Source organism: Maniola hyperantus, chromosome 10 (genome assembly GCF_902806685.2).
Source record: "Maniola hyperantus chromosome 10, iAphHyp1.2, whole genome shotgun sequence".
Taxonomy (NCBI): Eukaryota; Metazoa; Arthropoda; class Insecta; order Lepidoptera; family Nymphalidae; genus Maniola; species Maniola hyperantus.
The window spans coordinates 2,896,378-3,040,556 of record NC_048545.1 but is presented as its reverse complement, the minus strand read 5'-3'; the positions used below and the strand labels follow the sequence as shown (position 1 = coordinate 3,040,556).

Sequence of the window (144,179 nt, the reverse complement as noted above, 5' to 3'; positions counted from 1 at the left end):
CTTTTCAGATTGAGAACATTAGATAAGCGATGGACTGACGTACATTATTATAAGCTACTTTTCACTTAAATAGGTATGTTACTTTTTAGGGTTCCGTACCCGAAGGATACCAAGTACCAACGTGACCCTTTTACTAAGCCTCCGCTCCGCTGTCCGTCCGTCCGTCCGTCTGTCTGTCAGCAGGCTGTATCTCGTTAACCGTAATAGAAAGAGCGTTAAAATTTTCAGAAAATGTGTAGATACATAAATATTTCTATTGCCGCTATACCTAACAACAAATAATAAATTCTTATTTGAAAATGGCTGTCATGAAAGTTTAAAAAGACTACAGTTCTTGCAATTCACGAAGGCGAGCGGACATTACTTGTGGTTACGTCGTTTACATGGGCATTGCGTAAGTGTGCTTCCATGTCGGACCAATCAGTCGCGAGCAAACGCACACATTTAGTGTACCTTACTTGTACCGATACGACCTAATCACAAACATGAGCCACTCGCCTTCGTGAATTGCAAGAACTTGATACAGACGATAACATATATATTTTTCTGTATTCCAGTAAATTTCGTGGTGTCCAAGAGAGGAAAGCCGCTAATATTACTAGACGGCTACACGTATGGCTACGTTAAAACACCAAGCTTGAGGAAAAGGTGGTCCTGCTCGACACACAAGCATCGAAAGTGTACGGCCTTCGTTTGCACTGTAGAGCAGAAAATTATATTGATTGTAGGCAATCATAACCATCCCCCGCCTTATCCAAAGAAGTTTTAATTTCGTTAGTTTAATTTAGTTTTAATAACATCAAATAATAAAATTTGGTCACTAAACCTTTTTTTTAAAAAAAAAAAAAACATCGTGAGGAAACCTGCATACCTGAGAGGTCTGCATAATGCTCTCAAAGTTCTGTGAAGTCTGCCAATCTGCATTTGGCAAGCGTGATGGACAGTGGTCAAAACCCTTTTCATTCTGAGAAAAGACTAAAACTGAGCTCAGTAATTGGTTAGCGATGGGCTGAAATAATGATTATAACCATTGACTTATATATTACTTCGTATGGACAGTGCCATTGAACAAACAAAATGGCACCGACTTAGTGATGCTTTAGCACCAATGCAACCTCAGTGACGTCTGGATTTCAAACGGGTCGTTCATTAGTAAGAGTTCTAAATCGTTCTAAGAGGTGGCGCTGATTTATTTGGTTCCAAAACCGTGAAAAATTTTGTTCGCTTGGGCATATCTTGTCATTTATATCGATGACTAGCTTATATGCTCGCGACTTCGTCCGCGCGGACTACACAAATTTCAAACCCCTACTTCACCCCCTTAGGGGTTGAATTTTCAAAAATACTTTTTAGCGGATGCCTACATCATAATAGCTATTTGCATGCCAAATTTCAACCCGATCCGTCCAGTAGTTTGAGCTGTGCGTTGATAGATCAGTCAGTCAGTCAGTCAACTTTTCCTTTTATATATTTAGATTATAACATATATTTTTCTGTATTTCAGTAAATTACGTGGTGCCCGAGGAAGAAACCCCGCTAATATATCTAGAAGGCTTCACGTATGGCTTAGTTAAAGCAACGAACTTCAGGAAAAGGTGGTCTTGCTCGACACACAAGGATCAGGGGTGTACGGCGGACATGTACACTGTAGAGGAAAAGATTATATTTGTAGGCAGTCATAACCATCCCCCGCCTAATCAAGAGTAGTTTTTTCTAAAAAAATATATGAATTAATCACTAATGTACCCATTTGATACCTTGTAGATTGGTTAGAAAGTTGAAAAAAGTTTTAAAAACCTGGGCGCGTTTGGAACACTCGTAGCTTTAGTTTTTAAAAGTTCGTAAAAAATGATCACCACTATATCATCTTACAAATGCAACAACCAACTTTCAAAAAGTGTGATTTATTACCTATGGATTTTGAATAAACCATTTGATTTGATTTGATTTGAAAGGTTCCATACCCAAAGGGTGCCAACGGGAAACCTCCGATGTCCGTCCGTCCGTCTATCTGTCAGTGACCTGTATCTCGTGAACCGTCACAGGTAGAGAGTTAAACAAATCACAAAACGTGAATTTCTATTGTCTCTATAACAACGAGTAATAAAAATTTCAGAAGGCGCCATGAAAATTTATGGCACGGAACCCTTCGTGTGCAAGTCCGATTCAAACTTGACTAATTTTTAGCTAGTAGGTACAGTGTAGGTATATATAGATCTAGGATTAATTTAGTTTGTAATCCAAAAAATATATATTTTTATTTTATACGAGCAGACTATAATTATTTATTTAATTATTAGTTAATGGGAGTAATACATAACCTCCTCGGAGGGTTTTCCATGCAGACGGAGTTTTTTTTAGCAAACAAAACAGATTACTATATTGTTCTAACTTCAATTCTTAAATAATAATTATGCAATTTGTTCTTATGCTTACTAGTACTACTACTTTGTACTAGCTTATGCTCGCGACTTCGTCCGCGTGGACTACATAAATTTCAAACCCCCATTTAACCCACTTAGGGGTAGAATTTCGAAAAATACTTTCTTTGTGGATACCTACTCTTTACAAAGAACACACCCTCCACATTTCATGTCTCTAGGACCAGCGGTAAAGGCTGTGCGTTATATATAAGTCAGTCAGTCAGACTTTGAATTTTATATGTAAAGATTAGAGGGTCGCACCGACAATGGGTTGATGATGACAATGATTCTCAGCCAACTTTTTTAATTGACACTATGCACGCCTACTTTTGTACACTTACTTACACGTTGTAGACACGGGTAGAATAAAACACAAGGCAGAGTTCACGAAAACGACTACTTCATTAAATTCCACAGCATGACTTAAGATTGAGATATGAGCGCGAGACAATTGCAGACTGCGCCATCAAGTATGGTTTTTGGAACTAAATTTACTTTGACTTTGACCTAACCATTTTTTTTCAGAACTAGAATTCGAATGTCTAACGTCTCAGCGAGGAAAACCTTTGATCAAACTAAATGGTTACACATACTCCATCGCGTCCGTGGGCGGTAAAAAGACAAGATGGAAATGTTCAACACATAACAACAGAGGCTGTACAGCCTTCATCAACACTGTGGAAGGTAACCTGATATATGTCAAAGAAATACACACGCATCCACAACCGGTTAAGCGTTAGAGTGATAATGATCCCGCAAATTGCTAATGCGCGTGGCGTCCACTTTAGTGACGTCAGCACTAGACTGAAGTTTCGAGGTGGTGGTATATTTTTATTTCGGCTGACGTCAAAATGTCGTCATTTCGATGTTAATGAGACATTGTTCCAGCGTAATAGCAATTTGCGAGACTTATAAAATAAGTAGGTTGATTTTTTAATATAAATTAAACGGTTTTATTTTAAACAAATTATAATATGTTAATGAGGTGGATAAGATGCTGGGTTCAATAAATTTTGTCCGCCATGCTGGGCAGGGTATGTGATTCTTAAGATAAGAAAATAATATGCATGTACTATATTCTGGAAAAATAAATGATTATGATTATGATTATGAAACATAATGATGATGCGCTAACTGTGCTTAAAAAATCAATAATTAGGTAGCTGTAAGAGGTACAATCACACCAGTCTGATTTTTTATAATATTTTGTAGAAAGATTAGTTATCGTTTCTCATTATTCTACGTTGTATTTTTATTTGAATAGTCGGATTTATTTTTTTAAATAAAATAATAATAATAAAAAAGTGTTTTTATTTACCTAATACCTAAAGAAGGGGGGGACGCGTACATGCATTTCCCAGCAATAAAAAAGCGATATATATCACGTTTAAGGATTATATCTTAACTTTGAGCAAAGTCAAAATGCACTCCATAGATCTCAACCTGAAAATATAATATACTTACATAAACATACGTACACTAGTTTACATTGTAATTGCACATATAAGTATTTTCAATATTTTTAAAAAATCAACAAGTTATTTTCTTTGCAGTGGAATTCGTAGTCTCGCGGAAAGGAAGACCCTTAATACAACTTAAGGGATATACCTACACCTGTGTATCGACCCCTAGCAAGAAGTCGGACACTGTAAAGCGCTGGAAATGTTCTACACATTTAAAAAAAGGCTGCCATGCATTTTTAATGACTCAAAATGACTGTATAGTATTTGCTAGTGACAAACATACGCATTAAGTTTTTTTTTTAGATACAAGTTAGCCCATGACTGCAATCTCACCTGGTGGTAAGTGATAATGCAGTCTAAGATGGAAGCGGGCTAACCTGGAAGGGTATGGCAGTTTTTACTCAACCCATGCCCCTTTGGTTTCTGCACGGCATCGTACCGGAACGCTAAATCGCTTGGCGGCACGGCTTTGCCAGTAGGGTGGTTACTAGCCACGAAGCCGAAGCCTCCCACCAGACCAGACCAGACATTTAAAAATTGTAAAGTTCCAAACCCCAGCCGGGAATCGAACCCGGGACCTCCCACTAATAAGCTAACAGCACTTACCACTGCACCAAGGAGTTCAGGGAAAATTCTAGCAGATTCCACGTGTGCGGAATTCCACTTGGATACGTCCTATGTAATTTTTATGTTAGGGCTATATTTGCGCAAAAATATAGCCCATATTTCAAAAGTTTAATTACAGTATTTGTTATTTACTTTTGTATACTAATACCATCGATATAAACGACAAGATATGGTCAAGCGAACAAAATTTTTCAGGGTTTAGAAACCAAATAAATCAGCGTCACTGAGGTTGCATTGGTGCATAAGCACCAATGAGTCGGTGCCATTTTGTTTGTTCAATAACCCTGTCTATACGAAATAATATATAAGTCAAGGACTAATACAAAGAAATATAGTATAGTAAGAAATTTAATAATAAACTAAAAAACTAAAAAAACTGTTTTTTTCATGCTACCTTCGTATTTAAATTTTTGTCGAGCTTAGAAACATTGACATGTGGGTCTTTTTTGGTTTTATTTATTTTGTACCGAAAACATCATTAAGACTTTTTTTTCAGTGGAATTCGTCATGTCACGAAACGGTCGACCGATGATAATGTTCGATGGCTACACCTATTCAGCTGTACCGTGTTCAGGAGTCAGGACCAGGTGGAAGTGTTCCACCCATAAGAACCGTGGGTGCCTTGCACGTATACACACTATAGAGAACCACATAATATTCATTAAAGCAAACCATACGCACCCACCTACTAGAAAAGTAAAGAACATTGCTACTACTAGCTCACCCGCCCCGACTTTGCTCGAGTGGAATTTTGAAAATCAGTGACACTTAGATGGAATGTCCAAAAATAATGACTCACGTACACTCACGTATAAGTTCTTCTTTTTTAACCAAGGCCCAAAACTACGGATTTCCAAAATATATCAACAAACCCCTATTTAATTAAATAAGATTTAACTTCCATATAAATTTTCTTCCGCCTACTCATCAGTTTACCGCTTTTGGGGGGGAATTTCCAAAAAATCCTTTCCTGGTGAGAAAGATTATAAAAAGCATTGAGTACCAAAATTTCAAGTTTCTAACTCCAACTCTCAACGGTTTAGGCTGCTTCGATAGGTTCATCAGTTAAAGCGATCACGCACTCATCCGATCCGAATCCGTAAAAATACGGATATAAAAAACTCGGACCGAATTCGGATATTGCTTACGCACTAATCCATGCTCTGATCCAAATCAATCAGTGGACATCTATGACATATCTACGTCATATATGTCCGATTTGAATCCGACGCAAACATTTTCACGGATGCGGGATGACGGAAGTCGGAGCTAGTGCGTAAACTACCATATAAATAAATAATGGCGGGTGTAGCGGCCACCAGAGCCGAGCGAGCAGGCCAAGAGCCGAAAATATGAAAACCTCGATGGAAGCTTTATATTCGTGCCTTTTGGTGTGGAGACCTTGGGGCCGTGGGGCCCGGGGGTCGACCTCTTTTTGAGGAAATTTCGAAAAGGGTTATCGAGTCAACGGGGACCCGAGAGCTGGCAGCTACCTTGGTCAAAGAATTAGATTGGCTATCCAAACGGGTAATTCTGCCAGCGTCTTGGGTACAATGCCTCGCTGCGGTGGTCTCGATGAGGTTTTAGATTTAATTTAATTTATTTTAGTTTTAATTTAGATTTAAGTTTATTTAATAGAATAATCTTTGTTAATCCATATTGTATTAAATAAATAAAACTTCCAGAGTTTACAAAAAAAAATTGCTCTATGACTACTTCGGAACGTATTTCCACGGACTCGAATCGGACGGACATGTATAGAAATATATCGCCGATCGCACTATATTTCTTAGGTATCAAAATATATTTTTATAACTTTATACCAATTGATTTTTAATGCACCTAAACTAAAACCTATCCTCCTCATTTTAAGAGCCAATATGAAATATTTTGTGACTTTTGGAAGCTTTTTATTCTAATAGAAACAGGATTAGACACAATTTCTTCTACAGAAAAATTCCGAAAACGGATCCAAATCCCGAGTTCAGAGTTCGGATAGGTATCATAAAGTTACGAGTCATTTATGATACAGTACATACGTTGTTGTTTGCAGCGTGACGTTAATAATTAATTGTGTTAAAATTTATAAAAATCATGGTTTTTTAAAATCTCTTTAATAATGAATTCTAGTCCCATAAACTACTACTATACAAAAAATCACATCATTTTATTACTATCCAAGACCCTAGTCAACAATTGACAATCAAAAAGTGTAAAATTGTAACCAATTTGAATAAATGATTTGATTTTGACTTTAATTATACAATTCTTGTTTTTCTCTGCGTCTAGTTATAGTATCGCAGATCTTCAATCCGTGGACGCGAGGAAGACCACAGCAAGCAAACGTGTATAATTGCCGATCGAAAGAAGGCAGAAAATCTACTGAATTGCCTCCACGAAAGATTTCAGAGGATGGGTTGCATCACTTCCCGGATTGGACCACATCCCGACTGAGGTGCAAACATAAATGTGGCCACAGCTCTTACGTTAGGTGTCTGGAATGTAATAAGCATTTATGTCTAAACAAAGCTCGTAATTGCTTCCTGGACTTTCATACTCCTTGAGAATAAAAAAAGTGTTTGTTTTTTTTTTCTTATTTTGTAATAATTACATGGTTTTTATTCTTAGATTTTTTTATTTTCAAATACTTCCACATGATTTTGGGGATTCCACATGATATAAATATATTCCAGCATTCCGTCATCTTCATGTTTCAATAGTTTTAGTAAATAAATATTTATAGGTAAATTATTATAAATTTATTTATTTATCATTTATTATTTATAATATAATATACAATGTTACATATTTAGTAAGAACGTACGAATAGGCCACGTGACAACCCCTATTATACTAGTAAACACTGTATTACAGTACGCGTCCGAAAGTAATGTACATCGACCATTAGAAGGAGATAGCAGACAAAACGTCATATAGATATGAGTGACAGAGACAACGCTCTACAAAGCTGAAATGTCATTCTAAAGGCCGATGTACATTATTTTCGGCCTCGTACTGTACAGTGGGTTGACTTCCCACATTCCTAAATACTTAATTAAATGTGTCCTTAGCAAAAATGTGTTATTAAGGTGATTTGATAGACCCAGCCGCGAAAATTCAAATTTTAATTAGTTTTTCGAAAATAGGTAGACTAATCATACATCGAAGGCTTATGGTAATAAGTTTTGCGCGCATAATATTTATGCATCTACATGTTTCTAACATTTTTAGGCAGGCCGATGACATCAACGGAACGTGTGCGAATATATAGGCAACGACTTAAAGCACTGAATCCAGAAAAGTTCAGACAAATACAAATTGAAAGTTTAAATAGAATGAAGAAGAATTATGTGAAAATTTCTCATCTGTCGGATGCCGGAAAATGTAGAAAAAGAAAAAAGTGGAGAGAATGTAAGAGACGCCAAAGACTGAAGTATTCCCTTGTGAAGTCCATCAAAAAATAAAAAATTGCCATTTACTGGAGACTGCAGACAGAAGTGAAAACTTAAATCTGTAAAACAGCAGTGGTTTTTTTAAAATTTTAAAGTTAATTGCAGTATCAAAATTAAAAGTTCATAAGTTGTAAATTAAAATCATTACCACTAGTTTAATTTTTACATCGAACGAACCCTAAAAATGAAAAAAACGGCACCTGTGACTATTTTAGCTGACATTCGCGTAAATTCATTAAAATCAATTGATTTAAAAAGGTTAGCTGATATTTCTAAGCGACACAATAGTACCTATTGTGTCCGTACCGCCTTACCAGAACTTTTTCCAAACTGGGGAAATCCCAGGGAAACATGATATAAACATATTCCATCATTCCGTCATCTTCATATGCACCTACTGTTTCAATAGTTTAGTAAATAAATATTTATAGGTAAATTATAAAATTACTTATTTACTATTTACTAGCTGATGCCTGCGACTTCGTCCGCGTTTTTTTACATTTTTCAAAATCCCGCGGGAACTCTTTGATTTTCCGGAATAAAAAGTAGCCTATGTGTTAATCCAGGGTATAATCTATCTCCATTCCAAATTTCATACAAATCCGTTTAGCCGTTTTTGCGTGATTGAGTAACAAACATCCAAAAATCCAAACATCCACACTTTCACATTTATAATATTATTAGGATTAGGATATTAGGATTAGGATTACGATAAAGCAACAGTTCCACCAATGTCAAGTTTTTGTTAATTTATACAATAGCGCTTGGCTGCAATCAAAGTTCAAACCTGCTGACAAGTGATGATTTCTGCGTTTGGTTATAGAGTCCCAGAACTTCATTCCGCAAACTCGAGGAAGACTACACCGCGTAAACGAGGATGATCGGCTACCAAAGAAAAGCAAAAGAAAAACTGCATTGCCCCTACCAGAGGATGGGTTCCATCATTTTCCGGAATGGACCAAATCCCGACAGAGGTGCAAGTATAAATGTGGCCATCTCTCTTCCATTAGATGTCGGAAATGTAAAAAGCATTTTTGTCTAACCAAAGGTCGCAACTGCTTCCTGGAGTTTCATCATCATCGTCATGATTCATGATCAACCCATCGCCGCCGCACTACAGAGTGAGAAGGGTTTTGGCATTGACTTATAATATATTACTTCGTATGGACAGGGTTATTGAACAAACAAAAGGGCACCGACTCTGTGGTGCTTTAGCAGTGTCGCCTGGATTTCAAACGGGTCGTTCATTAGTATCTAAGAGGTAACGCTGATTTATTTGGTTCCTAAGCCGTGAAAAATTTTGTTCGCTTGACCAAATCTTGTCATTTTTATCGATGGGTTTTGGCCATACTACGCTGGTCAAGTGTAGATTGGCAGACTTCGCACACCTTTAAGAATATTATAGAGAACTCTCAAGCATGCAGGTTTCCTCACGATGTTTTCCTTCAACGTTAAAGCAAGTGATATTAATTACTTAAAGTTAGTTTAGAATTTCATGGTCCTTGGAACTGATTGTTTGATTTTTCTTGTTATATAATAATTACATGCTTTTGATTCTTTGAACATTTTTTATTTTCAATTACTATGTACTACCGACTTGATCTTGGGGTCATTATAACATCTGTATCTTCTACTAGGTTTTCTAAAAACCCATTGGAACTCTTTTTCGGGATAAAACGTAGCCTACCTACGTACCTATTCATAAATAGGTAAATATTAGAAATGAGGAGCTCCGTAAGAGAAACAGAGTAACTGACATAGCTCAAGGAGCAATGTAGAGGGCACATAGTTCCAAAAACCGATAGACGTTGGGGTCTCAAGGTGCTGGAATGCCGACCTCGCACCGGAAGGGGCAGTGTTGGAAGACCCCACACTATAGGTGGATCGACGACATCGAATGATTGACATGATCACTGGATTTAGGCGGCACAACACCACGCGATATATAGATTTAGATAAATGATTAAAAATGATATTTTTCAGTGGAATTCGTACAGTCTCAAAGAGGGAATGTCATGATAAGATTGAACGGTTACACATACTCCCAGAGGCCTAGTACCGGCATCAGGACCAGATGGAGGTGTTCCACGCACCAGAACCGAGGCTGCTTCGCGACCATACACATGGTAGAAGACACTGTCATATTCACCAAGGAAACCCATTCGCACCCTCCTTCTGTACCGAGGTATTGCGACGTTTTATAAGAACACTGGCGCCGATTCTCTTGTCTTTCTCTAAACTAAATTTAGAGTATCTGCATCTTTTTATTTTTAACTAGCTTATGCTCGCGACTTCGTCCGCGTGGACTACACAAATTTCAAACCCCTATTTCACCCCCTTAGGGGTTGAATCATCAAAAATGCTTTCTTAGCTAATGCCTACGTCATAATAGCTATCTGAATGCCAAATTTCAGCCCGATCCCTCAAATAGTTTGAGCTGTGCGTTGATAGATCAGTCAGTTAGTCATTCAGTCAGTCAGTCAGTCAGTCACCTTTTCCTTTATATATTTAGATATTACTAAAAAAGGACGGAACAAAAATTTTACATTTAAAGACTAAATGTTAGTAGGTATACAAATTTAGACAATAGGCGACTGGCAGCTAAAGTCACGAGGTTTGACAGCTCTAAAATAAATTTAAAACCGTCGAACTGTCTGTCCTTTTCATATTACGTTAGTAAGAAGAGGATGCGAATACTCTAAAATTTAGGTGTGCTCAGAATCCGTACCAATATCTCACTACGACACCATACAATACATACATACCTACTATAGAAGACTTAGTCATATTCACCAAGAAAACCCATTCGCACCCACCTGTACCACGACATTTTTATATTTTTAAGGGCTCACTTCTCACTAGTGACGATGGGCTTCTTATTTAAAACGATTACTAATACTTATTTTGTTATTAATTTTAATTGAAAAGTTAGTACACCACCGAACTGAATATATTTTTCATAAAATATTTTTTAATTATTTCTGGTCCCTAAACTGATTGTATGAACATATCACAAGAGGAGCATCTGACGAGGTCATGTCTGAATTTTCAGTATATACAGAAAAATGTGTTTATGACGCGCACTTTTACATATTAAGGCATCATCCAAACTTGCGCGACCTAAGCGAGAACTTCAGTCGCTCGGCGATCGCCTCCCACGAACTTAAATGCACACCTACGTGACTACAAGCAAGTGGAGCAACCGCCGAGTTTCTTGCTGGTTCTTCTCGGTAGGAAAGGCATTCCGAACCAGTGGTAGATGCATCCGACTATTCGTAAGTACTTGTAAAAGTTTATTCGAATAAAAAAGATTTTTATTTATTTACTACAACAGTCGCGTATTTTTTATCGACTTGCAAATCGTAGCATCTCAACCCTAAAGTTCAGCATGCATTCCAAAGACGGACAGAGACATCCCGGAAAATCAAAAAGTTCAACGCTGGCGGAGCTCGGAGTTGCGGCCCTGATTTAGAAATAATGAAAACAGTAGCATGCCTACGCGCCTACAACAGTCGCATAGGTCGCATCCCGCATTCCGCGTTCCGCAATGCGCAAGTGTGGCTGTAGATTCGTTTTGTGGATACTAATACTAATACTTCATTCACACAGCATTTGCAACGCACGCTTTTTGCAGGAAAAATTTCTCTTAATGCTCGGGATATGAACGGGATCTTACAAATTTATATATTTTTTCAGTGGAATTCATAATGTCACGCCAGGGCCGGCGGATGATTAAAAAGAAAGGGTTCACCTACACGGCCATCAAAAAGAGCGGCGATAAGACCAGATGGAGGTGTTCCACTCATAGAGATCGGCTCTGTCATGCCGCCATACACACCATAGATGACATACCAGTATACATACAAGAGAAACACAATCATCCACCGAAACAAAAGAAAATAAATAAAATAAAGAAAGAAAAAGGAAAAATAAAGAAGGAAAAAGAGATAAAGCTTAAAATACACTTGTAAAACGCTATTCTCACACAAAATCAAATCGTATTTCGACGACCTCCCTACTCGTGAGTCTTACGAGTGGGACTTCCCAGGTTCGATTCCCGGGCAATTTTTTAATCAACATTTTCTAAAATATCTTCTTGTCGTGTCAAGTTGTTATCCTACAGGTCCTGTAATTTCTGGTCTGGTCAGGTGGGAGGCCTCGGCCGTGGCTAGTTACCACCCTACTGTGCCGCCAAGCGATTTAGCGTTCCGGTACGATGCTGTGAAGAAACCAAAGGGGTATGGGTTTAATAAAAACTGCCATACTCCTTCCTTAGCCCGCTTCCATCTTAGACTGCATCGTCACTTACCACCAAGTGAGATTGCAGTCAAGGGCTAACTTGTAAGAATAAAAAAAACAAAAAAAACTTAGTTCCGATACGATGCCGCATATAAACCTATTACCTAAAGGGGTTTAAAAAAATGCCATAAGTACACCATCCAGCTTAACCGTTTCCGTAGACTTGATGAAAACAAATAAATAATATTAATCCATGTACTTATATATCTTAGGTAAAATTATAAAACATGACATATTTAGAAGTAGCGATGTAATTTTGTTAATGAATTTTAAGAATTAATTAAGTAAATTCTAAATATTACATTAACTATTTTACATAATAAATAATAATCCTCGTTAGAATAACTACAAAAAAAGTTTTAAAACGTAACATTACTTAGTGAATGGGCGTACTATTAAAGTACATTTTTAATTCTAGTCGTATTTTTGTCTATTTTCCCTAACACTCTTTAGAGCGTAGACTTTGCTCAGACTTATTTGTATCGGAGACATAGTTCTGTTTCGTTTTAACTGCCTTAAGTCTGAGCAAAGTAAAAGTACGCTCTATAGGTAATTATTGTAAATTCGATTAGTACTGCGCGAGTTCGGGAGTTCAATGATTTATATTTTAAGTACTTTAATAAAAATGATAGAATAAAATAATTAGTAACAAATATCACAAACGTATACAAAAATAAGAAAATAGTAACAAAAGTATAGTGATACAAGTTATATAATTTTCAGATGCATCTTCAACTTGTGATGAAAAACAACTTACATTAGCGGATCTTTCCTACATATTTGATACGAACAATTCGGAAGAAATTATATATTATGTTGTAGACAATTTGACACCCAAAAATAACCCGCTTTGCTCACCAACACCCTCAGAAGTTGTATCCGACTTTAAAGAAACCCAAATTGAGAATATAACACGTCTCACTGCCAAGAGACGGGCGATAGAAAAACAACGCAAAAGACGCTTAGAGTATAAGCGTCTAAATGGTAAAATAAATGAAAAGAAAATAAGGGCGCCTTGTAAAATAGATTGCAAAAAGAAGTGTTCCGAGAGTATTTCACAAAAAGACCGCGAATATTTTTTCAAAGTATATTGGGATATAGGCGACCACCCCGGGCGTTGGAGTTTTATTAATAGATATGTATTCAGAGAAAACAAACGCAGATGTAGCACTAGGAATATTCATTCGAGAAGGCTTTATTCTTTGAAATATTACCTGCCAATTTATGAAAACGATAAAGAGGTAAAGAAATGTTCATAAATACATTATCAATAGCCTCCTCCGTCGTGCATTTAGCTATTAATAAATGTAAAAAAGGAAATGTTGAGCCTGACTTGCGAGGTGGAAAACGTGAACTGAGAAATAAAGACATGGTACGCAGTGTGATACACCATGTGAAAACATTTACGCCTATCGAATCAAATATCAGTACTAACCCAAAGCAAATACTGCTAGATGGTTCGCTTTCATTTTCAAAAATGTTTGAACACTACTCTGACTGGTTTGATCCTAACGTTTATTCCTCTAATGTAACAACATTGCGCCAATATCGAAGCATTGCTTCCAAATATTTTAATATTGCTTTTTATAAGCTAACAAAACCATGTTAAATCTAGAGTTTTTCTCCGTAAAGCTTTCAAAATCGATTTTATTTTCAGTTGTTGTCAATACTAATGTAATCAGAAGTTGATACTTAAAATGATAATTGTTATTTCGAATTAAAATATAGAAACGTAACCCAAAACTATTTTATTTCGTTTCTAATAAATTCTATAATTTTTTTTTTTGTTATTCATTATAGGTATATGCTTGACCACAATCACACCTGATGGGAAGTGATGATGTGGCCTAAGATGGGACGCGTTTACCTAAGATGCCTATTCACTCTTGTTTTAAAGAATTTAAGAAGATATTTTAGCTATATCACTGGTGATAAAGTTATTTATTGATAATTTTGACTAAATTTTTATTTTCATACTGCAGAATCATCTACAAACAGTTCAATTTGCTCTCCATTAGAAGGTTCAGAAACATCGCTGAAATTTCATTCGTCAAAAGACGAGCAACGAAAATTTAAAATGAATAGAGGATTGGAGTATGAGGGAAGAAATGGAAAAGTACACGAAAAGAAAAAAATTAAGTCCCCTTGCAAAATAACGTGCAGAAGAAAATGCTTGGAAAATATATCACCAAACGACCGCGAAAATATTTTCAACTTATTTTGGAACAAAGGAAATCGTGAAAGCCAATGGGATTTCATAACAAAACATGTTTCAAGGGAGAAAAAACGTAGTTTCACTACCATCACAATGGAATCAAATAGACAATTTGTGCTTAAATATTTCTTACCTGTATTTGGTCCTGATGGAGAGACTAAGAAATTTCCAGTTTGTAAAATAATGTTTCTAAATACGTTGTCAATTAGCGAGAGCATTGTTAAGACGGCTCTTGATAAATATATAAAAGATGAAGGGCGCCTAGAACCCGACAAGCGCGGGAAACATCTCAATCATCCAAGAATTATAACTAAAGACATGATACGCAGTGTCTTACATCATGTAAAGACATTTACACCAGTTGATTTAAATACCTTTAAGAACTCTAAGCGACTTGTACTAGATGGATCGCTTACTTTCACAAAAATGTTTGAGCTCTACAAAGAATGGTTTGATCCCAAAAATTTCTCTAAAGTTACAACTTTGCGGCAATATCGGGATGTGATTAACAAATATTTAAATATTACTTTTGATAAATCTAAAAAGAAACGTTAATACATATAAAATGTTAAGAATTTAAATAATTATATTTTGTGATTTTCTGTTAAATACCTAATGGGTGTGTCTAAAGAAGTCACAAGACTTCATGAGAGTATTGTGTACAACTGTATTTGGTAAAAGTCTGCAAAACAGTATCGTTGTTTGATGTGTGATGTGATTTTAATTTAAAAAAAAATTAAATAAATATTTACTGTTTTTTTTTGTCATTTTTTTTATTATTATTATTACAATTATTTAATGTTATTAATATAAGCAGATGCTAAAAAAAATGTTAACTGTCTTGATTTTGAATAAATACAAAAAATTCAGCCTTACAAATATTTGTTCTATAAAAATTTTAAGTACCTCAGTATATAGTACGCGACAGGTCGAGATGGTAATCGGGGTGGGGACGCCCCGCACACCCGCACAGCCCCCGCGTTGACCCGGTGCGGGCGAGCGCGGGTGACGTGCGGGTGTGCGGGGCTTCTCCCGCCTCATACACCGATTGCCATCTCGACCTGTCGCGAACTACAGTTATAATATAACACTGGTGATATCATTATTTATTTATACATATTAGCGTAGACAATACTTGACCCTTCTCATTCTGAGGGTGAAATCTATAGAGCGCACTCTGACTTTGCTTAGACTTAGACAGAGTTAAAACGAGACAGATGTATATCTCTCAAATAAATCTGTCTCATTTTAACTCAATCTTAAGTCTGAGCAAAGTCATAGTGCGCTCTATAGATCTCAGCCTGAGAGAAGACCCTGCTCAGAAGTAGTCTGAACATGGGTGGAGATGATGATGACAACATTTAAGTAGAATGGATCATTTTAGAGTTTAAACTATCGTGAGTAATTTCCATTACAAACAAAGATTATTCCAGCTATATTCACGTGTTTATTTTTATTTTATTTTATTTTATTTTGTTTATTTGAAAGTAATCAACAGCGTTCTTACATAATTACTATTTAAATCTTAATCTAGTTTTTACAGAAGGCCACAAGAGATTACTTAAAATTATAATGAAAACTATTTTAACAGAATAGACCTAGAATAAATGTATATACAATAATTACAACAGTGTGTGTGTGTCCATTTGAACTAGTCGATGTAAACGCGACTAGTTCAAATGGATCATCATCATTATCAACCTATGGACGTCCACTGCTGAACATAGGTCTCTCAACAAGTCCATACGACTTCCACACGCCACTGTGGAAGTCCCTACAAGAGTCCTATGTCCAGCAGTGGACGCCGCTTGAATCCAGCGACTCATTTCGTCAATCTTTCAGAAGTAGAATGGATAATAATAATTTGGATATTAATTTCAGTGGAGTTCGTACTATCGAGAAGAGGAAGGAAAATGATTAAAATAAATGGTTACACGTACACCCCAAGACCTGGTTCTGGTGAAAGGGTGCGCTGGAAGTGCTCAACTCACCAGCCCAACGGCTGCCGAGCTGCTGTGATCACCGTTGGCAACGAGATACTGTGTGTTAACGAATCACACACCCATCCACCTACAAAAAATGTTTATTGTGATGTTGTGTATTATTAAATAAATTTTATCTTTCTATTTCCTTTTATTACATTTTATTTTTTTCTCTATAGTTGTAGTTTTCCTATTTACCAATTCTACTTTAATATGTACTTACATAAAATGTAAATATATTATTAAATAAATTTTATCTTTCTATTTTTTTTATTAAGTTTTTATTTTTCTCTATCTTTGTAATTTTCCTATCTAACAATTCTACTTTAATATGTAATTACATAAAATGTAAATATAACTATGGTGCTAAATGATATATTATCTAAATATATAAAAGGAAAAGGTGACTGCCTGACTGACTGACCTATTAACGCACAGCTCGAACTACTCGACAGATCGGGCTGAAATTTGGCATGCAGATAGCTATTATGACGTAGGCATCCGCTAAGAAAGGATTTTTGAAAATTCAACCCCTTAGAAAAAAGATTTAAAAATCCTGTATTAAAATATTCACAATATGTTCCAAATAAACCATCTGACTGACGCTAGAGGTTAACGAACGTTGCGTAAATAGGAACGCGTCGTAGGTGGAGCATTGACCCAAGTTTTGCACGCTATGCATTGCGGGTTCGAAAAATCACTAAAAATAAAGGCAAATGGTTATTGGCATTGGATTGTTTTTAGGTAGTCTATTATTAACGTTAAGTTTTTGCTAGTGTTCTGGTTACAGCCTGTATCATTTTCTCTTCAAACAAGTCTAAATGCGCTGCGAGTCCAATATAATAATGCGTTCAGGATTTTGTTGCGGCAACCTCGGTTCTGTAGTGCATCGGCGATGTTTACTGAGGCGCGGACAGATGGCTTCGATGCCATCTGGCGCAACAGCCTCACTATTGTCCAGAGTCCGTGGAAGCAGCAACAGCATCCTGCGCATGATAGCTGACAAAATGGATAGTCCTCTGATGGGGAAACTCGTGCAGAGGACTAAATCCCTTTTAGTTATTAAGTACTAACTTAGTGATTATGTATTTTGTTACTAACTCCTTAGTGTTTAAGTTTTAACATAGGTAGTTATTAAGTATTTATTGTTAGTAACACTTAATCTATTTTTGTTCTATTAAATAAATAATTATTATTATAAAATTATTAAATAAGTCTTTCTACTTTCAGTTGAAGTCGAATGGCTGATCTCCAAAAAAGGCAAACGTTTGTTAAAGCTAAATGGATATACATACTCTTCGAGGCCAAGCGGTAGTTCCAAAACCCGTTGGAAATGTTCCACACACCAGCCCTATGGATGTCATGCCATCGTCCACTCTTCAGGGAACGAGGTTTACATCATCAATGATGTGCATACCCATCCCCCTGTTATAACTAAGTATTATTTCTAGATATTAAAATAACTAGCTGATGCCCGCGACTTCGTCCGCGTGGAATTAGGTTATTCAAAAGTCCAGTGGAAACTCTTTGATTCTCCGGGATAAAAAGTAGTCTATGTCACTCTCCAGGTCTTTATCTATACCCATGCAAAAAATCACGTCTAGCCGTTTTGCACCGTTGTGACGTAATTGAAGGACAAACCAACAAACCAACAAGCAACACACTTTCGCATTATGTTTTTTTGCTCTTATTGTTTTTTTGAATGTGTCGTTTTGTTTCAATTGATTTTTGTAGCTGTGAAGTCACCCGTAACATAACTGAAAACTAGCGCTTTGTATGCGCGAGCGCATGTAATGCAGGACTTTATCTCAGATTACTAATTACTAGCGACCCACCTCGGCTTCGCATAGGTAGCTTATTACAATTTTCGTAGGGATCTCTATTTTTTTAAATAAATAATAGCCTATGGAGTAACCTTAGGAATGATGTAGCTTTCTACTGGTGAAAGAATTTCCAAAATCGGTTCAGTAGTTCCAGAGATTACTTCCTACAAACAAACTTAGGAACTTGACCTCTTTATAATATTAAGTAGTATACCACGTGCATGAATTATTAATTGTTTAAATTCTATAAAAATTGTCGACATTACCCTATTCAATAGGATAGGTATAAGTGTATGGCGAATGAAATGGAAATAAATAACTTTTAAAAAACTATGATTTTTTATTTGTAAATTGTTTTAAATTCCTAAAAATTTATTATCGCCCCCCCCCCCCCCCCCACGTTCGTTTATTTGGGCCCTATGGTTCATATATTACTTTTTTTATACAGAATTGACCACCAAGGCGTTGTCTTATTTGAGAGTAAAGCCAGGTGCAAAACCATTAACTGGCCAAATCGCCACTGCAAAATCTCTTATCGAAAAGAGAATAAGCATGAAAGCTGCAGCAAAGTCTTCAGGCATTAGTGAATCTACTCTTCGCAAAAAACTTGATCATCATGAACCTGTGTTTTCAAGCGGTCGTAAGCCAATCTTCAATGCTGATCAGGAAGCCCAACTTTTTTTTTATTCTGAATTTTTTGGAACCTTTTTTTTTATTTTTATTCTGAATTTTTGGGATCTTTTAATAACTATGTGACTATGTCAGATCCATAATAACCTAATTACACTTCTCTCTATTTTAACTTAGTACATAAAATTCTTACGTTTCTATTATCCTTAAAATAAATTCAAAAATAGTTCTCGCGGCTGTGGAAAAAGCCACCGCGAGGACGCTTTGGAAAACGGAGCGAGACCAATAATTAATCTATGACCCACATCTAATAAATTAAGGCAAAACCGAGTCATCATTGCGGCTCGCCTTTCTTCGTTACTCTTTGAAATGAAACGTATGATAAAAGCTCTGGTCTAACTATGATTGACATAAGGCGATTGGCTTTCAATTATGCTGCAGCAAACAATATCGGAAATAGATTTGACGAATCATGTAAAACAGCTGGGCCTAAGTGGGCTAGGAGTTTTGTATTTCGACATCCTGAGTTGAAGTTCCTGCGACCAACAATTGCGAATAAAGATAAGGATAGCTCTCAATAAGCTAATTTATCAATTTAACAGTAATCTCTGACCTATAATTATAAAACGAAAATTATTACTAAAGATTCGTGACTTTTTATTCTTTCAATTAATCTGCAAAACATTTGAATACTGAATGCTAATTTATTAGGGGGAGTGTGTAAATTGAATGATTGAGAAAAGTTTTCTGAGTCTTGTTTGGGTTTTGGAGACTCAAATGTGAATCACAATCACACAGAAACAGGCCATATATGAAATTTGCTTAGCCATAGTTTTACCCCCGTATGCACGTTTATTTGTGCCATGTGTGTAATATAAATTCCTTTGTTACAGAGCTTACCATCATGCCGATATCTTATATGAGAATAAAGACGGAAGTAAAGCCAGTAACAGAGAAACAAATTGCCACTGCAAGATCTCTTATCGAAAAGGGAGTAACCAAGAGAGCTGCGGCAAAGGCTGTAGGCATTAGTGAATCTGCTCTTCGCAAAAGACTTAATCGGCGTAAACCTGCATCTTCTATTGGTCGCAAGCCCACTTTTAGCGCAGATCAGGAGGCAGAAATTGTTACTCATTGTAAGAAAATGTATGCTGCAAACTCTGGTCTAACTATGGTCGATATACGGCGGACGGCTTTCCAATATGCTGCGGCAAATAAAATCAAGAATAGATTTGACGAATCATCTAAACAAGCTGGGCCTGATTGGGCTAGGAGTTTCGTGTTTCGTCATCCTGAGCTGAAACTTCTGCGACCAGTAGCTGTAAATTTAGCTCGAGATAAGGATAGCTTTCAGGAAGGAAGTTCTAATCTTTTGCAAAAATCTCTGACTGACTGATTGTGATACGAAATATATAAAAAATATTTTTTGTTCTTTGAATTTTTTAAAACCTTTACAATCTTTTAAATAGATGAAAGTTGAATTCTCATAAATGAATGTGCAATGCGCAAATTACCAAGTGCGTAAATATACTATGAGCACAACTTATATAGATAGAATAGAATAGAATAGAATAGAATGTTTTTTTATTCATGTAAACTTTTTAAAAGTGCTTATGAATAGTCAGGTTTAATTTACCACTGGTTCGGAATGCCGTTCCTACCGAGAAGAACCAGCAAGAAACTCGGCGGTTGCTCTTTTTAATTTTTCAATTTACAATGTTATTATACCGTACTATACAAGCCATTGCAGCCCCGTGCATTGCTGGAGCGAGTCAAATCCAAGCTTTTTTATCGTTTACATAGTTTGCGACTGTATAATATGCTTTTTTTAGGAGCATACTTTTAACACATTTTTTAAACTTGTGTAAAGGCAAGTCTAAAATTGCTTGTGGAATTTTATTATAAAATATTACACTCATTCCCACAAATGACTTTCGCACCTTCCAGAGGCGGAGCGCAGGAGTAGATAGAGTAGATACTTCATACATCGGTCGATAGAGATGTTCCAATCCTGCGGAGTGACAGGAGAGGGGATAAACTGACCGAAAGGACAAATTTGAATTATTTTTCTTCTTAAGAATCGGGTATATAGGTACTGCCGACTGTAAACCCGACTCCACCGTAAATATCAAGGACATTGTCCCACTGTATGTTACACATTATTATGATGACTAAAATCAGTACCCTTATTATAAATGCGAAAGTGTGTTTGTTTGTTGGTTTGTTGGTTTGTCCTTCAATCACGTCGCAACGGTGCAACGGATTGACGTGATTTTTTGCATGGGTATAGATTTTGACGACCTCCCTGGCGCAGTGGTGAGCGCTGTGGTCTTAATAGTGGGAGGTCCCGGGTTCGATTCCTGGCAGGGGTTTTATAATTTCTAAATTTCTGGTCTGGTCTGGTGGGAGGCTTCGGCCGTGGCTAGTTACCACCCTACCGGCAAAGCCGTGCCGCCAAGCGATTTAGCGTTCCGGTACGATGCCGTGTAGAAACCAAAGGGGTATGGGTTTAATAAAAACTGCCATACCCCTTCCAGGTTAGCCCGCTATCATCTTAGACTGCGTCATCACTTACCACCAGGTGAGATTGCAGTCAAGGGCTAACTTGTATCTGAATAAAAAAAAAAAAAAAAAAAAAAAAAAAGATAAAGACCTGTAGAGTGACATAGGCCGCTTTTATCCCGGAAAAGCAAATAGTTCCCACGGGATTTTTAAAAACCTAATTCCACGCGGACGAAGTCGCGAGCATCAGCTAGTTTTGAAATAATTCTTTGTTACAGAATTCAGTGATACACCACGAACCAAAAGAAAAAATCCGAACAGGAAGCCAGTAACCGAACTACAATTTGTCATTGCCAAATCACTTATCGAGAAAGGAAAAAGCAAAAGGGCTGCTGCAAAGCTTACGTGCGTCAGTGAGGCGGCTCTTCGCAAAAGACTGAGACTTGATAAAGTTGCAAATTCAGGCGGTCGTAAGCCCACTTTTGCTGCCGATGAGGAAGCAGCACTCGTTGCGTATTGCAAGCAAAATATGATTGGTTCATCTGGTCTGACTATGACTTATATAAGGCAGCTGGCTTTTCAATACGCTGCGGCAAACAAAATAGACAACAGATTTGATAAATCAGCTAAAATGGCTGGGCGTGATTGGGTTAAAAGTTTTTTATCACGCCATCCTGAATTATTATCGCGCCGGTAATAAAGCATATGATACCTCGAATAAACCTTTTTTTTTTCTATTTCTATAAATACGATCCACCGCCTTCCTTATCCACTCGCTCTCTACACTTTCTTGAGGCATCAGCGCAGCAATTAACAATGAGGGATGATCTCCTGGCCTACACATTTACGAAACGTTTGCGGCGACAAACCAACAAACAAACACACTTTCGCATTTAATTTTACAATATGGTTTGTGATAATCTAGGACTATAAACTAATTTAACGCAATTTTCTAGGATCCAATGTAATGGAGTATGTAATGTCACAAAAAGGCAAACGCATGATAAAACTCAACGGGTACACCTACTCGTCGATCAAAAGCGTCGGCGCTAAGACCAGATGGAAATGCTCAACCCATCAACACCGAGGCTGTCAAGCAGTTCTTCACACTATTGAAGATGAACTGGTGCTGATCAAGCAGTACCACACACATCCGCCGATACAGAGATATATAGCTCCTATCATTTAACAGAGGACTCTCTGTCACCCGCTCCTGATTCAAACATATAGTTCGCGACAGGTCGAGATGGCAATTGGGGTATGAGGTGGGTGATGCCCCGCACACCCGCACGTCACCCGCGCTATTCTGAGACGTCAAAGTATTATGAATGAAACCAGGCCAATATAAATGTAACTAGTATAAGTTGTTAGGACTCAACAATATGATATGTATATAACACTATGATTGGGCCATTATGAACGTGACTGGGACATAAATCATTACGATCATAGGGTTGTGAGAATGCTGCAGAAGACGTTATCGATAAAGGGTTGCCGTTCGGACGCAGGTAGCTCTTTATAACCTTATAAACCTGTTAAAAAAATTGAAAAATATTTGTCATTTACGCATTGTGACGTCATTATTCGCTTTTTGTACAGCGTGACGTTATTAATTAATAATGTTAAAATAAATAAAAATTATATATATACCTATTTTAATTATTCTCCTTAATAATGAATTCTAGCCACATAAACTACCACTATACAAGAAAAACACATCATTTTATTACTACCGTCCAAGACCTTATTAAGATAAAAATATTGGTTTTTTTTAGTGGAATACGTACAATCAAAGAAAGGAAAATGGTTGATAAAATTACGTGGGTACACCTACTATTCAATACAAGGGAAATCGTCAAAAGTGCGATGGCGGTGCTCCACGCACACTCCGTATGGCTGCAGGGCATCCTTGATCACTGTTGACGGGGAAATTGTTAACATTAACGATCATCACCGACATGATAAAATGCATCCATCGCATCAGTAGTGAAATGTTTTTAATAACTGTACAAATGTATTACGAGTAAACATTTATTCTCTTCATATGTTAAACTAGCATAATATTTTATAATGTTTTTATAGTGTTTTACCAAATAATTTCAAATACATATATCAAAAATTGCGGACCGGCATGAATCGAACCCGCGTCTCCTGGGATCGCGGCCGACGCGACGCTCCGACCACTAAGCTACGGCACGCTTGCTGCCAGTGACGAAATTTGTGATATGTGTTTTCACTCAAACAGTAATAAGTACTGCATGTTATATGACTATAGCGATGTTTCTTTCATTATATTCCATTTTATTAAAAAATATGAAATATATGAATATAATTTCCTTTAGCAAGATCTCCTTACTAGGATAATAAATATTGTGATAAGTTCTTAGTGATGGTAAGTAATTTAACCTACATGATAAGTATTCTTAATGGGCCAGTAATGACCATCTTAAGTACAATGTTTCTTGCAAATAAATAATTTCAATTTCAATCACAGTTTCAATGTCAAGCTGCTCTCTATTGGTTAAATACATAGATGAATACGTCTATCTATCTATACTAATATTATAAAGAGGTAATGTCGTTAAGTTTGTTTGTATGGGGTAATCTCTGGAACTACTGAACCGATTTTGATTTTTTTTTCACCAATAGAAATAGAAAGCTACATTATTCCTGAGTGACATAGGCTATATTATATACACGCGGGCGAAGCCGCGGGGATCAGCTAGTACTCAATATAGCTATATGTTTGTCATATACATAGCTATATACTTTACCTATATAAAAGGCAGAGATAGTGCGTAAATTTTGAGAAAGGACTCGTCATATTTGTCATCTGACATGTCAAAAGTTTCGATAACTGCAAAGTCTCGCTACTAGATGGCATTAACAGTCGCTTCAGTACTGAGTGAACATACATGTCACAAATTTTGTCTCTGGCAGCAAGCGAACCGTGGTTTATCGGTCAGAGCGTCGGGTGCGATCCCAGGAGACGCAGGTTCAAATCCTGCCGGTTCCGATATTTTTGATACGTATTAAAGAAAAAAAAAACAATTTATTACGGTTAACCGGCACGGCAGTTATTACTTGACACATAAACCTTTCTCAAAATTTATTTATTTATTTTTATTTTTCATGTACCGAAATTGTAGTTACATCGTAGTAATAAATTAAGTTACATTGGAAATGCTTATCTCTGAACAAAGATTTATTCCAGCTCCCATTCAAGGTTGTGAGTAAGGCTTATTAAAAAGTGGAATAGGTCTTAGAGCCCGTTCCCACTTATCCGATCAGTCGTTTTTCTCTGTCAGTCTAAATAGATGGATGTGCCAGTGGCAATTTGTATGGAGCTGTTCACATTATGACTGATCCGCGTTATTTGACGGACGTTTTGCCACTGCGACGATCAGGGAACAACTATTTACGCATAGTATTTTGCATTATCCTTACCATAAATACTTATGATTTATTTTTCTTCTAGTGGAACGCGTGAAATCAAAGAGCGGCCGTGAGAAGATAATTTTCAAAGGCCACACATACAACCAGTTGTCATCAAAGGAAGGTCCCACGAAGCGCTGGAAATGTGCCGCGTATCGTTGCAACGCGACATTGTACACCTACAATGACAAGGTGATCGGACATAACAACATACACGCGCACGTTAAGGTCCTTAATATTAAGGTGCAGCCACAGTCAGAGTTTGTCAGTGTTGATAAGATAGATAAAAAGAAAGTTAAAAAGAAATAGTCATGTAACATGGAACAAATAGTACACGATAAATCGAGATGGCAATCGGGGAGGGAACGTTCCGAAACCCGCACAGCCCTCGCGCTAACGTGGTACGGGCGAGCGCGGGGTGACGTACGGGTGTGCGGGGCGTCCTTTCGCCTCATACCCCGATTGCCATCTCAACTTGTCGCGGACCATTCGATATTCAAATTTATTACCAGTACCATTCCTACCAAGAATTATATATAATTAAGTTTTTAACTCTGAAGTGTTATACATAACATGATTATTTTTGAACAAGACATACTTTTCTATAACTAAAAAAGTTTAGTTGTATTGAAAAGTTTTGTACAACTTAGGTACCTACTTAAAATGATTTTTAAAAATAAAACTGACTTTAATTACAAACGTCGTCCGTAGAGTGTTCTGACTTTCTTTTCCAAACATGTTGAAGGCTTCTTTATCATTTTTATCTTGGAGTTTTGAGACGACTATTATACAGGGTGTAACCAGACCCAATATAATATGAAAATTTCACGATTATGTTGCAAATAAAACGTCTGACTGACTAGAGATCCTTCTAATCGGAGGTCGGGGGTTCAATTCCGGACACGCACCTCTAACTTTTCGGAGTTATGTGCGTTTTAAGTAATTAAATATCACTTACTTCAACGGTGAAGGAAAACATCGTGAGGAAACCTGCATGCCTGAGAGTTCTCCATAATGTTCTCAAAGGTGTGTGAAGTCTACCAATCCGCACATGGCCAGCGTGGTAGACTATGGCCAAACCCTTCTCACTCTGAGAGGAGACCCGTCTCTGTAGTGAGCCGACGATGGGTTGATCATGATGATGATGATGACTATAGATCAACGAACATTGCGTAAGTTGGCCACTCGGAGTCAACGCCGTGTCGTAGGCGGGGCATTGGCCTGAGTTTTGCACGATTGCGAGTTTGAAAACACTAAATCATTAAAACTACAAAATGGTATTGGATTGTGTTTAGGTAGTATAAAATAACGCTAAGTTTTTGCTTGTGATCTGGTTACACCTGTATAGGACGTGTGACTTTAAGTAGTAACTATACGCAAAATACATTTTTGACGTCAAAATACATTAACTGTCGAATTGCAGCTGCGTGTGAGTTACGATTTGAATATTATAGCGAATAAGGAGTAAAAACCCTAAAGGTGCCTGTCCACTCAAGCGGAGTGGAGCGGATTGGAGCGAATCAACAAACCAATCACATTCAAATATAAAGTTCTTAAATTATTACGTGATCTTATCCGAAGGAGCGATGAACACATCTCCGCTCCGCTTCTCTTCAGCAATTGACTGGCACTCTTAGGATTATAGTTATTAGTCGTTTTTTAGGTTATAAAAATACTTTTTGTTAAATAATCACGCGCTATTAAAGAGTATTTTATGCAAATGAATCACTTAATTGATTATTATTTTTTCTTACATTATGAAGTATTGTGCTAAAAATAAAGCTGCATTGTGCAGCACAATCAATCTTTGGTGCCGCGTATTTTCCTTAATATTTTTGATTTCTTTCTTTTCGTATGATTAAAATGAATTAATTTTTCTTATAATAATGGCGTTTTATTAACCTTCACTGTCGAATTACGAGTAGGTACATACCTTACTTAATTATGAATCCGAGACATGGTCGCTAGCTATGGGCCCATAAGAAAACTCAGAGTCACTCAGCGGGCGATGGAGAGAGCTATGTGCGGAGTTTCTCTACGTGATCAAATCAGAAATGAGGAGATCCGTAGGAGAACTAGAGTAACCGACATAGCTCAACAGATTGCGAAGCTGAAGTGGCAATGGGCAGGGCATATAGTTCGTAAAACCGATAGACATTGGGGTCCCAAGGTGCTGGAATGGCGACCGCACCGGAAGACGCAGTGTTGGAAGATCCCCGATTAGGTGGCCGGACGACATCAGACGAGTCGCAGGGAGCCGCTGGATTCAGGCGGCGCAAGACTGTGGTATGTGGAAGTCCCTACAAGAGACCTATGTCCAACAGTGGACGTCAATCGGTTGATGATTATGATATACATATACTTAAAGTAATAATACTTATATACATGTCACTATTTATTAACAATTAATAGGTATGTAAAGGTTGCATGCCCTTGTACGGGAGCGGTGTGCAGGCTCGACCGTACCAAGGTGTTGCGGTGTATCGATTGAACAGCGCCATCTAGCATGTACTGTGGCAACCGCCACACCCTAATGTTTTGTTTCTCTTCCAGCGGAGTACATACAATCAAAAAGAGGGAGAAAGCTGATAAAATTGAACAACTACACTTACTACGCAGCGTCAAAAGACGGTCCTAAAACTCGCTGGCGTTGCTCAACGCACGCATCGTGTGGCTGCAACGCTTGTTTATATACTTTCAAGGACGAAATAGTAGGGTTAAAGGATTTCCACAACCACCCCGCGCCTCTTAAAGAACCGAAAAATATGCCAATATTTGTTCCAGGGTATCCTAGAGATAGTAAGAGCTGTAATGCAGAATAGAAAAACTAAAACGAACTAATTTTAAATCAGTTTATATTTAAATACTATCTGTCCCGGCTATTATATATATTAGTATTTATAATGGAAATCACTCACGGTAGTTTAAACGCTAAAACAGTTTATATTTGGTCCAAAATATACGAATATAATGTTTAGCAGACCAATCAGATGGTTGATAGAAGACTTGATAATTTTTTCATGTTATCTCCGTACCAAATTTCATCAAAATCGGTTGTACATAAAGGCCGTGAAAAGCTAGCAAACAGACAAACAGACAGACAGACACACTTTCGCATTTATAATATTAGTATGGATTTGGTACAGAGGTACCACTATAATTGTACATAGCTCTAAATAAGTTCCACACAATTTCTTCAGGGTAACCTGTACCTACGTAAGTTAGGGATATACCAAAACCACAACTGCCACACCTCTTCAAGTCTTCAATCAAGGTTAGTTCGATACAGGTTAACTTTACTTAAATTTATAATATGTTTAAGTTGCATGTTATTTCTAATTAGTTTTGTATATGTCCAAAATGATTTGATTTTTCGTTACATGTACTTTAATTATTACGAAATAAACTTTTTAGTGCATTTGCGTTCTTTGTTAGTTCACCCAAATTCCGGTTCAATTAAGTTGTCAAATAAATAAATAAATAAAAATAAAAAAGTTACAATTTACTTAACTTGTGTAACGCGTGTATATAGTACACGACAGGTTGAGATAGCAATCGAGGTATGAGGCCGAGGGACGCCCCGCACACCCGCACGTTACCCGCGCTAGCCCGCACCGGGTTAGTGCGGGGGCTGTGCGGGTGTGCACTGTGTCTGTGTAAGGTACATGGACACTGCATCATTGTGTGTCGGAGTGATCAGTTGTGAGCGCGCGCATTCACACGATACGATAAAGCATATTATATTCATACATTCATTCATCATTTGAAAAAATGAAAAAATCTTTTAACTGCTTTAGTTAGAAACAGTGTTACAGTAGTGACATGTTAAAAATCTAGGAAAATTATGTTAGATTAATGTTAGAATGTTGTGTGTGTGTGTGTGTGTTTGTGTGCGTGTTTTTCAGTGTATCAGATGTGTGAAAGGATTATTTCAAAGTTACGATGTCTTCCGTGTCACTATATGAAAGTGCCTTTAGTTTTTTTTTGTTGAACCGTGCAATATCCAGCGATATTATACAATCCATGTCTACGGCAATACGGTAACTAATTTATAATTTTAGATAACTCCACGCTGTATTACACGTCTTCGAGCAAAGGCGGCAAGTTGCTATCATACAATGGCTTCACTTACCACATGAAACTGCAGACCGGCGAAAAGAAAATATGGAGGTGCTCGAAGCATACCTCCTCTAGATGCAAAGTTACCTTAACTACCTTCCAGGATGAATTGTATAAAATGAAATACGAACATAACCATTCTCCTCCGCAGCCTACGCTCTAGATCTTTTTTTTTTTTTTTTTTTTTTTTTTTTTTTTTTAATACTTTATTGTACACCAAAAAATAAAATAAAAAAGACACAAAAAGAAACATGTAAAAGAAGAACATACAATCAGCGGCCTTATCGCTGTGAAGCGATCTCTACCAGGCAACTAGGTTGAAGAGGATTTAAGGGCTAGTGAAAACTGGGTTTAAGGTGTACGTAAGTTGTTAGGGAACATAAAGATAATAATTATAATATAAGTAATATGTATATTAATAGGCACAGAAATGCCTTAATAATAATATATAGATAAAGATATACACAGGTACATATATAATACATAATATATATACATATTATATTAATATATAATATAGTGATAGATGAATAATAAATATACAACAATAATATTATGAGTAATATTGATGTTTTAATTGTAGGATAATATATTTAATAATGTGTAATTACATAGAAGGGTTCTGACAGTTTAGATAGTGTTTATAAACACGAGTCTTGAAAACGTTAAGAGACGGAGCTTGTCGTACCTGCTGAGGAAGGGCGTTCCATAGCCTGATTGCTGTCACAGTAAAGGAATCTGAATATAGCGCCGAGTTGTGTTTCGGGTAAGCAAGAATATCTATATTTGAGGAACGCTGAACGCGACCTAAGGAGCCAAAGGGTTTAAAACGTTCTTTCAGGTATATAGGAGAGCAATGGGTCATTGAGAATGCCATAGAGACAGGCAAGAACGTGCGCATTCCGGCGATACCGAATATTGAGCCACCCTAGTTCGGAACGGAATTTTGAGATGTGATCGAACTTACGCAAACCAAATATATACCGAATGCATAGATTGAGTAGACGATCGAGTTTGTTCAGTAGCTCTTCTGTAAGGTCAGTGTAGCAAATGTCCGCATAATCAATAAGATCTTCTGTATTTGCGGGACTTATATCAACAACACGAAGACCATTTGACGCAAAGTGACAATCATGTGACAATTTTAATTCCCGGGACGCTTGGTCACGCGCCATTTTAACTTTGTGTCAAATTTCATGTCAAAAGTGCGATTTTAGTCTTTATTTTAAAGGTGAACCCGAACTTTTGACATGAGTTGACCCATAGAGTTAAATGGCGCGTGAGTAGTAATTTTGTACGGACTATAAGGCGCTTTAAATCGGCATAAAAAGTGACTGACATTTTATCTAGATACTAGCGACCCGCCCCGGCTTCGCTTGGGTGCAATGTAATGTGGTGTCATTGAGGTGTCATTGCCTCGGAAACTCTCAAATGAGAGGATTTTTTGCGACCTAAATCACATTATTTCAATTTCTCTAGGGATCTCTAATTTTTTGAAAATTAAAGTATAGCTATAAACATTCCTCTTGAATCACTCTTTCTGTTGGTGAAAACAGCATTAAAATCCGTTGCGTAGTTTAAAAGATCTACGCGTTCATACATACATACAGACAGCGGGAAGCGACTTTATATTATACTATGTAGAGATGACCATATTTGTGACGATTTTTGTTTCAAATCACATTTCTATTTCTATAGTATAGGTACTATTTTTTGTCGATTTTTGTTTCAAATAGAACTTGTATAAGTAGGTACTAATATAGTTTAATATTGCAGCCCCAGTTTTCACAACATCGTCCCGTGGAGCTCGCATGATTAGTATAGGCGGCTACAAGTTCCTTCGCCAATGTGAGCTGGGCTACAAGACCCGTTGGTGGTGCGGCTCGCATTACAACAGAGGATGTCGCGCCGTGGTGTACACTGTTGGTGCGGACATCATCAAAATTAAAAACGAGCACAGTCACCCACCACCGCCTTCACGATAGTGAGCACCCAAGCTTTTATGGCTTCCATACCATAGCAAATTGTTTCAAGATCGAGGTTAAGGCAGTGGTCTGACGATGAACGAGAAACGAGTAAAACTAGAAACATAAACGAGTTGGCAATTAGCGGGAAGCGAGTGTGTAGTTTCGATAGTTTTGTCGCCGGGCTATAAACGAGTGTGCAAGTGCGACGAGCGATTACGCGCGCAATTCGCCCGCGGTCGCTCAGTTCTGTGCAAACCTGCGCGCGCGTTACACGCGTTGAACACTGAACGAATATCGCTGAGCGAGTTTATTTTCGAAAGCTCGTCGCTCAGCGGCAAAACCAGTAAAGCGAGTCGTCGCCGGCAGTGTTAACAGTCAGAGAGCAACTTTTGATATATGCATCTCTTTCGTTTACACGGAATGTACATTTATTGTGCGTTTCTTGAGAGAGAAAATCGCCGATAGTTAGTAGTTTTTTCGCCAGCGGCGGTCAGACCATTGCCTAAAGTTGGAATATACACTCGATTTGTGATTTGAAAAATGTTAGCACATAATACTTACAGTGCGACAAGGCTATCTTGGCGCGTGGCGAAAATCCAAACGAACGTTGCCGTCAAGTGTCCCCTTTGTTCTTGTTTGAATATTTTAAGCCTTTGTTCTCCAACAGCGCCCCCCTGTCATTCAAGTACCAAGAGAGCCTTGTCGCACTGTACTTAATTCAATATTTTTCGATCGCCACTAGAATCTAGATCGTTTTTGTGAATCGATATACATGTTATTATTATTAACTACTAGTGAGTCTAACCCTGATATAGTATCGATTGTCCCCATGCAACAGTAACAATCGATCATCAATCTATATCTACCAGCAAGTGAGATCGTATTTAAGGACTAATAATGTCATCCATAAAGTTGGTCAGCTTGATTTGAGATGTTAATGTAGTTCTTTTCGTGTTTAGCAGCTATTCAGACTTTTGTACGAGGTCAAACAAATCCTAAAGATACCTAAACAATAATAATAGAGAAACCGTACAGATTTTTAGTTGTTTAGATATTTTTTAAAGCTTCTAATTAGTGTGTAGTGTTGTGAGTACCTAAAAATACATAGGCTGCGGATATACCAGCTGTAAGTTTTACTCACTTAAGTAGCTTACGTGATTAACTTACGACGAATTTACTAATGTAAAAACTCTTTTAAGTCATCTGTTTTCCCCTCCACTTTTAATATGGTTAAAACCTTCAAATCAAGAGGGAATAGGCATCTTCTAGGCAAGCGCGCTCCATCTTAGGCTGCATCATCACTTGCCATTTGCCAGCAAGTCTGATTACAGCCAAGCGCTAATCTATAAATTTAGAGAAAAAAGTACATTCGCCTTAGTAAATTTGCGCGCGGCCTAATATTTAGTACTATCCTATATGTGCTACTATTAAATTATTTATTTTGAGTATTACTAAATGTATAAGATGAGAATAATACGCTTAAGAGTTTCATTATATTATATTTAAGTAGGTAAATACCTACTTAAATTATATATATTGTTTGACTAAACACTAGTAGAGGTTGGCTCTCAATAAGTTTGTAAAGAATATAAGGATTTAACCTTAGACCTAAATTTGTGCATTTATAATTTCGGAACTAACTAGTTTTCAAAGAAATGTTGTAAATCAATGTATTTAATCACAAAGTATTATTATTTATCTAGAACAGACAGTGTATAATATTAAAGAAGATAAAAAATATGTTTTATTACACGCTCCTCTGACCTTCACTTTTTTTTTAATTGCGAATATGGGTAAACATACAGTGGAGATATTACAAAAAGGTACAGCCAAATTCTGCCTACTGTTACATTTTGTAAAATTTCACGATATATTGCAACACGATAAAACATCTGACTGACGCTAGAGGTCAACGAACGTTGCGTAAGTACGCCACTCGGACTCAATGCTGCAACCCCAGTTTTGCACGCTATACCTACATTGCGGGTTTGAAAAATACTAAATCACTAAAACTACAAAATGAGGCAAATGGTTATTGCTATTGGATTATGTTTAGATAGTATAACAATAACGCTAAGTTTTAGCTAGCGTTTTGGTTACACTCTTTGTAATAAGCCATTGTTTATTATTTTACTTTTATCTTATGTTTATGTCATCATCACACTTCACTCACGTCACTTCCACACGCCACCGTCTTGCGCCGCCTGGATCCAGCGGCTCCCTGCGACTTGTCTGACGTCGACCGTCCACCTAGTGGGGGGTCTTCCAACACTGCGTCTTCCGCTGCGAGGTCGCCATTCCAGCGCCTTGAGACCCCAACGTCTATCGGTTTTACGAACTATGTGCCCTGCCCATTGCCACTTCAGCTTTGTAACTATGTCGGTTACTCTAGCTTTCCTACGGATCTCATCATTTCTGATTTGATCACGTAGAGAAACTCCAAGCATAGCTCTCTCCATCACATGTCATGTTTATGTAATTAAGATTTCTTACATTACAGATTTCCAATACATAACGAATCCACGTGGATCCACAATCATTATAGTGGACGGCTACAGGTTTAGCCGTCAGTGCAGCATAGGTGTCAAGACCCGATGGTTCTGCGCGTCACACCATAGCAAAGGATGCAAAGCCGTCATTCTTACCATAGAAAATGAAATAGTAAAGGTTAACAATGATCACAATCATCCTGTGCGAAATTTATCTTTACATACCAGATATTAAAGTCGAAAATAGTATATGAAAAATAAACCTTGTAGTTACCTACCCATCATACCGCCGTACTCAGAGTCGCTTAATCGTTACTTAAGTTTAGTTAAAACGAGACAGATTATCTCTCTCGCATAAATCTGTCTCGTTTTAACTCAATCTTAAGTAACGATTAGCGACTCTGAGTACGGCGGTTAGCCTTTCACAACAATGTTAATTAGGTACTGAAATTCATTGTTTCATAATTTAGTGATAATAAAGCCCTAAATTATTAATTTACTTTTTTAATAATGTACAAAATTAGTTTTGTTCGGCATCGTTCGAGTGGAATTTTTGAAAATTCTTTCTTAGTGAAGAACATCATCATCATCATCATCATCGTTATCACCACTGCTGGAAATAGGTCTCTCGTAGCCAGTCTTGCGCTGCCTCAATCCAGCGGCTCCCTGCAATTCGTTTCATACTGTCTGTGGTTTTTTTTAACTTTATTATTATTTATTTATTATTTACTTAGAACGGCCATAAAGCCAATTACACTAATTAAACTACGAGTACAAACTAACATAAACATACTTACAAAAATTGTTAAAATTATAAATTTTAAAAAGCAAAATTATAAATTTTCACAAAAGTGCAAGATCTGACCCATGAGGTCAGCCCATTTGTCAGCAAATATGTCACAGCGAGGGGACTCCTTCAGCAGCGCGTTGAGCGCAGCCAAAGTGCGCGGTATGGGTGACTAAACGGACTTACGAAAAATTTGGAGCGGTGGCGGAGATAGCTGATAGGTGGTATTACAATTTCACTAGTGATATTATAATTAAACGGTAGATTGTCCATCGACTTCATTTCTTACAATTTAACGGCCTGGTTTTAGTTATATTGTAATGTGACGGGGTCATTATAGTGACATTATAATTAATCTAGGTATATTATGAGTGAAGTTGGCAGTGGGAGACGTCGAGCGTTCTGATTGGTCGAAAAAGTCCTCCTCCAGAAAAGTGTCTTTTTACTTGTACTACGTGACTTATTACTTTCTATGATATTAGTACAATAGTTCGTGATTTTGTTCTTATAACTGTATGATTGCAAAATTAAAATTGGAAACGGACCAATCACAGACGGCCTCATAATCTAACGACCAGTGAAATCGTCAAAGTGTCCCCGTGACATTACAATGACACTAAAACCAGACCGTTAAATTGTAAGAAATGAAGTTGATTGACAATCTACCGTTTAATTATAATATCACTAATGAAATTGTAATATCACGGCTTTGACAATATACCTGCGACATATACATAACGCACGGCGCAGTCGGTAATTTCATGAACAAAATTAAAACATATATCCTTTTACAGCTATAACCTTCGCAACCACATCTCGCGGCGCTCGAATCCTGATCGTACAAGGCTACAAGTTCCACAAGCATCGGGAATCTGGGGACAAAGTGCGTTGGTACTGTGGCACTCACAACAACAGAGGCTGCCGAGCGGCCATCTTCACTATAGAAGATGAAATCATCAAATACAACAACAATCACAACCATGAGCCTACGTGGAGATTTGGATAATTTACTCTTACCGCATATTAAGTAACTAGCTTATGCTCGCGACTTCGTCCGCGTCGACTACACAAATTTCAAACCCCTATTTCACCCCCTTAGGGGTTGAATTTTCAAAAATCCTTTATTAGAGGATGCCTACGTCATATAATAGCTATCTGCATGTCAAATTTCAGCCCGATCCGTCCAGTAGTTTGAGCTGTGCGTTGATAGATCAGTCAGTCAGTCAGTCAGTCGGTCAGTCAGTCACCTATTTATTCCTTTTATATATTTTGACTTATAATTTATGTATTTACGGTACTATATGCAAAATGTGTATCTACCTTGATGAGCTTGTATCATCCATACTAATATTTAAAATGCGAAAGTCTGTCTGTCTGTCTGTCCGCTAGCCTTTCACGACCCATCCGTTCAACCGATTTTGACAAAATTTGATACAGCGGTAGCTTGCGTCCCGGGGAAAGGACACAAGGGGAGGGCTACTTTTTGTCCCGGAAAATCAAAGAGTTCCCATGGGATTTTTAAAAAACCTTAAGCCACACGGATGAAGTCGCGGGCATCATCTAGTATGAAATAAGTGTTTGTTTTGTGTATTTGTGTATTTTGACACGATTTTTTTTTCAATATAAACCCGAAGTTCTAGTTAGTATAAGATTAATTATTTTTAAGCTTCTTAATGCTGCTTTAATTTTGTTTCATAATTACTTACTGAATAATATGCTGTTTCTATTCATAGCAGCTAAATTAATTCCTACGCGTTTTATTTTTAATTTCTTTCTTGTGTAACGACTGATGAATAATGTTTTAACTATTTCCTAAATAAGTAAATTTAATCACATGATTTGCCAGTATGAAGTTTTATTTTAATGTTTGGTACTTACACATCGAAATTTTTAAACAACAGTATAATATATTATAGAGCTTAGTTTGAGTTGTTATCACGATAGACGCCACGCTTCGACTCTGTTGGTGTGCGTTTCACCTAGGAAGTTTACATAATATTATACACTTGGCCGGTTTTTATTCTATAATTCTGCAAAAATGTACAAACACACTTTGGAATTTAATATTTTATATATCAATATAATCGGTGTTACTGTGTTCGGGACTATGAATTTCATATGTATTATGTATATTAATAATAATTAAGGTTAGTCTAAACTCTAAAGTATGAACTTACTTTACTAATAATAAACTATGAAGTTCCGAATTCCGATTACGACTCAAGACGTTGCAATTGGGAAGTGTGAATGTGAAGTGTGAACATTCAAACTTCAAAGTTCACAGTATTGAGTATAGTAAATAAATATAAACTATTAATATCAACATCTTCTCCACTTAAAGAAGAAGTATGATATTCCAAAAATGCCAAATTTCATCAAAATAGGTTACATCAACTTGACCAAACAAACTATTTAAGGATGCTCTAGCTCTGAACTTTAGCGCGACGCGTTAAACTTGTGCTGCCATCTATCGCCACGTAAGTAAACTGATATAAACTACAGAGGTAAACAGCTCTACAGCGCCGCCGAGCTCGCAAATTGACACTGGAATTAGTCACAAAATACTTCTAATATTATTGTTATCTGGGCTGATTTTATGAAGTTTTTGCATTGATAGATTTCAAGAACAAGCTTTTAGGGTTCCGTACCAGAAGGGTGCCAACGGGACCGAACCGATTTTTAGATAGGTAGTTTTACATTTAAAATAATTTAAGTGGTACCTACCTAGTCTTAAAAGACTAAGGATAGTACGCGACAGGTCGAGTTGGCAATCGGGGTACGAGACGGGGGAACGCCCTGCACACCCGTGCTATCCCGCACCGGGTTAGCGGGGGGGCTGTGCGGGTGTGCGGGGCGTCCCTACCCCGATTGCCATTTCGACCTGTCGCGTACTATAGGTACCAATCGCACTACAGTTTAGTCAGATAATTAATTACGTAGTCTTAAAAATAAAGCTACATTGAGCATAATGAGCCTAATAATTTGGGTAATAACTAATAAGCTAAGCTGAATCATAGACTGTTGTAACAATTGTAACAAACAATGATTTAAAACACAGTCATATGATCATATCATACAAATCATAGCAAAACGGAGTACGGAACGACCTACGCTACGCTTCACATCTTATCAATACTTATCTAGTAATATGTTATATATATATTATAATATATATTATTCACTTAAATTATTTTTATCATTAATCTTCTTTTAAAAAAGAAGTATGATATTCCAAAAAATCCAAATTTCATCAAAATCGGTTGACATTATTGTGGCCAAACTAACTCTATATAGGATTCTCAAGCTCCGAACTTTTGCGCGGCCCAATATATTTGTGCTGCCACCTATCGCCGCGTGAGTAAACTGATAAACTACTGTATCAGTTATGTAGCCAAATTCTAGAAAATTGAAACTGGAAGATACAAAATACTACCTACTAAGGGTATTGATATTTATGTTAAAAAATGAAGATTAGAATTCAAAATTAATTATTCCTATAAAATAACACACAACGAACGCATAGCTTAATTTTTTTTTAGAAGTTCTTTACATAATTAAGTATGTTAGCATTTTCCTCAAGAACTAGTACACTGAATGTAGAATAAGAATAAAGGGGTGGAAATCCCCCCCTTCTTACCCCTAAATAAGGGGTTAATGGTTTGTATAAAAGATTTTCTTTTTTAACCGACTTCAAAAAAAGGAGGAGGTTCTCAATTCGTCGGAATCTTTTTTTTTTTCAAGTTATATTCATGGTAATAATTGGGAGGTTAGGTACCTATTATAAAGAAATACGTGTTTCAAGATTTTTGGACCCTCTACCATCTCACTAATTTTCAAAAATTCCACTTGAGCGAAGTCAGAGGCGAGTCGTCCAGTCTTTAAAATCCATACTAATATTATAAATGCGAATGGTTGTATGTCTGCTAGCCTTTTACGGCCTATCCGTTTAACCGATTTTTGGTACAGCGATAGCTTGCATCCGGGGAAGGGCTACGTTTTATCCCGGAAAATCAAAGAGTTCCCACTGGATTTTTAAAAACCTAAATCCACGCGGACGAAGTCGCCGGCATCATCTAGTAATTAATAAATAAGAATATTCTTTTGTAATCAGCAGTTCATACACTTCTCATAAAAAAAATCGAAACACTTCCAAACGAAAAGGTGTTTTAATTTTTTAATCCTAAATCCACGCGGACGAAGTCGCGGGCATCATCTAGTTTTAAATAAGTATGAAAATTCTTTAAAAATCTAATCCCCCACTGATAATAAAGGTTTTTGTTGTGTTTGTAGATGCAAGAGTTAGAAGGTCGGACCGTGGCGCCCTGTGGCTTATAGTGGGGGGCTACAGGTTCCTCAAGCATCGCAAATCGGGTCCCAAGGTCCGTTGGCACTGCGGCACCCACTTGACGAGAGGATGCAAAGCATCGATGTACACTTTGGAGAATGTAATCGTCATGAGCAACAACGTTCATATACATGAACCTAATTGTGATAAATATAATAGATCTTAAAGTATACCTACTTTACGGAGCTATACGATACGCGGCCGGAAGTACTGTACATCGGCCTTTTAAACTTTTACTAGTATTTTTGAATCGTCAGAGACCACTGGTTCAGAATGCCTTTTCTAGCGAGAATAACCAACAAGAAACTCGGCGGTTGCTCTTTTCAAAGATTTGATATACAATATTATGCCATGTACAAGAAAAGTATTTGCAGTCATGCACGTTGCTGGAACGAGGTGCAGGTCAAATCCACGCTCTTTTATCATTTAGATAATCTTCAATTGTTTAATATGCTTTTTTCAGGAGCATACTTTTAATAGATATAGATAATAAAAATAGATTTTTTAATAGATTTTAGAATGACATTTCGGCTTTGTTGAGCGTTGTCTCTGTCACTCATACCTACCTATTTGACGTTTTGTCGGTCTCAATGACAGAGACAGTGCTCTACAAATTTGCTATCTCCTTCTAAAGGTCGATGTACATTACTTTCGGCCGCGTACTGTAGGTACCTATATTATTATTTATTACCCTTCTGCCTTAGGGTCGATTAACATTGAACGCGACTCGAAACGAATTTCTAAAATTGTACAGAGCACATTGACTTGTAAGCTGTGATAGCCTAGTAGTTAGGAGGTCCGCCTTCTAATCGGAGGTCGGGGATTCGAGCCTGGGCACGCACCTCTAACTTTTCGGAGTTATGTGCGTTTTAATTAATTAAATATCACTTGCTTTAACGGTGAAGGAAAACATCGTGAGGAAACCTGCATGCCTGAGAGTTCTCTATAATGTTCTCAAAGGTGTGTGAAGTCTACCAATCCGCACATGGCCAGCGTGGCCTTTCTCGCCCTGAGAGGAGACCCGTGCTCTGTAGTGAGCCGGCGATGGGTTGATCATAATGATGATTTCTTACTGATTTTACAGATGCAGATCCGAGATTCGAAGTATCACCGCGTGGTGCTCAATTGCTGATAGTGAACGGGTTTAGGTTCCTCAAGCACCGAGTGAGGGGTGACATGATTCGCTGGCAGTGTGGCTCTCACGCTCATAAGGGATGTAGAGCTTCGATGGTCACTGTACATCACCATCTTGTACAACATAGGATAAACAATCATCACACGCATTGACTTCATTGGGATTTGGGATAAACATTGACTTCTTAAGGACAGGGCCATTGAACAAGCAAAATGGCACCGATTCATTGGTCCTAAAATGTTTATTTAGCACCAATGCAACCTCAGTAACGTTTGGATTTCAAACGGGTCGTTCATTAGTATCTAAGAGGTGGCGCTGATTTATTTGGTTCTGAAACCGTGAAAAGTTTTGTTCGCTTGGCCATATCTTGTCATTTATATCGATGGGGATGAAGGGTATTTTAATTCCTCAAGCACCAAATTAGGGGAGACTTAATTGTTTAGTATTTCTTATAACTAAACTTTGTATATGATATCTGTGTCTTAACTGCGTTTTGATCTGTAAATGTCCACATCATTCTACACAATCAATCTTTACATCAGTCTTGAAATATCCTATTACACCCCCTTAGGGGTTGAATTTTCAAAAATCCTTTCTTAGTGGATGCCTACATCATAATAGCTATCTACATGCCAAATTTCAGTCCTATCCGTCCAATAGTTTGAGCTGTGCGTTGATAGATCAGCCAGTCAGACAGTCACCTTTTCCTTTTATATATTACTTGCTTATGCTCGCGACTTCGTCCGCGTGGACTACACAAATTTCAAACCCCTATTTCACCCCCTCAGGGGTTGAATTTTCAAAAATCCTTTCTTAGTGGATGCCTACGTCATAATAGCTATCTGCATGCCAAATTTCAGCCCGATCTATTCAGTAGTTTGAGCTGTGCGTTGATATATCAGTCAGTCAGTCAGTCACCTTTTCCTTTCATATATTTAGATGGCAGTGTGGTTAAAACACGACATTTGCAAACAAGAGATAAGCACCAAATCAATGTATGAAGGCACTCACTCCCTTAACACAGTTTCCACTTTCTTGGGAGTTAGAGGCCAAATAATTATAAATGTAAACGTTGTATTTTTTGCAAATAAAAAGATTTATTTTATTTAATGTATTATTTATATATTTTGGAGTGGTTTTTGTAATCTACTCAATGAGCTCTAGACAATTATACCCCACATGCTAGGGTAAGAATTATTTTGCGGCTCCTTTTTCATGTATGGGAGCCCCTGAAAAATAATTTTGAATTTCTTATTCAATAAGTATTCAGCTTTGGGTCAACATTCTACACCAAATAGCTTTGTAACTTATTTCAAATAGATCTGATAGAGAGACAGACAGACAGGCAGCAGTAGGGCTCCGTTTTACCCTTTGGGTACGGAACCCTAAAAACGTATTTAAGCTAATCGCAACAAGCGCGTGTATCACTGAAATGTGAATGACGTTATCGAAGCAGACTTGTGCGATATCCATAAGGGATAATCCATACTATTGACTGCAGAGGACAAAAGGCCGTAAATCATCATCATCATCAACAACAACAACAACCAATAGACGTCCACTGGACATAGGTCTTTTGAAGGTACTTCCACACGCCACGGTCTTGCGCCGCGCCGCCTGAATCCAGCCGTAAATCAACCGATATTCAACCGTAATTCAACCGATTATAACAAAACTTGGTACGTAGCTTGCATCCCGGAAATTGACATAGACAATTTTTATCCCGGAAAATCAAAGAGTTCCGGGATATCGCGGGTATCCTCTAGAAATAATATATATTGTTTTACTTTATAGGTGCATCATTCATAACTACAGTCCGGGGTGCTCGCATGCTATTAATAGAAGGCTATGGTTTCTACAAGCAAAGGGACTGCACGAACAAAGAGAACGTCACAAAAACCCGTTGGTTCTGCGGCAGCCACCACGCTAAAGGCTGCAAAGCTGCTGTCTTCACGATCGACAACCACATAGTTAGATGTAACAATTGTCACACGCATCTGCCTAGCTGGCAGCTACAACCTTAAGACGAAGATGACTTAAGGTGGAAGACACGGTCTGCCCGTAAAATTCAAATTTGATTTGGTTTTTCGCAATTTGTAAACTAAAACGACAAAGTAGTCCACAAGTAGGCTTATGGCATTCAAATTGAGCCCCTACCAGTATCATCTTCACAGGTTTATATAAAAATCTTTACTTGAAAGAGTCCAGTTTAAGAAATTAGTCAAAATTTGACGTGAGCTAATGCCATAATTCTACTTTGTCGCATTAGTTTACAAATTGTGAAAAACCAAATTAAATTTGAATTTCGCGGGCAGACCCGTGTCTTGGGCCTTAAGAGAAGGAAACGTAGCTAACACAGCGTCTTAACAATGAGGAATAAGAAGGATATAGAGGAGTAGACTTAATGGCCACCAATGTTATCAATAGAAGAACTCCCATCGGCGGTGATCCCACTAAATTACAACATGGGGTTATTCAAGGGGCGGACCAACAAATTCCTAAAAGGCCGGCAACGCATCGGCGGTTCCTCTGGTGCTGCAAATGTTCATGGGCGGCGGTAATCACTTAACATCAGGTGACCCGCCTGCTCGTTTGCTCGCTATCTCTATTTATAAAAAAAATAGAATCATCACAAAAAGCCATCACAAACAACTCGTAGGTCACAGCAGGCGCCGAATGGAACGCAATCCATACTAATATTATACTCGTAAAATCGAAACTGTCTATATGTCTGTGTATCGTTACCAGTTAACGACCCGTCCGTTGAACCAATTTTAACGAAATGGTACAAAGATAGCTCGCATTCTGAAGACGGACAGCAAAAACCTACTAAAACAGTAAGGTACTTTTTATCTTGGTGTAAGGATTAGACCCAGATAAAAAATAAGTCATAAAGCGCTGAATAAAATGTGAAACAAAACTAATTAAAAGATTTTTATTTACTTACCCAGATTCCGTTTTAGTTCCATCACTCAAGTATGAATAAATATTTTATTCTACTGTGTTTTTGATTGAGATGACTGTGATGATGTTTTATAGGTACATGTTTTTCATAGGAGCGGATTGAAATCAGAAACAACGGCTTATTCTGTTTATCTACCTTAAAACAGCCACCCTAGGGTGCATGCCTACGATGTAGTAGATGACGAGTATTTTCTGATGGGACGCTTCGGCCGTGGCTAGTTACCACCCTACCGGCAAAGCCTTGCCGCCAAGCGATTTAGCGTTCTGGTACGATGCCGTGTAGAAACCAAAAGGGCATGGGTTTATTAAAAACTGCCATACCCCTTCCAGGTTAGCCCGCTTCCATCTTCGACTGCATCGTCACTTACCACCAGGTGAGATTGCAGTCAAGGGCTAACTTGTATCTGACTAAAAAAAAAGTATACTCGGAAACGTATCCATTTATCCACTCCGGAAGGCGAATTTTATATTATTTTTTAGTACGGGGTAGATAGGACATATTATGTTTCCGAGTATACACCCTAGGTAAGTACCTAGGGTGCATACTCGGAAACATGTCCTATCTAGGTAAATACCTAAGTAGGTAGTGGTCTGCACGGGACTTATAGGCATTAGACAGGGTACGCATAAGCTAGGTAGTTCCTTATTTACTGGCGGTATATAAAATGCGCAATGATCTATTAAATGGAAAGCAGTGCTTTTGTGCCTCTATGACCCTAGGGTAGCTATTTTATGGCAGATAAACGAAATAAGCCGAAAAAGCGACGGTTCAAACCCTACCCGTTATATTGTCGTACCTTCTCCTAGCACAAGCTTTACGCTTGAAAGCGAAGGGATTAGAGGGCTTTTGTTTTTATTTTTGTATGTTGGTATAATTTTCTGTCTTTGCAGTTTCTCAACCAGTTGACAAAGAGTGCCGCTTACCACAACAGATCGCAAAGAGTGGAGGCGGCGGCCGCGTCGATAGTTCGATGCCTTCGCTTCACCATTTGGTGCTATTGGGTGAGTTCACAAATTTATTATACAGACATCAGCTTGCTACCTTAGGGTGTATACAAGGAATACATTTCCAAGTATACAACCTAGGGTAGCTGTTTTAGAGTGGATAAAAAAAAACCGTTTCAGTATGGTCGTACCTACTCCTAGCACGAGGTTTACGCTTGTTAGCTTGGAGATTGGAGGGTTTTATTTTTTTTGGTTTTAATATTTGTTTGTTTTTGCAGTTTCTCAATCGATTGACAAAGAGTGCCGCTTACCGCAACAGATTTCAGAGAGTGAAGGCGGCGGCGCGGGCGTGGATAGTTCGAAGCCTGCGCCGCGCCCCTCAGTGCTGTTGGGTAAGTTCACAAAGATATTACGTGGACATCAGCCAAAAATATCCGTCGGAGAACCAAGGAACCGACATAGATATTCTAATGTAAAAAAATATGGAAACAAACTATTTTCCTTATTAATCGGGGGTGGATATACGGACATTATATTCGTTTTCGAATATACACCCTTGTGTAGCTTTTAGGTTTTAGGGCGTTTGTGCACTTATCCGTATTTAGTTCGTATTCGTGTTTTTTAAATAAGCAAAACACGAATCGCCGGTGTTTTGCAAACACAAATACCAGTCGAATACGAATGAGTGCACACTGCACAAAGGCCCTTAGGGTATTATTTTTTAGAAAAACACTATAAAACGCTTCCTTCCCGGTCTCGTGCAGTAATGTACTGTTGGTTTGTACTTTGTATATTAATATTGTATTCATTGTATATTTGGTTTGCAGTTTCTCAGCCGGTTAACACAAAATGCTCTTTAACGCAACGGACCGCAGACAGTGCAAATGACAGCCGCGTGGATAGTGCGACGCCCGCATTTTGTCAATCCACGCTATCGGGTAAGTTATTATGTGGACATCAGGTTAAAATATCCGTCGGAGAACCAAGGGACCGACATAGCACAAAATGTTCTTATTCAGAAAAAGTTATGTATGCCATTATTTTCCTTGTTAATTCGGGGTGGATAGACAGACATACCTATGTTCCTGAATACATACCCTAGGGTAGCTGTTATAGGGTAAATAAACAGAATAATTAGTTTAACCTACTCCTAACATGAGCTTTTGGTTTTGTCTGTTTTGCAGTTTCTCAGCCGGTAAACACAAAGTGCTCTTCAACGCAACGGACCGCAGACAGTGGAAGTGGCGGCCGCGTGGATAGTGCAACGCCCGCGTTTTGCCAATCCACGCTATCGGGTAATTTATTATGTGGACATCAGGCTAAAATATCCGTCGGAGAACCAAGGAACTGACATAGCCCAAATGTTCTAATGTAGAAAAAGTTATGTATGGCAAATAATTTTCCTTGTTAATCCGGGGTGGATAGATGGACAGGCTGGACACCTACGTTCCCGAATAAATATCCTTTTTTTTTTTTTTTTTTTCGCTGGGAAATGCGTTTACGCATCCTCCCCGGAAGAAACGCAGCTGAACCACGATTCTTCCGGGGAGGTATGTGGGACTCACTGTAAATTCACCGCACCGCACCGCACCGCATTCGTGACAGGCTGGGGTACCCTAGGGTAGCTGTTATAGGGTGAATAAGCCGAAATACCCCGTTGCATTACTGTCGTATAGTGTGTGTGTGTGTGTGTGTGTGCGTCGCTCCTAATATGAGCTATTGGTTTTGTCTGTTTTTGCAGTTTCTCAGCCGGTTAACACAAAGTGCCTCTTAACGCAACGAAACGCAGACAGTGGAAGCGGCTACGTGGATAGTTTGAAGAAGCCTGCGCCCCAAAAATCCGAAGTGCCCGGTAAGTTCACTTAGATATAATGTGGACAGCAGCTAAAAAATTCCGTTGGAGAACCAAGGAACCGCCACAGCCCACATGTTTTAATGTACAAAAGTAATTTAAATATATTTCCCTTATTAATCCGAGGTGGATACACGTATTTCGAGTATACACCCTAGGCTTAGGCTGTTTAAGGGTGGATAAATGGAATAAGCCGAAAAAACCCGTTTTACTATTGACGTACCTTCTGCTAGCCCGAGTTTTACGCTTGATAGCTAGGAGATTAAGGGTTTATAATGTAACTAGCTTATGCTCGCGACTTCGTCCGCGTGGACTACAAAATTTCAAAACCCTATTTCACCCCCTTAGGAGTTGAATTTTCAAAAATCCTTTCTTAGCGGATGCCTACGTCATAATAGCTATCTGCATGCCAAATTTCAGCCCGATCCGTCCAGTAGTTTGAGCTGTGCGTTGATAGATCAGTCAGTCAGTCAGTCATTCAGTCAGTCAGTCAGTCAGTCAGTCACCTTTTCCTTTTATATATATAGATTTGGTTTCTACATATTTTGTCTGTTTTTGCAGTCCGAAACTCAATCCGAAACTAAACACGATAACAAGAGAGGTGTTTGTTCAACTTTAGACAGCAGTGCTCTGCGAGCTGAATTGCACTTTAGTGCGTTTTAGACGAACAAGAGTTGCTATTTATTATTAAGTAGGTATTATGTATTTTTAATAATTTCAGGTGCAGATTCAGACCCAGATTCAGACGCGGACTTAGATTATAGTTGCGTGAGGACTTCAAGAGGTACATACCGATATATATATAAACCGATTTTATGAACCGGTTTTTCCAATATTTTAAAAGTTATCGGCCGAAATAGAAAAACCGGTTCATAAAATCGGTCATAAATCGTAATCGGTAAGTTTTACAAAAAAGTTTACAGGAAACAAAAGATGCAAAATTTTACTCTCTACAATAATGGTTTACATAATTTTTGCCCTAAAGTGGATAGTTTTCAAGATATCGGCCAAAAACTTTCCTTCTAGATTGCGATCGAAGCTACACCTGGATCTGTCAGCATTTTGTGATTTTATGGTCAGTAAGTGACCCTTAACCTAAATAAAAAAATAAATTGGATCGGAAATTTAGTGCGACGTTGACCAAAAAAAAATGGCTTTATTTACTGTCCTAAATGTTTTATTTCCAGAATACGTAGATGCTAAGTTCGTCCGGATGAAAAGCGGAGGCGAGTGCTTGCTATATGACGGATTCAAGTTCTACGTAAATCCTAATTACAAGGGTAAACTGGTTCGTTGGGCGTGCTCCAAGGGACGCGACAAAGATTGCAAGGCTGCGGTGTTCCTTAGTCGGACTGATAGTAGAGTTTTTAGGTATCACAAGTATCATACTCATGATTTATGTGAAGACTATATGTTGGGTACTAAAAGCCCTGACTTACCTTCTCGGCCTCTATGGCCTACGAGGGAGCGTTGTCGCCCAGTTTGAGAAAAACCGAAGAACTGATTCTTTGTTTTTGGATTTTTTTATATATTATATGCCCTTTGAGTAGTTAAGAGATGTCTCCGACTGATGAGACTAATCCGCCGTTATTGTGATTAAAATGCTAACAAAAAAAATCTTTAAGTAAGTAATTTTTTTAGAGTTTGCATTTTCCAAAATATGCCAGCCGGCATCGTGCCTTAAATGTTCCTTGCATCATTACTGTATGAATGTACTACTTAGTAAATCCGCTTTTTTGTCCTCCGACATGATGATCGGAGACCTTTTATAGCTGACATGGCTTGCTTTCTTTTTTTTTTTTTTTTTGCCTTGCTCTGTTGGACGAGAATGAACAGCTACGTTTTTTTTTCAGCTTGTCATTCATTATTATAATAATATGTTACATGCTATTTTTTTGTTAATGTATAATATTACATTATCTTATATAATATAAATATACATATTTTCTTACTTTATTAATTCTTATACTACCTATTTACATGTACAGTTTCTTTTTTGCTAATTACATTTTATATTCTTCTTTTAATACTCTTTTAGATATTTATAATCTAATTTAGTATTAACTTATTCTAGTGTTATTTTTCAGTTTCACCTTTCCTGTTATTTGTTCACAAAATTCTAGGAATTTTTTGTAAAATACGTAGGTTAGTCCGCGACAGGTTGAGATGGCAATCGGGGCACTCGCGCTCGCCTGCACCGGGTTAGCGCGGGGGGTTGTGCGGGTGTGCGGGGCCTTCCCCTCCCGATTGCCTATACGTACGTACTTATAACGTACGTAATTTACTGTTACAATAATAAATAATAATTGTATTGTTGATTTTTGAAGTTTCATATTGGATTTTAATTGTAATGTTTTTTATTATGTATAGACAATAGAAATTGTCGAAAATAAGTCCCGCAAATAGCTATTGCAATGGAACCATGTCTCATTAACATCGAAATGACGTCATTTTGACGTCATTTGAAGATATAAATGTACCATCAACTCGAAACGTCAGTCTAGTGCTGACGTCACTAAAATAGCGGCCACGCGTATTAGCAATTTGCGGGACTTCCACCTACTTAAAATTTAAGAAGTAGTAGTTATGTAAAAGATGTTTTAGTTTTTCGCAATTTATGTGATAAATGATCCTAAGAAGAATAAATGTTTTAGTTCTTTAGTTTCAGCAGTTTTAATTAGGTACTTTTATATTAAAACGTTTTTTCATACTTCTGAGCATCTTATATATTAATCAATTCGGTCTAAATTCAGGGTGTAACCAGAACGCTGGCAAAAACTTAGCGTTATTGTACCTAAACACAATCCAATACCAATAACCATTTGTCTCATTTTGTAGTTTTAGTGATTTAGTATTTTTCAACAAAATGGGTAAATTGATTAATTATTTTATTTTAATTTAATTAATAAACTATTAATAAAGATAAATCTAAACTAAACTAAAAACAACATTAAATTAAAACTAAAATAAATTAAATTAAATCTAAAACCTCATCGAGACCACCGCAGCGAGGCATTGTGCCCAAGATGCTGGCAGCATTACCCCTTTGGATGGCCAAACTAATTCTTTGGCCAAGGTAGCTGCCAGCTCTCGGGTCCCCGGTTGACACGATAACTCTTTTCGCAATTTCTTTAAAAAGAGCTCGAGCCCCCGGGGCTCACGGCCCCAAGGTCTCCACACCAAAAGGCACGAATACGAAGCTCCCGTCGAGGTTTTCATATTTGCGCCTCTTGGCCTGTTCGGCGCTGATGGCCGCTGCACCCGCCATAGAGGTCGCCTGAATGTGGGATGCAGCTAAAGTGTCTACACAAGTTGCATCCCAAACAAGCGACCTGTCCATTCAACAAAATTAAAATAAAATTAAAATTTTCTAAAAGGTAATCATTAATCGAGTAATATGTCTTTTCTAACAGTAGTTCATACTAATATTTTAAATGCGAAAGTGTATCTGTCTGCCTGGCTCGTTTTTACGGGTTATCGGTTAAACCGATTTTGACGAAATTTGATACAGAGATAGGTAAGCTTATGGGGACGCCACTTTTGCATTTATCATTGCAATTAGTTCCACTAGTTTTCAGCCATATGGCGAAGTTTTTATTTTTATGGTCAGGCCAGAGATAATTTATTACAAGTATAGATTGCTCACGTTCTATTGAAATTTGTAACTATTTCTAGACTATTACTAGATGGCGTTACTTGGCTCGTATGAAATAAAAGTTTAATTAATGGATTCGATACTTAGTAAAAATTATCTCTGTCAAGTGTCAGGCTATACATTTAATTATATAAGTTAGAAACCCCCAACCCAAAATGTCCTTTAAATTATAAAGCATCGCTTGGTTATTACATCATTGTAAAATACTTTTAGATATAAAATTCGGCATGTCTAACCATGGGAATCGTATTTTAATTGTGAGTGGATACAAATTCCATAAACACGGCACAACGGCTAGAGGCAGAACCAGGTGGCAATGTGGCAGAGTAAGATTTGGGTGCAACGCGTCGGTGATCACAGGAGACATTGAGGAACACAATATAGTACGAATTTTCAAGTTAAAAAATATACATAGCCACCAACCTATATAACCTGTACCTGATCCACCTGTACGCTTAGTATGAGATTTTATGTCTCACCAACATTGATAGTATTCGAGTGTCGAAACACTTTCGCGTTATAGTAAACTGGATCTTAAATGCTCGTTTTAAAGCGCAAGTTTGTCTACACATCTACAGCCAACGCTCAGGCTCAACGCCAAATTAATCAGTGGCATTGAATTTTTTACTTCCATTCAAGGCTTTTTAGGTACATTTTTCTTTGACGTTATTGTGTTTCGACTCTCGAATTCTAGCAAAGTCGGTGAGATGTAAAATCTTTTACTAAGCGTACTGATCTTTGATTACTTTGATTTACTAGCGGAATTCCGTGTGAGAATTTTTTATATAAGAATGTTCATGTAAAAAATGGAAACAAGAGGATTGTTTACAGTTTTTTCTTAGATTTGCTGATTTTTCTATATAAAAATAAAACATAATATTGATTTGTTCGAACAAAACTGTACCTACCTGCAAATATCTGCAAAGTTATTTTTATTAAATACACGAGGTCATCTATATAATATTTTCTCCCTTGTATTTCTTGTATTGTATTTGCTGTAAGTAGATAGTTTTTTAAATCTATAGGTAAGTAATTTGATTTTCTGTGTTCTTTTGTTTCGAATAAATATTACCTATCTTTATTTTATTTGCTATTTTTTTAAATATCTACCTACCTAATTATTTGGTCAAGAGAGAGCTCGCGTGGATTTTAAATTATATAAATAATTATTTCTACTTGTACAAAATTCAATGAGGTAGTTTTATTTTAAAGCTCAACGCATACCTGAATTGAGAAGCGAAACCGAAGTGAAGCTAGTCTATTTTTATAACCACTCAAAATAAGCTTTATTTACTCTGGCATATGTCAAAGTTTACAGTGGTGGTGCGGCCTTTGCGACTCCTCCGTGTTAGTTTCATTATACTCGTACCTACCAATTATAAATGAATGTACTTATGTATGTTGTTATTAAAAAAGATGCTGCGCCTCGGCTTCGCTCTACTCTGCAAATATGCGTTGAACCTCGAACATATGTATAGTTCGTACAAAATGACTCGTTATGCGCCATTTTAACTCTATGGGTCAACGTTTATGTCAAAAGTACGGTTCACCTATAAAATTTAAAATCGTACTATTGACATTAAATTTGACACGAAAAGTTAAAATGGCGTATGAAAAGTTAAATTTTACGCATTATATTATATTGCAGATAAACAAAGACAGTTCAATTTTTTGTTTTTTTTAAAACTATTATATTTATTTAAGAAGTACTAATCAATATGTAATTTTCCAGCCATATTCACACAGTCGAACCGTGGGGCGCGTATCATCGTCATCTCTGGATTCAAGTTCGTAAGACAACAGAGACTCGGTATGAAGACCCGTTGGTTCTGCGGGAGTCACAGCAAATACGGCTGCAAAGCTCACTTGTACCTGAACGATGACAACGAAATCATAACATGCAACAATAATCATAGTCATGAACCGCCTGCAGTGTTATAATATAATTGTGCATTGTCCCATCGATCAAAAAGTTTTATGATCACTGATTCATCGATCGATAGATTTTATTGATCTCTGTCCCTAAGCGGAAAAGTTTTATGATCACTCACCCGTCGACCGATCGATTTACCTATTCTAATATTAATATTTTTCCCATCGATCGAATACAAGTAGGCCTACAAACCCGTCGGTCGTTTAATTTTACGATAAGCTGTTTATTTTTCAAACTCGTAGTCATAAAATATGTTCAAATTCGTAAGGCAATAGAAACTCGGTATGAAGACCCGCTGGTTCTGCGGGAGTCACAGCAAATACGGCTGCAAAGCACACTTGTACCTGAACATGACAACGAAATCATAACATGCAAAAATAATCATGGTCATGAACCGCCTGCAGTGTTATAATTGTGTATCGATCGAAAAGTTTTGTGATGCCTTATCCGTCGGTCGATATCCATATCCCGTCGCTTGTAAATCTTCTATCGATTGATTTATTTAATTATATTTTCATAACCGTTTTCCCATCGATTTAAAATAAGTATGTAATAGGTAGGTATACTACCAACAACTTTTTCAAAAATACAAAACAAAAAACTACCGTCTAACATTCCTAATATGATAAACTTATTTTTAAATATAAGCTATACTTACGTAGTACGTAGATATAAGATAGATAAACAATTACTAGAAAAGTTCCAATCAATCCTAAAGAATAGAAATAAGTTTAACATTTAATAAAAAAAATATTTACTTAAATGTACAACATATAAATTGTCTAAAAATATACGTGTTTCATTTTCTACCTTTTAATAATGGATCCCTATTTTTAATGCCATTAAAATCGTAATTAATTCGTAAAGAGCCTTAACACATTAACCCTACGTACTCGGCCAATGCATTCGACAAACGCGTGGATAGAAGATGTGCTCCGTCGGCCAATAAGATTTCAAAAAATGACGTGATAATTTTTCAAGTCATCTAATAACAATTTAATTGGTCTGCTAAGCACATCTCTCCGCTCCGCTTTGGTTGATACTCCTAGATCGATATCGAAATCCTCGATCCTCTCTTCGATATCCTTTTGACGTTACAAAACATTTTTTTCTCTCATAGATTAGACTCTAGAGAGGCTCTATCTCGAGAGCGTACTTTGACTTTGCTCAGACTAAAGTCACTGTTAAAACGAGACAGCGCTATATCGCTGATATAAATCCATCTCGTTTCAATAAAAACTTATGTCTGAGCAAAGTCAAAGTATGCTTACGTCTCAGCCTTGTACTCTTTGTAACACGAGAGCGCTAAAGGGCGTGGATTTGATTGTCCTGCAGCTCGCTCCAGCAATGCGCGGGACTGCAATTACTTTTATCTACGGCATCATCAATCTATCGTATATCAATTTTTTACAAGAGCAACCGTTGAGTTTCTTGCTGGTTCATGTCGGTAGGGAAGGCATTCCGATCCAGTTGCAGTGTTAGATGCATTTGACTATTCAAAAGAACTTGTAAAATTTATCTGAATAAAATAAATATATTCTATTCTCCCAAGGGGTCCCAAAGTGCTGGAAGCAACCTCGCACCGGAAGACGCAGTGGAGCGGACGGACGATATAAGACGAATCGCAGGGAGCCGCTGGATTCAGGCGGCGGAAGACCGTGGTGTGTGGAAGTCCCTACAAGAGACCTACGTCCAGCAGTGGACGTCTATCGGTTGTTGATGATGATGATGATGATGATGATGATGATGATGATGATGATGATGATGATGATGATGATGATTCTATTCTATTCTAAAAGCCTTTTGGAAGTATGGATGGTTCTTGATGGGAAAACTCATACAAATTCACATTCCTTGTTACAGAAATACTAGTTATGAGAACAGCACTGGGAAACCCGATGTTAAACATAGGCGGTTATAAATTCTACAAACACTGTGAGTCAGGGAACGGTACAAAGATCCGATGGTTATGTGGTAAGAAGAGATGCCAAGCGTTCTATCTTACCATTGAGAACCGGGTCATCAAGTACAGCCGGGATCATAATCACTGATCCACCAATACGGTATTTGACAACTAGTCAAATCAGTAACTTTTTATCAAACGTCAAAACGCGCGCTTAGAATGCGAGATTCGCATTTGACGTGCTTTTTTTAGTTTAATCGATAATTTAAAACGGTTATTACACTTAAAACCAACAAAGGACGTGGATTTTACGTATTTTGGAAGACCCTCTATTTAATAATCACTGAGAAATAATTTATTTTTGATGTAGTCAAATACCCAATACATGAGGATATTTTTATTTTATTTATTAATACTTTATTGCACACAACACAAGTAAACAAAATAAAAACACAAGGATCTTAATCTAATAGCCGTAGCATGCAAAGGCGGCCTTATTATCGCTAAAGCGATCTCTTCCAGGCAATCTTTGACGAAAGGAATCACGAAAGCATGGGTTGGTGCGGCAGCCGAAAATGGCCCTAGGTATATTATATTATTATAAATTAGACTACATACACAGTACATACTAATAATACACAAATATATATAAATATATATACCTATATACATATTTCTAAAATATACTACATAATGCTGTTTACATAGATAAATAATAGTTCTTCAAACGATTTTTGAAGGTTAGAATATCATGAGGAACTCCGAAGTTAACCTTAGGTTATAAGTTCTACTAAGAGATATAAATAAATTCTCCAAACTTGAGAACCAGATATCTTAGGATGCACGCTATATCTGTGCCCGTCACAATCGGTTAAACGGATGGGCCATTAAAAGGTACAGAGAGATAGACTGACAGACAAACACTTTCAACTACTAACGATTAACATTAGGTACTGGAATGTTACGTTATTTTTAGATTAATTAGCTTGCCATCCTCACAAACGTTTAAAGGATGGCTGGTGACGGTCTGTTAATTATTTGTAAGCTATTTCGAACAATAAAAATAAATAAAAAGTAAATTAAAATAATTATAGATTACTCTTCTAGGCTAGGGACAAATCTAGCGGAAAATCTGCGTGCGGAAATCCGAATCCGTGCGCGGAAATTCCGCATCGACTCTGTGATGTTGGTACAAGAGTGACAGAATTGCACTTATAATATAAAAATATTTTGTTACTTTAATAAAGCACATTGTAAAATGAAATGGTTTTTTTGATCGTCATTATCATGATCAACCCAACGCCTGTTCACTACAGAGCACGGGTCTCCTCTCAGCGTGAGAAGGGTTTTGGCCATAGTCTACCACGCTGGCCATGGGCGGATTTGTAGACTTTACACACCTTTGAAAACATTATGGAGAACTTTCAGGTATGCAGGTTTCCTCACGATGTTTTCCTTCACCGTTAAAGCAAGTGACATTTTAATTAATTGAATCGCACATAACTCTGAAAAGTTGCAGAGGTGCGTGCCCAGGATCGAATCTCCGACCTCCGACTAGAAGGGGACGTCCTAACCACTAGGCTATCACAGCTAGTAATGTTATATTTTAGAAATATTACATTTTAATTATCGGTAGAAATCTTGTGGAAGGTAACCAAAATCATACAAAAAGTTTTTTTTTTTTTAGAAATCGAAATCACAAGGACGTCACTAGGAACACCAATGTTGACACAAGGGAGTCACAAGTTCTACATACAAAACCAGACAGCCAAAGGCGCGAAGATCCGATGGCTGTGCGGGAAGAAGAGATGCAAAGCGTTCTTCCTCACTGTCGAGAACCAGATCATCAAGTTCAACCAGGATCACAATCATTGATTCATGTCATCTACAGTTTACACTGATATTGGCACCGATTCCGTTGTCTTTCTCTAGACTAAAATTAGAGTATCTGCATCCTTTTCTTTTTAACAATGCTAAAAAGAGACAGAACATGAACTTTACATTTAGCGACTCTAAATTTTAGTGCACGCTACAAATTTAAACAGTAGGCTCGCGACTGTGCGCTAAAATCACGGGTTTTTTACCATCTAAAAATTAAATTTAAAACTGTCAAACTGCGTCTGTCCTTTTCATATTACAATAGTAAGAAGAGGATGCGAATACTCTAAAATTAGGTTGTGCTCAGAATCAGTACCAATATAAAGAAGTTAAGTTTGTAAGTTTGGATGTATAGTTGAGCCATTACAAATGTGCGAACTGAATCATATTTTTTTAAAGAATATTAGCCATGTATGCCCCTTTCCTGTCCAACTAAGCGTCAACCTTGTGCTAGAAGTAGGTACGACAATAGTGCAAAGGGCGGGGTTTAAACCGTCGACCTTTTCGGTTTTCAGTCCACTCCTTTACCCGTTGAGCTATTGAGGCTACTCAGGTATTACAAATGTGCGAACTGAATCCTATTATACCTACAGACCTCATGGAACTGGAACCTGATGCTCTGGTTTTGTGTGTAACAGTAAAAGAAAATTGTCTATAGTCGATAACAGGTAATAAAAAGCACCCATACTTTTTACTTTTTTTTTCAACCTGCGTCCGAACGGTCATTCATACTAATATTATAAATGCGAAAGTGTATCTGTCTGTCTGTCTGTCTGTCGGTCTGTCTGTCTGCTAGCCTTTCACGGCCCATCCGTTCAACCGATTTTGACGAAATTTGGTACAGCGATAGCTTTCATCCCGGGGAAGGACATAAGCTACTTTTTATCCCGGAAGATCAAAGAGTTCCCATGGGATTTTTAAAAACCTAAATCCACGCGTACGAAGGCGCGGGCATTAGCTAGTTATCGATAAAGTTTTGTCTACCTTAACGGGTCAGACACGACAGACGGACAGACAACGAAGTGATCCTATAGGGATTCCTTTTTATCGCTGGATCTCCAGAGGAACCCCAAAAAAAGATAGCTACATTAATTTCACATTAATTTCAGATGCCGAACCCTCTTTCGATACGTCATCAAAAGGTGGTACCGTGATAGTCTTGAACGGTTACAGATTCAGCATCCACCGGGTCGTGGGATATAAGACACGCTGGCACTGCGCCAGTCACAAGAGCCGTGGATGCAAGGCGTATATCTATACAATAGATCGGGAGATAGTCAAATGTGTCAACGAACATTACCATGAAAAACCGAAGAAGGTGTTTAACAATAGGGATGATGACTCTTCAAAATCAAAATTAGAGTAAAATTATTATAAATAACGGAGACGAGAATATTATGATGACGAGACGTGGCCATAGTTGTGACAACGCAAATAAATCGGTTGCGATTGTTAAGCAACGTTGATGGGTGACCGACTTTCGGTCCAAGTTTGGCTGTTTGGTCTCTTCCGTACCTCGGAGAGTTGGTGCGTTAAGCTGACGACGTGATGGTCATTATTGCATACATATTGGTACTATTTAAAGTGTGTTTCTGTTTATGTAATTTACCTTCCAAGTTTGAGTAGCTATTCAATTTTAAGGCTTTTAAATTAAAAAAATGTTCTGTTAGTACTGTAAGGACAATAGATATAATTTTTGTGCTAATAAATAATCAAAACTGTACTACCCTTATATTTTATTAATCCAACATAATACTTTATCCAAACATTTAACATATTTATTGTACTAAGCATTATTAAATTTCGATGTGTTGTTTGTTTGATTTCAATAGTTTTCCTCTTAAAAACTTTGAAGAATAATATTTTCAGGGCAGAATACTTAATTTAAGAATAAAAATTTAAAGCTGAGAGAACCGTATTAAAGCGTTGTTATTTTACAGATCACACATCATCCGCTTTACTAAGATCATATTATTCTGCGTACCCAAGATACGCTGCACAACGTCACTACGACGAACCTTGGGAAGGAGTCAATCACATAATCGTCACACCCGACTTGCCTGTACCCGTACAAGCTCTAGATATGAAGTATCTACCGCAAGGAATCATAAAAACTGAAGAACAAAAACCAAAACTTTGCAGAACGCGAGCCGTTAAAAGGCCAGATACCCCTGAACCATTAGATTCATGTGGATGCAATCACAATTGCGTTGACAAACTAAACGGTGAAGCGCAAAAGGAATTGTTCAACGAATTCTGGAGTTTACGAGACAGACAGATTCAAAGGGACTATTTGGTAGATAGAGTGAAATTCGAAGAACCTAAGAAGAGCCTTGTAAATGATTCGAGAAAGAAATTCAGTCTAACTTACACATTCGTGTACCGTAACCACGAATACAATGTATGTAGGATGGTATTTCTGCATACTTTGAATGTTACAGAGAAATTGATAAGATATGCGTTATTGAACAAGGATAGGGATGTAAACTTGCCATGTCCTGAAGAGGCTTGTTTTAATACTACCCCTAGAGGTGGTACAGTCATAGTCCACGAAGGTTATAGATTTAGTCGCCACCACGTTACAGATTCAAAGACTCGATGGCACTGCGCCACGCACAAGGGGAAAGGATGTAGGGCCTACATTTATACTGTTGATACTCAAATTGTTAGAGTCAGTAATGATCATAATCATGGTCTTCCTAAGACTTCAATCTAGTAATTTTACACTGATTCCCCAACACACTGATAAGCGGTGAATGCCCAGTGGTCAAGACTTCGGCCTCATATTTGGGTGGTCCGGGGTTCGATTATGGACACGCATCTCTAGCTTTACGGAGCCATGTGCTATAAACAATTAAATTTCACTTGCTTTGACGGTGAAGGAAAACATCGTGAGGAATCTGCTTACCTGAGACTTGTGAGCTCTCCATAAAGGTATGTGAAGTCTGCCAATCCACTTGGCCAGCGTGATGGTCTATGGCCTAAAAATTTCCAATTCTGAAAGGAGACCCGTGCTCAGAATTGGGCCGGCGATGATGGGTTGAGAATTGAGATGATGGTGATGAAGGCATTAGAAAAGTGGCCCACTGTCTACAGATGTCAGTTACACATTCACGAAATCTCTTTTGTTGGGTTCAAATCTGTTTTGTTAGGTTTTTATAGTCATATTAACATCATGTTTAACTAGGTATATTTTGGTTTTTATAAGAATTATTTTACGAATAATCACTGTTTTATTATAATAATCAATTTTATTTGGGGCCAAGAAATATTCTTTGCAAACTGCATATTATGTTAAGTTTAGATTAACAATTCGTTCACACGCGTGTGAACTTTGTTTCTGTTCACGCGTGTACATGCACACTGCGTCAGTGTATGTGTGGATGTTTGTATGTGTGTGTTAGAGCCAGACACTAGATTTACTCCTCTGTGGTTAGAGCGGTCAGTCGTGAGCACGCGCACTCACACACATACATATATATGAATGACGATAGTACATACATGCAAACAAGAGACACGCGCGTGAGTTGAAACAACTTTTTGTTTCTAGCAACTGCCATTTTTATAAGAATTTATTGTTATATTTTGTTATATCGATCGTTCGTATAAATCATAAATTCAAAAATTATAATAAATTAAATCTATATTAGAAAATTAGCCTATATTAGAATTTCTGATATCTAAGGTTAATAACAAAATTGCTAGATGATTCTATTGTCCATTGTATTTATTTATAAGAATTTTAAACAGTTAATACTTATACTAAAATCATGTTTAGTTATCTAAGTAATTATAAGTACCTAAATTAAGAATGTATCCAAATAAGACGTTGTCTGTTCATGAACATGCATAATAAATAGGTAAATAATAATTAAGGAAGTACATACTACACACTTTTAAATAAATAGTTAATTATAATTACTTATTGCTTAGCAAGTTAAAAATCCTTGACTTCCTTTTAACTGAAGCATAATAAAGTTATTAAATTATATGATACCGATTGTTATTCGAACCGTCACAATAAGTTCAGGCCTTTTTTTAGATTAAAAATAAATAAAAATACATATAGAAAATAAATAATAGTTTTGGTAGTAGTAAATAAACCACTTTTTAACTTTTACTGTGCGAAACAACTTGTTTCTCCCTTCAGTCTATGTATCTTAATTTATTTTAGATCTGTCAATTTAATTAAGAATTGTGTACATCAGAATTAACCACACTTTTTGAAAGCCAATAGTTCAATTTCACAAGTAAATAGAAATGTGGTATTGATAATAATTATTTACTTCAACTTATAACTAAAGCTACGAGGGTTCCAAACGCGCACTAGTCTAAGAACAAGCCAACTTCTGTTATTAATAGAAACAACGCTTATTTCCAGCACCATTTTTCGACGTGTCGCTCCGAGGTTATCCTGTGCTAGTTTGGGAAGGCTATAGATTCGGGAGGCAACGCCAGATGGGTCCGAATAAAACACGATGGGTGTGCGGACGACACTCCTCGCCCACCTGCTGCACAGCCTACATACATACCGTAGATGATAAGATTGTAGTGTCCAAGAATATACATAACCACGAGAAACCAAAGAAGACGACTACTGGTCGACGCTTGTCCCCTCCCAGAGACTGGAGTATAGTGGAGTGTAGTCTTGCTGATAACCACCTAGACGATTGAAATTTGTAGGTATCAGTACTGAAAAATGCGATGGAGAGAGCTATGCTTGGAGTTTCTCTACGTGATCAAATCAGAAATGAGAAGATCCGTAGGAGAACTAGAGTAACCGACATTGCTCAACGGGTTGCGAAGCTGAAGTGGCAATGGGCAGGGCACATAGTTCGTAAAACCGGTAGACGTTGGGGTCCCAAGGTGCTGGAACGGCGACCTCGCACCGGAAGACGCAGTGTTGGAAGACCTCCCACTAGGTGGATGGACGACATTAGACGAGTCGCAGGGAGCCGCTGGGTTCAGGCGGCGCAAGACCGTGGCGTGTGGAAGTCCCTACAAGAGACCTATGTCCAGCTGTGGACGTCTATCGGTTGATAATGATGATGAGTACCTACTGAAAAATAGCATGGAGGAGACTCAAAGGACGCTGTCACCGCCGTTATGTCAAAGTAAATAAAGCTTAGTTTGAGTTGTTATCAAAAAACACGCTATACCTGCCTACTGACTCTACTGAACTCAGTGTCTAATATTGAATGATAGCCACCAAGCTCGTTTGACATTTATTTTTAACTAGCTGATGCCCGTGACTTCGTACGCGTGGATTTAGGTTTTAAAAATCCCATGGGAACTCTTTGATTTTCCGGGATAAAAAGTAGCCTATGCCACTCTCCAGGTCTTCAACTATACCCATGCAAAAAATCACGTCGATCCGTTGCTCCGTTAGGATGTGATTGAAAGACAAACCAACAAACAAACAGTTTTAATTTAATGTTTTTTTTAGATTTAAGTTTATTAATAGTTTATTTGTTAACCATTGATAATAAAATTTAATAAAAGTTACAAACAAACACACTTTTGCATTTATAATGGGGGTAGTGATCAATTGAAGGTTTTCTACAAAAGTTATTTTAATGTCACTCAGTGAAGCAGTAATCATGTAGACCGAACCAATATCAAAATATGAGCTCGGTGGCTATCATTCAGTGTTAGACACTGATTAGCGAGCGAATCCCTCCACTTGACTCGCGGACTTTACTCGGCGGGTGTGTGTTGCGATTTAGTAATTAAATTGTGTGTTTGAATAATTTATTTCCTACGTGAGTGAGCGTTGCGCTTTAGAGACAAAATGTGTGTGTGTAAATAATTTATTTCCTATGATATATCCTATCGATTAGCTTTAAAGTTACTTAAATACTGTTTTAAAGTATGAATCGTGTCTGCTATTTAAAAAATCATTAAATGAAGTTTTTCTTTTCTGTGAAACTCCATGATTCCTAAACACTTCCTAAATCTGGTCTCAACTACATAACTCTATGACTAAAACCCTGTATTGTCAAGAACCAATATAAGTACACTTCCGTCAAAGGTAAACGAGTGGCTAAGTTTGAAGAATATTATAAGTAGATACCGGCGGGGTGATTACGTATCTCGCGACAGGCTTGCGACAGGCATAAATCTCGCGATCATTGCTGTCAACCTTCCGGCTAGAGAGAGACAGCAATAGCCACAAAGCAAAATAAAAGAAGAAGAAGAGAGACAGCAAATGAACTGTCGGTTCGCTACTGTCGCGTTGCTGTCGCTACTGCAACATTTTACGTAATCACCCCGCGGTGATCTTGTCACATTCACATCAATGATCTAACGTGACCTTGATTAATTTTATTAGATACCTACTAGAATTAGGTTTTTAAAAATCCCGTGGGAACTCTTTTATTTTCCGGAATAATGTCACTCTCCAGGTCTTTATCTATACCCATGCAAAAAATTACGTCAATCCGTTGCACCGCGTTGCGACGTGATTGAAGGATAAACCAACAAACAAACCACTTTCGCATTTATAATAAGGGTACTGAGATTCTGATGAGGGTACTGATAGTTATCACCTGCCAAATAAAATTATACAAGTTTCCAAATTACTTCTCAGTACTAACTAGTTGTTTTCCTTTCAGAATCGTTCATCGACTCCTCCAACAACGGTCGCCCGATCATCGTGTTAGAGGGCTTCAGGTTCAGCAAGCACCGCCTCTCCGGAATCAAAACCCGCTGGCACTGCTCCAGCCACAACCGTAGAGGATGCAGAGCTTTCATTTACACGATCGATTCGGACATTGTTAAAATCAAAAACGAGCACAACCATGAAATACCGAAGAAAACTCGGGAACTTTACGCTAAATTTGGAATCAACGGTTGAAGGATTGGACTGAATTCTAAAAGGTTGCCGGTTCAAACCCCACCCGTTGCCCTATTGTCGTACCTTCTCCTAGCACAAGCTTTACGCTTAGTTGGAGGGGAAAGGGGAATATTAGTCATCATGATGAACTTGGCTAATATTCTTTTTTTTTAAAGTTTAACTTTTAGCCGCATTAGGATGGATAAAAACTCAATGTCGCGTCAACGGCATGCTAATTTTATCAACTTTTAAAATTTGTTCCTTACTGGAATTTATTAAGGTTAAATTTTAACGGAAGTGTCAATACATTAATAGTTTTAAGTTTTCACTTCGTTGTCACTGACCGCCAATTTTTAATTAATGATTTTCTTAGGGCCAGCGCACTCCAGCAGAGTAAAGTCAAGCCAAGGCGTGGCGTCTTTCTCGATAACAACTTCAACTAAGACTTATTATTTCGCGATTTAACCACATAATAATATAATGTAAATTAGCGGGTATGTACTTACCATGATTAATCCTACTATCCTACTATAATATTATAAATGTGAAAGTGTGGTTGTTTGGATGTTTGTTACTCAATCACGCAAAAACGGCTGAACGGATTTGGATGAAATTTGGAATGGAGATAGATTATACCCTGGATTAACACATAGGCTACTTTTCATCCCGGAAAATCAATGAGTTCCCGCGGGCTTTAATAAAATGTAAATCCACGCGGAGGAATTTGCGGACATCAGCTTCGTACCTACCTAGTTTCGATATTTCGACCCATTTGCATTCGAGCAACTTGGTCGAAATATCGATAAAATTTAAAATAATCATATTTATCGTGGTACGTACCAGCTATTCACATTATATTGGTTTCTCTTACGTGCGCGTGCTTTGAATCTCTTCCATGTTATGTTTTCAGTCTATTAATTTTAACCGTATGTCAATATCCATAAAGTTGAGTATAAGTTGTTATAAAAATACTCAATTCCACTCCGTCTATGCCTGTATGCGCTGGTCTTTAGACCACAAGCTTATTTTGAAATGTTTGGTGATGGTATTGAGTGCTTTCCCTGCATGTGTAGTAGTGGGAGAGCAACCGATACATAGCTCATCATGTACCATATTTGTTTTGTCATCGGATCATAGCAAAATATGTTTATTTGTTTATACCTATATTGTTATACGTATCATACATATGTTATTTATTGTTGCGGGACAAAAATTGATAAGTTATTTTTTTTACTCGATATTCATAATGATGTATAAACTTGTATTGTAAAAATGGCACCATGATTGTTTGGAACTTTTCTAGGATTTTTAAGGTATTTAAACATGGTTTTTCTCTTACAGGAAACACCATGGAAGAATTTGTCAAGAAACAAGAATTACAGGCCATTCAACATGAAAATAATATGAAAATAATAATGAACCAATTATTAAAATAATATTCTACTGATAGACAGTATTACTTGTATACCACAACTACAACCTAAAAAGCTACCCTAGGGTGTATACTGTATACTCGGAAAGCCGCGTCCAATATACCTAATTTGTTTCTGCCTTTATCCAAGTTACACTACAGTAGGTTTTGTCACTAACGTCATTATTCCACTCCAGGCGCAGTGTTCGCCATCGGCCGTCGAGGAGCCCGCACGATCCTGCTGAACGGGTATAAATTCCTCAAGCAGCGCAGCAATGGAGCCAAGTGCAGGTGGTGGTGCGGAACCCACAGCGGTCGTGGGTGCAAAGCCGTCATCTTCACAGTCAACGATCTGATCATCAGATGCAACGCCGATCATAACCATGAGCCACCAGCGCCGGGGTCTTTGCCTTGGCCTTCACAGGTACAAAGCGGGGTGGCAGTATCGTATGATGGTAGCAAGACTGAACGTTTTTAACATACTAAGTCCCATCAAGATGTACTGCAGCACCCATAGCGGTCGCGGCTGCAAGACCGTCACCGACCAGATCAAGATGACTTCATGAAACGCTATCATAACCATGAGCCGCCAGCGCCGGGGTCTTTGCCTTGGCCTTCACAGGTACAAAGCGGGGTGGCAGTATCGTATGATGGTAGCAAGACTGAACGTTTTTAACATACTAAGCTCCATCAAGATGTGCTGCAGCACCCATAGCGGTCGCGGCTGCAAGGCCCTCATCTTCACAGTCAGCGACCAGATCAAGATCACTTCATGAAACGCCATCATAACCATAAGTACCATCTATACCAGAATCCTTCACTTGGTCTGGACAGATGCAGTGACTAACGACATGATGCAGCAAAATAGTTTGCAAGACGCTAAACGCCACCAAGATTAATATAAAGTGAGCTTTATATAAGCATTTCAGTGGACATGTAATTTAGTTGTGAACTATGGATATTTGTACACTCAGAAAAATAACTAAATTAAGTACGGTGTTCATAATACCAACCCTAGTGGTGCCTATTACTAAGATTCAGTGTTTAACCGCCGATTCCCGGGCCCGTGCTGTTCCTTGTACGTGACGTGATGTCACTCTAGTCATTAATGTTACACCAGACACTTCATAAATCCCACCCACCCAACCTCCAAACCCCACCACCGCGCCGGGCCCAGTCCGTGTCCCATCCGGCACGGACTCGGTTCTGTGTAACATGAATTCGTTCATACAACGTATGCTACAGATCTGCCTCGTTCATGTTACGTGAATCAGCCTTAATGGAGTCATTTCTGTCTTCTGTCAATTGCTTTAAGAAGTTAGTCTCTACGATTTCAACATTAGGCTGCCTGTCCACTGGTGCGGAGCTAGATAGCGGAGCGGAGCTAGAAAGTGATGCGGGGCGGAGTTGCGGACTGTATCTGTTGATTGGCGCTAGGTAGCGGAGCTGAGCGAGAAAGTAATGCGGAGCAGAGTTGCGAGCACGCGACGATTCATTTGAGCTACTGGCGGTGGGCAATTGGTCTAGTACTACGCGAAATATTCGCTCCCCGCTTCGCTTCTTCGCTCCGCTTCCCCGCTCCGTTTTAAAATGTATGCTTTTTTAAAACTAGTCTGCAAATCCTTATCCACTGAAGCGAAGCGGGAGTTTTATGCAGTTTTATTTGTTAATATTTGCACAGCTCCGCTCCGCTCCATTTTTCTCCACACCAGTGGAAAGGCAGCCTTATACTCAAGGTTAGAACTGACAGACAGAACAAAGCATTTATAGAATTTTATAGAGCAGCTCTTATTTTGTATTAACATATACCTAAATATGTAAACTAACATTAGTAACTCTTATTATTAATTAAATGGTCTGATAAAAAAACAAAATGAGATTGCCCGTTATTTTCTCTTAACAATTAAATAATTATATATTCAACTAGATGATGCCCGCGACGTCACCCGCATGGATTTAGGCTTTTAAAATTCCCGTGGGAACTCTTTAATTTTTCGGGATAAAAAGTGACCTATGTCCTTCCCCCGGATGCAAGCTATCTCTGTACCAAATTTCGTCAAAATCGGTTGAACGGATGGGCCGTGAACAGCTAGCAGAGACAGACAGACAGACATACAGGATTACTTAATTTATTTCTGACATACTCGTAAGTAAACACAAAATAGCAAAAATTTATTTTAGATTATTACATTACTAACTAGGTACTTATTAACAGATTTATATGAGAGATTTACATCTGTCTCGTTTTAACTCTGTCTTAAGTCGAAGCAAAGTCAGAATGCGCTCTATAGATTTCAGCCTTACAGCGATCACGCAATCGTCCGATCTGAATCCGTGTAAATACGGATATAAAATAAATCTACGACATATGTCATACGCTATCATACAAAACAAAAAGGAACGTACTTTCCAGGACTCGGATCGGATGAGTGCGTAACCGCCGTAGACTGCATCGTCACGGGATCGCAATCAAGGGCACTTGTCATTAAAAAAAAATCATCCCTGGCAAGTCACGGTTCTATAAATACTCTAGATTGTTAGTATCAGAAGCTAACAGTGGTCTCCTTTTCAGATCGTCCATCCTTCTTCACGTCAAAGATCGGTGCGAGAATAATGAAGCTACGTGGTTATTGGTACACGAGACATTCCGTCTGCTCCTCCAGGGTCAAATGGTTGTGCGCCGAAAGCCGCCACAAGCAATGCCACGCTATTGTAGTAACCATCGGTCCCATGACTGTCGACCGACAAAACAAACACACACACCCACCCCTATTAAACGCGTCCCGACAAACAGATTTTGATTTTCTCCAGCTTTTAGATAGTAAAGATCGATTGATGTAACCTTAAGATTGTATTAGTTATGAAATAAATTGTATAATAAGAAATGGATGTCTTTTTATGAACGCCACTGTCATAGTAGCGTCAATTTATTGTTGCTTCATCATTGAATAAAATTTTCATAGATGACTCTGAATAATACAACTAAATACGAAAAGTAATTTTTGATGGTTGTTTTCCCGAAGCGAAATGATTTTGTCGTGGTATTACAATCGATTTATAAATATAAAAAAATATTAGAGTCAAAAATGTCAAAGAACAAAGGCGAGCTTCAAACAAAATTTTACCTTGAATGCGTCTATGTAGGAAAAAATATTAATACCACAGGGGGTCCATTACTTAAACATAATCACCAAGATTTTTCATTTCAGGATCCACCAAAAAAAAGATATTAATATTTTTATATTTTGAGATTATGAAAGTAACGTAGTGGTTACATACTCTTTGGTTGGTAGTATATGCAAGATTGATGCATTAATATTATCAAGTAAAAACACTTAAGAGTTGTGTGCCCAACTCGTGAGTCAGAGACTCTGACAAGTGACATTTGCAACTGCAAATGCACGAATCACGCGCATGCGCACAAAGAGTAGCAAACGAGCACAGCTAAGATACTTACCTACTAAACAATGGTCCTTTACATGCCATTGGCATTAGCAATGTCTATAAAAGATCTTTTTCAGTATTTAGCATGATGTACTAGTCTGTGATTATAGTTTAGTTGTTATGCACGTAAACAGTTCCGATTTGACAATGGAACCAAGATCCCTATTAATTACGGATAGTTGGTAACTACCTCTTTCTTCTAGAAAGGCAATCTGCAACCAATCCGGAGCAAGGCTCTCATATTTTGATAGAGCCAAAACACACGAGATAATCAGAGAGGAAGCTTGTGATTAACTAACGATAAACTAGAAACTGGAAAAAAACTGCGAATACAACTGAAATACAAGTCTTGAAGTTGTTATTTAATTTGTAGGTATTTAAATTCCTTTTAACCCAATTTTTACCATATTTTATCCTGTAAGGTTTTATCTTATTCAGATGCATATGCTATCTCTATGTTCAGATGACATTCCAATAATCTATTAAAAATCAAAAGTTTTTATTCTTCTTATTAAAAATCAGATATAAAACCTTTTTCATTTATTCTGCTTTTAATATAAACCCTCATTTGAAACAACAGCGATTATAAATACTTGTCAAGACTTTGTCAAGATGGCAATGGCAATAAGTGTTGCCATTAATTTTATTTTAATTACGACTTACAATAAATAAGTTGTTTAATAGCTCTTGGATAATGCTCTATAAGTATAAAGAAAGGAAAATATTCAACTTTTTAGACGTCCAGTAAACTCAACACTAATATACAGTACCTACGCGGCACAAAATAATGTACATCGACCTATAGAAAGAGGTAGCGGTTTTGTAGAGGATCGCCTCTGTCGTTAAGACTGACAAAACGTCACATAGGTATGAGTGACAGAAACAACGCTCTACAAAACCGAAATCTCATTCTAAAGGTTGATGTACATTATTTTCTGCAGCGTACCTACTGTAAATAAGCGCGGATGTAAGTGCGATGGTTTGGTATCTAACAAGTCTAGGTATGCACTATAGTTTTGTATCGGACATTGTGTAGAGATGTTCTGGTAAAATTAAGTTGATGCATTTACGGAATATACCTAACCATAATATTATAAATGCGAAACGGAACCACAGATTGATGTAATTTTTTGCATGATTATAGTTACACTAGAGCCTAGAGCCGTAAAGCCAGTTTAAGCGCAGACAAATAAACTGTTCCCATTAACCAACCATTACAAACCAACTATTACATCAAAAATTGTTGTAACAAACCCTCAATAATTATTCTTTCCTTGAGCCACGTGGGGGCGAAGCTGCGGGTAATAGTTAGCACAATAATAAATATAGTTTGTAAGCATTGATTTATAAACAGTTTTATTTATTACTTAATAATAACGAAATACCTATTTTAAAGGTAACTTTTTCTAGAGTGGCAACTCTGGTAATGTTTTGTCATTATAACCAACACCGGATATGAATTTAATCAAATAATAATTTATTAATTTAATAATTTAATCTACGATAAAGTCTTACAAAACTAATTTTGTATAAAAACTAACCAATTAAATTACTAAGTTTTGCATAGGTCACATTTCTAGACGCTTCCTAAAACATTCAGGTAATCCCACGCCGATGTTCTTTACAATCGAGAAAAACAAAAATAGAATGAGACCTCGAACCAATAGTGATACCGCGTGCGTGCAGGCTAGTTTATGTCGTATCACTACGCGCGAGAGCTTATTTTGCTCTAAACTTTTTCACTTTATTGGCAGCGCGGTTCGAGTGGATGTACCTACCTGCTATTCACGTTACTTCTAGGGCGTTACTATTGTTTCTCACACTTTCGAGTTGTCGATTTTTTTTTTTCATTATTTCAAAACAAAAACATTTTTATTTTTTAAGTTTAACTCATAATTTCGATAGTACTACTGAGGGCAAATCGTTCTGCCGCGGGAATACAACCACTAAAATTTCACCGTGTATGATATACTTATGCTTCAAATCTTAAAATTTAAATCCGATGCGAAATTAATTAATTACTTCTATAACAGTTCACAGAAGTTTTTGTGGGGAAACGTAAGTAAAATTGCAGGGCAGGCTCTTACTCTTCATCTATGTCATTGATTGACACGACCTAAACATTAAAGCATAGATCATATTATATAGATATACCTAGGTAGTATTTCTTTAGTCTTTAAGGTTATACATTTAAGATCAACAATGAAATTCAAATCGTACCTTGGCTGACTACAATTTGTGACGTAATAGACAAATTACAAATTGTCTATGGCTTTCTCGCAAGTTACGATTTGAATGACATGTGTAGTGTGTACAGTGCGACAAGGCTCTCTTGGCACTTCAATGACATTGACAGGGGGGCGCTGTTGGAGGACAAAGGCTCAGAATACCCAAACAAGAACAAAGGGAACACTTGAAGGCAACGTTAGTTCCGATTTTCGCAACGCGCCAAGATAGTCTTGTCACACTGTAGGTGTGCGTGCTACCATTGAGTTTCCGCTTCGCAGTCGCATTGGTGACGCTGGCTTGGATGATGCTTTAAAGTGGTATTTTTTTTTTGTTTCAGTCTTCCAAGAGCACCAGATAATAACTACGGTGCGTGGGACCAAAATGCTTCTGATGGGAGAATACCGGTACGGATTGCGACGTTCCACTGGATTGAAGACCTGGTGGCGCTGCGTACGCCACAGCAAAACTTGTAAATCTATGGCGGTCATGATAGAAAATGAAATACTTCATATTAAACCTCATAATCATTAAGAGTTGTATAAGTCACGCAAATTGCTAATGCGCGTGGCCGCCATTTTAGTGAGGTCAGCAATAGACTGAAGTTTCGAGCTGATAGTATATTTTTATTTCGATGTTAATGAGACATGGTTCCAACGCAATAGCAATTTGCGGGTTGTAAGGGGCATGCTAAACCAACTTGGTGAACAGGTTGCATTTAAGAGGGGTTTACTCACAGTGCACTCCTAACAAATGTCGTTTGGCTTAAAACGAACCAATCAAACTTAGTAAAATTTTGTAGATTCGTACTAGAAACTAATATCTTTGTCTGTGGTTTTCCGGATTTCCGTTAAAATATTCAATTTCAAAGTTACACGGTCTCAAATATTTACATACAAATTTTTCAATGCTTGCTTTAACGGTGAAGGAAAACATCGTGAGGAAACCTGCATGCCTGAGAGTTCTCCATAATGTTCTCAAAGGTGTGTGAAGTCCGCCAATCCGCACATGGCCAGCGTGGTAGACTATGGCCAAAACCCTTCTCACTCTGAGAGGAGACCCGTGTTTTGTAGTGAGCCGGCGATGGGTTGATCATGATGATTGGTTTCTAGAACGTGTCCACAAATTGGTTGTGGTTCTCCATCATTGGAATTGGTTCAAAATCTAGTTTGGTTGGTTAATATTCAATCGAGAACCAAACTACGTTTGTATAGAGCGAGTGACCGAGAGGACACCGTTACACGCTCTTTTAATTTTAAGTAATTTTTTTTACATTTATTCACTAATAACTTGAATTCATTGCGCTTTTCGTTATATCTAGGTGGCGGATACGTTGATAGAGAGAATACTTGCTACACATAATATATCGTCATAGACTTAAAATGTTAAGCATCATCCAAACTTGCGCGACTACTCTGTCGACATTGTCTCTGTCGTTGAGACCGACAAAAGTCACATAGGTATGAGTGACAGAGACAACGCCCTACATAGCCGAAACGTCATTCTAAAGGCCGATGTACATTACTTTCTGCCGCGTACTGTACCTAATTTTTAGATTGTATGGAAATAACTGGGATGGGATAATTTAATTAAGGATTTTACAGTAGGTGTCCTATTTTAGTATTTATAATTCTATCGGACAATAATTATGTTAGCTTTTGGGTTAAATAATTTTTTGTGTGTTTTAATTTTATTGAATCAATAAAGTTTGTTTAATTTCCATTGAATGTTTTTTTTAAATTCCAATCCTACGTTCCAAGATATATGTGACTAAAATATATATAACTTTTGTTCAAAGCAACACATTTTACGAATCTAAATATATAAAAGGAAAAGGTGACTGACTGACTGACTGACTGATCTATCATCGCACAGCTCAAACTACTGGACAGATCGCCTTGTAAGGCATGCAGATAGCTATTGTGACGTATCCGCTAGAAAGGATTTTTAAAAATTCAACCCCGAAGGGGGTGAAATAGGGGTTTGATATTTATGTAGCCCACGTGGGTCAACAAGTCGCAAGCATAAGCTAGTATATAATATATATAAATAAATAAATAAATTAATTAAAATATTTTTTATTTAATTAAACTTTTACAAGTATTTTTGAATCGTCAGATGCATCTACCACTGGTTCGGAATGCCATTCCTACCGAGAAGATCCAGCAACTAACAACTAACAAAACAGCCTATTTTGGAAAATTTGTAAAACATATACACACTAAGATTAATAATATATATCGTTATTCGTAATACGCAGACTTTTGTATATTAGTTCAGGCCGGCAAAGCCGTGCCGCCAGGCGATTTAGCATTCCAATACGATGCCGTGTACAAACCAAAGGGTTTAATAAGAAATGCCATACCCCTTCCAGGTTTGCCCGCTTCCATCTTAGATTGCATCATCACTTACCACCAGGTGAGATTGCAGTCGAGGGCTAATTTGTATCTGAATAAATATAAATAAAAAAGTTTTTAGTCCGTGGGTGTCTAACACTTCAAAATAAGTATACACCCTATACATATATTTTGAGTATACACCCTATAGGTAACTGTTTTTAGGGTAGATAATGGGAAGAAGTGGACAAGCTAACTTAGCTTGGCTTCATCATTGATAGAGTTCTATTAAAAAAAGTTCAATTAAGGTCATAGCTCATTAGAGACACCCGGCACCCGAACTGCACCGCCTCGTCTCGTGCGGTTGGTATTCTTTATATGGACATACGCTCAGCTCACTACAACAACTCCGTAGCATCAGTGGTTCGCCTCGCTTTGCGTTGACTGCAATCAAAAATTTGTGAACCACGCGATTTCCACACGTTGACCACGCGACGTTCACTCGTTGACCATGCGACGTTCCCTGTTGACCACGCGAGACTAGTGGACTCCGAACGACGAGGCGGTGCTGGTCTGGTGCCGGGTGACTCTAATGTGCTATGACTTTGTTTAAGGTCCTACATTCCTGCAGACGACCAGAGGTCACGCAATACTGATCCACAAGAACCACAAATACAGTCTAGATAGTCGAAAAGACGATGGATGGAAACAAATATGGCGTTGCTCAAAGCAGAGCCATAGAGGGTGCAAAGCTATAGTCGTCACCGTGAACAAAGATATCGTCTTTACTAAGTTTGATCATAATCATCAAGCTCTAACATAACCAGCAACTCATCATGATAAACCCATTGGCAGCCCACTGTTGAGCACGGGTTTCTTCTCAGAATGAGAAGGGTGTAGGCCATGTAGACTATAGTCCGCCGTAATAGCAGATTGGCAGACTTGAGTATTGGTACACCTTCGAGACCATTATGGAGAACTCTCAGGCACGCAGGTTTCCTCACGATGTTTTCCTGAACCGTTAAAGCTTACGAAAAGTATGTTAGGTAGGTAAGTAGTTTAGTTCTACAAACTAATATCTGCGTCTGTAGTTTGACAGATTTCCTTAAAAATGTGTAGTTTCAAAGTTTTTAAATTAAAATAACAACCAAACTTTGTTTGTATAGAACGTGCTGCGAAACATTAAAAGAATTGTCACTTATTATGGTCTGCATTCTGCAAGCTGTTTTATTTCTATCCGTATAGTTCTCTTTCCTGCGTGGTTATCCGCTAACTCAGTGAGCATCGCTAAATAAATGTCATTAAACTCATTTGACATTGGTTGGATCTACTTTCCTGCTTCAATGAGCGATATAAAAATAAGATTTCATAACAAACCTTCAATGGATTCAAAATAAATGTCAAATGACCTTGATGGCTTTCATTCAGTGATAATCACTGAGTTAGCGATTGACCCTCCTGAAGACTAAGGTCCAAGTGCACTTACGCTGCGCTGCGCGACGCCACGCGGCTACAGTACACGACAGATCGAGATAGCAATCGGGATGGAAACGGCCCGCACACCCGCACAGTCCCTGCGCTAACCCGGTGTGGGCGAGCACGGGTGACGTGCAGGGTGACCCCCGCCTCATATTGCTATCTCGACCTGCCGCGTACGTTTGTATGGACCAAAGCGCACTTGAGCGACGTGGTGCGATGAGTTTGTGTGGAGCAAGGCGCTCCCGCTTTGCATCGCGTCGCGCAGCGCAGCACAAGTGCGTTTGAATCTTTAGGCCCTTAGTAATATACACACTACTTATACATGGCTTAATCATATTATTTCTGTAATACATTGGCACCGATTCTGGTGTCTTTCTCTAAACTAAATATAGAGTATCTGCATCTTTTTCTTTTCAATATTGCTAAAACGGGACGGAACATGAATTTTACATTTGAAAACTCTAAATTTTAGTTCACGCTACAAATTTAAACAATAGACTCGCGACTGGCAGCTAAAGTCACGGTTTGACGGCTCTAAATTAAATTTAAAACTGTCGAACTGTCTGTCCTTTTCATATTACATTAGTAAGAAGAGGATGCGAATACTCTAAAATTTAGGTGTGCTCAGTACCAATTGACCTTTATAAACCATGTTTAAGAAGTATCTTCTTTACAAGCTTTGCCCGCGACTTCGTCCGCATGGACTACACAAATTTCAAATACCTATTTCACCCCCTTAGGGGTTGAATTTTCAAAAATCCTTTCTTAGCGGGTGCCTATGTCATAATAGCTATCTGCATGCCAAATTTCAGCCCAATCCGTCCCGTAGTTTGAGCTGTGCGTTGATAGATCAGTCAGTCAGTCAGTCAGCCAGTCACCTTTTCCTTTTATATATTTAGAAGATTAGCAAGGGCATAAACGCTATCATAAAAAGACGTGTGAATAAAACAAATGATTAATTAAATAACATTTATTGAATCTTTCGTCATAACTTAACAATTTTTGGAATGTTAATTTGGATTCTGGATACAAATGTCTTTGCATGCATGTGTGAGTAATGTTCTACATAGCTCGAACTTATTAAATTAACATTTTAATTGTATAAATAACTAAGTGTATATCTAATAGTTTATTGTATAAATTAGGGGCGATTATTTTCAATCGCCAAATAAACTTAACTCAGGTTTTTTACATTTTGTCAGTATTTTGTAAATAGGTATACAGGGTGTAACCAGAACGCTAGCAAAAACTTAGCGTTCTTGTTATACTACCTAAACACAATCCAATACCAATAACCTTGCCAAATTTATTTACAATAATATGTACTGTCTGTTTATGTTATAAGTATTTAATACGCATACAATTCATATAGGTACTAAGCCATAAATAACTAGTCACTTAACTATTACTTAATTAAAAGTGATATATTTACATAGTTAGTCATTAATTATACTAACTGTAAGACTATGCGTTAAAGTTTAATCTTAACAAAAAAATAAATGACATTAAAAACCATAGAAAATTTGACACATTGGCCCCGTGTCATATCAGGAAGACAGCATCAAGACCGGGAGCCGCAGCAGAAACAGCTGAAAACGGCAAGCGGCGCAAGTATGCCTCTCTTATAGAGAGTTACATTTTTGTGCCGTTTGCCGTGGAGACCCTGGGGCCATGGAGTCTTAGTGCTAAAAATTTTTTACGAGACATTTCACCGCGATTAATAGCCTCAACTGGTGACAGAAGGGCTGGCTCATTTTTTGCGCAGCGGATCAGCCTGGCTGTCCAGCGCGGAAATGCAGCCAGTATTCTTGGCACCATTCCACGCGGTCATGATTTATATAGTAATTAGATAAGGCTAGCTTTAAGTTTTATTGTATTAAAAAAAAAAAAAAAAAAAAAAAAAAAAAACCATAGATAAGTATGTAGGTATATACAACGGCTCCTTCTTACTTTAACAAGTTCAGGACTTCATAGTATAAGATATCAATTCATTTTGTATAGAGATAATAATTAAAGCTAATCTACAATAAAAAATACAATGCATTACATTTGCATACACCGTAAACGAGTGAATACGGATTTCTTAAAATTGATAGGAGCCTAAATAATACAATAAAAAAACATTTAGTTGGTACTAGGCTAGGTACATCGTTATTTTTATGACAAGTTTGTACAATTTAATTTAAGTACAACTTGATATTATTATATGTTTTAGATATTTATAGTATTACATAATTGAGTAGTATAAGTAAAAAATGTATAAAAATGAAACATGTTCGAAGTAACACAGACTTATTTTAAGAACTAAAAATATGACCTTACTAGTTGATGCCCGCAAGTTCGTACGCGTGGATTTAGGTTTTTAAAAATCCCGTGGGAAATCTATGATTTCCCGGGATAAAAAGTAGCCTATGTCACTCTCCAGGTCTTATACTATACCCATGCAAAAAATCACGTCGATCCGTTGCGACGCGATTAAAGGTCAAACCAACAAACCATTAGACAAACACATTTTCGCATTTATAATATTATGGCTAATGATTTAATTAGTATAGTTATAAGTTTTCTGTAATGTCAAATATGTAATACACGTGCATTTAGAAAAGATTCGTTTTATATGATTACTTAAATTCTACCAAAAAAGAATTAACTCGACTTAAAATCTATACTAAACAAAATAATGACTCACTATATTTTCTACAACAACAAAACAACATACCTACTTATTAATATTTTTTTTTTAATTATATAATTTTACGCACGTTTAAAATGTAAATCTAACTTCTTCAAGTATAATATAATATAGACACGAGCGATAGCTTATTGTAACTTTAAAAATATACAGGGTGTAGCCAGAACGCTAGCAAAAACGTAGACGGGTGATAGTACTGATGATTATCTGATATGATACCACAAAAATATGTGAAAATAATTTTACAAAAAATCCTATATTTTGTAAAAGTTCACGATATATTGCAAATAAAACTTCTGACTGACGCTAGAGGTCAATGGACGTTGCGTAAGTCAATGCCGCGTCGTAGGTGGAGCATTGACCCCAGTTTTGCACGCTATACATTGCGGGTTTGAAAAATACTTAATTACTAAAACTACAAAATGAGGCAAATGGTTATTGGTATAGGATTGTGTTTAGATAGTATAAGTTATAACAATAACGCAAAATTTTTGCTAGCGTTCTGGTTACACCCTGTATAATAGTGTAATTCAATAAATACTATTTTTATAATACAGTAACAGTAATAGTCACGAATATAAAAAAGTGGTAAGTGAGATACAACACATTTTATTTTAGTAATTCATTTATTAAACACTTGTTATGGATAAAAAAAAATTACTTTTAAAATATCATAATGTATAAGGCCCGTTTTCTATTGTCGTAGTATTGTACAGTATAACGCAGAAATAAAAAATAGCATGTCATAAATTATTTCAAGATATTTTATACAATAGCATAATATATAAAAATAAATATGCCAATGAGGTACAGCTCGCTTCACGAAAGTTAAAAAAGCAGATGGAAAAGCACAACTTCGTCTAGCCGCTTGCGCACTGTACCTCAACTGAGCCCAGGGTGCTTGTCTACTGCAGCGGCAAGTTCAATAGGCTAATCAGGGGCTCGATTACGGTAAAATGATAGCTACAGTGTGACAGTCGTAATCACCTCTGATTGGCCGACATTCGCTCACTATTGGCTACAATGCATTGTTGCAACAAGAATACCATAAAATTCAATCACAACATTTGACATTGTAATTATAATAATTGATGCAATAATGTGAAAATTCTCACGTCATCTCTCAATAATAGGTCAATTGCGGAAAAACAGCATCAATCATTATTACAATCTCAATTGTTGTGATTGGCAGAATTAATGGTATTCTTGCTGCTACTATACAACTAAGCCAATAGCGAGAGAGTGTCGACCAATCAGAGGTGATTGCGCTCGCCATACTGTATCAATCGAGCCGCGGATTGGTCAAAGCACATCCATTTCCGCTCCGCTCATTTCCACTTTAACAGAAAGGCTCAATTGGGTATTTGACTCCAATTATTATTTATTATAAAATAAGTAGGATAAAAATAATGACGTAAACTGAAAAAAAACTAATTAAATCGATCAAATAATAAAAAAGTTATAAGCATTTAAATATTTCTGATTAGACAGAGATAGCGATATAGAATTATGACGTCATTTTGACTAATGCCATAGTAGCTTCGTGCGGTTTCATAGAAATTTTCGTTTTGCGAGAAAGAGATAGAAGACCCTCCCACTCCAAAATTAAAATGCCTGTAACTTTGTAAATCTTTGTTGGATTTTAATATTTTTTCAGCGTACGTCATTATTTTTATCCTAGTTTATAATAAAGTAATAGTATTTATCAAATTTAAAAGTAGTAAAATACCCAATTAAAACATTTAGTGTCAACTTTCGTGATGAGAGCTCCTAAACATTAATCCTAACCATAATAAACATCATTTAACTCTCCTAGAGCCGTCATGTTTATGGACATTGTTTATTCTAATTATAGCGTCATTGAGGGTAGTTAGCTTGGCTTTACACCCCTTATCGCACTTGTTGCACACCCAGTGTGTCTCTTGTTTTTGGTTTAAGTGTTTCGAGCGCTTTTTGAATCTATATTCACCCAGCATTATGATCGCGTTGCCTTGACGGGACCAACTGTAGCGAGGTACAAGCCCACCTGTAAGAAAAAAATTGTTTTACCGAGGGTTTTTATATTATATCATTAAAAAATGTAGGTATAACATTCCTCTCTCGCTTTTATAATAATAAAACATCATCCCGACCATATTTTGGTCACGATTAGCCAACTTCCCGGGAGACATTATTAGTGCACAAGAGTGTGCGCAAACACAGGTGCACTCTCAATTCCCGCACTCTGATCCAGAAATCCGACACGACGAGAGAGAGATTAGGCGGTGGACTGCTTTATATTAGAGTAAAAAATGAATAAATTAAAGTGTAAATAAAGCAAAATAATTATTTATGTTAATAACTATTTTGAGGATTTTTAAAATAATACAAAAATAGACAAAATAAATTAAATAGACACGATATTGTTTTAATCATACTATTTATTTAAGGTTTAACCTAAATACTTAAAATAAAGTCTAAGTATCTTATATTTTATTTAACAAACATAATTATTTGTAATGAATTAATTATAAATCAAAATATTTTTGCTAATTCCCGAAACCCCTATTAATTTTCATAGTCGTCAAATAATAATTCACATAATATTAAGTAGGTATATTCATATATTTTATAAAGAAATAAATTATGAAATAAATACTTTAAGTAAATAAATGCACAAATATAACCACAGTAGGTAATAACGTATAGGTGACGTATATCAACTTTGGCCATTACTAACAATACGGGCGCGGCGCCTTCAAAGCTGCCGAATGCTGCGCGGAGGTAGCGGGACTGCAGCGCTGCGGCCGCGTTGCTGTCGCTAGGTTCGAGCATCATGATAATTTAAACGCTAAATTATGATTAATTTTAAATGGTGTAACAAAAATGATCTATTTTTTACTTATATTTACTATAGTCATTCTATGAATTGTTTGTGATGTGGTGTTTTCATTAGCAATCTAAATGGTATTTCGTAAAAAGTAGAAAAATGTAAAATCTATGTAGGTAGATACCTTCTCAAATTTGTGGTAGATAGGTACCTATTACCAAAACTACAATGAGCTCAACTTCATTAATTCTAAATTATATTTCAAATTATCCTCCTAATCCTATATCATGACAGTATGTACTATGCATGCAATTCATTGCAATTTCATTGCACTTAGATATAAATACAACTAAGTAGTATTTTCATAGGAAGGATCAAAAAAATTGATTCTATTTAGGTTTGCTAAAATTGTTTGCATACGTTTAGTGGATGTTCACGTAACACGACATACAGTGCGACAAGGCTATCTTGGCGCGTGGCGAAAATCGGAACTAACGGTGCCTTCAAGGGTCCCCTTTGCTAGGTGACCCGTCTCTGCACTGGAAGGCACACCTAGCGCCGTCGTGCAGAGACCTACCCAAAATTATCACGGACCTACAACATCATCGCGCAGCGGCGAAGTGGGTGATCCACCCGCTGCGCTGTGAAACAAGACGGAGACATCTCAAACCACCAGGGCCCAAAGCCAAGAATGGCAGGCCGTAGCCGGTAAGGCTTAAAGAAAAACACCTGGGCACAGAGATGCCCAGCGACGCGCCCGGGTAAGGAGGCAAAGCCTCGAGGCCCGTACCCCCGTCTGATGACCCTGACATCGTCCCCCTTTGTTCTTGTTTGAATATTCTAAGTCTTTGTTCTCCAACAGCGCTCTGTCTCTCCTCTGTCAATGTCATTCAAGTGCCAAGAGAGCCTTGTCACACTGTAATGTCAGCCACCAACTGTGAGCTGTACTGCATCAGTTACACATAACAGAGCAGCTAGCGTCAACCCTCAGTGTGAACGTAAAGTCAGAGAGCATTTTTCATTCACACTATACTGTTCACTATAACTTGTCCCGTTGGATATTGGTATAACTTGGAGTCGGCGGTTTATGTAAATGTGTCATCATAAAAAATAATTGCACTACAAAATTTAAAAAAACTACAAATATTTTATCAGTTAAACTTGATAAATTTGGAAAATTGCGGAACTGCAGTTTTCCTTACCATAATTGGCAGCATTCCCATGTCGATACATTTATTGAACCTACAGTGTCGACAATAAGACCTAGTCTCCATGTTTATAGGGCACTCATCGTCGTATGCCGAGCTGAATTTGGTACAGACGTATTCTATCTGTTTGTTCATTTGTATGGTCCGTTTGAAGAAGAGCTTGCATGACTCGCATGTCTGGATGCCGTAGTGACTGCCAGAGACCACGTCACCGCAGATAGGACACTTAGGTTTTATGTTACGCCTCGACTTTTTATCTATAAAATAACATAAACTTATATTAATGTAAAGTAAAAAATAAACTGTTCGCCACGGAAACAAAATCTACGTAGCGCGTAACAAAGAGTTTTAATTTTTTTTTTTTTAAATCTAACCGAGAGCTCACATACTTTAGTTCATTCAGGCATGATTACCCAATCATAATTTGAGAGAAATACTACTATATAGTAATTAGATAAGGCTAGCTTTAAGTTTTATTGTATTAAAAAAAAAGTTTATTCAAATTAAAAAAAAAAAAAAATGTGTGAACTAAATTTAAATTTTATGAATATTGGTATTTTCAACGCTAATTTTAGCAAATCTTTAAGCATTTCAGAACTGAAAGTGTATGTTAGTGATTCTCTCAAATTGTTATAGGTTTAGATTTAATCATAGTTTGAGGTCAATTTAGTGCGTATCGATGAGGCTGATAAACAGTCCAGTTTTATGGTGACAGTCACCATAAAAGCCCCTTAAAATATCAGATTTTAAAAAACTTCGTGATGTAAGTAATATTGTTACATTAGCGAAGGAAATAAGCGGAAGGTATATAATAATAGTAAAGTACAAAAAAAACTAATCCCGCAGTCAGGTAAATACAGGGTGTAATTAGAATGCTAGCGAAAATGAAGACAAGTGAGAGTACTGATGATTACTGATAAGATACCACAAAAAAAAACACGAAAAAAAATAAAAAAAATGTATTTTTAAAAGTTCGCAATGTATTGCAAATAAAATATCTGACTGACGCTAGATTTTAACGAACGTTGAGTAGATAGGGGCCGCGGGGTCAATGCCGCGTCGTAGGTGGAGTATTGACCCCGAGATTTAACGCTATACATTGCTGGTTTGAAAAATACTAAAGCACTACAAGTATAAAGCAAATGGTTATTTGTATTGGATTGTGTTTCGGTAGTATAATGGTAATGGAAATGGTAGTTTTTTAATTACACCCTATATTATACCCATTGTATTAAAAACTAATTCTTACAAGCAAAACTAGCTATACTTCGCAAAACCTCGTTGTTCGCATCTCTGTTTCCTGACCATTAAAGGCTGCATACCCATGTCAAGGCATTTATTGAACCTACAATGTCGACAATAAGACCTAGTATTTATATTTATAGGACATATATCGTCGCAAGCCAAACTGATTTTTTTACAGACATATTCAGTTTGTTTGTTCGTCTGTACCGTGCGCTTGAAGAACAGCTTGCATGATTCACATGTCAGTATGCCATAATGGGTCCCAGAGATGACGTCACTGCACACGGGACAAAGCGGTTTTTTCATATAATTTAACATATTATCTGAAAAATAACATAAATATTATAATAAAGTCATCGCCGGCACCCTACTGAGAACAAGTCTTCTCTCAGAATAAGGAGAGTTAGGCATAGGCTGGTTAGGGCTGTTGGCCGCCACGCTAGGCCAAGTGCGAATTGGTAGAGTTTTCCACAATATTCTCAAAGTTGTGTGAAGTCTGCCAATCCGTACTTAGCCAGCGTGATGGTCTATGGCCTAAACCCTTCTCATTCTGAGGAGACCTCTGCTCAGCAGTGGGCCGGCGATAGCTTAATAACGATGATGATTGTACATTTACTTATACAACATCAATTAATCATCTTATATTAATCATCATCGTCATCATCATCAACCGATAGATGTCCACTGCTGGACATAGGTCTCGTGTATTCTTGCGCCGCCTTAATCCAGCGGCTCCCTGTGACTCGTCTGATGTCGTCCGTCCACCTAGTGGGGGGGGTCTTCCAACACTGAATCTTCCGGTGCGAGGTCGCTATTCCAGCACCAGCACACAGCAGCACATTAACATTCAAGGAGAGTATTACAGGAAGCTTTTGGCTTTCGCAGTCTCAACCGCGACGCGTGCGCGAACTGAGCCCCTGTGAGAAAGTACCCCGGATGGGTTCGAAACTAGTCGGGCTAACTCAACCGTTTTGTCATACATGTATAATGGGAATCACTTACGATAGTCTAAACGCTAAAAAAGCTTTGGGCCAGTGTGATTGGGGTTTAACAGGGTTGAAACATACCTTACTTTGTTACAACAAACCTACAAAAGCTATCTCCGGCAACCTTAGGGCAGCGATAAGCACTGATCGATATGTACTAGTAAATATATAAAGACATGTATGTAAATTGTACAATTTTTATTAAAAATAAAACAAAACATTTCATTATTTTTTTATAATTTCAAAAAGTAAGTCGTATTCAACGTATTAAAACTATATAATCTTTCTAAATTGAAAAGTCCAGATTAAAAGATACATGCTCTCCGACTCCATGACCTTTCAAACTAATTGAATAAATTATTTTTGATATTTTACCAACCCTGTCCCTGTTCGACCCTGTAATCGAAACTATGTTGTGATACGATACTAAACTTTAACGTCACTGATTGCAATTAAGCTAGGGTTTCTTAATTTCGTATAGTCTGTAAATTATAAAATTATATAATTGTATAGATTTCTGTTTTTTTTTTCTAATTTCTAAATTTGATTGATATCTATGGGAACAAGATAGTGTGGTTTCCTAGAGAGTGTCTGACACTGTAACCGTTAAGCCGCGATTACACCTGTAAGTTTTACTCACGTAAGTAGCTTACGTAATTATTTGTCAACACATTTACTAACGTAGATGTACTTATTAGAATGTATACATTAGTAAATTTGTCGTTAGTTGCTCATATAAGCTACTTACGTAAGTAAAATTTACAGCTGCTCGATTGCGGTAGAATGACAGCTCACGATCGCAATCACCTCTGATTGGTTGACGCTCGCTTACTATTGGCTACAATGCATTGTTGCAACAAGAATAGCACAAATTCAGTCAATTGAGATTGTAATAATGATTGATGCAGGTTTTACGTAATCGACCTACTGGTGGGTTGTCTATAGACGTTACCTCTGACTAAATTAATAATACCTTAGCTTAAACGCATGTTAAGATATCAATGTCATAGCTGTAGCCAAGTTCTATTCTCGATTTGCATTTAATAAATAATAAAATCACATAATAACTTACAAAAACCTCTTCTACGGATCGTGATTATGGCTAATATTACAGTTTACAGTGACACCAGACAGCGTGTGTATAACAGCCTTACAGCCGAAGGAACTCCGTCTACTGCACTGCCACCGCTCCCTGGTGTTACGTGCATAGTGGAGTGAGTACTTGTAGCCGTTGACGATCATCATCGGCCTTCCGTTTTTTGACATTAAGTATGAAACTGTAACTATAATAAACATAACATTAGAACAATAATAATATCGAACGGGCCAATTGAGAGAAAACCTGTTGTAGAATGTGCGGAGGAAGATCTTTCATAATATGATGCCCCACTTGAACCAGTAATCCCATATCAAAATATCCACTCCATTTCCATGGAAAAAAAAAAAAAAAAAAATCGCAATCGGCAAAGTTGGACTAACATTACTTAAAACTATTCCAAATTTCAAGTGTGAGTATTGTTAGTTTATAATAGTATCATTAGAAGGATGAAGAAGTTTTAAAGTTTATATCATTGTAATGGAAGATTTGTTGATTGAAAAGTAATGGAAAAATAAGATTACAGAAACATCCATACTAATAATATTATAAATAATAAAGTGTGTCCATCTGTTTGTGTGTCTGCTAGCTTTTCTTTAGAGTACAGAGATAACTTACATCCCCAGAACGAACTTAGGCTATTTTTTATCTCGGAATATCGAAGAGTTCCTACGGGATTTTTAAAATTCTAAACCCACACGGACGATGTGTAGTGGACATCAAAGGTTACTTTAAAAAAAAAAACTATTTTTTTACAGTTAAAGTAGATATTATCATATGTCACACATTACACAGTTATCAGCAACATGATGATAACTGTATAGTACCTATAGGAGTGAATAGAACACCCACGAAGTTATAAGTGGGGTACCTAATTTATATAGGCTATAGAGAAAAATTAACAATAGGAACCATTAAAAATCTTGGCCGCAGAGAAACAAGGGTATACTTAATTAAATCATTTTAATTTATTAATCAAGGAGCCCTTAGCATTAAAACACCTCAATAAATGGAATCACATTACGAATAACAAAAATGTTTTTGTTTTCAAATTATTAAAAAAATATTCATCAACTCGAAGGCGTGAGAAACACTAGTAATTCACTTGACATAACGTAGGTTAGGTAGGTACTTCTCGAAAAGCATGCGCAGCCGACAAGATGAAAATGTTTAGAGCGAAATAAGCTCTCGCGTGTAGTCATACGGTATAAACTAGCCTGCACCAGAGATAATTTAAATAATTATTATCTCTGCCTGTACGCACGGCCGGCCGCGAAGCTATCGTGAGGTAACTATTGGTTCAAGGTCGCTTTCGAGTTTCGTATTTCACAATTTAATTGTAAATCTGCTGTGTAGTGATTATATTAATTTTTAAGCACATTCAAACTGAGACAAAATCATTTCGCTGCGGGAGAACAACCATTGAAATTTCACGCTCTATTTAATATGTACAAAAATCGCCCGGTTACATTTTTATTATAAATATAGATTTGACTAGAAAGGGCATTTCAAGGTTTGGTTGCTCCCTAGATCCGGGCGAAAAGCTTTGTTAAAAACTATATTTTTATAATTTTGTATTGCTAATTATTATGTACTATCTCAGGGTGCTTGCATAAAGAAGCAGGGTTCTGGTACAGTCACGCCAAGTCGCGTTCGGTGCGACTAGGTACCGGTTGCGAGTAAAAAAGTATAAACACGTAGGTATATAAAAGGAAAAGCTGACTGACTGGCTGACTGATCTATCAACGCACAGCTCAAACTACTGGACAGATCGGACTGAAATTTGGCATGCAGATAGCTATTATGACCTAGACATTCCATTCCCTACCATTAGGGATTGAATTTTCAAATATCCTTCTTAGCAAATGACAACAAAAATTTCAAACCTTTTGAAATTGTTTGAATTGGATTTGAAATTTTTGTAGTCGACGCGGACGAAGTCGCGAGCATAAGCATAAAAGTTTCCTTGTCGTAGTCTTGTTGTATTCTTGTAGCTCATATGGGACTGTGTTATAAACCCGCACCGGCCTGTCAGTACCGGAAACCGGGTTGTTTATGCAAGCACTCATATTCTAGCTCTACACATGAGTACGAGCTGTCTGCAGCTGCGCCAGCAATTAGGATGACCCGCAGCGATTAGGATTACGGCGTTTTATTAATCAACAGATCTGAAGAAGCGTGGTTATGGTACCCCTTCACTTGCTCAATGATGTTTCCACTAGTAATAACTACGGCCGTGCAGCGCCTATAGGAGTGGGTGGAGCATACCCACCGAGTTCTGCCATAGCTAATACTGGAATGCATGCAGTACGTATACTTGTTGTACATAATCAGCGGCTTGCCTCGTCTCGACTGCATAATAACGGCTACTTCTGTAAAAAAAACAAGGAGAAAATGACTGACTGATATGTCAACCTTGGTATAACCCAAACCGCTTAGTTTTTTTTTGCACCGACGCACTGCACTTAGTGTGTAGTAGCAACAAAGCAAAAAGAGAGGAAAACGGAAAAAGCCAATCTGAGTACCTACAACAGTCTCCGACCGCCATGTTAAAGGAAGAAAAAGGGAGGAACCCATTAAAAAACCGCTTAGTTATCTCTAAAATAGACCCCACAATGATTTTCTCAGAATGTCCCAACTCCTAACGGAATTTTTGAAGATCTTAATCTGCGCAGACAGTCGCGGGAAACAGAAATTTAAAATAAGGAAGAGGAAAGAAATTGGGAAGGTTAGTATTGTAATTGCATTGCAATTTTGCATGTATTACAACTTTTTTTTTTGAATATTCAGGTAAAGCGTGTGCTTTTTCTTCTATCTATTGTTAAACTGTTCTAAATAACATCAACATAGTAACTGTATTGCATAATACGTGAATGACATCATTTTTAAATATTATGTTATCTTCATGTAATCTGCGTTTTTCAGCGACACACACTGATAACGTGATAAAAACTTACTTACCTATGCGTTGATTTCGGCGCAACCTGATGAAATCATTCGCATTTTAAGTCCCGCAAATTGCTAATTCGCGTGCCGGCCGCGTTACTAAAAATAGTAACGTCAGCATATGACGTCATTTCGATGTTAATGAGACATGGTTCCAGCGCAATAGCAATTTGCGGGACTTTTATTATCAATCGAAAATGTGCGTTAGGTGTGAGTTGGTAATAAGTGTGAAACACACTTTAATATGTAATCAGCTTTATATCTTAAAGTGAATGAAAAACACAGGCCCAAACACAATCAAGAATTTATCAAAAGTTTATTTAGAAATTTCATAAATAGAGCTACAAAAATATAGAGGATACCTTTACAAGCTTTTTAAATATAATTTACCTACTGAGTGTGCATTAAAAACAATAAAATAAGAATATTGATATGTGAAGATTAACCTATAAGTAATCGTTAGTAAGTACATAAATTATATCAAAAATTATGTAAATAGAAGAAACACTTTTTAATACTACAATACTGAAAACAAAACGATTACGCCACTACTTTGTACTAATATTTATTTACTACGATATAAGGCAAGAGATTCATATAAGAGATCACTTCTATCACATATTTAGCACCCTATTTATATATTTTTCATATAAAACAGTCTCTTGTAATAATAACCTATAATAATTTACTATCCAGAAAAAGTATCGGAAAATACACGGAGGTTCCGTAAGAATTCCAACAAAATTATATCTGCGATTAATTTCAGTCACGTTACACGACGTTAGTAAAATCGGCACTTAGTCTGTTTTATGAATTCGTACTATGTGCATTCTAGATTTAAATAATATTTAAAACGCAACCACCAACAAAACCTATAGGTACGTGAAACTATTTTAATTACTATATTAAATATTCAACGTTTCTGTGCATTGTGTCGTATAGTGTGTTATAATTGTTGTAGCGCAGGCCACTATCGTAAACATTGCCGAAAACTGAATATCCAGTGTCATACAAAAAATTCAGTAGGCAGATGATTGTGTGAATTCTTCGCGTAAACCAATTTGTTTCGGTCCGTGTACACCTTCGCTTGACAACCGTAACTGTTGTGCGTGTAACAGGACCAGCACCACTTATCTCCGGAGCTCACGAGTATTTCCCGAGTGAAGGTGAAATCGCCGAACTTCATCAATTTCTCACCGTCGCGTGAGATCATGAACTTAACTGAAAAATAAAAATTGTTGTGAGAATAAAAACCTATATATTTAGTACACAGTGCACCAACAATAAACAAAAGATAAATAGGTGCGAGAGTTTTAAAAAATAATCAGTGCACTTACACACTTACTGTTAGTTTGGTTTAGGAAACTGAAGCGTCTACGTTACTATGAAATAAGTATATAAAAAATAGGGTAAATAAATACCAAAAAATTAAAATTACATATTAAAAAAAAATACAATTTTAATTTTTTTTTGTATTACAGCCTTACAAAAGTATTTGCATGACAAAGGATAATGTAAGACTGAAAATCTTTAGAATAGATTTTACTACATTATGATCATTTCATTCTGATAAGTATATTAACGGCGGTCTCTCAGTCTCTCGATTCACACAATACGTTTGTGTGAATCGAGATCGAAATATCATTTGAATATCTACCAAACCCGATTTAATTTTCTAAACATGTTCTAAAAACTAAATCTTAGATGCCTGTGTTTTTAAAGCAACCAGTTTTAAAGCTACGTGGGTTTAAAAATTTGTATGTAAATATTTAAGACCATATAACTTTGAAACTGAATACTTTAACGGAAATAGGGAAAACCACAGACATAGATATTTGTTCGTAAAACGTATGTACAAATTTTTATCGATCGATTGGTATTCAAATGAGAGCCAAACTACGATTGTTAGGAACGCACTACCAATAAACCCATACGCACAATGTTCCAATAACTCATTTATTTCATAAAATCACCGAGAAATAAAACAGGATACCTATTAATAAAAATTATGATAAATAGTCCACTATATACGTAAAGACAAATCACTCGTTGGAAGAAAACTAAAAACTCAAAAAGTGCAGTGCATTCCATAAAATTAGTATGGAAAAATAATAATGATAAAATATATTAGCATAAAACTACTCTTTATTTAAAAAACGAATTACATTGTTCAACTTCTATTCTTTTTATTACAAGTCTGACAACACGAGAGATACATTTTTATTACCTCTTTAGATACATTACAATATTTACTTTTGATATGTGTCTCTAATGCATCTAAATCCGCATGATCATATAGAATGTGCATCGTATGTATAGTACCGAATAATTGATTTATCGGTATATAAAACTTTATACTATTTACTTCGTCTTTTGGCTTAATTAGTCTATTTTTACCATTAACTTCTAAAACATCGTAGACCGCTAGTGTTCTATAATCCTCGAATCCTTTGGACCTCTTATTTTTGAGTACTTTCACCTCTTCTATAAAGTCCTGGTACCTAGTTTCGTTTATATAGTTGATACTGTTGCTTTTCTTACGATTCATTAACTTATTCAATCTTTCCATAAACTCTTTTTTCATTGGCGCGATCGTATTTCTAGAAAATACTTTTAGATTTTGAAGACCTGGAAATGATATTTTAAAATTATTATTTTTTTACTTAACTGCAAATGATATAGTAGATATGAATCTAAATAATATTATAATCTATAACCTTTCACAGCAGGAAAAAGAACGAAAAATGATTGACAATAAAATGTCATATTTGTAAACAACCCGTTTTATTTAAGTCAAAACTCATACAAACATTACTTTTGAGTTCGTAGTTAGTAGATATTAAACGCTTTAAATTTAAAAACTTTGAGTCGAATTACATTGTTCAACTTCTATTATTTTTATTACAAGTCTGACAACACGAGAGATAAATTTTTATAACATCTTTAGATACATTACAATATTTACTTTTTATATGTGCTTCTAATGCATCTAAATCTACATGGTCATATAGAATGTGTATCGAATGTATAGTACCGAATAATTCATTTATTGGTATATAAAATTTTATACTATTTACTTCGTCTTTTGGCTTAATTAGTCTATTTTTACCAGTAACTTTTAAAACATCGTAGACCGTTAGTGTTCTATAATCCTCAAATCCTTTGGACCTCTTCTTTTTGAGTACTTTCACCTCTTGTATAAGGTCCTGGTACGTAGTTTCGTTTATATAGTAGATGCTGTTGCTTTTCTTACGATTCATTAACTTATTCAATCTTTCCATAAACTCTTTTTTCATTGGCGCGATCGTATTTCTAGAAAATACTTTCAGATTCTGAAGACCTGGAAATGATATTTTCAAATTATTATTTTTTACTTTACAAGGAAAAATATTATAAAGGTTAGAACTGCAAATGATATAGTAGGTATGAATCTAAATAATATTGTAATCTATAACCTTTTACAGCAGGAAAAAGAACTAAAAAGGATTGACAATAAAATGTCATATTTGTAAACAACCCGTTTTATTGAAGTCACAACTCATACAAATATTACCGTTGAGTTTGTAGTAAGTAGATACTAAGCTCTTTAAAATTAAACACTTTGAGTCTTATAAATTACATTAATTATTTTTAACGTCAGGATCTAAGCAATAGTTTCATGTGGAATGTAGCTGCACGTGATTTACTTACGATAAAACTAATGCTAAACACTCTTATAAGTACCTACATTTACATAAGTAAATTTTTCGTAAATTAATTACGTAAGTTACTTACGTGAGTAAAACTTACAGGTGTAATCACGGCCTTAAGCGACTTGATATATAGCAATTAGGTAATGTTTTAGCATACGTGTTTGGAACGCTCAACCCAACAAAGGCGTTCTATGTAATGCTAAAGGGTTGAAGACTAAAAGCAACTGGAACAGATTTTGATCTGTTCCAGTCATTTCCGGTACTCATAGAAAATGTATTACAACTTCTAAGAGCTTTTTGAACTATAAAAGCGTTCACATTGTAGACCACGCGTAGGACTAGTGTGTTGGCGTGCCTCATACGGAACGCTTACAGGCCGTTCACTTTAACTTGTCTAACGTTATGTTGGCACCATTGCATATCACACAATAATAAACCCTAAAATCTTAGGAATATAGCAAACAAAGCAGTAGTGCCAACATGACCGCGGCAGGGCAACTTAAATGGCTGCAGTACTCCATGCACGATCGAACTGCTTGGTATAGGGTAAGAAGCTGTTCCGGCGTAAAGTACCGTTTGACGTTGTTGAGGATGCAAGTTTCTTGCCAGTCGTTTTTGCTTTGGATTCTTGCTGCAACCGAGAATCAACAGTGAGAGCTGTTGACTAAAAGTCAGCCAATCAAAGGTGACTACGACCATCAAACTGTCAAACTAGTTATAGATAGTTCAATCCACGAAGACGCGCCCCACTATTTCGTGCGGGGAAACCACGGGTGCGGGGAGTGATCTTTACCTAATTTTTCTTCTTGAGCGTGTGCCCACATCGCTGATTGGTGCGTTACGACTTATGATAGAACTCACACTCTACGTAGCACATTTTGCATTGTAACCGGTTGGGACAAAGAGTGGGGCGCGTCATCATGGATTGAACTATCTATACAGCGGAAGGGTTACAGGGCGTACGCTTACGTTTGCTACACCATGTCCTCAGATGTTGAAGTACTCTCCAGATTCGGTAATAAACAAATTGGGTGGCCCATGATTATGGTCTGCACGATATCTAATAATCCTCCAGTTGTCATCCATATGAATCCTTGCCTTGCACTCTGAATGCTGTTTGGAACAGTACCAGTTCTTCGAGGAACGGTTTTGAGAAAACGTGTGCCCACGAAACAGTAGCAAGTTCTTATTGCTACGTTTTGATGGGAACAATTTGTATTCTAGGCCTGAAATAAACATGCTTTTTATATTGTCTAAATATATAAAAGGAAAAGGTGACTGACTAACTGACTGATCTATCAACGCACAGTTTAATTTACTGGACGGATCGGGCTGAAATTTGGCATGCAGATAGGCTACTATGACGTAGGAATCCACTAAGAAAGAATTTTTGAAAATTCAATCCCTTATTAGGAAGTAAAATAGAGGTTTGAAATTTGTGTAGTCCACGCGGACGAAGTCATAAGCTAGCCATCAATATTTATTTAAAGCAATATCATCTAACCGAACTAAATAAAAAAAAACAATAACATTTTATGCACATTTATTCAAATTAATTTTCATCGATGATCGTCTATCGTCGATTAAAAAAAAAAATTAAAACTTTATTTGTACGAGTATCTCGTTTAATATAATCGTACGTACGGATAGCATTAGATAATAAAAATAATTTTAAAATTAAGAGATGATTTTTCAGTCGCCAAGTAAATTTTAACTGTATTTACCTAGAATAAAAACGTTTTCATAGATTACCAATACAAAAACTGTCAAAACTTCAAGTTTATTACTCAGATAAATATTACTTGACGATTGAAAACACGGTTATTGAAATTTTAAAAGAAAAGTGGACCTGCCATTGTATAAAGCTGGTTTCTCATGATGCGTCTACTTACCGCAGACCAAGTACCTAGGTACCCATAAATTTTAAATCAAAAAGCACTCAATAATACTGGCTTCCCACGGTGCGTGATTCTGCGGATTATCACGCACGGTCGATGACCACGGACAGCCACGCACCGCGCTCAAGGCTCGGTCGATGACGACGACGTGTCTGCGCTACCACGGACGATACTCTTCCCATGGTGCGTCGGTGCGAGCTGGTCCGCAATATCACGCACCGAGGGAAGCCGGTTAGACTGATTGTCAGTGCGACAATTTTTTTTTTTAAAGAATATTAGCCATGTTAAATCACTAATATTCCCCTTTCCTCTCCAACTAAGCGTCAGGCTTGTGCTAGGAGTAGGTACGACAATAGTGCAACGGGCGGGGTTTGAACCGTCGACCTTTCGGTTTTCAGTCCACTCCTTTACCAGTTGAGCTATTGAGGCTAATTGCGGATTGAAAGTCTGCATGATGATGCTACAAATAAGCAAGAAATTAGAAGAAGCAGATGATATCTGCGCCAAACTGTCGAGCATTCTCGATAACACCAGACCGGAAATTTAGAAATTATAAAATTCCAAACCCCTGCCGGGAATCGTACCCGGGACCTGCCATTAATAAGACCACAGTGCTTACCACTGCGCCAGTGCAGTCGTCAAATGTTTTAACAGAGAGAGCGCTTACTAACTTCTTTCCGTGTATATAGTATAGTATTACAATGGCACCTGATTCCGTTGTCTTTCTCTAAACTAAATTTAGAGAATCTGCATCCTTTTCTTTTTAACAATGCTAAAAAGGGACAGAACATGAACTTTACATTTAAAGACTCTAAATTTTAGTGCACGCTACAAATTTAAACAGTAGGCTCGCGACTGTGCGCTAAAATCACGGGTTTTACCATCTAAAAATAAAATTTAAAACTGTCAAACTGCGTCTGTCCTTTTCATATTACATTAGTAAGAAGAGTATGCGAATACTCTAAAATTAGGTTGTGCTCAGAATCAGTACTAATAGAGACCTTATTGCAATCGAATTAAAGTCCCATTCGCTAATCTGTGCAACTTCGGCGCAGCATGACTGTGCATTGTAAAGCAGAATATAATTCTGCCTGTCTTGTCCATGTGGACCTTGGCTTTGCAGTACCCGTTCGAGCAGTACCAATACTTCCGATCCGATTTGGATGTGTACGTGTAACCTTCGTACACCAAAAGCTCTTTCCCACGTCGCGTTTTTGAGATTTCGTAATTAAAAGCTGTAAAAAATTACTTAATATTAGATAATCCTTCATTGACGTCGATTTTGATGGTTTCCTCTAAACTAAACGAGATGGACAAAATTTGCCCCAGGCTGAACTATGCCTATCACAAACTTAATTCCACGACTGCAAAACAAGATGCGTCTTTTTTTCTTAAAATAGAAGATTTTTACTATTAAATGGCCCATATATTATCATCTCTGTACATTGTGGGGCACGAGTCCATACAATTTTTTTTTTTTTTTTTAATTAAAAATATTAGCCATGTTAAATGACTAATATTCCCCTTTCCTCTCCAATTAAGCGTCAGGCTTGTGCTAGGAGTAGGAACGACAATTTTTGTCCATCTCCTTTACAGTATCTGCATCTTTTTCTTTTTAATATCGCTAAAAATGGACGGAAAATAAATTTTAAATTAAAGACAAATTTAAACATTATCCTATCCTTTTTTCTTTTTTCGGAGGGTAGTCTCAAAACAAACAACACGTATTCTTGTGGCTCTCTTTTAAATTATTCTAAACAGAATAGATGCAATGAAAGTAAACTGAAAGGATGTAATTAAAAAATATGACAAACATTTAAATTATATTTAATTATTATGAATTTAATTATAAAACATAACTTTAACTATTTTATTGTTTAAATAAATAATAATCAAAGAAGTACCTACACTACACCTATCACTAAATAAATTATTATATTATAATAATGGTAAATTAAATCCTAATTTAAACGGTCTCTAATAATCTCTCTTATTTAGATGATAGATTAAATTCGAATTCCAAAATATTTATAGAAAATATATTTATTTTTAATTCTTCTTCTAGTTTCATGGCCGAAAAACAAACAAATGCATTTAAGTAAAATACAAAAATGAGACTGCTGTTTTAAAAATCTTGCATGATACTACTTTACAAAATAGTTGGCAGAAAATATTGTACATCGACCTTTGGAAAGAGTATCTCTTCGGTTTGGTAGAGCGTTGTCTCTGTCGTTGAGACCGACTTAACGTCACAAAGGTAAGAGTGACAGAGACAACACTCTACGAAGCCGAACTCTCTTTCTAAAATTCGATGTATGATTTCTGCCGGCTACTGTATTTATTTTTTTATTTATTTATTTATTTATTATAATATTTATAATTTATTTATTATTATATTATAATATTTATTTATTTTTGCTTCAATTAATTTTCTCAAAAATATACATAATTATAAAAATATCCCTTACTAAAAAAAATGTCGGAAAAGTATGTAAAAATAATGTAAATCTGTCTGCTCGCGAGATCACAACTCCTTAGTTCGGTTTCTTAGGACAAACGCAAATAACGCAAACAGTAGAATGGAGTTGAGTCTTTTTGATAACTACAATGCGACACCTGCAAGGAAAAACATCGTAACTCACTTTTTAGCGATTTTGAGTTACAATTATGTCCTTAAGTAAACAAAAAATGCTCTTTTTTGCGCTCACCCCCTGTGCTCACACATGTGTGACATGAAAATCATTCATTATGGCAATTCAGTTTTTCATATTTGACATTCAGTTTCTTAATATATTTCCCTTCTTTATTGACAAAAAATTTTGGCGGTTCGTGATTATGTACCAGGCTAACATAGCACACTACCTGTGAGCAGTCCACCATGACACGAGCCCCACACGCGCTGCTGGTCTTGCTCGAGCAGATCCAACGATGCGAGGTTTTGTTAGCTCTGTAGAACGTATATCCTTTTATCAGAAGTAGGGTGCTTCCATTTTTCTTTTTAATAAATTTTACGTCCCGAACTGTAAAGGAAATACGTCATAACCTTAAAGTTTAATAAATTATTAACATTTAATTTAAGGGTGTCTGGCGGGGGCCAGTCAAGCCCTAGGGCTCACCCCCAGATGGAGCTTTGCGCTTGCCACCCCCAGTCGCACCGTAGCGGCCAGTAGGGCTTACGCAGCATATGCAATTCGAAAAAAAAATGTATACACCCAGGACCGGGTTTGTAAAGAACCCCCCCCCCCCTCTCATCACTCTCCCCCTCCCCCAAAGCAAAAAAGGCCTGGCGCCCACTGACGGCACGTCACGGCAGGCATACCGTGTCAGCCTTCGGGACACTTCGGTACCACTTGGGACGTCGCAGCTACAGGATAAGACTTACAATAAAAATACCAGAATGGCGACAGCGATGTTTTTTTATTATAAGGCACACAAACCCGGTCATAACAGGAATTAGATCCATATAAAAAATTACATTTAATAACAAAATATCACATAGGTATAAATAAATAAAAAAACATTAAATTAAATCTAAAACCTCAGGGGGCATTGTACCTAAGATGCTGGCAGCATTACCCATTTGGATGGCTAAACAAATTGTATAAATAGGTATAAATTATTTATTATTTCTCTTCTATTTATCATTATATTTTTGTCTTACCTACACCTACAATAAAATTACAAACTTGATATGTGTCCGTGGGCAAAGTCAAAATGCACAAGAATCCCAAGAAAACCCCCTACCATCATGTGATGTATCAAAAGGTATCCTCAGCAATCACACTAATGAACAATATGACGCAGACAAAGACAGAAAGAGAACTCTTTGCTTGCTTAGAAACTGAAAGCCAAAGAAAAAGCGTCCTCTTCTCTAGTTCAGAAATCTGATCAGTTTGACGAGAGTAGGTCAATCCGATTTTTATAAGACCAGTTTTTATAGGGAATGTTCTGTATTTTGCTATCACTAAGTATATTTGCAGTTTATTTATCAAGTCAGTTTCTTAATATATTTCCCTTCTTTATTGATAAATAATTTCGGCGGCCTGTGTTTGTGTACCATGTTGGTGTAGCACACTATCTGTGAGCAGTCCACCATGACGCGAGCCCCACACCCACTGCTGGTCTTGCTCGAGCAGATCCAACGATGCGAGGTTTTGTTAGCCCTATAGAAAGTGTATCCGTTTATCATAAGGAGGATGCTTCCATTTTTCTTTGTAATAAATTTTGTGTCTATAACTGTAAAAGAAATACGAGATGTTTAACTTTAAAGTTTAATAAATTATTAACATTTACGGGTATCTGGCGGGGGTTCCCACTACAGTAGTGTCTGACAATGCATGACGTGATTATTAATACTACTCCGAAGAAAATATAAAATAATTAGACTTTATAGTTTGACGTAAGATTTTTTACACCTTTATTACCTGATATCTCCCAAAGCCACCATGATCCAAACAAATATTCCTCCCAGCGTTGCAGACAATGCGCAGAGAAACTTTCAGAAAAAGAGATATTGTTAGAATATAGGTTGTTTAAACTCCCTTAGACACTCTTTGATTTTCCGGGATGCAAGCTAGCCCTGTACCCAAATTCATAAAAATGGTCGTTTAGAAATTACAGACTGACAGTTACATTTATAATATCAAAATATCATATCATCATCTAAATGTATAAAAGGAAAACGTGACTGACTGACTGACTGATCTATCAACGCACAGCTCAAACTACTGGACGGATCGGGCAAAAATTTGACATGCAGATAGCTATTATGACGTAGGCATTCGCTAAGAAAGGATTTTTAAAAATTCAACCCCTAAGGGGGTGAAATAGAGGTTTGAAATTTGTGAAGTCCACGCGGACGGAGTCGCGAGCATAAAGCTAGTTATTGATAAGTATGGATGGATATGAATGATCATTTTCATTAACATTAATGTTTAGCAAACGAGTATCGACCTTCGCCGGTTATTTTATAAATAGGCGGATTGTGGTTATGGTTTAAGTCATAATAGGTAATTCTTTGTAACTGATCGATCCGTATACGAGATCTGCAACCACCGCGTTGTCTGCTAGAACAGTCCCAGTAGTACGAGTTTTTGTTAGACTTGGAGAACGTATACCCTTGAAGCATGAGAACTATGCTGCCATTTGATTTTGTTATAAAACTGACTTTTAAATCTGTAAACAATATATATATCTGTGTTAGTCTAAGCGTACGCTGAGAATACGTTGCCCGTTTTTTTAATTGCCAAGTCGGGTTTTTGGAACTTTTTGAGTGAAAAAAGCGGGATTCTTTCGTCGAAAGCGGGACATGTTGAAAAACGCATATAATCAGAAGTTTTTAAATATTTATCCTTTTATTTGAATTCAAATGACGTTTACGTGACAATGATAGCAAAAATCGCGCGCTCATCTTCATTAGGTACGCTCCGGGCCGGCGGCCAGTCCACACTTCCCAACCAGAAAATAGTACTCCTAAAGATATCTTAAAGACAATAAGACATCTTACAGATTTTTTTCTTGTCGGGCTTGTCTGTGCCACCCGCTCACGTTTCCTCAGCACGCTGCACGCACGGTCGAGTTATCCCCGAAAAGCGGGACTGAGCCCCGCGCGGGACATTTGATTTTGACTTGAAAAATCGAGACGTTCCGCCAAAATCGGGACGTCTGGCAACGCTGGCTGAGATGCACCTGGCGTAGCAAAGCACAGTACAGATTTTGCAGGGCAGGGCAGTTGAGGCAGACATAGGCAACGAGCGTATGCTGCAACTGTGTCACAGACTCGGTCTAGTTAGTACAAAGGATGAAGATGAGGTACTTTTGTCCTGAGCAGACAATAGTCCCTCGTCTGCGCAGGTCCTTATAATTATGTATTATGGAATACTATTACGCGGCTTCGTCAGCGTATATTTAGATTTTCTAAAAATCCCGTGGGAAATGTTTGATTTACCGTGATAAAAAGTAACCTTTGTCCGTCTCCGTGATACAAGCAATCTCGGAGTGAATTGAATTTGGAATTCTTAGTCTACGTTATATGAAGAAAACATTAGGTATTTAAACGAAAGACAAAAATATTTATTGGATTATTTCAGTGAAAAACCTGGACATCAAAATATTTGATGGACTTAATTTTTTATTTTTCATAATCGTTCGTCCATATTTAAAGTGATCGCCAAATAAAACAGCTGTTTTGATGCCGCCATTATGATTTATTTATTTCTAACTTAATAGTTATATCCGCCACAACGTCAGTTTTACTCTAACCGCGCACTAATGTTTTTTTCCTTTTTTTAATAAAAATCCATACTAATATTATAAATGCGAAAGTGTGTCTGTCTGTCTGCTAGCCTTTCAAGGCCCATCCGTTCAACCGATTTTGACGAAATTTGGTACAGATATAGCTTACATCCCGGGGAAGGACATAGGCTACTTTTTATCCCGGAAAATCAAAGAGTTCCTGAGGGATTTTTAAAAACCTAAATCAACGCGCACGAAGTCGCGGGCATCAGCTAGTACTACAATAAAACTTAAAGCTAGCCTTACCTAATTACTACACAAATCATGCCTGCGTGCAATGGTGCCAAGAATACTGACTGCGTTTCCGCGCTGGACAGCTAGGCTGATACGTTGCGCAAAAACGCCAGCCCTTCTGTCACCAGATGCTATTAATTGCGGTGAAATATCTCGTAACAATTATTTTTTCCTTAAGATACTTTAATATATTTCCCTTCAGATGTTTTAAAATAAGTCGGGGGCGGGTGGTTATGCTGTAAGTTATAATCCGAGACGGTGTCTGGGTTCGTTACGCGAACCCTGGCCTTGCAACCAGTGCCTTTGAAGGAAGAGCACATCCACACCCGAGATGCCTTGTTGACCCTTGCGAACGTATAGTTGTTTATCATTAACAGTTGACCGCCGCGGCTGGAGTCTATGTATTCAAACGTGATACCTGAAAGCGAAGGTCGAAATTAGGTCACTAATGGCGCCAATAGCTCAACGAGTAAAGGAGTGGACTGAAAACTGAACGGTCGACGGTTCAAACCCCGCTCGTTGCACTATTTTCGTACCTACTCCTAGCACAAGTATGACGCTTAGTTGGAAAGGAAAGGGGAATATTAGTCATTTAACATGGCTAATATTCCTTTTAAATAAAAATCTCTTGTCTTTCTCTAAACTAAATTTAGAATTTTAATATTGCTAAAAAGGGACGGAACATGAATTTTACATTTAAAGACTCTAAATTTTAGTGCACGCTACAAATTTAAATAATATGGTCACGACTTGCAGCTTAAGTCACGAGGTTTGACGGCTCTAAATTAAATTTAAAACTTTCTAACTTTTTATATTTTTTTATAATTTAGTTTAGAGATTGTGTACAACGGAAGTAGCCACACTGTCCTATTAATGGCTGGTTTCTCCTGTATGTTTAGCAGTGGGAGGGCGGGCGGTGCACGTCGCATGCGGCATGTTGCTCCATACAAATTTGATCTGTTTCGGCAGATTAATAAAAAAAACGGCTGCTTCTATACAACATTTAAAGTTTATTTGCAATTATAATATATTCCTTCCTTACTTCTATAATACCTTGGAGGTGGATGGTTATGTTCCAAGTTGTAACTTAGGATCACGTCGTGTTTAGTGTTAAGTCGCACCCTAGCTTTACAACCGCTTGATTTGTAAGTCGAACACATCCACACGTAGCAAGTTTTGTTGATTCTCACGTATGTGTAGTTGTTCAACATCAATAGTTTAGCGCCTCGCGATGAATGGATGAAGTTGAATTCCATATCTAGAAAAAAATTCGATAACAAGCTATGGCGTACACTCATCATCATCATCATCACTACTGAGCTTGGGTCTCCTCTCAAAATGACAAGAGAGGAAAGAAGGGCGGATTGGTAGACTACGCACCTTTGAGAATACCATGGAGAACTCTCAGGCATGCAGATATTTAAATGCTCAAAACAAAGCCTTTAAGAAGTCTTAAATACTATTCCATATTCTAGCGGTGAGTAGGTATAAAAAACGAATCGCTTTATAAGTGTCCGAGGAATATATAGGGATAGATAGATAGAATTATAGATAGAAAATTTATTTGTCCACGAAACACTTATTATAAGTACATTCACGCTTATAAATATGTAAGTATATACCCAGTGGCGTGCAGGCCATAGAGGCATATAGGCACTGCTTACCCTAACATTTGGGATCTACAAAATCATATTATTATGAAAGCCTCTAAAAAAAATTTTTTTTAAAAACATTTTTCTTATATCTAATTGGTATTATCATAATTAGTATAGGATTATTAAAAAAACTATAACAAAATTAGTATAAAATAATTATGTTAATATTGGGTAAGTACACTTCTTCAAAAACTCGCCGCCCGGCATATCGATCGCGATCACATAACGATAGCGATCGGGATCACGCAGTCGACATCGGACGAAAAGCTGCGTCTCGAAATGCTTATGGTTTAGTATAAATACACAAGACAACGTCTTTGTGTGTCTCCGTGCTCGGCTTCCGCCCCGTGCGGACGTTTGCTGATGCGCTCCGTTTCTCGGTACCGGTTTGAACTCTCTCGCGCGAGTTCGCCAGTGTCAGTGCAAGTGCCCTGGATTGCCAGTGCTTCGATTGTTCCTGCGTTGTGTATAGTGTAGTGTAGTTCTAGAGCCTAGGTTCCGTGAGTACACTAGTCTAAGCGCAGCATAGGTTCACACCCCCGTCACCCAAGGGCGGGGACACATATCAGGGCCACACCGTAGGTACTCACCCCCCTGTCTAGGCAGGGGGGACCTATTCGAGCCACCGGGTCCACTATGGGCCCTCAACAACCCGACCAACCTACTTCCGGGCCCCATCAGGGCCCGGAGCTGCCCCAAACCATTTGGCAAGACCTGGACATGACTGCACTAATCGCCGACCTCAAAAACCGAAACCGCATCTACCTTAATAAATTTAAGGTAGACCCCACTAGACAGCCTGCGCGCTTTGACCAACCCCCGGCATCTCCTCCCTCGGCCATGGCCATGGAGGACGATACCCCGTTAGTGACACCGACAGACAATAGGGAGCCTCACTCCAAAACCCCAGCTGGGCCCTCAGCCCAAACACCGATCCCGCCTAAGGAGCCACACTCCGAGACGTCCCCAGCCTCCTCTGAAACAGAGGAATTTACGACTGTACAGACGAAGGCCCAGAAGCGAAAGCTGAAGGCCTCCAAGTCCCACGCAAACCCACCTAAAAAGGTGGGCGTTGCAGCCCCTTCAGGGCCCGGTACTCAACCCACAACCTCCCAGGCAACCCCCGAGGAGGAGTCGGAAGACTCCCCCATGGAGGATTCGCCAAGGGAAAAGGTCCCTCCCCTTTTTATTAGGGAAAAACTCAGCTGGCAGCGCATCTTGCCACTGTTAGACCAGCGGGGCATCTCGTTCACGAGTGCCCGCTCGACCGCCATTGGAATCAAAGTCCAATGTCCGACTTCAGGCGACCATCGCCTCCTCACCAAGACTCTCCGTCAAGAGAATGTAGGGTTCCATACCTACGCTCTTCCCGACGAACGCGTTCTACGCGTAGTCATTCGCGGCCTTCCGAAGGAGCTGAACACCGACCACATAAAGACAGACCTCCTTTCCCAGGAGCTGCCAGTACTAGAGGTTCACAGGATGTACCATCCTAGAACCAAAGCCCCCTACGAGATGGTGCTCGTAACCCTCGAACTTACCCCCGCGGGTAAGAAAATCAATAACATCACATCGGTGTGTCGCCTCACGGGTCTTAAAATAGAGCCCCCCCGTAACCGCGGCAGGATGGGCCAGTGCCATCGCTGCCAGATGTACGGCCATTCCGCAAGGAATTGTTTCGCCCACCCCAGGTGCGTTAAGTGCCTAGGGGACCACGGCACCTCCGACTGCCCCAGGAAGCAACCTACCGAGGAACCCCCGAGCTGTGTTCTTTGCAGGTCTCAAGGGCACACCGCGAATTATCGCGGATGCCCTAAAGCCCCCAAGGAGCAAAAGCGAAGGGTCAAACCGGCCGGCCGCAAACCTGCTGCAGCTCCCCAACCCGCCCAGAAATTCGTCCCTGCGCCGGCTCCGGCCACCAACGCATGGGAAAAACCCCTTCCCAGGGCTAACCCCCCTGCGCCAAAGCCCGCCCAACCAGCCCCGGCCAAGCCCGCCCAATCAGCCCCGGTAAAGGCTTCCGCGCCTACGCCCCAGCCCCAAGCAGAGCCTTCTCTCCATTCATCCGCGGCGACTAACGCTGCGGATAATCTCCACTTAATCGAAACTGTCCTCGCCTCTATTGATATAGTGGAGATGGAAGTTTTCGCCCGGACCTTCAGGAAGGATCCCAAATTAGCTATTACCCAACACTTGGGTCTGCTCATCTCCATTAATAACCTTAAAGCAACCCATAATGGATAGTACGACCAAAGGTAGATTAAAACCCCACTCCTTAGTAGTCGCGTTCTACAACGCGAACGGCCTTATCGACCAAATGGACGAAGTCCGCGAATTTGTATGTGCACATCAAACCGACATTCTTCTAGTGCAAGAGACCTTCTTGAAACCTAGTAGAAGTAATCCCAGAATTGCTAATTTTAATATAGTCAGAAACGACAGGGCCACTGCTAAGGGTGGCACTGCCATATACTACAGAAGGGCTCTTCACTGCACTCCTCTCGATCCTCCACAACTAACCAACATGGAAGCTTCCATATGTCAGGTGAGTATGACTGGCCATCCGTCGGTCATACTAGCATCCGTTTATCTCTCTCCCTCGAAAGATCTGTTAGAAAGTGACATCCGCGCACTTCTCTCATTAGGAGACTCCGTTATCGTGGCCGGAGACCTTAACGCCAAACATCAAAGTTGGAATTGCCGCTCCCCGAACTCACGAGGACGCCAACTCGAAAGACTGACGCACCGCCCCGATCTTAACTTCATAGTTATAGCCCCTGACACACCGACTCGTTATCCAATGACCGACAATTCAACAGACAGACCGGACATACTCGATATAGCTCTTCTAAAGAACATCGCCCTTCAGGTGAGTCCTTTGGAGGTGCTGTCCGAGCTAGGTTCAGACCACCGTCCCGTCCTAATGCGGCTAGGACCCCCGCCCACCGCGGCCCCCCCGACCAAAACAGTCATTGACTTCAAGAAGCTCTCAGAGCATCTTAAGTCTATAGACTCAGTGCACATCTCTCAAATTCCTGACATTATAGGTAGTCTAGATGAAGCGCATGCAGCCTCACTGCACCTTACTAATCACATCCGCGATGCTCTAAGCGCCTGCTCCCGACAGATGCCGAACGGTTTCACCCGTCGACAGTTGCCGGACGACGCCAGAGAGCTCATCACAATCAAAAACGCTAAACGTAGAGCCCATGACGCATGTCCTAACGCCGACAACCGGAGAGAACTCTGGAGAGCCCAGAGGGAGGTAAAGGCTCGCCTTGCCGAACTCCGCGACGAACAATGGGACAGGAAGCTGAGTGAGCTCAAGCCATCGCATGTAGCCTACTACAGCCTGGCGAGAGCTCTCAAAGCCGACCCTGTCTCGGCCACTCCTCCGCTTTTACGTCCCAATCAACCGCCCGCCTTTGAAGATGTCGATAAGGCCGAATGCTTGGCCGATAGCTTAGAAGCCCAATGCTCCCCGAGCACCATCTCTGTAGACAAGTCCCATATAGAACTAGTCGAAAACAAACTAGCATCTATCTTCTCTTCCGCCCCAGGTGGCGATCCAATCCTCCCGACGAATAGCGGCGAAGTTCGTCAAATTATCAAAGAATTTCACGCCAAAAAAGCCCCAGGCCCCGACTCTATTAATAACAAAACTCTAAAGTTACTCCCCGACGTATTAATCAACCTCCTGGTTGTCATTTTCAACACCCTCATGGCGGGATGCTCCTTCCCCGACAGGTGGAAAGAAGCTACCGTTATAGGCATCCCCAAGCCAGGGAAACCTAGGAACCTCCCTACTAGCTACCGCCCCATTAGTTTGCTCAACACCCTTGGCAAGGTGTATGAGAAAGTCATCCTCAACCGACTTAGGTCCGTCGTAGAGGAGAAAAACCTCCTCAACGACGAGCAATTTGGCTTTCGAACCAGACACTCATGTGTTCATCAAGTGCACCGCCTCACGGAGCACATCCTTCTCGGTTTCAACCGATTCAAAACGAGAGGCATCCCAACGGGAGCCCTCTTCTTCGATGTAGCCAAAGCCTTCGACAAGGTGTGGCACGCCGGCTTGATCTACAAGCTTTACCATCTTGGCGTGCCCGAAAGACTCGTACGTTTACTACGAGAATTTCTCACCAATCGAACTTTTCGCTACCGTCTGGATGGGACCCTATCCTCCCCAAGACCTCTCCGAGCTGGAGTCCCTCAGGGCTCCCTGCTCTCGCCACTTTTGTACGCGCTGTACACCAGCGACATTCCCAGATCCCCTCATGTTCATATAGCCCAGTTCGCGGATGACACCGCTCTATACAGCTCCGACTTAAACTACCGAAACGTTAAAGCTCGACTCCAAAAGGCAGTCAGTAGCCTAGGCCACTGGTTCCGCCTTTGGAGGATAGAGGTTAACCCGGAAAAAAGCGCAGCAGTGCTCTTTCAAAAGTCCAAAAGGAAATCACAAAACAAACTTCGACAGACTGAAATAACTCTTTACGACCGCCCCATTCCCTGGCAAACTAATACCAAGTACTTGGGTGTAACCTTTGATGACAAGATGAGCTTCGCCGCGCACATTCGTAGAGTCCGCAAGAACGCAGCGTATGTGCTCTCCCGTCTTTACCCCATGATTTGCGCAAAGAGCAAAATGTCACTTCGACATAAAGTCACACTATACAAAACGTGCATCCGCCCAATAATGTCTTATGCCTGTGTTGCATTTGCACACCTGCCGCCCTCCTCTCTCAAACCTCTCCAAGTCCTACAGAATAAGTTTATGCGTACGGCCACTGGCTCCCCGTGGTACATGCGCAACGTGGACCTCCACAGAGACCTCCAACTCCCGACAATAGCTCATTACTTTAAACAGCTTTCCAAAAACTATTTTGAGAAAGCCATTAGACACCCCAACCCCCTAATAGTTGAGGCAGCGACTTACACCCCTGACCGAAACGACCCCCCCAGATAAAAGACGCCCTAAGCACGTCCTTAATGACCCCGACGATCAAATCATGACCGACAATGCACCCTATCTCGTAGGGCTACACAATTCAACCTCATCACAGCGTCTTCGCCGGCGAAGACGAGGTCCCCGATTTCTAACGTCACCCGGACGTGGGCTCACGCCACGGCCTCGGGGGCGTACGGACTAACCAACAAAACCGACAACTCCACCCATCCCAACGTCACCCTAAGCCGTGGTCCGAGCCTCACAGGAGGCGCCCTTAGGAGGATGTTGCCCCCCGACCTCTCAAATTATTTCGTCGAGCCCTAGGGCTCACCCCCAGGCGGAGCTTCGCGCTCGCCAACCCCCCCGGTGACGCTGTAGCGGCCAGTAGGGCCTACGCAGCATAGTCAATCCGAAACAACACAAAATCTTTGTGTGTCTCACATTTCTCCTAGAAATCTGTCAATGTGTGCGTCAAATTACGGACCTAATAAGCAGAGCTTCTGTCCAATCACAAGAGAGAAATTTATATCAGACCTGTTTTGAAAACCGCGCGCGATTGAAATTCGTATAAACATAATGAATGGTTTATCTGTTGCAATCAAAATAAGATTATGATTCTGTACTTTTTCAATTTAATTAATTTATTGATATTATTTTCCGTAAACTTAAGTACGTTTTAGATTCTAAACAAATAACATTATGATAAAATTTGAAATTTGTTTATTTTGTATAGTTAGCGCCCTCTATTGAGGAGCGGACCCCAAAAGCTTTTCAGTTATCTCAAGTATTAACTAGATGGCAGCTGTATAGCTGTGGCGTGCAGGTCATGGAGGCATACATGCACTGCGTACCCCAGTTGTAATAGCTCAGCATATTTTTCATGATGACCTGCCAGTAAACAGGTTCCTACCTAACCCTACCTTACCTACCCTGCCTACCCTGGCTTAAATGTCTGTGGACGCCACTGTATATACCTAATATTATGTTTACTTAAAACTATTCAAATTAACGTGGAGCAAATAATAAAAGGCGGGATAAGATAGCAAAACTCCTGAACACATTCTCCGAAATATACTTCTCACTAAGTTTGCCAACGCCTTTAAGTTTGGAAGTTTTAAAATTTTCATGATAGTCTTTTTAACTACACAACAAGAAAATCTAAATATATAAAACGAAAAGGTGACTGACTGACTGTTCTATCAATGCACAGCATAAACCACTGGACAGATCAGGCTGAAATTTGGCATGTAGATATCCACTAAGGAAAGATTTTTGAAAATTCAACCCCTAAGGGGGTAAAATAGAGGTTCGAAATTTGTGTAGTCCACGTGGACGAAGTTGCGGGCATAAGCTAGTTTCTAAACAAATTTTAAAAACATATCAATAATTGCGGAACTGGCAGGATTAGAACCTGCGTCTCCCTGGGAATCGCGCCCGGAGCGCCTTAGACCGCTAGGCCACGGTTCACTTGCTGCCAGTGCCGTAATTTGAGATATGTATTTCAATTCAGTTCTGAAGCGACTGTTAATGCCATCTGGTAGCGACACTTTACGCTAGCAGTTATCGAAACTACTTTCGAAGGCCTATGTAACAATGCAGCTCGTCGAACGAGAACTGACAAAAAATATATTTAGCTTGGAAGTGTTTAGGTTTTTTTGATGAGAAGTATTATCCTTTAAAACACCGATAGGCCAGCAAACTAACAGTACGCGGCCGAAAGTATACACATCGTCCTTTAGAATGACATTTCGGCTTTGTAGAGCGTTGTCTTTGTCACTCATGCCTATATGACGTTTTGTGGGTGTCAATGACAGGAACAACGCTTTACAAATCGGCTATCCCCTTCTAAATGTCGATGTACATTACTTTCAGCCGCGTACTGTACGGCAGTGATCAAGTCTCTGATGTTTCGCCAGTAGAGGACAAGATATTTCAGATTTTAACATAGCTTCCGTCTTTCGTTATATAATAGTTAGGAGGTGGGTGCTTATGTTCCAAGTTGCAGTTCAGTATGACGTTGGTTGGACTCATGTAGACCTTAGCTTTGCAACCCTGAGCTTTGTTAGAGCAAACCCAAACGTGGGATGTTCGGTTATTCCTCGCAAAGGTGTAGTTTTCAACCATCAAAAGTTGTCCGCCGCGTTTTGAATCTATGAACTGGACTTCCATTTCTAAAAGCAAAAACAACAGGAAAAAGATATATTTTAATACGCATAAGTAAATGTCGAAGCCCCTTACAAAATTTCAGAATAAAAAAAAAGTAAATGTCTGATGGCTGAACTGGCTGAACTTACGTGTTAGTGGGAGTACCTAGAGTATGGGTAACGAAAGATGAAACTGGAAAAGCGCGGAAAATTTTAAAAATATCAGTATGGCAGCTCTGAAAATAAGTAGTATGACAGACTTGGAATAATCTAATTTGATAGAACAGAAATAAAAATAAGTAGGTACATAAAACTAATTCTATCTTTGGGGCATGATTTGTATAGTAATTAGATAAGGCTAGCTTTAAGTTTTATTGTAATACTAGTTTATGCCCGCGACTTCGTCCGCGTGGACTACACAACTTTCAAACCCCTATTTCACGTTTAAGGATTCAACCTTAGGGGTTGAACTTTCAAAAATCCTTTCTTAGCGGATGCCTACGTCATAATAGCTATCTGCATGCCAAATTTCAGCCCGATCCGTCCAGTAGTTTGAGCTGTGCGTTGATAGATCAGTCAGTCAGTCAGTCACTTTTTTTTTTAAATCCTAGTTGACCCGTGAGCTATAAAAATACCAAATCACGTTTAAATTCGTTTACTTAGTAGTAGTTTTCTTAGGCACAGAAGCACTAATCTTTTTTTTTTTAAATAATACTAGACATGTTGGGTTGTTGGGCGATGGGTTGATCATGATGATGATGATGAATTAATATTGTGTACTATTTGGGCCTTAATAAAATAAAATACTTGTTTTAAAACTATTTATTAATATATTCCTATTTTTTAATTAAAATACAGACATGATCACACATTTAGGGTAGAAACACATTTGCAACATCTATTTGTACTAATTCAATAAGATTAGGAATCGTACTTTCATAATTATAATTGTTTCGAAACGTCGGATTAAAAGTATAGAATAAACAAACATTTAATCGATCTTACAAACATTATATTTGAATATTATATTTTGTTACACAGGAGAAATGGCACCAAAAAAGAAACAGACCAAGGAAGAAACATTAGAAAAGAGAAGGATAGCTGAAAAAAATAGATATGAAAAAATTAAGAACGACCCTCAGAGATTAGCGGCTGAAAAAGAAAAAAGAAAGCAAAAGTACAAAAAGCTGCGAGAATCTGGCAAAAAAAAACTAGTTTCTGAAATGTCGGCTCGTGAAAAAAGACAAGCTCGCGAAACTTGGAGGAAATACTCAAACAAATCCTACAAAAAGAGAAATCAATAAATCGCCCACTGCACTGGTTCAAAGTCAGTTCTTTTACCCGCTTGATTAGCTTGTATGGGAGTATTGGAATATTATAAGTATTTTGGGGTCATTTTATAATAACTAGCTAATGCCTGGCATGCGTTACAATGCCATTCGCGCGCCAAGGACGTTTTACAAGTGCCAACAACAACTGCACACATTTTCAACTCAATCAAATGAACGATACTCGAACGCATAGATAACTAACGTCAGGCAGACGTTATTTTTATTATACAGGGTGTAACTAGGACGCTAGCAAAAACTTTGCGTTATTGCAATACTACCTAAACACAATCCTATACCAATAACCATTTGCCTCATTTTGTAGTTTTGGTGATTTAGTATTTTTCAAACCCGCAATGTATAGCGTGAAAAACTCGGGTCAATGCCCCACCTATGACGCGGCATTGACTCCGAGTGGCCTACTTACGCAACTTTCGTTGACCTCTAGCGTCAGTCAGATGTTTTATTTGCAATATATCGTAAACTTTTACAAAATTATAGGAATTTTTTGTATTTTTTTTCTATTTGTACCTACTTAATAAGATTAAGAATCATACTTTTATAATTCATTTAAGTAAGTAAGCTAAACGATATTTACAAGAATGCAACATTAAAAATTGTAAAAATTTATACTTAGCAATAAATTGTTTAAAATAATACTTATATATAAAATTTACATAATATTCACGTGAATGAGTATCGATGCGAGATACCACAGACTAAAATAATACGAACAGTACGACAATGCTCTTTTGGCACTTGAATGACATTGACAGGGGGGCGCTGTTGGAGAACTTAGTTTAGACTATTCAAACAAGAACAAAGGGGACACTTGACGGCAACGTTAGTTCCAATTTTCGCCACACGCCAAAAGAGCCGTGTCGCACTGTAGGTATATAATATAATATGTATATTATATTTTTGGGTAAATAAATGCGAAAGTCGTTCCGCTTAACCGATTTTGACGTTATTTGGTATAGAGATAGCTTACATCCCGGAGACGGAAATATAGGTTAGGTACTTTTTATCCTGGAAAATAAAAGAGTTCCCACCTGCGACGTTACTTAGGTTCCATTAGGTTAAAAAAGTGAATTCACGCAGACGAAGTCGCGCACGCGCGATCTTGTTAGAAATAAAATAGCCATTTATTAAATGAATCGATAGAATGGATAAAAATATTATAAAAGTTTTTTATTCAGATACAAGTTAGCCCTTGACTGCAATCTCACCTGGTGGTAAGTGATGATGCAGTCTAAGATGGAAGCGGGCTAACCTGGAAGGGGTATGGCAGTTTTTATTAAGCCCATGCGCCTTTGGTTTCTACACGATTCGATTTCGAATTATTGACTAGAAATACTACTCTTAGTATAATGTTCTCCTGACCTAATTGCGGCCACAGCAGCAGCATCTCGACGGGAAACAAGCGAGCTACGCAAGGCGTATCACAGTGCACAAGTGCAGGTAAACTCTATACCTATCCCCTCTCATCATCCAATCATGAGACCACAATCCGACACGAACGGAGAGAGATAAGGCGCAGCGTAACACCGCCAACTTTGGACACTAAGAACTCCTTGACAGAAAAATCAAAAGATTTTTGGCCCACTCACCCAGCCTATCACTCAAACCTCCTAAGCAGTTTACTTCTAATATAGTACAATTATCTACTTAGTACTTATTTAAATTTTTATAATTCACTCACGCGCATGAACCATACAGTACCGGCAGAAAATATTGTACGTCAACCTTTAGAAAGAGATAGCGGTTTCATAGAGCGATCTCAACGACGGAGACAACGCTCTACAAAGTCGAAATCTCATTCTAAAGGTCGATGTACAATATTTTTTGCCGGCTACTGTACTTGTGGCACAGTTTTACGATGCTTGTAGTTACGAATGCATTCTGGTCAATGTGTGTGTCGAAACAGGCGCGAACGCACGCACTCACACGCATACAGAAACGATGACACGTCACAACCAAGTGGCACGCGCGTGAGTGAAGCAGCACGACAAAACGTCACATCACCACCTAATTTTTAAACTTGGCATACTCTCCATCAGGCCTCTTATAGAACCCCGGAGGCGTGTGATTGTGACGTAGATTGTGATAGACGATGTTCCCGCGCAAATCAAAGCGCAGTTTAGCTGTACAATGCCTGCGTGACTTGCTGCTGCAGTTCCAATATCTTTGGTCGGAGGTGGTCTGCGCAAACGCATAGTCGCCGAGGAGAAGCATTGGCCTTTTCACTTTGCTCACTTTGATGAACTTGTACGACAAATCTAGAACAAATAAGAAAACTAGATGAAAGCATTTCATTTGTGTTTTCCCAAAAAAAACCTTTTTAACGATTTGTCTGCCGCAGTGAGTGCTGTGGTATAATTTCTGTTGTCTTTGAATTGGTATAGTGGGAGCACAGAAATCTTATCAATGAGGCACTAGAAATGATGTGTACCTTGTGGCCGTGCTGAGGACGCGAACGTCGCAAAAAACTAAACTCTCACTGCCAAGGACACACCACACAATAAAATGAACTTGCTTAACAGCTGAACCGAATTGTGTTACGCCAACCGCTTACCAGATAAATTCAAAAATCAATAGTGGTTCACTTTACTCAAAATATGTTCGTGGTCGGTAGCCCATATGACCAGTGTGCCGAGTGGGAGTTCCACAAAATTATTCAAATGACTTCACTACTGCGTTAATCGAGCTAACCTCAAACGCATCGAGAATCGCGAGCAAGCGAGTGTGAGTTACCACCGAAGCTAACCAGCCCATACGCGTGTACTCACCGTGAATGGCGTTTAATATTTTTGTTAAGTTGGCGTCGTGATATAAACCAACCAAATTTAGAATGAAATTTCTATGAAGTGATTGTATGGAAGCAGCTGTCTATTAAAATTAAACTGGTTATATCTACTGTCTATGTTTATGTTTTGAAATCATCGTCTTTGTAGGTAAAACCGGTCAAGTGCGAGTCGGACTCGCACACGACGACTTTCGCACCAGCGTACAAGATATTTTAATAATTTTTTGAGCAAAACTGTAAGTTAATGACAACAGCGTCATCTATATGTGATTTAGAAAACTAATTAGGTATGTTTATGAACACATTTTTAAAATTATTTTAGAGCCTAGAAAAGTAAATTAAAAGTAGTTTTGACTGCACAAGACTTTTTACTGTTCCCCTATAATATTAGTTTAATTAAGTGCCATGGTCACACAAAAGTTAATTGAAAATCATCATCATCATCATCATCAATCCATAGCCGACCCACTACTGAGTAAGGTTCTTCTCGCAGAATGCAAATCTGACAAGTACGGGTTTTCCTTCACCGTTAAAGCAAGGGATATAATATTATTATAATTCCTTAAAACGCAAATATAACTCCGAAAAGTAAGAGTTGCATGCGCGGGATTGAACCCCGGACCCACCAACTAGGAGACCATCATCTTCACCCCAAGCTATCACCGCTTAAATGAAAATAAATGTCTTTATTATTAGTTCTCACCCTACTCTCACTGCAAAAATCTATGTGACAACTTATCGATCGCGTTAGCGTCGTGGTTACTCGATTTACTTCGCAAGTTGTCCAAATTTGAAACTCACACTCACCTCATGCTTAAATCGACCAATCACGTGCGCTCACGTTGTCACTTTCGAATGCGAGTCGGTAAACATTAGTCGGTCCCGAGCACGGAACAGAAAGAACAGTGGAAGTGCAATTCACCAAAATTACTATAGGAACCGCTGTCGCCAAACTCATACAAATATACCGATAGTCATATATTGCACTACAAAGAAACAAATCATTTGATTTGTCGTTTAAGTTTAGTCAAAACTAGCCTACGTCACAGATTTGGAAATAAACCCTGACGCTCTAGAAATAAGATTTATTTTGCTTTAGCGGAAGAACGTATTTACGAGCTATAGTCACACTCACGTCACACTAGATTCAATTGTCCAATTAATTCCGCTACTTGACCATAGATGGCGGTATTATAAGTAGTAGCAATTATAAACTTAATTACTTTAAACATATGGTTGACATTTGCGTGATCGGTCGATTTTTTTTCCTCCTCAGTTAAGGCTGCACCACGTAGCTCAATGAATTACCTATCGATATCGATAGATACTCGTTATTTTGTTCATTCGCAAAAATAAAATTAAAAAAGGTAATTATAAAATTGAATAAAAGTGCTGGTATGTATGCATGCCTTTTACAAGTATGCACAATAAATACTGCAACGTATGAATATAGATAAATTTTATTTATTGCCCTTGAAATAAAACATATTTGTTAAGAAACTGGCGTTTCGAAAGTCTTATTTTTAATTTTAATAAATGGTGTATGCGAACATTTATGTATATATTTTTCGACTATTGCCTTCATCAAATCGGTAACGTGATTAGACGCAGGAATCTCCGAATCACTTTGTCTTTTTGAAGAACCTGGAGTGACCACATTTATCATTTTGTGGCTGAAACCAAAATTAAATTTTGAGAATAAATCCGTACTAATATTATAAATGCGAAAGTGTGTCTGTCTGTCTGTCTGTCTGCTAGCTTTTCACGGCTCAACCGATCAACCGTTTTTGATGAAATTTGGTACAGAGATAGCTTGCATCCCGGGAAAGGACATAGGAAGTTGAAAAGTTCCCACAGGATTTTTAAAAACCTAAATCCACGCGGACGAAGTCGCGGGCATCATCTAGTACCTATATAAAAATGAATAGGAGAAAAATTAATTAGTGTGTTTATGAATTAAATTTGATATTTAGTCAGTCAATCTTCATACAAAAATATAACTAAGAGGTGTGTTGTTTTGTATTATAATATCAAGTATTTTCAATACTTACTGAAAGTAATAAAATAAAACAAGGTTATTTGATTAAAAGACTTAACGATTTTCATTGATGGAAGCGCAGTAGGTTTCGTATATCTATATCCTTTATTTGATATTATAAAATCGACTTCTAAAAAAATGTTCAGAGCATATCATGCTTGATTTGGTTGGCATCCAATTAACTCTACCCGTTGCATCTATCCATTTCTCTTTGATGCTTGCATCTTTGGGAAACCTAAAAATATTTTAAATGAAGGTTAGAGGAACTACTGATGTCTATTTAGTGATCAATGCAACGTCTCACTCATTAATAAATTATAATTATTGCGTTACTATTTATTTATATCCTTGTATCGATATCAATCGATAAATTCAATATTCTACTTGGCCACATCACTATTTGAGTAGCGAACACGGAGCGAAGTACTTTCGGAATAGAATCAATCCAAAATAAACTTTATCTTAATTGTTTAAGGTTGATTTTGACTAACCGTTCTATTAAATATTAGTAAATTGAAATAAATTAAGATTTTATAGAAAACAATGAAAATCGTACTTACCGATGATACGAAACACCTCCATTTTTAAGATTTTTTCTCCTACTATCATTTTTACACTCCAAAACGGAACAGTAACATTGCTAGGGCAATATGAATTTGTCGCGAGACTACCAACTCCACGCGATGTTAGAACGCGACTGGGATCAGTTTTACGTAACTACGCTTAATTGTGGCACGCGTGCCACGCCTACTTAGCACTTCCACTGTTTTTTCTGTTCCGTGGTCCCGAGGACGTAAAAAACTTGCATTCACTATTTATGTTTCTCCTACTTGGCACTAGATGGCGCTGTTTCAATTATATACAAATCGTAGTTAACTTTTACGCGATCGAATAGGTAGGAAATCTCCCACTAGGCACACAGAGTGAACTAGAGTGAAGGAACTCTCGGTTTGATCCTGAATCGACGATAATTATATGTCAAATATGACGCTATGGTGACGTAAAATCGAAGAAAAATAGGACTACTTTAGGGCTACTAATGTCAAATGTTTAGTACATTTGACGACTGTCAGTGACGTCGATGCCTTGACGTCTTGTTAGAAATTCCCCAAGTGTCGTGAACTGCGATATGGCGTTATATGGCGTGAGAGTGTTATAAAACCTGTCCACGCGGTCATGCTCTGAATAAAATTTAGATAGCTTACGTACCTGGCTTAGGCTCATTCTCAAGCTTCACCTTGCTATGCAACTCCTCTTCATAGGGCAGGTTGAACGTCCGCGTAGACCCTAGTATCTGAATATCTTCGTACACAGTCTGATTCGTCACTTTCGGAAGTCTACGAAGATGTCGTCTTGTAAGATAACCTAAAATAAGCAATGAGTTTTAGACTTTAGTGCAACCATTTAAAATATTTTTATCAACGAGTTATATTCTAGAAAGATCTATTACTATTTATAGATAGCTACCAATTAAGTTACCTTAAAGCATCATCGAAACCTGCGTGACCAAAGCGACTACGAAGCGGAAACGTCAGCCGCGCGGCAGTCTCCTCCGACGATTTTATATGGATGACGTCATGCACACCTATACGCGACTACAGAACGCGGCAGAAAGTAATGTACATCGACCTCTAGGAGATAGCAGATTTGTAGAGCGTTGTCTAAACTAAACGTCATATAGGTATGAGTGACAGAGACAACGCTCTACAAGTTCATCACGCGCAGTTGTGGCCGTAGCTTAAGTTGATCGTATCCCACAAAACAATCGAGAGCCGTTTTGATTCTATATTGATGCATTCCACAGATGTGAATTGTATAATCACAAAATAATTAAAGAACAATTTTTAGCAAAGTTTATTCTAGAAAAAACTAGCAAAACTAAAAAAAAACATATTAATATAGATAAATCTTAACTTTAGACAATCTAGTTCATAATTATTATGCATAGTATACATAAAAGACCTTTCACGATTATATTCGACTAGCTTATGCTCGCGACTTCGTCCGCGTGGACTACACAAATTTCAAACCCCTATTTCACCCCCTTAGGGGTTGAATTTTCAAAAATCCTTTCTTAGCGGATGCCTACGTCATAATAGCTATCTGCATGCCAAATTCCAGCCTGATCCGTCCAGTAGTTTGAGCTGTGCGTTGATAGATCAGTCAGCCAATCAGTCAGTCAGTCAGTCACCTTTTCCTTTTATATATTTAGATTCGTTCTTGCGATTGACTCACGCGCGTGAACCTTGCTTGTATTTACGCATGAAGGTACATGCGCACTCACACGCATACCTACATATGCGACGACACACAACCAAGAGACACGCGCGTGAAGGGAATTGTAACTTTATAATACCTACTATCATCTGTCATTCTTGCATTTCATGAGGGCGCGTGGCTCATGCACACGAGTGCTCATGCTTGTGTTTAAGTCGTATCGGTATAAGTAAGGTAAAGTAAATGTGTGTGTTAGCGAGCGCTTGATACAAACTTGCGATGCGACGACGTATTCCCGTTCAGTCGGTGTCCACACCTCCCTGTGTGCCATGCTGTGCTGTGTGTGTCTTTCTTGATGCGTCTCAACGCAAGTCAAAGTAGTATACATGTAGTGCGGTCCATGGCTCACTAGAAATTGATTTCAGAGTTTTCTCGTACAACGCCGTAAGCGATGAAATTTATGCGTTGCGTCAACGCATCGCATCACGATGCAGCATCGATTTTGCGTCGCACTGCAGTGTTGTGGCCTCGCCCTTAGGTAGGTAATTTATGATCTAATTCTGACATATGTGCCGTCCTTTTGCTTAAACAGCAGAGGCGGAGGATGGTTATGCTCAAGATTATGAAGAACCAGGCGTCCATTATAATCGAAGCGAAGTCGAGCGTTGCACTTGTCTGGACCACCCTTCTTACTGCAGTTCCAATATCGCTTGTCATTCGTGGTCTGAGCGAAAGTGTAATTGTCGATTAGTATTACAGGCTTTTTCGCCAACGCTATGGTGATGTACTCAAAGAATACTGCATCTGAAAATGTAATAATATAATACTTAACATTTTAATTATATTTTTATTTATTTCTTTTTTACCCGCTTTATAAAAAAGGTGTTTGCTTTTACTTAATTTATTCAAGTATGATTACTAACATAATTTTTGCTGCTTATCATATAATGAATATATGCACAATATTTCCTCAATATAGTAGGTAATCATGAAACATGTTTTGTAGATTAGATAGGTAATTTGAGTTATGTGTAAATTGCTATAAGAAAAAGTAATCTAATATGTATGTATTTTATACGACAATATTTATATTTTTATAATTTTTACCTACACTTCAAGGAAATCCCTAAATAATTTTAAATGCATATCAAAAATTGCGGACTGGCGGGAATCGAATCCCAGGAGACGCAGGTTCGATTCCTACCGGTCCGCAATTTTTGATATGTACCTATTTAAAATTACTTAGACAATATTTATATATCATTATTACCTACGCAATACAAAAATTATTGAAAATGAGATCAATCTAATAACTTTGGATAACATCAGCTAAATTGCTACTTAGTAACTTCATGACTAGAGAATACATATATAAAGAGGAGTTTACTCGAAGTACGCCTCAAACAAATGTAGTTTGGCTTTTGTTTGAATTTTAACTGATTATACTCAAGTATTTTTAGATACGTTCTAAGAAGATATGGTGAAGGAAAAAATCTTGAGGACCAGAGAGTTCTCCATAATGTTCTCAAAGGTCTCATGAAATCATGAATGAATGAATTTTTTCACGTTCTAGAAACGAATATCTATGTCAGATATACGTTTCTAGAACGTGTCTACCAAAATCCATAGTCATTCGTTAATGTTGGAGGTGCTGGAATGGCGACCTCGCACCGGAAAGCGAAGCGTTGGAAGACCCTCCGCTAGGTGGACAGACGACATGAGACGAGTCGCAGGGATCCGCTGAATTTAGGCGGCGCAAGACTGTCGCGTGTGGAAGTCCCTACCAAATACCTATACTTGTAAAGTGTAGCCTACCTTAGCTTGTAAAGTCACGTTCTTCATGTAACTTTAAAATGAGATCGGAAATCTGGCGAACCATAGACATAGCTATACTATTTTCTAGAACGTGTCTACTTATTTGCCAAGTTAATTGCTGACTAATATTCTCCTTTCTCCTCCAATTAAGCGTAAAGCTTGTGCTAGCAGTACCTAAGTACGACAATAGTGCAACGGGTGGGATTTGAACCGGCGATCTTTCGGTTTTCAGTCCGCTCCTTTAACCGTTAAGCTATCGAAGGCTCAAACTCGAAAAATATTCAAATGAGAACCAAACTACGTTTGTAAGACGGGCGCTAGAGAAACTCTCTTAAAAAGACACATAAGTCGGGTCATGGTTGTGGTCGAGGGAGCATTTGATGATTTTCTTCTTATCTTTATCAAGATTCAGTTTTTCTCGGCACTTTTTAGAAAGTACGCTAAGAATAGTACCAATTTCCACTTCGCTTGTAAAGTATGTAGTTCTTCAACTACCTAACTTTAAAATTAGATCGAAAATCTAGCGAACCATAGACAGATATTATTTTCTAGAACGTGTCTACGTCTTGTTGAGTTTGATTGATTAATGTTCAAATGAGAACCAAACTGCGTTTGTAAGACGCCCGTCTTAGAGCTAGAGAAACTCTCTTAAAAAGACACATAAGTCGGATCATGGTTGTGGTCGAGGAAGCATTTGATGATTTTCTTCTTATCTTTATCAAGCTTCAGTTTCGCTCGGCACTTCTTTGACGTACGCTTAGAACAGTACCAACTCCCGCTCAACTTATAAAATGTGTTATTCTTCAAGAATATCAGTGGACACCCGTTCATGGTCGTTATAAAATGGAAACTCAGATCTGAAAGAACATCGTAAAAATATTTAAAAAAAAACGAGCACATACTTTAAAAACTTACACACGAATACTATGTACTCTTTAAAATATTAACACAGCCGGACGGGGCATAAACTTTTATCTGTATCTACCTTTATGAAGATATTAGGTATATTTTGTTTTCAAAATCTAAAGCAATGTGGCCTTGATCAAATAGAATTTATAGACGGTAAGGTTTAAATAACTACATGTAGAGCAAAAAAATTTAAGCTGTTTAGCATGCAGCAGCAGCAAAATAAAATATAATGTAGTTATCTTTATATATATTATTTATTTACACAATGTATATTATTGTATATCTTACGTTTGCATCATAATTTCACATTAACGGGACACAAAAACTAGTGACACGATTAAAAAAAAATTGATATCATTATTCATATACTTATTCTTAACATTATCTTGGGACTAGTTAATCTTGAATCAGTATGTATTTATAATAACATTTATTGATAAATCATTCTAGAATAAATAAATATAAAAAGGTGTAAAAGCTCCAGTACATATTGGCCCAATGCATTTCCCGAGTGCCGGCCAATGTGTGAATATTATACAAAGGATCATTATATAAACGAATTACACATTGGCTGGTACTCGCCGGCTTGCCAATCGCGGCAAGATCCTTTGATGTTTGTACTCACAAAACCTACAAAGTTCACAAATTCGGCAAGCGGACCAGCGCTAGCCGCACGTTACTTGTACGTTAATAAATAATTGACACTGTAGGTACAATATGTTCGTCGAGTAAGTTGGGACAATGTGTACTGGACTATTAAAAATAGTGATGAGAAACATATTGGCGCCGACTCTGTTGTCTTTCTCTAAACTAAATTTAGAGTAGGTATCTGCATCTTTTTCTTTTTATTATTGCTAAAAAAGGATAGAACATTAATTTCACATTTAAAGACTAAACTTTAGTTAACTCTATACAATATTTAGTTAACGCTATAAATTTTAACAATAGGCTCGCGACTGGCAGCTTAAGTCACGAGATTTGACAGCTCTAAATCTAATTATATAAAAGGATTGACTGCCTGACTGATCTATCAACGCACAGCTCAAACTACTGGAGATCGGGCGGTGGCATGCGGATAGCTATTATGACGTAGGCATCGGCTAAGAAAGGATTTTCTGAAAATTCAACTGAAATAGGGATTTGGAATTTGTGTAGTCCACGCGGACGAAGTCGCGAGCATAAGCTAGTGAAGTTTAAAACTGTCAAATTATGTCTGCCCTTTTCATATTACATTCGTAAGAAGAGGATGCGAACACTCTAAAATTTAGGTGTGCTCAGAATCAGTACCATTGTTTAACGTAAGAAAAATTTACAAAAGACTGCTTTTAATTCGGATCTAACAAATATGGTTTATGTGTGTCACAGAAACATTCAAAGCAGTACGCCCGCCTGCATTGAACGCAATACGATCTGATTTTTCTAACTTTATTGTTCGCATCGAGCCTGTTGAGAGTAGCTCGCAGTATCCTGTAACAACCGACGCAGTTTCTTCTCGGGCCACCATGAGTTTGATAGTCGTGAAATCTCTTCGACTTGTAAAAACGTCGGAACGCTGAAAAAATAATGTGTGTTACAAAAGATGATAATTATTACAAAGGTTCAACACATTAGCCGTAGCGGCGTACAAATATTGTGGTAGGTAAGTACACAATTTTAGAAATGAATTATTTTTTGTAAATATTCATATATCGATTGTACTATATATACTATCATATATAGTACAGTCGATGCATGATTGGCATGATCCCGTGTCTATAAAACAATTAAATAATATATTGTAATAGTTGATCGCTGATTGTGCGTTATATTATCTGGCGATTATAAATTCAACCCTGAAGTATAATGATGATCCAAAAATATTTTATGATAATCATTTATTCATAATAACAAAATTCATTAAGTAGGTGGTACACTGATATTAAAAATTACACTGACTGAAGAGTTTGATTGAAAAAATTGTACATTTTAATTTTAATTGACATACGACATCAAACGAGCCGCAGAGAGTCGCTGGATTCAGGCGGCGCAAAACCGTAGCATGTGGATTGTGAAAGTCCCTACAAGAGACCTATGTCCAGCAGTGAACAAATCGTGTCTCACTTGAAGTTCTTATCACTCTCACCGCCATACTTATTTATGGTTTTCTAGAATCTAGAGCAACACGTCATGTGGGCGGCACGCTAGCCATGTATTTTCCACCGCACGCCACGCTTGATTTTAAGTAACTTGTGTAGCACGCCATATGGGCTATCGACGGGACACGTCGTTGACTTTATTAGCAGGCCGTGGGGTCCGCTGTGATCCCACAAATTCATATTATTTTATAGAGCTTGGCTTGGTACATGAAGATTCGAAGATGATTTTATTGATTAGTTAGGTTAAACCGCTACCCGTAAAAAAAAATTGAAGAAAATTGGACTATATTTGAATTACCATAAGGATAAAAATTGAATGACAAAAAACTACATTAAAAAATATTAATATTCATTTACTTATCCAAATCAGTTAAAATCACAACCATAAAAATCAAAATAAGTAATAGAAAACTAAGGATTAATTTGGATATGGATTTCTGCGTAACATTGCATACAAACACTAGGTTTCTTAGGGCATCTTAGGCACACGGTATTTACTTTTTTTGTATGATCTCTGGCTTCTTTAGCTGATAGTCCAGCATCTCTATTTTTTTTATAACAATGGATGCATCGTCGCCGAATAAGTCTTCTTCTCTGATCAGTCAGTGTTGATTTACTGAATTGGTGTTTATTTGCCGCCTTGGCAAACAACCCACTGAATTGAAAGTGATTCCTAACATCTGCAAACAGAGATTCTCTCTAAAATCCGTTATGGTGTACTTCTTGCTACTAAGCTGCTTATTAGTCTTGTAAATTATAAATCTTTGGAGCATTTGTGTTTGTTATAATTAGCAATCAGGGTAGGTTTCATAGTTTTCTTGTTACGCGCCAAAAGTCTTTTTCCGCAGTCTACGTGGGCGGCGCGTGGTCAACTGACCTAATTACATGGGTGACGTGCCGTATAAGTTTTTGACAAGTTACGACAAGAAAATATAACAGCGAATTTAGCGCGCTGATTTTGGTATGCCGGCCGCCCACGTGGCGTGCCAGTTAAAATTCAAAAATCAATATTTGGCTCGCTGCACTCTAATTTACATGGGCGGCCAGCAGTGCACTTGGCGGTGAGAGTGTTAAAATCTATATAACAGTATGTTATTTAGGATAAATTAATTCAAACGAAACACACTAAAGGCGGAAAGCCAGCAAGCGCAAGTCGCATGCGGTAAATGAAAATGAAAAATCTTTATTTTCTCTTAATTACATTGCAATGCTAAAGAATAATGTGTGTATGTACTATGTATTTGTGTGCGAATGTGCTTGCGTGTGTGTGTGTGTATAAGTGTTTGTGTATATTAGATATAGGTACTATTGTAGACTTGTACACGTAGAGGTTCGCCGAGGAATTCGGCCGGATTGTGGTATTCTTTGGGCGGATGGGTGTGTTCAAGGAAACAGACTAAAATCTCATTCCCGTCGGGATCTAGCCTTACTTTAGCTTGACATTTCCTATATATCCTTTGCGAGCAATACCAGTAGTTTGCTTTCTTGTTCATTTTGAAGAATGTGTGACCCTGAACCAGTAATACTTGACCACGACTTCGGGACGATTCGATGAACTGAAAGGGTATGTCTGTAAAGAATTACTTGAATTATATTTTAGGTATAAGTTTGTATAGTAGCAATTGCCGGCTGAGTAATATCGAAAGGACGAGCCGAAGACGAGGACTGTTCAAGTGATTTTACAGGAATCCGACGTGTTTTCTTTTTACATGTTTCAACTGGTCGTAAAGACAGTGAAAAACAGTTCTTTTGCTTAGTAATTATTTTATCTACTAATCGAAAAATCGGAAATGCGGACAAAATACATTTAAAGTGAACGACCTTTATCTACTACGTACTAGACGGATCATTCCGAACAAAAGTTTTAGCGGGCTGCGACTCAGTTCACTATGTCGTCACCTTGTATCATTGTTAGAAATGAGTCGTGGACGACAGTTATCGTGCCGTCTTATATATGAACACCAATATACAAGCCATGACGCTGAAAACTGCACGATTATAATATTTTATCGTCACGACAGAGTAGGGACGCGCCCTTAGCCTTAGGCGTTATCTCCACGGACGATTGATTCGCGGCGGTAGACTTGCTGTGTGGCAAAATTTGATACAAACTCTATGGGCTAATCTCCACAGGGCGATACTATCTAGGTAGTTTATATCGAATTTTGTCACACGGCGACTTCATCGCCGCGATTCTCTCGTCCATGGAGATGGCCACTGCGACAATTTGCAGCTATACAAAAAGGTTGCGATGCATCGCTAGCCCTAGTGTACCACGATTTTGTATCGCTACTGTCGCGATTCAGAATCGTGATCACGATACGCGCGGCTGTATTGCTACAAAAAATCACCATTGGCGATGTCCCTTATAATTAATTTCTTCTCGGTAGGAATGGCATTCCGAACCAGTGGTAGATGTATCCGACGATTCGAAAGCGCTTTTGAAAGTTTACTTGAATAAAAAAAATTATTATTATTATTAATAATGGCCAGTTCATAGAACACGATTTTTGTTCGTAATGACACCATCTAGTGCGTAGTACATACTTAGATATCGTTGTTCATAGTTTATCATAGTGTGTTCTAGCCGCTTATTCCGTTTATCCACCCTAAAACAGCCACCCTAAAGTGAATATTTAGAAATGTTTGGTCATTTATCCACCCTGGACTAAAAATTATTAAGGAATAAAAATATACAAATTCCGCTCATGCAACCCGTTCGGAGCGAATAGGGTGTTTACTCACACTCTGGTATATACCCTAAGGTACATTACGCAGCAGAAAGTAATATATACATCGACCTTTAGAAGGAGATAGCAGATTTGTAGAGTATTGTCTTTATCGTTGAGACCGACAAAACGTCACATAGGTATGAGTGACAGAGACAACGCTCTACAAAGCCGAAATGTCATTTTAATGACCTATACTTTCTGCCGCGTACTGTTAGGTGGCTTTTTTATGGTGGATAAAAGGAATAAACCGTTTTAGTGCGTTGTAAAACGAATCAATAAAAATGATGTGAAAATTTCGACATTTTCACGTAAAAGCCCTTGTCTGTCATGACATAATTTGTCGGTGGGTGTGTATGGTGTGTCTGTGCGTAAACTATTCTCTCGTTCTTGTCCATTTTGAGGAACGCACCGCATTGCATACTAAGCTTCCTAGAGCACTGTAACGTCGAACACCCTTTCGCGTGAAAGGAGTATGTGTAATTCCTGTAGAGTATGACCGATCTGTTTCCACGCATCTGCAGTTTTTCGTAATCATAGCCTGTAAAAAAAATGTTTTATTTTTAAATCTATTACATACTAGCTGATGCCTGCGACTTCATTCGCGTGGAATTAGGTTTTCTAAAAATCCCGTGGGAACTCTTTGATTTTCCGGGATAAAAATAGCCTGTCACTCTCCAGGTCTTTACCTACACCCATGCAAAACTCACATCAATCCGTTGCACCGTTGCGACGTGATTGAAGGACAAACAAACACACTTTCGCATTTATAATAACGGTACTGATATAATAAGGGTACTGATCTGCCAGCCCTCCGGTAAGCCATGGACTCCGAGATGGGGTGACAAATATGAATAGTAACCGTAGTGCGCTTCCCAGCGTTGTTCATACATACGTAGTTATTCATATTTAGTTATTAAGACTTTTATATAAATCTTTAAGCCAGTATAACTTTAATACGACACATTTATTCAGAAATCTGACAAGCTAGAAAGCTGACAGAGTACACTCACAGATATTTGGTTCCAGAACGTGTCTACAAAATTTCATTGAGTTTGATTGGTTAGTATTCATATGAGAACCATACTACGTTTAAATGGAAAGCACTCGACGGCGGCGCTAGGGTTAATTCTCTTATAAAAAAATTTAACATCCTCCAACATAAATTCAAACAATAGCAAAAAAATTACACAATTTATTAATCTTAGCACAATATTGTTCATTAGTTCGTAACTCTACTTAATTCTTTTGTTGAACATATATCCCATCAGAGGTTATTTGGTACACTGGGGGCGGATGAGTGTGGCCGAAATATCCACCCAAGACGAAACCGAGATCGTCAACTTTCAGCTTGGCGTTGCACTTAGCACAGATGCGTCGAGAGCACGACAAATTGTTTTTCCCATTACGATATGAGAATGTGAAACCTTGGTACATAAATATAACATGTCCACGATGTGTACGTAGGGTTTTCACTCTTTCTGTAATATAAAATGTAGAGCTCATGAAATATAGTTATTTGTTATGCAAGGGTGCAAAGATGTTATTTTGTCCCGAGAGTTTGTATTGAATTCCGAGCCAGCGAAGGATTCACCACGTGGAGGTGAAGGTTGAACTACGAGCGAAGCGAGTGGTTCAAATGTAGAATCCTGAGCGTAGCGAGGAATTCAACGACTCGAACGCAAATAAATTTGCACCCGTGCGAAACATACAACTTTTCATCTCACTACAGCGAGGAAAACGCTAGATGCTCGATACAAGAGGCGCCAGAGATTTCAATAAAAAGTTTCTATATTAATAGGGGACAACCACAAGTCAGGCAGTGAAGAAGGTTCTAATTCAAGAAGATTCTATATACGAATAAAGTTTTTTCGGGTGCGTTTAGAATTCAAATTTAAAATTCTTAGAATAAAAAAAAAATTCGTAATTCAACGAACTTCATTATATTGTTTACTCAATAAAGCTGAAACGGAGTAGGTATGTATTATCTTTAATTTAATTAAATAAAAATAAATGTTCCTACTTCTCACTTAATACTTAGTAAATAATAATAAATAGTAAAGACAGTAAGGACGAACCGCGTTTCTGAACGTTTCATTATAACGTAGTATTTTTAATAGAAAGAAAAAAGTAAGTAGGTACGCAACCATAGACGACAGTTCGTGACGTTCGAATTTCAAATCGTACTTCGCGCCCTAGAGAGCAAAATTACCACTTTCCACTCAGATTTCAAAGAGCAAAACGATTGTTTTCGAGCGAGTGAGATGAAAAAAATATTAAATTGTGCTACAATTTATTTATCTTATCGTAATATTGTTGGTAACAAAACACAATTTTTTTGTTGAAATGTAACGTTATACCATCAGTGGTTTTGCGATAAACAGTCGCCTCAGTACTGAGTGAACATACATATCACAGATTTCGTCACTGGCAGCAAGCAAGCTATAGCTTATTGGTCAGACCGTCACGCGTCGGGCGCGATCCCAGGAGACGCGGGTTCGATTCCTGCCGGTCCGCAATATTTGATATATATTTTTAAAAAATCAGGTATTTTTTAATATGGAATTACGTAAGAGAGAGCGGAGAGCCCTATACTAACTTCTCTCCGTGGATAGTACAGTGGCGTCCACTAGCGGTTAAAATGTTTAAACTGATAGTTTAACAAACAAGCCATCCGAGGTCCTATGATATACGGGCGGCGGGTGACTATGGTAGAAATAGCCCCCTATAACGTAACCATCGTCGTCGAGCTTGACCCTAGCGTGGCATTTGCCACTGATCCTTCTCGAACAACGCAGATTCTTCTTTCCCGTGTAATATGAAAAGGTGTATCCTCGGAACAGGAACACTTCTCCCCGCGAAGTGTTCAGAACGATCAGTCTTTCTGTAAAGAAATTAAATGACAGTTTTATATTAACGGGTACCTATACTTACATTTTTTTATAAAATATACAGGGTGTAACCAGAACGCTGGCAAAAACAAAGACAGGTGATAGTATTGACGCGTTTGTGCTTGCCGATACTCCGAACTTATAACATCACTTGTCACATTTTATTTATTTATTTTTTATTTTTACCATAAAGTTGTAACAATAAAGAGTAAAGGACAGTAACAGTGATCAGGGATGCACTTATCTCTATAAAAGAGGTATCTACAAGTGACCCTTGGCAGTGCAAGAGGTTGTAAAGGGAGTAGAATTGTTGTGAATTGTACTGTAATTTGCTCACATTTCATAACTTGGAAATCTCCTGCCAAAGGAGCTCTGGTAGGCTGTTTAGGCATGGCTCTCTTAACGATACGATTAAAAGAGCTCTTGCCACCATAGATATTCCTGCGCTCATTGAGCCGGCAGGGATTAGTCGGGATGATGGCAAGAGACCTGATGGATTGACGCTGGTTCCCTGGGAACGGGGACGGGCGCTAATGTGGGACGCAACTTGCGTTGACACATTGGCCCCGTGTCATATCAGGGAGACAGAATCAAGACCGGGAGCCGTAGCAGAAACAGCTGAAAACGGCAAGCGGCACAAGTATGCCTCTCTTATCGAGAGTTACATTTTTGTTCCGTTTGCCGTGGAGACCCTGGGGCCATGGAGTCTTAGTGCAAAAAAATTTTTACGAGACATTTCACAGCGATATATAGCCTCATCTGGTGACGGAAGGGCTGGCTCATTTTTTGCGCAACGGATCAGCCTGTCTGTCCAGCGCGGAAATGCAGCCAGTATTCTTGGCACCATTCCACGCGGTCATGATTTGTATAGTAATTAGATAAGGCTAGCTTTAAGTTTTATTGTAATATTTTCATTAAAATAAAAAAAACAATTAAAAAAAACTTGGAAATATAAGTGTTTACTATTCAGCATCAGACGGAAGTTTTATTTATTAGAAGGACCAACCCCCTTACGAGTAGGTACAGTCAGCGACAGAGCTAGGTTTGCACCCGTCCTTAGTCACTTGTACTGGCGAGTGCAAACCTAGCTTTGTTGTTGTCTAGACCTACCCATATGCTACAAATTAGCCACCCACAACACAGCCAAGCGATAAGTACATACACTAATAATACTTACTTTGTCACCGTACTACCTTCATTTACTCTATGGACAAGCTTTAAGTATAGTTTGAGGGGAAAGGCGAAGCCAAAATTAAAAAACGTATCGATAGTGTAATCTCTATTTAATGTACCTACATTAAAAGGGATAATCATAACAATCTATCCTTACCTACTAATATTACAAATGCGAAAGTGTCTGCTTTTCCGTCTGTCCGCCTGACTGACTGTCTGTGTTATCTTTCCACGGCCCATCCGTTTAACCAATTTTGACGAAATTTGGTACACAGATAGCTTCAGGTTACATAGGCTACTTTTCGTAGTTTACTTTTTATCCCGGAAAATCAAAGAGTTCCCTTGGAATTTTTAAAAATCTAAATTCTTGCGGACGAAGTCGACGGGTCTCCTCTCAGAATAGGGTCTTGAATTGTAGTAATAAAATGATGTGATGTTTTGTATAGAGGTAGCTTATGGGGCTAGAATTAAAAGTCACAATTTTTATTTATTTTTAATATGAACGCCACGCTGTACGGTAGGTGATTAATGACGTCACAATCCATAAACGACAAATATTATCCTCTTTTTAACATAAAATAACAGTAATTTCTGCGCGAAAATTAAAAATAAAATTTGTCGTTTACGCCCTGTGACGTCATTAATCGCCTTCCGTACAGCGTGTCATTAGTAATTAATTATGTTAAAAATAAAGTCCGCGCGAACGACGTCGCGGGAATAAGCTAGTTAGAATATAAATACAGTCCGCGGCAGAAAATAATGTACATCGACCTTTAGAAGATATCCCCTTCTAAAGAGCGAATTTCTAGAGCATTGTCTCAAGACCGACAAAACGTCACATAGGTATGAGTGACAGAGACAACGCTCTACAAAGCCATTCTAAAGGTACTTTCTGCCGCGTACTGCAAGCACACTGCAAGTTCATTTATTTTCTGAAACACATTTTTATAAAGGACCCATCAGCGGTTTTGTAAAACGCTGGAGGGTCGTGGTTGTGCTCAAAATTCCCACCAACGATACACCCCTCCTTATCTAGCATCAGTTTAGCAGGACATTTCCCTCGCAACTTCCTCGAGCAGTACAACAGCTTGCTCGAAGCGTAGAAGAACGAGTGGCTTCTAAACATCGGAATCTGACCTTTGTCTGTTGGTAATAATTGCAGCTTATCTGCAATATAATAATCATAAATACAATCCATGAATGGGATACGGAGTCTATTTTTCATTTTGAGCATTATTTTATACGCAACAACAACATACAATTAACAAAAATAACGAGGCAAATAAGTCATAATATAAAAGTATATTTATATATTTGATTTATATTTTAATGTATATAACGGGTACATACCATGATTAATTTTTGTTTTCATTTGTCGATATCTCAACCCAATTGCATGGGTCGTGGTCACGATGGCGACGGTTGATGGACGATGGAATGGTTTTGCCGGACAGCTCGTGAAGTTCTATTGAAAAGAACAAGAAAGAGGGTAGTTCGCTACTGCCCTTGACAGCTCGAACTTCATCTCTCGCAGCACCGCAGTCCCGTCCGTCGTGACCACGACCCGTGCAATTGGGTTGAAATATCAACAAATAAAAAACACCAAATTAATCGTGGTGTACTATCTATTTGATAATAAAACACACTTACAATCTCACAAGTGAATATAGGGTACACGAAACACTAGATACGTCCACACCCGGCCAGAGCTTACGGCAGATTGTCGCTTGCCCGCGTACACTACACGTGGTATGTACCCGTTACCTACATTAAAAAGTGATTTACTTCCTAAAATCGACTTTGACATACAACCCACTAGAAACTTGGTGGTAATTCGGAGGCGGATGGCTGTGGTCAAACGTCCCTTTTATGATGTGCCCGTTCTCATCGACCACCAGTCGCGCAGGGCACTTGGCGCTTAGTCTACTCGAACAGTTCAGTCGATTCTTCCCGCAGAAAGAAAACGTGTAATTGTCATACATTGGCACATTACCCTTAATCGTCGGCAGATATTGTAAGAGCTTATCTGCAAAAATATATCGATATTAAAATCTCATAGAGCAAGATTCCACTACCGCCAGAGTTTCCTTTTTTCTGTTTTCACGGGATTTTTAAACACCTTTAAATCACGGGTAAACCGTTAAATTCTTCCCTTTTTAGGGTTCCGTACCTCAAAAGGAAAACGGAACCCTTATAGGATCACTTTGTTGTCTGTCTGTCAAGAAACCTACAGGGTATTTTCCGTTGACCTAGAACCATGAAATTTGGCAGGTAGGTAGATCTTATAGCTGACATTTGAGGAAAAATCTGAAAACTTAGGGTTAGATCACACAAAAAAAAAAAAATTGTGGTCATGAACTAATAATTAGTATTTTCAACTTTCGAAGTGAGTGACTATATCAAGTGGGGTATCATATGAAAAGTATTCACCTGTACATTCTAAAACAGATTTTTATTTTTACAGATTATCGTGCAAAATGTCGAAAATATACGACTGTAGTACGGAACCCTCATTGCGCAAGCCTGACTCGCACTTAGCCGGTTTTTTCTATACGCAAGTATTTGTTTGTAAATTAAATTAACTGGACCCAAAGAGAAAAATTTATAACAAAGAAGCTACTTTCAAAATAATAAATAACAAATTGTACGAAGTGCACAGCTTTTATTTATTTATTTATTTATGGTTAAAAGTTAAAATAAGTAAAATCAACAGTAAAAGGAATTCAAGAAAAGGCCTATGTCCAGCATTGGACACATGCAGGCTACTGGTTCGAAAAAGTGAAAATTAATAATTCACCATATAAAAATTTATAAACATCAAAGTTTAAGTATAAACTCAAAAAACTTGTTTTATGTCCATTGAGCATTACTAAGTCGTTTCAGAATAAAAGAAAAATAAGGAATTTTTTGTTATAATTAACATAGGATTACTTAATTATAAATAGTTTTTATTTCGAATATTTAGTAAATCATCATAGTACAAAACTTAGCTCATGAACTCCCCGAAAAAGTAAATTATATAAAGTAAAGTAAAGTAAAATATGCTTTATTGTACACCAAAACAAAAACAATAGACATATAACAAAGATAGCATGTACAATAGGCGGCCTTATCGCTAAAATAGCGATCTCTTCCAGGCAACCTTAGGGTAGAGGATATTATAAAAATTAAAGAAAGCGGAAGTTAAAATCCTCTGGAGTAAGGAATTCACCTACAGTTTCCGATACCCACTTTAATATAATAACCGTCAGAGGTCTTGTGATAAACCGGCGGTGGGTGGCAATGCTCGAAGCTTTCCTTGACGATAAATCCTTCTAAATCCACCTTCAACTTCGCAGGACACTTCCCCCGGAGATATCTTGAACAGCGCAAGTATGTCTTCCCATTGCAATACGAGAAAGTATAATTTTTGAACATTGGTACTACTCCGTTGACTGTTGGTAACAACAGAAGCTTTTCTATAAAAAACACAGAAAAACAAACAAGTTAAGGGGAAGAAAATCATATCCATTTGAGGTTATTGCAATTCACACACACACACGTGGATCTCTTGGTTGTGTGTTGTCGTATATGTATGCATGTGAACGCGCACGCTCACGACTGACCGTTTCAACAGTCACCCACACTCTTGCACTGATGCCATATACATTCACAAAGCACATACTCGTAGGTACTAGGTACACACTCACAACCACTGATTTATTAAAGAAAAACGGTTAAAAATGAAGGCAGTAGTAGAAGAAGTCTTTATTTCACACCAAAATTAATAATATACAAAACATAAAAACACCAGAGCCTCAATAGCTCAACCGGTAAAGGAGTGGACTGAAAACCGAAAGGTCGACCGCGACGGTTCAAACCCCGCCCGTTGCACTATTGTCGTACCTACTCCTAGCACAAGCCTGACGCTAAGTGTGAGAGGAAAGGGGAATATTAGTCATTTAACATGGCTAATATTCTTTAAAAAAATATATTACATAAATATCAGTACCCAATACATATTTCAGCCCAATTGCACGGGTCGTGGTCACGACCCGTGCAATTGTCGTAAATAATCGTGGTATGTACCCGTTATCTACATAAAAATATGTCGTTAAACCACGAAATAAGCTTAAAATCATTAACATAAAAACATTTCCAATAAGTTACTGTGTAAGCCACTAGGTAGGTTAAAGTATAAAAAGAATAATATTCTACGATACGACAAATTAAGGAATATTAAAAAAAAAGTCAATTCAAAAATTTAATTCCTGCTATCCAGTTTAACATACAACCCTTCAGCGGTCCTATGCAAAAGTGGTGGTGGGTGGCAGTGGTCGAAACTTTCCTCAACGATGTATCCTTCCGAATCAACCTTCAGCTTCACAGGACACTTTCCCCTGAGATACTTTGAACAACGTAAACTGTTCTTCCCATTGCGATACGAAAATGTGTAATTTTTGAACATTGGTATAAATCCATTTAATGTTGGTAGCAACTGTAGTTTTGCTGTAATAACCATCAATAAATATATATTTTTTTGATTTGCGTATATAATAACCATCAATCTATAAATGCCTGACTGACTGATCTACAAACTACTGGACGGATCGGGCTGAATTATGGCATGCAGATAGCTATTATGACGTAGGCATTCGCTAAGAAAAGATTTCTGAAAATTCAATCCCTAAAGGGGTAAAATAGGGGTTTGAATTTGTGTAGTCCACGCGGACGAAGTCGTGAGCATAAGCTATTAACAGATATAACCAATATAGTTCAAAATGTTGTATTAGTAGAACTCTTTATTTATTTATTCACGTACAAATAACTTAAAACTAAAACATAATACAATTAATACTGAACAAAGGACAACTTATCTCTACTGGAGATCTTCCTTCCAGTAGCCCTAAACTCTTTATTCTTTATTTCCCACCAAAAATAATAATATACAGGGTGCAACCAGAACGCTAGCAAAAACGAAGACAGGTGATACTACTGATGATTACTAATATGATAACAACAAAAAAGACGATAAAAAAATCATATATTTTGTAAAATTCACGATATATTGCAAATAAAACATCTGACTGACGCTAAAGGTCAACGAACTTTGCGTAAGTAAGCCATTCGGAGCAATGCTACGTCGTAGGAGAGGCATTGACCCGAGTTTTGCACGCTATACATTGCGGGATTGAAAAATACTAAATCACAAAAACTACAAAATGAGGCAAATGGTTATTGGTATTGGATTATGTTTTGGTAGTATAATAATAACGCTAATTTTTGCTAGCATTCTGGTTACATCCTGTATATACAAAAACATAAAAATATATGCCATAAGTAAGCCAGTAGGTAGGTCAAGGTAAGTATAAAAAAGATAATATTCTGTACGAATAATAATTATTACCGCTAAGGAATAGTTTAAATATGTTAAGTAAATTCGATTAATTTATGGATAGCCATCCAGTTTAACGTACAATCCTTCAGAGGTTCTGTGCAAGATTGGTGGTGGGTGGCAGTGGTCGAAACTTTCCTTAACGACGTAACCTTGCGAATCAACCTCCAGCTTCACAGGGCACTTTCCCTTGGTACAATGTAATGTGTTCCTCCCGTAGCGATTAGAGAATGAGTAATTTTTGAACATCGATATAACTCCATTTAATGTTGGTAGTAACTGTAGTTTTGCTGTAATAACCACAATAAATGTTTTCTTAAATATTCTTGTGTCCGCAACACTGGCTAAATTACTGTTTATATTCAACTTTCGTTTAATAAGTCGATGATAAGTATTAATAAGAATAATGTAATAAGTTATTGGTAAATTAGTATTTGATTTGACTCAACTGGCGAGAGCGGGGCAACTCTCTTGACCAATCAGAAAGGGTACTCAATGAGTGGGGAAATTCTATAAAAGGCGAGCCGCCCCGCTCCGCAGTTGATTTTTGTACAAGTTGTGAAGTGTAAAAGTGCAGAGTGAGGAAGTATAGAGTGGCCACAATATAATATGACGAATAAGTTATCTTTTATTTCACTACTGTTAATAATATAATATTATCTATCATTAGATCACAAAATGTAGGAGTTTGTTGCCGCAATTATGAGATAGCGTCAACACTTGTTAAAAAGTGATTTGAATTTTTAGAAACGATTTAAGATTATTAATTATATACAATGTGATTGAAAGACAAACCAACAAACCAGTAAACCAACAAACAAACACACTTTCGCAATTATAATATGGGTACTCACTACTGATAGGGGCTACTTGTTACCTAATAAATAATAATAATGTTCTCGGAATTTTCTCGATAGTAATAAGTATAATATACTTCAAAAACAATATGTTAAGTCAAAAAAAATATTCTCCGTTTTACAATTTGACATATATCCCGTCAGAGGTCTTGTGATAAGCCGGTGGTCCGTGGCAATGATCAAAACATTCCTCAATGATATATCCTTCTGAATCTACTTTAAGCTTCGCTGGACACTTTTTATTGAAATACTTTGAGCAGCGTAAAGTTTTCTTTTCATTCCAACAGAATCTGTAATTTTTGAACATTGGTATTTCTCCATTTTTCGTTGGCAACCACTGGAGTTTTGCTGCAATAACGACAGCAAAAATAACTCGTAAAGTTATAAAATAAAGAATCACTACACATAACATTATAAAAGCGAAAGTGTGTTTGTTTGTTGGTTTATTGGTTTATTAAAAAAATCACGTCAATCCGTTGCTCCGTTGCGACGTGATTGAAGGACAAACCAACAAACCAACAAACAAACACACAATCACATTTATAATATAAGTACTGATAGAGACTAACTTGTCATCTAATAAAAATAATGATAAAAAATAATAAAAACAATAATAAATTTTTTCGATACTATAATATTTAACTATATTATTATTCGATACTATTATATTGTAAAAGAAATATTTTAAGTCAAAAAATTATTTTCCGCTATTCAATTTGATATAAAATCCGTCAGAGGTCTTGTGATAAATCGGTGGTCCGTGGCAATGCTCAAACAATTCCTCAATGATATATCCTTCTGAATCCACTTTCAGCTTCGCTGGACACTTTTTACTGAAATGCTTTGAACAGCGTAAATTTTTCTTTCCATTCCAACAATACCTGTAATTTTTGAACATCGGTACTTCTCCTTTTTGCGTCGGCAACCGCTTGAGTTTTACTGTAATAACCATAAAAAATAGTTCGTTAAGTAATCCTATTAAAAATAAACAATAATTTAAGAATAGTTTTTGGCGGTTGTTGCAGTTCACTCACACGTGTCTTTTATTTGTGTCTGTATGCGTATAAGTGTAGTATCGTAACTGATCGCTCCGCCACATGCACTGACGTAATGTGCGTGTAGGGCTGCCATAATTGCTGAAAGGGCGACCGGGACATCCATCCATATGCAAACTGATTCTGTAATTTCGAATGTGTCAGTCTGTCTCTCTGCACTTAGAACGGCTTTTTGTCCCGGAATATGAAAGAGTTCCCACGTGATTTTTAAAAAATTTAATCCATGTGGACGAAGTTGCAGGCACTAACTAACGCAAAATAAAAGCGCGAGCGAAGCGAGCGCAAAATTTTTATATATTTATGAAAAAATCTGTAGATATTAATCATCATCATCATCATGATCAACCCATCACCGGCTCACTACAAAGCACGGGTCTCCTCTCAGAGTGAGAAGGGTTTTGGCCATAGTCTGCCACGCTGGCCATGTGCGGATTGGTAGACTTCACACACCTTTGAGAACATTATGGAGAACTCTCAGGAATGCAGGTTTCCTCACGATGTTTTCCTTCACTATTAAAGCAAGTGATATTTAATTAATTAAAACGCATATAACTCCGAAAAGTTAGAGGTGCGTGCCCGGGATCGAACCCCCGACCTCCGATTAGAAGGCGAACGTCCTAACCACTACGCTATCACAGCTTAGGTATTAATATTTCACTAATATTATTAAGTGTGTCGGTATATCTATCTGTCTGTTATCTTTTTACGGCCTTATCCTTTTAACCAGGTACTATTCAGGGATAGCTTGCATCCCGGAAACAGACATAGGCTCTTTATCCCGATAAATCAAAGAGTTCCTACCGGACTTCTATGCAGACAAGATTGCAGGCAGGGATTAACTAATACAGAACAAAAGCGCGAGCGAAGCGAGCGCGAAATTTTTTAATATTTACAAAAAAATTGGTAAATTCAAGAACTAGTATATTATCCATTTCAAAAATAACTTCCTTTTGTCTGGGATTTCGGAACCCCCTGCCAAACCGGGACAACTAACTTACTGACCGGGACACCGGGACACAACGCTTCAGACCAGGACTTGTCCCGGTGTACCGGGACGTATGGCAGCCTTAATGTACACGCATGTAACCACAAGCAAGGACGACGCGCGTGCATGAATTTATGAAAGCTGATGCCCGCGACTTCGTCCGCATGGACTACACTGATTTCAAATCTCCCTCAGGGGTTAAATTTTCAAAAATTGGTATTTTCCATTTTTTGTTGGCAACTACCGGAGTTTTGCTGTAATAACTACGACAAAATAACTATTAAATAATAAAATAAACAATAATTGACAATAGTTGTTGGTGGTTGTTGCAATTCACTCACACGTGTCTCCTGTTTGTGTATGTATGTGTGTGAGTGCGTCTCGTAACTGACCGCTCCCACACATGCACTGACATAATGTGCATGTACACACATGTAACCACAAGCAAGGTTCACGCGCGTGGATGAAATGAATAATAGAGCCTAACTTGTCATCCTATGATAATAATAATAAAATATTCGAAAGTTTCTCGATAGTATATTTTAAAACAATAAGTCAAAAAAATTATTGCCCGCTATCTAATTTAATATACATCCCGTCAGAGCTCTTGTGATAAATCGGTGGTCCGTGGCAATGATTGAAACATCCCTGAACGATGTACCCTTCTGAATCCACTTTTAGCTTCGCTGGACACTTTTTCCTAAAATATCTCGAACAGCGTAAAGTTCTCTTTCCATTATAACAGAATCTATAATTTTTGAACATTGGCACTTCTCCATTTTTCGTTGGCAACCACTGGAGTTTTGCTGTAATAACCACAACAAAAAAAACTCGTAAAGTAATAAAATGAATAATACACAATTACATAATATTACGTTATTTAGATATAGTTCTTGGCGGTTGTTGCACTTCATTCACGCGTGTCTCCTGTTTGTATGTCATCCTGTATGGATGCGGTGCGCTCTCGCAACTGACAGCTATGACGTATATACTAACACACCGTGCAGGTTAACGCTTAGCCACAAGTAAAATCCATGCGTACTGATGAATTTAGAAATAATAAGTGCTAACTTGATATCAAATAAAAAATAATGTACTCGATATTTCTTCGAAAGTGTATTTTAATTAAAACAAGTCGAGTCAATTTATTCTCAGTTCAGTTTAATATACATCCCGTCAGAGGTCCTGTGATAAATCGGTGGTCCGTGACAGTGGTCAGAATATTCCTCAACGATATATCCTTCTGAATTCACCTTTAACTTCGCTGGACACTTTCCCCTGAAATATCTCGAACAGCGTAAAGTTGTCTTTCCATTATAAGAGAATGTGTAATTTTTGAAAATTGGTACTTCTCCATTTTTCGTTGGCAACCACTGGAGTTTCGCTGTAATAACCGCAATAAAAATGCTTGTAAAGTAATCAAATAAATAATAAATTATAGCGTTAGTGTTTGTGTGTGTGTGTGTGTGTGTGTGTGCGTGTGTGTGAGTGTGTGAAATGAAAAAAAAATACTCAAGATTTCTTTGAGTGTATTTTAATTGAATCATGTAATCAATTTAATATAAAAATCATCAGCGAGCCTGTGATAAACCGGTGGTTCGTGGCAAACACTTCTCAATGATGTATCCTGCTGAATCGACCTTCAGTTTCGCTGGACACTTTCTCGAGAGGTATCTTGAACAGCGTAGACTTTTCTTTCCATTGTAATAGGAGAATGTGTAATTTTTGAACATCGAAACTACTCCATTTTTCGTTGGCAACCATTGCAGTTTTGCTATCAAATCCACAGTAAACATTACTCATAAAATATAAATAATTCTATTAATCAGTGAGGTGTAGTTGTTGACAGTTGTTGCAATTGGGGTGATGCTCAGAACAAGGACTATTAGAAGTAGCCCTATTGTGACACTTACTGTTAGAGCGAGATAGCTAAATGCAATTAAGCTCTTATTAGAACGTGACAAAATGATTATGTTTTGTCCTTATCACCGTGGCCGTGAGTATTTGGCAAACAACGTGAAGTGTAGAAGGAATGACATTTCACAAATAAGAAAATCTGCTTGAGCGAGTGGGACTGAGGGGGACACGCTAGTTGCAAATCAGGACATATCTGTGGGAATGACTATGTCAAAAATAAATTATTTCTTAAAAATTATTAAATATAGGGTCAACCACAATTCATAAAATCCACGTCCACTGTTAGTTTTAAGTTCGCTAACCATTTCAAATTGTCGATTTACCTAAAAAAGTACGTCATATTACGTCAAACGTTTATGACGTCACATCTGTGTATTTCATACAAGCTCCCTAGCAAGAGTTTTGACGTTTGATAAAAAGACGCTTTTGACTGTGTGTGTATCGTATTGTGTATGCGCGGCGTCACCAGCACAACTATGATAGCTTACACCTCAGAAACTTGACTCTGGAAGTTTTTGATCTCAAACAATACTTGTTTCTATTAATGCCAGCTATCAGTACCCTTATTATAAATGCGAAAGTGTGTTTGTTTGTTGGTTTTTTGGTTTGTTGGTTTGTCCTTCGATCACGGCGCAACGGTGCAACGGATTGACGTGATTTGTTGCATGGGTATAGACTATAGATAAAGACCTGAAGAGTGACATAGGCTTTACTTTTTATCCCGGAAAATCAAAGAGTTCCCACGGGATTTAAAAAAACCTAATTCCACGCGGACAAAGTCGCGGGCACGCAAATGCGTGGCCGCTATTTTGAAAAAAAATGGGCAGGCCAGGCTCCATACTAAAATCCCTTAATTGTTTGTTATTATAGCGGCCATATCACACTCTGTGAAAATTTCAACCCTCTACCTATTACGGTTCACGAGATACAGCCCGCTTACAGACAGAAAAACGAACGGATAGCGGAGGCTTAGTAATAAGGATCCTATCACTAAGCCTTTGCTGTCCGTCCGCACCGCAGAGTGAATTTGAAGTAGCCGTAAAAAGAAGGTATCATTATGATCAACCCATCAACGGCTCACTACAGAGCACGGGTCTCCTCTCAGAGTGAGAAGGGTTTTGGCCATAGTCTACCACGCTGGCCATGTACGGATTGGTAGACTTCACACCTTTGAGAACATTATGGAGAACTCTAAGGCATGCAGGTTTCCTCACGATGTTTTCCTTCACCGTTAAAGCAAGTGATATTTAATTAATTAAAACGCACATAACTCCGAAAAGTTAGAGGTGTGTGCCCGGGATCGAACCCCTGACCTCCGATTAGAAGGCGGACGTCCTAACCACTAGGCTATCACAGCTAGTACTATGCCTACTGAACAATTTTTTTTTTTAGTATTCGGAATTTGCTACAGTGAATAATTAAAAGAATCATTATATAATAAGGCAAACAATTTATTTTCTGTTAACTCGTTTTAATATATAACCCGGTAGAGGTCCTGTGATATATCGGGGGTGGATGACAATGGTCGAAACGTCCCTTAACAATAAATCCTTCTGAATCGACGGTCAGCTTCGCGGCACACTTTCCCCTGAGCTTCCTTGAACAGCGCAGATTCCTTTTCCCGTTGTAAAACGAGAATGTATAATTTCTAAACATTGGGATATCGCCATTGATCGTAGGCAGAAACTGCAGTTTTTCTGTAAACAACAAATAAGCTTAAGAGCCCGCTTCATCGAAGCGACAACTCGTTTTTTTTTACGCACGAAGTTGCCTCAAAATTTGCCCTAAAATAGAGATTTTCAAGGGCCAACTTTTGAAATAAATACAATTTTACTACATTAATAATTGTTTTAGGGCATAAATATTTAAGCTAATTTTATTTAATTGCTTAAAACGCACATAACTATACGCACAGGTACTAACGATATATAGTTAACTATAATTTTAAATTACTTTGAGTAAATACAAATAAAAAATCTTGGAAAGGATAAACTCTATTTTCAATTGTTCAAAGTAATAATTATAACTTCAGAGGTCCTATGATAAACAACTGGTGAGTGGCTGTGGTAAAGAAAGCCCCTTAATGATAACCCCTTCTGAAGCGACCCATTTTCCCATTGTAATACGAGAAGGTGTAATTTCTAGACATCGGTATTTTTAATATTTGAACACTTCTTAACGTTGGCAGCAACGGGAAATTTGCTGTAAAAAAAATCTCATTACTTGTAATATAAATGTAGATAATAAGCAACTTCAACATCTACTCGTAAATGTATGAAAGGAAAAGGTGACTGACTGACTGACTGATCTATCAACGCACAGCTCAATCTACTGGACGGGTCGGGCTGAAATTTGGCATGCATATAGCTATTATGACGTAAGAAAGGATTTTAAAAAATGCAACCCATAACGGAGTGAAATAGGGGTTCGAACTTTGTGTAGTCCACGCGGACGAAGTCGCGAGCATAAGCTAGTATTGTATAATCTAGCGCGTGAATTTAAGTTTTGAAAATCCCGGAGAACTGTTTGATTTTCGTGGACAAAAAGTAGCCTAAGTCCTTCCCGGGGATGCAACTATCGCTGTACTAAATTTCCTGAAAATCGGTTAAACTTAGTAAATGTCGTATATCCACCTAGTGGGAGGTCTTCCAACACTGCGTTTCCTGATGCGAGGTCGCCATTCTAGCACCTTGGGACCCCCAACATGTATCGGTTAATTTAACTAGTTTAAAATTAATTTCCAAAATAGAGTTAATTATTACGGGAATAATTATTCAAACTCACATTAAAAGGTACAATTATTGATAAATTAAGTTTATTTATAAATATAGGTTCAGATAGTTAAACCATCAAATATTTTTTATAAATTACTAGCGACCCGTCCCGGCTTCGCATGGGTGCAATGTAGATACTCATGTGGTGTCATTGAGGTGTCATTGCCTCAGAAACTCTCAAATGAGAGGTTTTTTTTCCGACCTAATTTACATTATTTCAATTTCTCTAGGGATTTCTAATTTTTTGAGAATTAAACTATAGCTATAAACCTTCGTCTTGAATCACTCTATCTATTGGTGAAAACCGCATTAAAATTCGTTACGTAGTTTAAAAGATCTACGCGTTCATACATACATACAGACGCGGGAAGCGACTTTATTTTATACTATGTAGATTTTAAGATATTTCACTATTAATTAGTCCTTGATCGGTTGCGATTCTTTTGGATCACCTTTTGTAAATCTTTGTAATCTTTCGCAGTTCTCGCACAAGTCTAAATAAGTTACAATCATATCCCTCGTAATATTTTTATAACTCAAATTTAACTCCTTCTTCATTTTGCATCTTCCACCGTGATTTGTTGCTAGATGAGTTCCGTGTAAAATATTAAATATCTCTTCTTCATTAGCATAAAATTTAATATTATTATCTTTGTCTATTGGAACAATAATTTTTTCTGTTTCTCCAATAGTGATGATGTCGAATTTTTTTTTTAAGCGGTAATAATCCTTTGGTTTTTTACTCGATTCTTTATGTTTTGCAGCTTTGATACGTTGAATCATCTCCGCGTAACGGACGCTTGTAAAGAATTGGGAGTTGAAACTTTTCCTTGATTCTATTTCTTTTAGTTTCTCATAAAATCGTTGACGCATTTCAATGTTTTTGGGATCACTGTTTGTGTATTCATACAGCAAGTATGTATTTTGGAGTTCTGAAATATTTGCATAAAGTTATTTATTTCAAAATATTATGGTACCTAACAATTCACACTTTAAAAAAACCTAATAAATGAATTAATAGGTGGGGTAGTAGAAAGAAAAGTTTTTGTTTGTTTTGTAAGCATCTCTTCTTTATACATAATTGACAACTACAATATTAAGTTAAATAAAGTACTTTGATTGTTTACTTATAATTTAACAATTACTCAACAAACGTATAAATAATAACTAGCTGATACCCGCGACATCGTCCGCGTGGATTTGGGTTATCAAAAATCCCGTGGGAACTCTTATGTCATATAAAATCGATAAAAAAATTGATCCCGTATCCCGGAAAATCCCTAATGTTTTCCGGGATAAAAACTACCCTATATTTTAACCCGGAGTATCAGCTACCACTGTACAAAATTTCATTTAAATCCATTCAGTAGTTTTCGCGTGATGCGCGCACATACAGACAGACAGACAGAAAATTTTAAAAAAAATAATGTTTTAGAGTCTATATCGATAATAATGTTTCCTCCGATTAAAATTTTCAAAATATTATATTTAATGTACCGAAATCATTTCAATCAAACTACAATCAAATCAATTCAAATTACAGTTATATTTTAAGTATAGATAGATTGTACCTACATATATCTCAGGGGAGGGGATCCGTGCTCAGTAGTGAGCCGACGATGGGATGATGATGATGATGACTACTTTCCCACATTAATTTTAATGTACACTCCACTAGCAGCTCTATGGAACAGCGGAGGTGCATGATTGTGCTCAAAGTGCCCTTTGAGAATATATCCGTTTTCGTCGACAGTTAGCCGAGCATTGCATTTGCCGGTGAGTTTTCTTGAGCATCGCAAATTCCGTTTCCCGTTGTAATATGAAAACGTATAATTTCTGAACATTGGTAAGTTACCCTTCATCGTTGGCAAAAAGTGCAGTTTATCTGTAAAAAACATTTATTTTCAATGTAATATCCCCTTATAGACATATTTCCGAATATACCAAAATCGATATTTCGGCCCAGGTGCAGTTGCAGTCCCGTCGTGACCACGACCCTGGGCCGGAATATCGATATTTCAAAATCATCGTATGAATCGTGGTACTTACGTACCCACGTAGGTATACGTAAACCACGAAAAAAGCCTAAAACCACCTTATAGTGTTAATGAAAGAAGAGTAACAACAGTAGGTAATTGTTTTTCACAACTAAAGAACTTCGTGCTTACAGGAAAACTGCCACACGCAATCAATATGATGTAAAAGTTTCCCTAGCGCCTTCGCCAGCACTTTGCATAAAAATGTTTGGTTCTCATTTGAATCAAACCAATCAAACTCAATTAAATTTTATAGGCAAAATTTAAAATCACACTAGAGTCGTCAGTAATGAGCCGGCGATGGGATGGTGATGAAACAATGATTTGAATACGATAAATAAATACAATGGATATGAAAATAAATTATTCAGTATTTCTGTACATTACTCTAGCATACAAGCCATCATAACATTTTTCATAAACAGGCGGCGGATGGTTATGATCAAATATCCCTTTAATGATGTAGCCATTGTTGTCAATCGTCAGCCGAGCCCGACATTTGCCTCTGATTCGTTTGGAACAACGCAAAAACTTCTTCCCGGTCCCGTAAGAAAAGGTGTAGTTTCGGAACACTGGTATTTGGCCTTTATGCGTGGATATAAAATGAAGTTTTTCTGAAAATTGTCTTTAATTAAAATCAAAAAAATCCTCGAGCGAAATTATTCAGTGCTTGAAGACCAAAGTCTTCTGTTCGAAGACTTTGCGTATTATCAGTGATAGTATATGGATCCGAGACATGGTCGCTAACTATGGGCCTCATTAGAAAGCTTAAAGTCACTCAGCGGGCGATGGAGATTAAATCAGTAATGACGAGATCTGTGGGAGAATCAGAAAAACCGACTTAGCTCAACGGGTTGCGAAGCTGAAGAAGCAATGACCAACAGATCGACGTGAATTTTTTGCACAAATATAGTCGCATTGGTCGTACTTTTATAGCAACCTGGAAAACCACACTAGAGACCCGTCCTCAGTAGTGAGCCGGTGATGGGTAATAATGAGAATGAAATGATAATACCGAATTTGAAAGCGATAAATAAATACATGGATATGAAAATAAATTATTCAGTATTTCTGAACATTACTCTAGAATACAAGCCACCATAACATTTTTCATAAACAGGCGGTGGATGGGTGTGATCAAATTTCCCTCTAATGATGTAGCCGTTGTTGTCAATCGTCAGCCGAGCCCCACATTTGCGCCTGATTCGTCTCGAGCACCGCAAAAACTTCTTCCCGGCCTCGTAAGAAAAGGTGTGGTTTCGGAACATTGGTATTTCGCCTTTCAGAGTGGGTATAAACTGAAGCTTTTCTGAAAATTACCTTTAATTAAAATCTAAAATTAACCAGCTGAAGTGGCAGTAGGCAGGCCACGTCTGCCACAGAACCGATGGCCGATGGGGCAGACGTGTTCTGGAGTGGATACCGCGTATCAGCAAGCGCAGTGTGGGACGACCTCAAGAAGGTAGCGGGAAGTGGGTGGATGAGGAAGGCGGAGGATCGTGTGCGGTGCCGTGCTTTTGGGAAGGCTATGTCCAGCAGTGGACGCAAACAGGCTGATTGATTGATTGAAAATCTTAAAAATCCTCAAGCGAAATTATTCAGTGCTTGATAGTCTTCGCACAGTGCGTATTGTCAGTGACGGTAGATGGATCCGAGACATGGTCGCTAACTATGGACCTCATAAGAAAGTTCAGAGTCACTCAATGGAGAGATCAAATCGGAAATGACGAGAATCAGAGTGACCGACATAGCTAAACGGGTTGCGAAGAGCAACAGATCGACGTAAATTTATTTCACAAATACATACCTGGAAAGTGTCATGGCTACTTCTTATCCGGGAAAATCAAAGAGTTCCCACGGGATTTTTAAAAATCCACGCCGACGAAGTCACGGACATCAGCTAGTAGAATATTTTTCCAAAATAACAGCGACATAATATAATACAATAATATTTTATTTAACTTTCTAAAAAACTTAAACAACAACACAATGTAACAATGTAACTTTAAGTCCAAGTAATTGTCATACACTATTAATTTTCCGTTCCTTTCGAATATGCTTCATTGATTGTCTATGCCTATATATGTCATTTATACCTCCGTGAGCTATACTTATGGCCTTCTCGCAATACTTGCAGTAAGCTTTATGTCTTTCGTTCAAAGGTTCGATCCAGGGCATCTCTGCTACCCATGAGTTTCGGAACGTACACATGCGTTTTTCTCTCCTCGATTTGAAGGCAAAGGAACCTTGTTCGAGGACTATCTTGAAATACCGCTTGTCTAAAAAAGTACAATTTGATTGAGATGATGGTTTGTATTTTTTTTTAATTTATAGAATAGCACTGAGCAACAATCAAACCTGCTGGCAAATGATGCAGCTTTAGGTAGAGCACGCTTGCTTAGAAGATGTCTAATAACTATTAACGGAGCGAAGACACTCTCGGTTTGATCCTGAATCGACGATCTGTCAAATGTAAGCTAGTGTGACGTGAAATCTCAAATGAAAATTAAGCGTTTCATAGCCTACGTAGCGTGAAATGTATAGTTCGTGAAGATCGACATGGAAATCGGGGTATGAGGCGGGGCGTCCCCACCCCGATTGCCAGTTCGACCTGTCGCAAACTAAGGGTAACATTTAACATCGCAAACATTTAATATCGCAAACAAAGGTAACTGTCGTGAATACGCTTTTGATTTGAAGGTACCCTTGAGTTGACGGTGTATAATCCTCACGATT

The 144,179-nt window shown here is 37.8% G+C and overlaps 3 protein-coding genes and 11 long non-coding RNA genes across 17 annotated transcripts; 5 read left to right on the top strand and 9 right to left on the bottom strand.

The window, feature by feature from the left end:
• The first annotated feature begins 7,744 nt into the window (after positions 1–7,744).
• On the top strand, positions 7,745–14,163 carry pre-mod(mdg4)-AB. Of its 3 annotated transcripts, none has more exons than XM_069501429.1 (4): positions 7,745–7,924; positions 8,789–8,939; positions 9,949–10,150; positions 12,988–14,163. In XM_069501429.1, exons 2-4 carry the CDS (start codon positions 8,843–8,845, stop codon positions 13,004–13,006), a joined length of 318 nt encoding a protein of 105 aa, XP_069357530.1. In that variant the 5' UTR covers positions 7,745–7,924; positions 8,789–8,842; the 3' UTR covers positions 13,007–14,163. The 3 variants fall into 3 exon arrangements, 2 of the variants coding, with proteins under 2 accessions (XP_069357530.1, XP_069357529.1); XM_069501428.1 differs by lacking the exon at positions 12,988–14,163 and adding an exon at positions 11,662–12,681; XR_011237217.1 differs by lacking the exon at positions 12,988–14,163 and having other exon boundaries at positions 8,789–9,226; positions 9,949–11,157.
• A 24,344-nt stretch (positions 14,164–38,507) lies between these two features.
• LOC138402897 (uncharacterized) lies at positions 38,508–40,798 on the top strand. Its single transcript, XR_011237232.1, has 2 exons — positions 38,508–38,658; positions 39,643–40,798. It is a non-coding gene; the product is annotated as an uncharacterized lncRNA (long non-coding RNA).
• A 724-nt stretch (positions 40,799–41,522) lies between these two features.
• On the top strand, positions 41,523–48,115 carry LOC138402917 (serine/arginine repetitive matrix protein 2-like). Its single transcript, XM_069501453.1, has 8 exons — positions 41,523–41,670; positions 43,549–43,659; positions 43,881–43,994; positions 44,430–44,540; positions 44,787–44,897; positions 45,344–45,454; positions 46,176–46,238; positions 46,642–48,115. Exons 1-8 carry the CDS (start codon positions 41,523–41,525, stop codon positions 46,938–46,940), a joined length of 1,068 nt encoding a protein of 355 aa, XP_069357554.1. The 3' UTR covers positions 46,941–48,115.
• A 2,719-nt stretch (positions 48,116–50,834) lies between these two features.
• On the top strand, positions 50,835–65,598 carry pre-mod(mdg4)-G (the record flags this gene model as incomplete). Its single annotated transcript, XM_069501452.1, has 8 exons — positions 50,835–51,047; positions 52,595–52,703; positions 52,906–53,016; positions 54,633–54,775; positions 55,482–55,491; positions 55,933–56,185; positions 56,813–57,494; positions 63,254–65,598. Coding segments are annotated over 8 exons (1,815 nt in total), but the record flags the coding sequence as incomplete, so codon positions are not given.
• LOC138402842 (uncharacterized) lies at positions 59,209–61,826 on the top strand. The gene is made up of 2 exons (XR_011237185.1): positions 59,209–59,502; positions 61,438–61,826. It is a non-coding gene; the product is annotated as an uncharacterized lncRNA (long non-coding RNA).
• Positions 65,599–88,303: 22,705 nt separating the features above from the next.
• Positions 88,304–90,334, bottom strand: LOC138402843 (uncharacterized). The gene is made up of 2 exons (XR_011237186.1): positions 89,090–90,334; positions 88,304–88,876 (listed from the first exon to the last, which is right to left on the bottom strand). It is a non-coding gene; the product is annotated as an uncharacterized lncRNA (long non-coding RNA).
• A 420-nt stretch (positions 90,335–90,754) lies between these two features.
• On the bottom strand, positions 90,755–94,142 carry LOC138402844 (uncharacterized). The gene is made up of 2 exons (XR_011237187.1): positions 93,989–94,142; positions 90,755–92,361 (listed from the first exon to the last, which is right to left on the bottom strand). It is a non-coding gene; the product is annotated as an uncharacterized lncRNA (long non-coding RNA).
• Positions 94,143–107,211: 13,069 nt separating this feature from the next.
• Positions 107,212–114,217, bottom strand: LOC138402895 (uncharacterized). The gene is made up of 2 exons (XR_011237229.1): positions 113,786–114,217; positions 107,212–110,011 (listed from the first exon to the last, which is right to left on the bottom strand). It is a non-coding gene; the product is annotated as an uncharacterized lncRNA (long non-coding RNA).
• Positions 111,981–113,355, bottom strand: LOC138402887 (uncharacterized). 2 transcript variants are annotated; one of them, XR_011237219.1, is made up of 3 exons: positions 113,137–113,353; positions 112,590–112,811; positions 111,981–112,211 (listed from the first exon to the last, which is right to left on the bottom strand). It is a non-coding gene; the product is annotated as an uncharacterized lncRNA (long non-coding RNA). The 2 variants fall into 2 exon arrangements; XR_011237218.1 differs by having other exon boundaries at positions 111,981–112,811; positions 113,137–113,355.
• Positions 114,218–114,412: 195 nt separating the features above from the next.
• On the bottom strand, positions 114,413–116,694 carry LOC138402901 (uncharacterized). The gene is made up of 2 exons (XR_011237236.1): positions 116,609–116,694; positions 114,413–115,597 (listed from the first exon to the last, which is right to left on the bottom strand). It is a non-coding gene; the product is annotated as an uncharacterized lncRNA (long non-coding RNA).
• Positions 116,695–119,988: 3,294 nt separating this feature from the next.
• On the bottom strand, positions 119,989–122,974 carry LOC138402902 (uncharacterized). The gene is made up of 2 exons (XR_011237237.1): positions 122,794–122,974; positions 119,989–121,222 (listed from the first exon to the last, which is right to left on the bottom strand). It is a non-coding gene; the product is annotated as an uncharacterized lncRNA (long non-coding RNA).
• A 3,564-nt stretch (positions 122,975–126,538) lies between these two features.
• On the bottom strand, positions 126,539–128,783 carry LOC138402898 (uncharacterized). Its single transcript, XR_011237233.1, has 2 exons — positions 128,262–128,783; positions 126,539–127,612 (listed from the first exon to the last, which is right to left on the bottom strand). It is a non-coding gene; the product is annotated as an uncharacterized lncRNA (long non-coding RNA).
• Positions 128,784–138,347: 9,564 nt separating this feature from the next.
• LOC138402894 (uncharacterized) lies at positions 138,348–141,292 on the bottom strand. Its single transcript, XR_011237228.1, has 3 exons — positions 140,983–141,292; positions 138,661–140,339; positions 138,348–138,627 (listed from the first exon to the last, which is right to left on the bottom strand). It is a non-coding gene; the product is annotated as an uncharacterized lncRNA (long non-coding RNA).
• Positions 141,293–142,491: 1,199 nt separating this feature from the next.
• Positions 142,492–143,908, bottom strand: LOC117985736 (uncharacterized). The gene is made up of 2 exons (XR_011237231.1): positions 143,802–143,908; positions 142,492–143,722 (listed from the first exon to the last, which is right to left on the bottom strand). It is a non-coding gene; the product is annotated as an uncharacterized lncRNA (long non-coding RNA).
• Between the last annotated feature and the right edge of the window lie 271 nt (positions 143,909–144,179).

Bases quoted from the DNA above. Each gene is read 5' to 3' on its own strand.
- LOC138402917 (XM_069501453.1), top strand. From the start codon at position 41,523: ATGCTATTAATAGAAGGCTATGGTTTCTACAAGCAAAGGGACTGCACG. The intron at 43,995-44,429 runs GTAAGTTCACAA...TTTGGTTTGCAG, and splicing joins GCGCCCCTCAGTGCTGTTGG to TTTCTCAGCCGGTTAACACA. The intron at 46,239-46,641 runs GTACATACCGAT...TTTTATTTCCAG, and splicing joins TTGCGTGAGGACTTCAAGAG to AATACGTAGATGCTAAGTTC.